We start from the raw sequence: 121,896 nt of genomic DNA, 5'->3' as shown, positions 1-121,896 counted from the left end.
TTTTGGTATGTTTAATTTTTTCCGGACAATTCCAAAGATTAACCCTCCCTCCCTCTGTAACTGATACACATTTCAATCCAGTTGCAGACTGAGCATATGAATAAAATGTAAATGAATTTGGTTTAAATTATGTATTTCTTTTCTCATAACTTTTTTAAAATTTTATTTCAATCTATAGCTAAGGGGATGAAGTTTTGGCCATTGATGCATTACATCCATGCTGTGGCTGTAGCTCAGGTCGCAGAGCAGGTCAGCCACAAATCAGAAGGTCGTGGTTCAATCCCAGGCTGCCTCCTGGCTGCTTATGCCAAATATCCTTGGGCAAGATACTAAAAAGCTTCTTGGATGAGAGGTGAAACGTCTTCAAGCAACTTAAAGAAGTCCAGATGCTTTTCTTTGCAAGCTCCTTTGACTACGATGACCTGGATGACTGAGAACCAGCAGTGGTCAGAGGGCCTGGTGGCGCCAGTGTCCGGCAGCCTGTCAGTGCACTTTGTAGCTGTGGCTACTTTCTCCACTGTCATATAAAGACTACGAATAAAAATAAAGTTTAATTATAGGATTAAACCCCCAGTAAACTAGTCTATATTGATGTACTTAAAAAAAAAAAAAAATAGACCATGCACCGACATTTTTAATCAGTGAATGTGTTGCTCATAGTTGACTGAAAACTGCTAAATATTCTTCATTGCAATGAATACACTTGAGAAAACATTTCATTTTCCTGTTTATTTACACAGGGTGGGTGTTACATTAAAATTCCTCATCACCATTTTTATTATAAATACACCATTTTAAACAAGGCTTGACGACCCTCAGTAAAATACATCCTTCAAACCTTTCAAAATATAACAAAACAAAACGCTTTAATGGATACAGATGGATTTCATTTTTGCACCTTTTAAATGTTAGTTATTCATGCACGTTTAGAGTATGAAAATAAAATGATACAGATCCATTGTGTTTACAAAGGAGATTTAACTGAAAACAGCTATACGTAGTGTAAAATACAAATACTGGGTCTGGTGCAAAGCTTAAAGGTCTTTCTCAAAGAAATGCTAACTCATGGCTTATAGCAACTGCGCTCTGTATAATCGTCAGTATACTGTACAGACATTATTTGCCTTTGAAGGGGGAAAAATACTTGAAGTATTTGTGACATACTGGAACAGACTGTAAAAAGGCTTACCTGATAACACACTATTTATTAAATTATGGATAGCACTGCTTTTTCAGTCAGTTTACAGCATGAAACGTCTCCTAATACTCATCAACCCAGTAAAGTGTTAAACAGTATTTTGCAGGCACTTACAAAGCATGGTTTAGGCCTTTATTTAAATGAGTTCAAGGTTGGATGCAAGTTTCAAAATGGTCCACTGTTAAAACAAACTGATAAAATATTATATGCGCAAATGTGTTTCAGTGCTGTTGCATAAAATTCTTGATTACAGTGAAGGTCAAAGTCCAAATTACACCATGGGTCTCTGGAAGACATCTGAGCAAGGTGAACTGTGAATCAGAAGAATTCAACACAAACATTAGACTTCCCTGAATTACACAATCGCAAAATGTAAGTAATCAAATCATAAATGTCTACCTACCTTTTAAAGTGTCCAGAAAGGCTGGAATTTAATTGTGTTGGTCTTGAAGTTTGATGTGTAAAGTCCAGAAGTGTCTGACGGTGTTAATGGTCATATTAAGCTACATTATCGTTTCATTTGTGGGAGCTTGCTCTTGGAAGTCCAGGTTTTAAGACAGACAAATGGGAATGGAGAAGACTTCAGATACGGGTAGAGTCTGTACGGCAGTGTTGCCCAGGAGACAAAAGATCTTGAAGCTTGGCATATCCTTAAAGCGGTTTTATTAATCCTCAGGAGACTCAATATTCTGCTCTGCAGAGTTGCTTTTTATCTTTCTTTAGATAAAATTTTCAGAAATATACACATGTACAGGAATTTGAGTTTTTACATCCAATTTGGTTCTAACAGTTTAAGCTAAGGGTCATGAACACTTTTGGTTACAGTGTAACACGGTATTTCATTTAAGTGTTTTTGGAACAGTAAATGCTTATGATGTTAAACTTAAAAAATATCATGTATACTTGAAACATCTGTGATAGATACTGAAAATAATGAGCGGTTGCTAGCTGCTTACAGTACATAATCAGAAAGTCTGATGAGAAAGCATGAACACTAAATGTAAATGTGACATATACAATAAACAAAATTATTCAATTTGAAAGTTATGTAACAGCCCCATGCAGAGCAGAATAAAGGTAGTCTTTATTCCACTGAGAGTTAGGCATCTGGTGAGCATTGTGGCTTTATAGCACATCCTTCCCTTACAGATCAGTATCTGCGGCCATAGCTTGGGGAACTGTAGGAAGAAGAAGAGAAGGTTGTTGTGAAGCTTGATCCTGTAGCATCCATGCTGCCTCTTCTGGAGCCTGACCTGGAACCAGTTCTAGAGCCAGACCGTGAACCAGAAGCAGAGCCAGACCCACTGATGCTATAGGGACTGTAAAGGCCTTTGCTTGACTGAGATGAGGCTTCAAGTAGTCGCAGACCAGTTCCCTCCTCTGTCATGCTCCTTTCAATTGCATCCTTGTAGGAGATCTTCAGCTTGGTTTTAGGGCACGTGAGGTATTTTGAATATGCACTAACGTCTCGTAACTTCTGTGCAGTGCGTGCATCTAAGGTGCCCTTCCTCAAGGCCTCATCTATGGAGACTCTGCCTGTAGCATCCGGTTCAATCAATCCACCGGTGAGATACTGGACCTCTAGGAACCGTTGTCCGGCCTCATAGTACAGCCAGCCTTTCTTTAGAGCTTGGGCTGCTGACATTTTGGTTTTAGTCCTTGGATCTTCAAATCCATTGTACGCCTTCTGAGCTAAACTGATACGGTCCACCATAATTTTATCCACAAGCCCTTTATTCATTGCATCTGCAACTGAGAATTTCTCTCCAGTGTTTGGGTCAAGGATGCCTCCTGTGCAGGCCTGAGCTTCCAGCAGCCTTTGACCTGTTATATTATCAACAAGGTTTCTGTGGATGGCCTCTGTGACAGACACCTTCTCTAATGTCTCTGTGTCTAAAATACCAGCTATAGGGCCAGTTTCCTCTGTTGGGTCAGTCCATGTGGTTGCTGGTGTTTTTATGGAAGGTATTGGGCTCATGGGGTAGGAAGAAGAGGAGCCAAAGGAGGATGAGCGTGATCTGCTTCCGCTCATATTTCCAGATAGCATGTCTGCAAATTCTGTGATGGACAGCATTCCTGATCGATACTGATCCAGGGCCGACTTATCAATCAAGCCCCTTGAGATTGCATCATCGATATCATACTGTCGACCAGACCTCCTATCAATGATCATGGATTTCACAACTCCGTCAGATGAAGTGATAGTAATTTCCTCCCATTCACACTCCTGCTCTGCAAGTTCTAGATAGGTCTGGTGGTCAATAAGTCCTTTCTGATACGCTTCATACACAGACATCTCTTTGCCAGACTCTGGATCGACGATGACAACCCTTCGTTTGCGAACAGAAGATTTGGACGATGTCTTTCTCTCACGCTTCTTTTCTTTCAGTAGCAGAAGAGCAAGGCCGGTCTCTGGGTCTATCATACATCTCTCCATCAGCTGCAGGTAGGTGAGGTTTTCCTCAGTGTTGGGGTCAAAGAAGCCCTTGGTGTCATCAGAAGGGTCAGTGAGGATACCATTCATTTCTTCGTCAAAGAGGCCACGTTCATAGGCTGTTTCTACTGGCAATCGGAGACTCTCTTGTGGATCAATTATTCCACCAGTAGCGATCTGAGCCTCCAGCAGACGAATGCCATGGTCTTTCAGAATGAGTCCCTTTTTCATTGCCTGGAAAAGAGAGATAACCTTGCCAGAATAAGGGTCTTTGTAGCCTGTCACAGCTCGCTCAGCTGAGAGGAGTTTGTCTTTAAACTCTGGACCAACAACACCCATTTTAACAGCTTCATTGACATTTAGTTTTAGGTTCTTAATTGGATCAATTACATAACCTGTGGCAGCTTGAGCCTCAAGAAGCTCAAAGGCAGTCCCTGGTCTGATCATGTTTTTCTTCATCGCTTGGTAAATTGATAGACGGTCTTTGCTTGATTCTACAAACACACCAGCAATACAGCTGGTCCCCTCAAGGTACTTCTTCACATCCCTGCTGACCTCCTCCACTGTGATGATCCCCTCAGTGAGATCACTGTATGTCTTTTGGTTGATAATCTGCGAGCGGAGCAGCTCATCCACAGTGATTTGTTTTCTTAGACCCTTAAAGAGAAGCCTTCTGTCTGCCAGTGAAAGCAGCCGCAAACCACTTTCTTTATCCACTCTGCATCTTTTCAGCAGCTGAGCATAGGACTGTTTCTCATCTGTTGTTGGATCAGTATAACCTCGCACATCCGCAGTAGGCTCAGTTATTCTCTCTAGTGTCTCCTTGTTGATGTATCCACGCTGCATGGCAACATCTATGGGGAGATGGAAGTAGTATTCAGGATCCATCAGTCCTCCAGTGGCATTCTGGGCCTCCAAAAGCCTTAAGGCATAATCCTCAGATATGAGGTCTTTTTTCATTGCCTGAAAGAGAGAAATCACTTTTCCAGTGTATGGATCCTTGTAACCTGTAACTGCTCTCTCAGCAGAGAGAAGTTTATCATGGAGTTCAGGACCTACAAGCCCCTTACGTACAGCTTCATCAACTGTTAGAAGTTCGTCTTTAACTGGATCAATCATGAATCCAGTCGCAGCTTGGGCCTCAAGGAGATTCAAAGCAACTTCGGGCTTAATCTTTCCATTCTTCATAGCCTGGTAAATGCTGATCTTGGGAGGACTGTCTGACATAATTCCAGCAATACAACCAGTGCCAAAGAGGTACTGCTTTACTGTTGGCATTTCCATTACTTCCCGAATATTCATCTTTTCTTGTTTCAGAAGGTTGTATGTGTGCAAGTCAATAATTCGGGCATTGTACAGCTCATCAATCGTAACCCTTCTTCTGATTACATCACATGACATACTCTGCTCAGACTTTAGTGTCTCCCTTTGTTCAATTATTTCAATGATGACAATTAGCATTCTTTCTCTTGTGATTTGCCCCAAGCGATACTGCTCCATGAGGCGGCGCCTCTCTTCTGCTGGAAGAAAATTTGAGTTCATGACTTCCCAAATGGTCATACTCTTTCCTGCAAAACTCTTGAGTGGGATGTCAATTTGAGTATTAGCTAGATCTGTTTGGGCTTGCTCCTCTGAGTACTGGTAAGACTTCTCAACAGGAGCAGGAGATTCAACCTCTGACAGGGGGAGGTAGCACAGACCAGTGTTGGGCTCTCTTTTGCATTTCTCCAGCAGCTCCTTGTAGGTCACTCTTCCATTGGTGTTGGGATTAGTGAAGCCCTTAACATCACCTGTGGGTTCACTGAAAGATTTAGCCATTTGTTTGCTGAAGTAGCCACGCTGAATGGCCACATCATTGGGAACACGATGGCTGCTAACTGGATCAATTATCCCTCCAGTGGCAAACTGGGCTTCAAGAAGAGGAATAGCATGCTCCCTCAGTACAAGCTCTTTCTTCATGGCTTGCAACAGAGAAATTTTATTGCCTGTATATGGATCTTTGTATCCTGTCACTGCTTTTTCTGCTGAGAGGAGTTTCTCGTGAAGCTCTGGACCAACGACTCCAGCTTTCACAGCATCATCTACAGAGTATTTCAGGTTTTTGACCGGATCTGTTATGAAACCAGTTCCTGCTTGGGCCTCAAGTAATGTGAGCCCAGTGCTCTGTTGCAAAATACCTTTTTTTATTGCTTGATAGATGCTTAACTTTTCATCTGAATCTCCCATTGCGATACCATCAATGCGGTCTGTGCCCCGCAGGTACTTCCGGACTTTATCAGTTTCACTGACTTCTTTGGGTGTCTTTTTACCATTTTGGAGTTGCTCAAATGTAGCCTTATCAATGATGTTGGAATCAAGTAATGAACTGGCAGTGACTGGAGCCCTTAAGCCTTCAAAGCAGGCCTCTTCTTTTGTTTTGTCTTCTTTTTCATCAACCATTGTTATCACAATCTTTATCAGCTTTTCAATTGTCACATAACCCATTCTGTACTGGCGAATAAGTTCTATCCTTTGTTCCTCAGTGATGTATTCAGAGTGTATGATTTCCCAGATTGTGACTTTCCTCCCTTTGAAAGGTCCATACTCCAGTTCCATGGTGGCTTGGTTCAAAGCTTCCTTTGTTTTAGCTTCTGTAATCTGTTTGTCTTCCTTTGGCTTTGGAGCCTTCTTTGAGAGAGAGAGCAATGGAAGTCCAGTTTCTTTGTCTATGACACATTTATTCAAGAGCTGAGCATAAGTTGCATCCTCTTGTGAGTTGGGATCACAGAAGACCTTTGTCTCGTCTGTGTTTGTGTTCAAGGTCTTGCCGACTTCTTCGTCAAAATACCCACGCTTGCAGGCGATTTCATGTGGGATGCGATAGCTTTTAATGGGGTCAATAATTCCACCTGTTGAAAGTTGTGCTTCTAGCAGACGGATGCCATGTTCTCTCTTGATAAGGCCTTTTTTCATGGCTTCAAATAGAGATACATTTTTTCCTGTGTATGGATCTCTGTAGCCACTGATAGCTCTCTCTGCTGACAGAAGACGCTCATGCAGCTCTGGGCCAACAAGACTCGACTTAACAGCTTCATCAACGGGGACTCTTTCATTTTTTACAGGATCAATTATAAACCCTGTTGCTGCTTGAGCTTCAAGAAGATTCAAGGCCGTTTCTGGAGAAAGTAATTCTTTTTTCATAGCTTGATAGAAAGGCATTTTCTCCTTGGTTGGTTCATAGAACAGTCCAGCAATGCTGGGCGTCCCATTCAGTGCCTTCTTCACAGGATCCATCTCAGAGATCTCTTTAACTGTTATCTTTCCATTACTCAACTTGTTGAACACATCTTTGTTTATAACCTTGGACTCTAGCAGTTCATTGGCAGAGACTGGAGCCCTCAAGCCATTGAACACATTTTCCTTGTTCTTCTCCTTGTCTTCCACAACAGTGATGACAATTTTGATGATCTTTTCCACTGTGATCTTGCCAGTCTTGTACTGACGGATCAGCTCTCTTCTTTGTTCTTCTGTGAAGTATTCTGAATTTATGACTTCCCAAATGGTGACAGTTTTTCCTTTGAACTTTCCAAAAGGAACATCAACGTTTGATTTACTGAATATGTCTTTAGTCTCCACATCTGTGTATGTTCTCTCTGTTTGAGCTGCTTTCTCTGTCACTGTTAATATCAGCAGGCCAGTCTCTGCATCCTTGTTGCATTTTTCCAGTAACTGTTTATAAGTGAGTTGCTCCTGTGTGCTTGGGTCAATGAATAACTTGCAGTCATCGCTGGGATCGCTGAGTTTTTTGTTGATATCTGCATCAAACTGACCCTGCTTGTAGGCTGTTTGAAGGGGAACTCTGTGGCTGTTGATGGGGTCAATAATGCCACCAGTTGCAAGCTGTACATCTAGGAATTTGGTGGCCTGATCCTTCTCAATAAGTCCCTTCTTCATGGCCTCAAAAAGAGAGATTTTGGCTCCAGTAAAAGGATCTTTAAAACCAGTGGCTGCCCGCTCTGCAGACAGCATCTTGTCATGAAGTTCAGGGCCAATTAACTCCTCCTTAACAGCCTCATCTACAGACAGAAGCTTGTTTTTCACTGGATCAACAATGAAGCCTGATGCTGCTTGAGCTTCCAGGAGCATTGTAGCAGTGTTTGGAGTAATCTTCTTCTCTGTCATGGCCTGATAGAGACTCATTTTTTCTTTGGAAGGAGTCAGGACGCCTCCAACACAGCTCTCTCCCTTAAGATATGCTTTTAGCTTCTCTGTTTTTCCGAGTTCTTGTACAGAAACTTTGCCCTTTTTCAATTTATCAAATTCCTTCTTGGTCAAGACACCAACTTCATGAAGCCTTTCAGCAGGAACCTTCTCTCTTATTCCGTCAAATGCCAACATTGATTCTCCATCTTTCTTCAGCCCATCCTCAACAGAGCCATTGAAAACTTTCTTTGTTGTTCCTACCATTGTCATAGCAACTAGCTGTTCCTCCGGGACCTCATCGGTCTGAACTTCGATTTCTTTTGTTGTTGATGAACCCTGCTTTGAAGCAACCTCAAGATTCTGAAGTCTCTCTCTGAGCTTTTTGTTCTCCTCTTCCAAAAGTTTTTCTTGTTCAATCCTTTTCTTTTCTAGCATGTCCAATTCTCTCTCTCTGTTTTTCATCTCTGCTTCAGCCTCCTTTTGTTTCTTTACAGCTTCATCCATAATGGCCTGAAGTTTCTTCCTTTCCTCGTCCATTAGCTTACGCTGACGTTCTTGTTCATCTTTAAGAGCCTTGGCCTTGTTTACTTCATCCTCAAACTGCTTTTCAAGCTTCTTTTTCTCATCTTCAACAGCCTTTTCTCTCTTCAACAGGACATCCTTCTCAGTGATGAAAGACTGCTGAAGTATAGCTTTCTGCTGCTCAATTTGTGCTTGTTGGGCATTTTCCATCTGTTAAGAAAAATATATTTTTTTAAAACGGCAGTAAACTGTTAGTGAAATATCACTCATCAATAAATGCATCTTAGATATTTGAAGAAATAACTCAGTATATCTATATATTTAAAATATCAATAACACTTTCATGTCTCTATGAAGCTACGGTTAGCAGTTAGTTAATTTAGCTAGACTGGGTACTGCTAATCTAGCTTTGCCCAATAAAAACAAAATTCAGCCCCTTAAAAAAAAACACACACACACATATTGTACTGCTACTATATCCTTCTGTAATGTATTTAAGCATGCTAACACAAACACTCTACTGTCACTTACATGTTTAACAGGACAATATTAACTATAAGCGTCTTTAAACTGAATAGCAGTGTTAATACAGGCCACAATACCTCTTTAGATTTCTTCTGAAGCTCCTCTGCATCCTTTTTCAGTTTCTCTTTCTCCTTTTCAAGGTCTGCTAGGGCTTTCTTCAGGTCATCAGCTTCTCTCGTGCTCTGTAGCCTCTGTGTCTCCAACTTCTGCACAACGATTTCTGTCGTTTGTTTTTCAGTCTGTTGGAGACGAGTTTTTGCTTCGTCGGCTTGCTTCTTGAATTTCTTTGCCTCCGTTTCAGCTTTAGCTTGAGCATCGCTGAGCTCTTTCACCTTCACTTTCAGTTTCTCTGCTTCAGCTGCAACTTCAAACTGCCTCTTTCGCTCGGCTTCCAGGGATTTCTGGAAATCCTCTGTCTCCTTATCAAGGCGCTGTTGGATCTGTTGTTTGTCCTCCAAAAGTTTTTTAGCTTTTTCCTGTGCCTGGTCCTTCTGTTTCTGGAGTTCCTCTGCTTCAGCTTTTAGTTTTGTAGCCTCTTGGATGGCCTGCATTTTCTCTTTTAGCATTTTCTCTGCAAGTGCCCTCTGTTCAGCCAAGTCAGATTCAGCAATCTGCCTTTGTCTGGCAGCTTCTTCAGCTTCCACGCTGAGTCTAGCAGCTTCCTCTGCAAGGCTCTTCATTTTCTCTGCTTCCTCTGCAAGTAATTTCTGTGTACTGTCTTTGTCCTTCTTCATCAGGCGCCGGTTTTCTTCCTCAATTTTGAGCTTAAGCTTCAGGAGTTCTTCCATCTGGATCTTGACTTTCGACAACTCATCCTCCACCTGTGCTTTTTGCTTGACAGCGTCATTTACTTCACCTTTAACTCGCTGAAGCTCTTCATCCAACACCTTCTTCTGCTTATCAGTTTCATCCAGCTGAAGTTTAACCAGTGTCAGTTCCTTCTCCACCTGCGACTTCTGTGTAAGTGCTTGTTCTGCCTCTTTTTTGTGCTTGGCCATCTCTGCATCAGCCTGCTGCTTCTGCTTTAGTGCTGCTTGCTCAGCTGCAGCTCGCTTAGAGGCCTCTTCCTCTGCTTCTTTTCTCAGTTTCTCTGCATCCTTCTGAGCTTTGGCCTGTTTAGCGGCTTCTTCTTCTGCAGCTTTCTTCAGCTTTTCAGCTTCTTCTGCTTTTTGGCGGAGCAAGGCAGCCTCTTTCTCAGCTTTCTCTTTGGCTTTCTGAGCAGCTTCTGCAAGTTTCTTAGCATTTTTGAATTCGTCTTTAAGCTTCTCCTGAGCAAGGCTATCTTCTTTATTCTTACTGAGAACATCTTGAGTTTTCTGCTCTGCGGCACTGCATTTTTGTGCTGCCTCTTTGGCTACAATGACCTGCTTTTCTGCCTCTTTCTCAGCTTGCTCTTTCTGCTTATTCGCTTCTTCTGCGTTCTTTTTGAGGCGTTCGACTTCCTCCTGAGCAGCTTTGCATTGACGAGCTGCCTCCTCTTCGGCTGCAGTTATCCTCTTCACCTTCTCCTCAGCCTCTTTCCTCTTCTTCTCTTCCTCTGCAGCAAGCTTTTTTAGTTTGTCTGCCTCTTTTTCAGCCTTAAGTTTGCTCTTCTCAGTCTCATCTGCAAGATACTTCAGTTTCTTTAATTCACCCTCTAGATCTGACTTCTCTTTTGAGGCTTTCTCAAAGTTGATTCTGATGATATGAATCTCCTCTTCGACCACCTTCTTTTGCCTCAAAGTTTCTTCCACAATAGTTTTTTGTCTCACCAGCTCAGAGTCAGATGAGCTCTTAAGGTGTGTGATTTTCTCCTCAATCTCTAGCTTATGCTGAGCAGCTTGGTCCTCCAGCAGCTTTCTTTGATAAGCTTCCTCCTCAGCTTTTCTCTTTAGTCTTTCATTCTCTGCTTCTTTAGCTTTGAGGGCGATTTCCGCTTCAGTCTTTAGCCGAGTTGCCTCATTGATAGCAGACAGTTTTTCCTTAAGGATTTTTTCCGCCTCAGCTCTTTGCTGGGCTGCCTCATCTTCTGCAGTCTGCCTCTGCTTCTTCGCCTCTTCGGCGACTGATCTCAGTCTAGCAGCTTCCTCAGCCAGTTGTTTCATTTTCTGCGCTTCAGACTCAAGAAGCTGTTTGCTCTTTTCTGTGTTTGACAGTGTCACCTTCTCAGCTTCAGTCTTCATCTGTAGCAGAGCGTCCATTTCACTTCTGACTTTAGCCAGTTCGTCTTCGAGCTGTTTTCTCTGTTTTTCTGCAGCATTCACCTCGTTCTTCAAACGCTGGAGCTCACTATCCAACAGACCCCTCTGCTGCTCAGCATGTTCAAAGTCAGCCTTTAAGCGTATGCATTCTTGCTCTGCAGAAAGTTTTTGTTGGGCTATCTGTTCAGCAAATTTCCTCTGTTTTTCCAGCTCCGTTTCTGCATTCTCCTTCTGTTTAAGTGCAGCATCTTCAGCTTTAGCCCTTTTCTTGGCATCTCGCTCTGCTTCAACCTTCTGCCTCTCTGCTTCCTCTTGAGCCTGACTCTTCTTTTGAGCTTCCTCCTCAGCTTGTAGCCTCAAGCGGAGGGCTTCATTGGCTTTCTGTCTCCATGTTTCCAGCTCTTTCTCTGCTTGCTCCCTGGCTTTGTTAGCTTCTTCTTGTTGTTTCCTGAGTTTTTCGGCTTCCTCCTGTAGCTGAAGAACAGTTCCCTGCTCTTTCTTGAGGGATTCTTCCAGTTTTGTTGCCTGTTCATTGAATGACATAGCTTTGGTTTGCAACTGTGTGGCAGCAGACTTCTGTGCCACCTCTTCTACAACTTTAATCTGCCTCAGTTTTTCCTCCTCAGCCTGTTTCATGCGCCTCTCTGCCTCTTCGGCTTGTAGTTTAAATTTCTGCAGGTCATCCAGTGCTTTCTGCTTTTGTTTGGCTGCCTCTTTTTCGGCTTCAGATTTACGCTTTAGCTCATCTTCAGCATTTTTCTTTTTCTGAGTCTCCTCAGTCACCTGTTTGCGAAGCCTTTCCGCCTCGTCTTGAGCAGCCTTCCTGAGCTTCTCAGCTTCAGCAGCTTTGTCTCTGAGCTGCTGTAACTCAGTCTCAGCTGTGCCCTTCTGTTTCATTGTTGCCTCCAACTGAATCCTAATTATGTGGATTTCTTCCTCGATCTTGGTACGACTGATGAGCGCCTCTTCCAGCTGCTGACTCTTGGACTTGATCTCCTGCTCTGACAGACTCTTCAGCTGATGCAGCTCCTGCTGAATGTTTTGCTTCTGTTTTTCAGCATCCACTGCAACGTCTTGTCTCTTATTGGCCTCTTCCTTCATCTTTAACTTCAGCTCCTCGGCCTCTTTCTCTGCTTTGGCCACAGACTTAGCGTGAGCTTCAGCCAACTGTTTCTGCTTATCTAATTCCGCCTGCATCTCTGCCATCCGTTTCCTCTCCGCTTCTTTAACTTTTTCAGAAGCTTTCTGCATTAATAAAAGAGTGAAGGGAGCTGCATGTTAGAGGTTTTAGATTATAAAATACAACTATAGGCATAGTTATGGCTAAATATACACAACACAGATTTTTAACTGGAGAGATAATTCTGCATTGGGAAATGCTTTTCACGTTCATTTAACGTATGGCACACAATGTATGACACTTTACTTCACAACACCGGACAACACTACAAGTTGCTTTCATGCATAATCTGTGTAAAAAGTCTGGTAATATTATACGGTCATTATTATTGTGGAGTTGGTAAAAACAACTGCAAATTCTGTTTACAAGTGAACTCATCACAGTGTTAATATTTTGAAGGTGTGGAGGTTTTGTTGCTGGTGATGTATTTTAGTGAAAAACTTGGATATGTAATCGCTAGAATTTAATTCAGTCACAATTTTATACATTTCTCTCCACCACTCATTGATTTTCTTAACATAAATAGGTTTATTGAAAAGTGTAAAATAATAGGAAAGAAAATAGGCAAATGATAAATAATTAGCAGCATGCAAAAAGTGCCGAGTGCAGATTAAATAATCAAACATATATATTTTTGCAGCAATCGGGATGAAAAGAACATCGAGCGTAGTGATGCAGCAAACACAGCATGACTTCATGTAACATTTAACACAGCAAGCTTGGATTTAAATGCACGTGACATGACACAAATCCAAGATCCCTCAAGTCTGAGATGAGTTCTGTTAGATAAGAAGGTGTTGTTGTGGTGACTGATACCTACAAGGAAGGTTCAACACTTTAGAAACCTGTCACATTGACCTTTAAACTGACGTCTGGTTTGAGAGAGGAGCTGATTTCTTTTGTAATAGAACATAGTTTCCACATTTTATTTGCTAGAGGAAATCATTAGAAGCAATCACTCAACTGTCATTTATCAAGCTCCCTTGTTCATAAGGGGCTGCCACAGCAGCTAGCTCTGCGTGTTTGATTTGGCAGATTTATCGGGCACAACAAGTAGTAAAATAAACAACAACAAAAAAAAAAAAATTGACTGGCTTTGCTGCTTGTCTTTCTCTTTAAAACTAATCTTTGAGTTTTGGACGTGTGAAAACACCGCTCCCATTCAGGGATTTTAAAAATCTAAAGGCTAATCAGAATGTGAAATCTTAATTTGCTGTGGTGCTAAACAGTACCGTCAACAATCAGCTACATTATAATTTGATTTATTAAGGCAAGAGAAACAATTATAATAGCTTGCAAATCTCATTAAATGACAATATCTAGACTTCCAAAACCAACATCTTACAGTAAGCTGATGCTCAGCCAGAGAAATTAAAGTTCCTAAATTATTACTGAACCAAGAACACCGTCAATAATGAAAGATTTCCAAATACGCGTGAACCTTCCCTTCACTACAGACACGAATCTGACGTGAAGACGAATGAAATGGGCTGAGAGGATTGTTTTTAAATACCTGGTGCTTTGGGGTTAATTCATCTCTTAAGCACGTGATTAATACTCATCATGACAAAGCACTGGCGAGCAGGTCAAAGGGATCAAACAAAACAGAAAGTTAGAAAGGAAGAAAAAAGGGCGGGGAGGGGAAGCAAAGGTAAATTTTAAAATAATGCATCTGAGAAGGTAGGAAGCCTGAAGCCTTTAAAATACGAGTGTGGGGGGTTTCAGGAAGAAATGAAGAAGTGATTATCAAATTTAAATTGTTGGAAAAGCAGTCGAGCAGTTTGAAAATGTGACTGAATTCAGGGCCAAATCACAGTCATGTTTACAGATCGTGTGAAATGATTTGGCTAAATACACATAGTGTCGGGGAATGAGAGACATATAGCGTAGTGGGGATGTGATGTGCGGTAACAGTAGGATGAAATTGTTTGCTTCAGCACTGTATGCCTAAAATTATGTCTGCACTCTTGGTAACAGACACACAATTTTGATGCTGTTTGATGGAAAACGATTTGCCATACATTACATTAGTGAGGACTTAACTGCACTGTTGTGTCTACTGAGTGTGCACACTTACCTCTTCTTCCTCCAGGCGGCGCTGTGTGTCTGTGATGAATTTGATGAACTGACTGGTGAGAGTCAACAGCTCACTGTAGCGTGTTCTCAGCGTAACATACTGAAAAAAACAAAGTAAAATTCACTTCACTAAATCGAATGAATGATTATTCTTTTTTTAGTCATATATCCTCATATGCGATGCTCTCCTCTTGACTTTTAATGTGAGGAGAAAGCAGAATGTATTCCCAAAATGCCAAAATGGGCAGAGGTGACAATTTCGGGATAATCATTGAGTTAGTTTCATGTTTAAAGAACAAATATGCCTGATTAACAGTCTTCTTCAACATAATTAAATACAAGCAGCTTATAGATCTTTATTGAAGCTGCATTTAGTTTCCCTTCTGTTAGTTTCCATCATGTTCTGCTGAGATTTGCACAGATTTTTCCTGTTGGCAGCTAAACACAGTGACAGGTTAACCATCATGAAAGCTTCCCCTACTTCCTTCACAGCCAGACTGTTCAAAAACTGTTGGTCCTGCTGTGTCTGACTGTTGAAAGCTAGAGTCAATCAAAACATGTCCCGATATGTTGGACGAGGAATAAGAAATAAACACGCTGTTCAGTCCACATGAAGTGGAACACCTGGTCCACCTACTGCTGGCAGCTCAACAGCTGTGTTTGTAAGGCCTACCTCCTGAATGATGTTATCGGATGCACACTCCATTTTGGGCTTTTTCAGAGGAGATGCTATGGGATCCTGGAGGGCTTTGTAGGTCAAAATCTGGAACTCGTAGTCCTGAAAACAAGAAGGGGGAAAAATTAATGTTAAGTTAAGCAGCAAACTTTTATTTTTTTAAAAGTTGAAAATTTTCAGTATTTACTTTGACAGAGTCGATATAAGCCTTTGCATTTTTCTGGCAATTTTCAACCTCCTCCTTGTTTTTCTCAATTTCTCCCAGGAGTTTCTGTAAATATGATTTAAAACAGAGAATATATCATGATTAGAAACTATTTCAGTGCATACTTCACAAACCAAGCATGATTCACACCAGGGGAGTCAAAAATATAAGTGGAGTGAATTTTTTTATTTTTTTGTGACACCCCAGTGAACACCAGAGGGCATGATGACTCTTCTACGCTTTGCCCCACACAACTTATTCTTTCCCTTTACAATACCTTCTCCTGTGCCAGCTGCTCCCTGAGAGCCTTGCTGTCCCCGATTGGCACAGCCTGAATTTTCTCCTGCCTCTGCTTCGCTTCTTCGAGCCAGCGGATGAGCCACTCGTAACTTTCGCGGTAGGAGTTCATGTTGCGCCCCAGGAGGCCGAGCTCCCGCTGCCTCAGGTCCATCTGTGCAAACACAGCTTGCCACCGCTCCAGGAGGCTTCCGACCAGTTGACGGTAATGCTCCAGATCAGCATCGCGCTCGCTGTGAATCCTCGTCATTTTGTCATTCATAGCCGTCGCCCTCCTAAGCTCGTCCTGCAGGCGGTCGAATATCACCTGGTTGGCCTCTGCTTCGGCACGCATGGACTGCACACAGAAAACAGCAAAATTACCACAAAAATGAAGCAGTCTGACACAGAAACAAACCTGGAAAATGCAGAAACATCTTGATACCTTCAGCTGACTGCGCTGATCCTCCACTTCCTTCTCATCACCAGGAACTTTACTGACGTCGCGCAGACGAGTCTCGTAACTCTTCAGCGTGTCTTCTGCATCTTTAGTGTTTCTGATCACGACATCGATCGTCTTCAGCCTGAAAACAAGATGTTCGCACTTTAGGAACAGCAAAAAAACGCAAACACATAGCTGTGGCTTAAAATCCATCAGCAAGTTCTTGGGAGAATCGCTAAGCCTCACTTGTCCAGGTAGACCGAGGAGAGGCCGTAAACATGATCCATCTTCTTCAGAGTCATGTCCAGTTCAGAGCGCAGCATCGGGGCGGAGCTGGACTGCTGAGGAGAAGCCAGAACCTCCTCGGTCTTTTCAGCAATGGAGCTCAAGTCGTTCTTCAAGCCCTCCAGCTCAGACTGCACTTTCTGTTACAAACAAACAGGAAGATAACTTGCTAGACGACCACTTATTGTTTACTCATATTTATTTCTGCATTCATCTTTGTGTTTTGCACCATTTGCTCTGCCGTCTTCAGGGCGCAGGCTTTCAGTGGTTCCTTGTCGACAGGCTGGCGGAGACGCGTCACCGTTCGATTCTCGCAGCCTTCCAGCCTCAGCCGAAGGTCCTTGATCTTCGTCAGGTAGGTTTTGCACACAGTCTCGTCTTGCTCTCCTAGTTGGAACAACACATATTGGATTTTATATGTATTTAAAAGACGACTAAATCTCTTTATATAAGCCATTTTTAGCAATTTAAGAATTTGAACTAACTGTAAGAGGTGCAGTATTAGTTTCAGGATCCTAAAAGTTAAAGCAGTTATTTCACAGAATTGCCTGTGTTTCTCTGGATGGTTAAATTTTTGTTAACCAATTTAATCTCCTAAGAATAAAAAAAAATTCTGATTTCTCAAAAAAAATCATAAATCTCATTAAGCTAGATTAGAATTTTCCATGATCTGCAAACTGAATGTACTTCTTCATGCATTAATTGTTCCATGTTGGCTATATTTCATATGTGTTAATTTGATCAATTAAGTGCTTTTTCCATTCGTTGATTAATAGTGGGGATCAGCTGCCATTAAAATCCATGCACAGAGACAGGAATGCATTGATAAGTGATGTTAGGAGGGATTCCCAGAATCTATGAGGATGATTAAGTTGATTGAGGTGAAGCATGAAATGAAACATGACAGAACAACAGCTCTCAGCCAGTCAAAAGCTCCTAGCGCACATCGGCCACTTTATTGGAAACACCTTACCTGCTCTGGGTGGCACATAGTCTGAAATGTGAATGCAACAGTCAACTTACACACAAATGACTGAAACACAACTCGTGCAAATGAGAAATGATTTTTTAAAAATATGTAAACAGAACACAGACATGAAAATGTTTCAGGAAATGCTGAGGTGATAAAAGAAACTGATGTTTCAGAAAGAAACTGTGCAAACCTTGCTCTGCAGAGCTGACCATTGTGTTGTAGTGCTGGTTGGCTAGGTTGTAGTTGGACTCCACCTGCATACGATCCTCAGCCCCAAACATCTGGGAGTCCTGGCTGTCTCTCAGGAAGTCCTGATAGTGCTGCTCCAGGTTCCTCAGTGCTAGTCGGTACTCCTCCACCCTCAGCGTCTTAAACTACAGTGGTAACAAGGATGGTGGCTGATATCAAACATTATGAAAACAGCAGTTCAATAGAAAGCTGGGTCTGTATGTACAGTACCGAGGAGAGTGCAATTATCAACTATAAACCAAGTAAAAATAATGTTTCATAATGTTTTTGAAGAAAAATCAATTGATCGTAACAACAAATCTGCACATGCATAATCGTTACCTATCAATATTTTGGGGGGAAGTTTTTATGAACTGTTTTGACAGCAAATTGATATACTAGAGAATAACTAATGTGTACTGTTCTGTTCAGCAGATCTACTGACAGGATCTTGAGTTAATCTTAATCTGTCTTACCCAGATATCCTTCCACGTATCCTCAGATACCATCTAGACATAGTTCGCACTTCCATTTCTGCATAACATGTGCAGCTGAGTAATCTTTGAAGTTTTGCTGTCTATTATTAGCCCCATTAGAGTTTTTCTGCCTCACAGGCATAAATCTAATGTTATTGCAACATGAGGTAAAATGCACCCCAACAGCAGTCATTTCAGCCCTGCTTTCATTGATACCACCAAAAACTATTTTCCGAAAGGTTTCACATTGTGCTGTTACCATGCTGATGTTCCAGCTTTTAATGATGTGGATGTCTCTCATCAGGTACTGCCAGGACAGCAGGCTCTTCATGTCCACAAACAGCGTCTGCCACATGTTCTGCAGCCTCTGGAGGTTTCCGTCCAGCCTGAAGAACGTGAGGTGGAGGTTAGTCTCCAGCGTGTGCACACACAAACGTGCGCATGCGTTACAAATTCAGCCGGGTGTTCTTTGACTCACCCGGCAACACTGTTCACAGCGTCCCTGTTGGTGGGTGGAATCAGGAAGCAGATAGATGGGACAGACGCCTCGTTGCCTTTATCATTCAGCACCTTCCACTTGTAGGGCTGCGAGTTATTCAGCAGAGCGCATTCATCGCCTCTGTGGACTGTGATCTGGAAGAAGATGAAAACAGCAGCTCATAACTGGCTGGTCAACAGTCAGTCTGTTTTTGCATATTCTAGATTTTACTGTATATTTTTTTTAATGTTATGTCCTTTCAGCGTAATAGAAGTGAACCAAAGCAGGACACAAGTTGAAACTCAATTAAGAATTTCACACTCACCATAAACAACTTAGGAAGTCTATGGCTTACCTCCATCTGCTTGAAGTCACAAACAGCCTGGACGGGCAGTTTTCCCTTTATCGGAGTAGCAGGGTTACGTGGTTTCAGCTGGACGATGGTCTTGGCTCTCCGCTTCAGGCCTTCCAGGTGAGTTTTGAACTCATTCAGTTGCTCTTTCTCATCCTGGGAAGAGCACATAAAATTCTCAAACTCTAATTCAATAATTCAAAGACATGCAGCCTAAAACGAAGCTCCCACAAACAGAAGAGTAAATATTTCATGCTGCTTTAACGGTGTGGATTTGTTTGCCAGTTCACAGTTTCTGGATGAGCTTAAAGGAGCAAAACACTGGTGAATAAACCCACAGCTGCATCCTGAAGCAGATCTTCCAGCCGTGTGACCGTGATGGTGCGGTCGCAGGTGTACTTCCTCTTCATAGTGTCTTGGATCTTTTTAATCTTCTCCTCTGCCTCCTTCACGTCAGAGAAGAACTGGATCGAGAGAAAAGTAGACCAATTAAGCTGCAGTGGTTTAAAACACATTAAAAACCTGCAGAAAGGGACAGATTTAGTGACGGCCAGCTAACTCGCCAGACATGCGGAGAGCAGTCTTTAAGTGTGGATACCTTGTCATGCTGATAATCATACCTGATAGTAGGCAGTGTTTTCTTTCAGGTGAGTTTCAATGCAGCAGCACAGCTGGAGGATCCAACTCCACTGAGTCTGCAGGGCTCCAGTGAAGGCCTGAGGAAGAGGAAGGATGGAAGGGGAGAGAAGAAAAAGCACATATGAGAAGAAAATAATAATTTATATTTAAAGTTCAACAACATGTGCTCAGCGTCCCACCTCGATGGTCTTCTTGGCTGGGTGTCCGTCCCTCAGCAGTTTGTCTCCTGTGGTCTGGACACCGTTCACTTTCTTCTCCCGGAGCTCCAACTCTCTCATCAAACCCTGCTCCACAGAAACGACAACCAATCATATCAGTACCATCGTCATAACAAGAAATGAGAAACCCACAAGAACATCTCAGTATTACTGTACCGAGTAGTTTTCTTTCTTGGCTGCCATGTTGGTGTTTCGCTCGCTCCAGTCGTAGTTCACCTCCTCTTCCTCTTTCTCATTCAGCCACATCAGCTCTTTGGTTGCTGCAGTGACAAAGGCATGAAGCTGGTCCATGTAGCGCAGGCGAGCCTTTGAGGAGTTCTACAGTAATGGTGACACGTTAGGAAACATTTTTGCAGGGTTAGGAAGAAAACTGGATGGTATTTAAAACATCAAGGAAAATTTTCAGGGTGTTTCTGAACTTCAATGAAAACAGCTGTCGAGTTTGACCTCTCTACAAGACAACAGTGTTTTTTGATTTTAGCGACTCGTTCGTATTTACCAGGAGCTTGCCGTATTGTAGCTCCAGTTTTCCCAGATAGTCACGGTAAGCAGCTTTGCTGGCAGGTGAAATCTGACTCTGGAACAGATGAGAGACGCCGTAGAAAGAGATCATTAAGAAGAACTACTGATGAGAGTTCAGTCTGTTCAACAATTTCCACAGAAAGTCCACATTTCAGTTCATAACTACCCAACACGTTTTTTGCTTGTCATTGCTGGTGTCTCATTTATGAAACATAAGGCTTCCAGGTTAAATCCACCTCTTTGCAAAATCTCATTCTTTTACACAAATTGCCGGAAAAATCCAGGATGTGTGCAGCGATTCAGAGGTGGACACTAAGCTAACGCTCTACTGCCAAATACCAATTTTCCTCCTGAGATTAAATCTCTCTCTGCCTCATCTACAACACTGTCGCAGATACTTGGTGCCAACATACCTCATCAGCCTTGGCTCTGTCTATCTTGGAGCGGAACTCCTCCACACACTGATGGAGGCCTCGTTGGCTGCCCAGCTGGGACTCCACGCTGGGAAGGTCCGAGCCCCACTGCCCTTCGTCCACCCGTCGCTGGTTTTCCTCCACCCAGCTCAGCAGATCCTGGATGTAGCGCAGCGTGACTTCATCCAGCTCGGGCCGCACCCTCACGGGGGCCTGCTGCAGGACCTGGGCGCTGTGGACCTGGGTCGTGTGGACTTGGGTCATGGGGATCTGCGTCATGGGGATTTGTGTGATGGTCACACCTGACTTGAGGCGCAGATTGTACTCGCTACGGAGATTTACAAGCCGCTCATGGAGGCGATAAACTCTAAAGACAGAAACATGTGATAAAAAAAAACGTTCATCAATTTAAAATGTAAAGTTCTAAGATTCACTAGTTTGACATTTAAAGTAATTAGAAAGGAAAAAATTGACTAATTAAATTGATTAAATCCCATGATGTCTGTAGAGCTTGATTTCTTTTGTACCTGCGATACATTTGTTCAGCTTGAAGGTGGCGTCCATCTTTTAGCAGCTGAACGTCATTGAAGAGGAGGCGGATCATCCCTTCTGCTTTTTCCAGATCTGCCTCCATCTCTGCTGTGTGCTTTGCAGGTTTCCCTGAGCTCATCAGCCTCACATCCTTCAACAGACAAGTTTTCACATCTCTTTATTTTACTGCAAATAATTTGCACAAAGATGCTTTTATTGGCTGTCCTTAAGAGTTTGTGTCTCACCGTCTGCAGCAGAGTCTCCACCTGGTTGAGCTGCTCCTCGCACACCCCTGACTCCATCTGGACCTTGCTGACAACCCTCTGAAGTCGCTCCAGCCTGCAGGGAAGATGAAAGGTCAGAGGTCAGAAAAGAATTCAAACAGTGCAAACTGACAAGCAGGGATTTCCCTACAGGATACTTTCTCTTCTTTCTCAAAAGTAAAAATGTTAATAATAATTTAAAAAAGAAAAACTTTGAAAGGATATATTAAAGCACTCACTCCGTCTTCTGGCGGAATAAATACTTTAACGCATATCCCTGATGCATGAAAGCCATGTTGTTGCTCCTTTTTGAGCTGTGTGTGCCCAGCAATGCAGAGATGATCTGAAACAACTAAACTAGAAGCTGTGCCCTCCCTTCCTTGTGATTAGACAACAACTTTATGAGAGACTATTTAGTCTAAGGCTATTGCCATGGAGACGACACAGCCATCATGTGTTTGCCCTAATATGATCTGTACTTACTAATCCACAAAGCCGACTCAGTTTAATTTTATTGCCAAAGTGGACGTTATCATTAGGAGATGAGTCATGCTCGTGGTCAAACTGGAACAGTTTCCTCATGCTTTGCGGTTTTGCTGCCGTTTTGTGCTTTGGCAACACAGCGCATGTGATGAGGTTTGGATAACAGCCTGGTTACCTCTCAAATTCAGTCCTGAGGAGACGCTCCCTCTCCAGGATGGCGACATGCAGACGACCCCATTCCTTCTCCACATCTAAAGGGTGATAACCTGGCGGCACTTTGACCTGACCAGCCTGAACCGCACCCTGCGAAAGATAACAAACAACATACAAAAAAAACATAAGATAATATCTGTGATCATTTAAGGCCTCAAATTCTGCTCAGTCTCAGATTATTTATCTTAAGCGATAATTCTGTGCTCCAGGGAAAAAATAAACATTTATAAAACTGGGTCTAATTTATTGATGGTGGGAAGATTTTCCTTAAAAGATTTTCAGACTGAAGGGGTACGCTCAGTGGGCCGTGGACATAGCAGTATTTGGAAAGATGTCCTTTAATTTATGTATTTTTTTAGTGACTTTTGTAAGCGTGGAAAAACAGGTGGGATTTTAGTTTATTACTGCAAATAAATGGACACTATTTTCTATTTGTTTTGCACTTTGCTTTTGCAAATCTATCTTCTTTTTATCTGTCGTTTACAAATACAGAAATGTATTTGGAACCAAGACTATTTGTTATGTGCTGCGGTTTGGTGGGATAACTATTTAAAATATTAGCCTTTCATCCCTTCATATTTTTTGTGACTGCTGATTTTTGTTCTGCTGGGAAATCTCACCTCAAAAGACTTGAAGATGTGTTTGGAGCGGTTCTTGTCTGCCTCTTTGGCAGGAAGCTCCGTTTCCTTGAACTTCAGAAACTGACGCCAAAGAACCTGCAGATGATAAACGTAAATAACAAAAGAACAAAAAACACGTTGATCGTCAGCTACTTGATCTGTGTCACACTGATTCTTTCAGATTGTAGGACGCGATCTAGTCACCTCAATCTCTTCGTAGCTGGTGGGGAACTTCCTCTCCTCAAAAACGAGGATGTGGTGTCTGATCCACTGCAGCAGCATGGTGACCAGCTCATAGTACTCCTGCCAACGCAGCTCCAGCTCCTGAAGCACAGATGTTCAAAATAATTACATGCTGATGTTTTCCAGATTGTCCACATGTGATTTCTTTTGTGCTAAATTTCTCAGGCTGCAACTTCAAAATTAACAGGATGATCATTTCTATGTATTTTACATATTATAATAATAATAATAATAATAATAAGTAAATGCAAGCTTATAATGACTATAATGCAAGCTCAGGGCATTTAAATAAGAATAACTCTTAATATTGCATTTATATTTTGCATTTTACTGCTGCAGATAAAAGGCGGCACCCGAGATGTTGCCTCTGCTGCTGAATAATTAATCAGTGATGACAAAAAGGTGGGCTCACATTGGCTTTGACACCATCCTGGACGTCTGGTACCCTGGGCATGGCATCATACAGAGAGGACACATATGTGATGATGGATTTCTCATCTGGATGGGGCACATCAACATCTGTACAGAGCAACAAAGACGGAAAAAAACTGTCATGTTTCAGGGAAATGAAAAAGATGGATGAGTGGTGACTTGAAGTTCCTTAGCTACCAACTTGAATACCAAGTCTATTTGTGGGACCTCTGAAATATTAAAACACAAAAACACTCACTCATGTATTCGTTCCTGTTTTGCAGCATATAAATATCAAACTATTAACAGCTAATACGTAGATTTCCACTCGTACAGCAGTGCAGGCAGGAGAATTAAAGGAAAGGGAAAACGCTTTGCCTACAATTAAAAGTGACTAAACTCATGCTTAAGTGTTCCCTAAACTAAATGTTTGAGGGTGACTGTGCTCACCTTCGGGGTCCAGCAGTCTGGTGACACCCAGCTCTCTCTCTGCCACGCTGAAGGCCTGCTCCAGGTTCTGCTGGTTGGACTGTCGGTACACTTGACTCATATCGATCAGAGAGGGTCTGCAGGCAGTAATCAGCCAGGAAGAACAGTGAGCGGAATCAGAGCAATACACTTTATTACTGCTGATCCAGATTTGATTTAAATGATAGATGACGGCAAGAAAACATGAGGTTAATTAACAAGGTTGGGCTTAATCTGAGTGTTAAATTATAAAAAATGCCCTAAAATGTGCAAAAAATATCGGTTTTCAGTATAAATATCAGCAAAAATGCTTCTGAAAACTATTTAATAATCCCATTTTTTTCATGAAAACACTAATTGATAAATAATCTCTGAAGCTCTATTGACAGGTTAAAATGATACAAGTTACATATTTCATGAGTCAAGTTGCTGGAGGCTAGCTGGTCACGTCTAGTATCTCTATTACAATATGAAGGGCAGGCAAAGACAAGACTTGCTACCACAATGAAGATTAAAATTAAACAACACAGACAGTTTTTTTTCTCTGTGCACTTTGCCAGGAAGTTTACCGCAATGTAATAACATGCGGGAACAAGCTCAGAGCATCTTAAGGGATCAAAATCCAATAAACTTCAGAGAGAAAGGTTGCATAAGGACACAGAATATCCAGTAAATTCTCCATACACTTCCACAACTCTCTGTATGTAGTACTCCTTTTGGGGTTCTCTGTCACCATAGCGCGCCTGTCTGTAGGAGTGTCTTTCTCTGCTCAGGTGCATGACGTGACGCTCTGATCCTAGCTCCTGCTCCTCGCTCTGGGAGCCTCGACTGGGGCGGGCACATAAGCTGTGCGAGCTTTGACCCGAGTCAAATGAGCTCTCGGTGGGAACATCCTCACAGAACATGATCACCCGCTCATCCAGGTCACTGAGGGAGCCCAACGTGCTGCTGGAGGCGCTGTTCAGACGCCTCTTCGAGCGGAACTTTCTCTTCAGGCTGTGCATCGTAGTAAGAGCCAAGTTTCCAAGCTTTGATTTTGCAAAAGCAGAAGCTAATTAAAAAAAAAACCCAAAACGTGACGCAATGGAAACCAGTTAGAAATTCCAGTCTTGCCGCTTCCTGCTGGGATCCAAATAGTTATTGTCCGTTTTCTTATTTTGTTTTTTTAGAGTCCTCACTGCAGTCCTCAGCACATCCTTCTCTTCCTCTACCAAGAAAGAAACTGTGGCAGAGGAGTTCGAGTGCTAGCGTTTTGCTGTAACCTGCCAAGCCTCCACCTCCAGGGCAGCCCTTTTTTCCTCAATTTAATATGATACACCCGTTCTGTCTCTTATTTCACAGAATAATGCCAGCTCAAGTCGACTTTCTAATAGTGTGCTGTTTTGTCTGCCATGTGCTGCAGGAGCTGGAGGTTTGTGCAAACAGAATCAAAGTGGCACTCCACCCAAAGTACATGTTTCGAGCGTATAGTCACCTCCTTCGGGTTTGATGGGTGGCTGTTAAACACCAGTTTCCTTACTGACAAGGACAACGGCAGCTGTAGTACACTTAAAGTCACGACACTTCTTATAGTGACAGTTTTGAACAGCAGCAAATGGTTTATTTTGTTCTATTTTTTACTCATACATACAACAAAATAAAGCATTTCCATCCGAATTACTTTCTATTTAACCTTATTTTGATGAACCAGAGATTGTTTGGGACATGTTGAACAGCAGAAAATCTGATTAAGCTTCTTTGGAAGTTATGTTACATCCAATAAAAACTCCTGCAAGCCACATGGTCAATTATATCCTTTTATATACGTCTTTTCTACTCTTATAGAAACTTAAATAGCTTTGCACAAACTGACCACAGATGGTTTTTAAAGCATCCTTTTATGCCGTACAGTACAGCGTCTGACACATTTTAGCCTAAACTACCTTATTTAAAAGCTGTTTATTGTGCCTGAAAGTAAAATTGAGTGCTTTTAAAAGCATTTACTGTGCAAGTGTTAATTACTGTATTTAATCACCAACTGTTAAGGTATCTGTCAACACAAATTCTTCAGTTGTGACTCAAGCACAAGCAGCATGTGCAAAACGATGCACAAAAAAAGGAAAAAGAAAAGTAAAGATATCATAACAGAATATCTGAAGAGACAGTTTATTACTGCTTCAGTTATTGTACCTCCTTCACAGCAAGGCACGCACAGGTGGACTTAATAAGAGCTCACAAGTTAAATTAAGTGTCCCAGTAAATCATAGCATTAAAGAAGCAAACAAAAATACATAATTTAACTAATGAAATTATACTAATAAAGTTACAGTTTGCTGAAAATCATGCATTTAGATGTAACTCATAAATGTTAAATACTGGAGTTTAAGGAAATGTTTTTAGTTACAAAATATCTGAATTCAGAATGAATGAATGAAGTCTCCCTTGACTTTTCTCTTAATGTTTGATTTATAGTAAGTGTTCCATATTTGTGTCCTGACAAGTCCAACACTGCACGAATGCCAAATTCAAATATGAATTTAGGATTGCTGCCTGGATCTATGCCGATAAATAAAGGAAGAAACAACAACGTGAAATATGCAAAAGGTTAAACGTGTAAAATTCCTGCCTGCGGTGTTACAAGATCCCCAAGTCCAGGCAAGTCTTTCCAACTAGAAAATGTGTCTGTGACGCTTGAAAAACACCTCTGTGCTACAAATGGCCATGATTTCTATTCACGCAAGGCCGAGTTAAAATCAAAACACCTCACTGAGGATGCTGCTCACCTGTGTTTGTGTATGATGGCGTTGAACAGCTTGCCATCCCTCCAGCTGCCGGTGAAGTTGTCGCAGCGCAGGCCCTGGTATCCCTCCACCATCCTCTGAGACCACAGCAGCAGCTTCTCTTTGGCCGTCATGTCGTCCGACTGACCGTTCACCTGAATATCTGAGATCTGTAGGGCAAGACGGGCAAACAGTCAGTCATACGAACTACAGAGATCTCCTTTCATATCCGTTAGACTTGTGTTACTGTGCTCACAGCTCGTCTGTGGCTTTTCTAGACAACTTTCTCCCATTCAGTTCTTGCACAAAGGTGGTATTAGCTAGTACACTACCATTTTGTTCCTGTTCTTGTTTCCTTTAAAGAAATCAGCAAAGATGCAACACTATATAATAGGAATTTTAAAAGGTGATATTTATTAAGAGGTCTTCTTTTCCTGGAAGACCTGGAGGTGGTGGCTGATGACATTTACTCTAATGTCTCTGCTTAGACTTCTTTGCTTACAACCCGAACACGGAGAAAGCGGCAGAAAATGGATGGATGGGATGATTATTATTTTTCAACTTGTCTTGAGTTTCACATTTAAAGATTAACTGAGACTGAAATGCTAATTGGAGGGCAGAGTAAAACTTTCCCTGCTCATTTCTTCCAGATTTGAGATGAGTCACATTTTAAACCTCAAATGTTACACGGCACTTTTGCTCGGAGAGCTCCTGACATCCATTAAGCTCGCTTTTTGGAGGATGCTTTTTAATTACACGAGCAGAAAACAGTAATTTTAGAGCGAAATTGTTTATGAGCAACTGAGTTGATGATCTTCTAAAGTTACAGTGTTGTTGTGCCAAACAAAACTTTACAATAAATGTCTCAGTAGCTGTAAACGAAAGTTGGACCGTGCAGCAGAAACACCACAGGAAACGTCTTTTTTTAAGAGCTGCGAGGCTAAGCTATGAGTCACACGAGCATGCTACCAACGTTTCCCACAGCAAAATGGTTGATCTTCATAAAAGAAGAGAAAGGACAGAATAGACCACTTTTTAGAGTTTCAGCTTTTGAACTCCTGGACATGAATTTTACTGCTCACATTTTAAAGCTGTTTGACGGAGTGTGACCATTAGCATGAATCCATCACCCAGAAGTTTCCCAGTGTGGTACAAATGGTGCTTTTGAATGTTTTTGGTATTTGTTTGCCTGGTTCACGTACCAGATGGGCGGAGGTCTCACCTAAACTACGCACATGCTGTAACAATTAAAGGAAATCTTTTGGAAAACTCTTTTTGCCTCTTTTCTCAATGCAGAAAAAACAACCTGCTGCACGATTTAACAAAACATCAGCAAGTTTTTGTTGTCTCTGTATTAGAACCTTCTGACTTTTAACAACAATAAGACCCAGAAAACATTCAAGAGTATGATGAGTCTACTATATTTTAGTTGCTGGTGATGCATTAAGCTTTAAGTGATCAGGTGGAATCATATGTGCAATTCTGATATTTTCAATAGTAAACATGTACATGCCATGGATTTATCAATCTAATGTTAGTTTTATGGATTCATTTGTCATCATGGAGATGTAGGCTTTTTTAAACGATTTTATTGTAATTGTTGGTAATTATTCTACAACTAGGAATCTTGTTCTGACTATTTTTCAGATGTTTCTGTATTTTTAAATATTTTGACTTATTCTGTACATATTATTTAAAATATTTATGACAATTTGATCAACATCAAATTAAAGTAAAAGTATTACGGAGTCGCCAGTTCATTCATATTCATACATAAAAATGCTTGAAAATCATAATGCCGTTACAACAATTTCAGGATATCATAAAGTAAGCGTTCCTGCAGGACCTCGCTTGGTCGTTTTAGTCGCTAGAATCATTTGGTTGTTTTAGGGTTAAGTGACTTCCATCGCTCTAAAATTTCATGGTGTGTAAGTGGAACGAGCGCAGCTTCGCCACCACAATCCGTTTCCAGTGTTTTGGGGAAGGCTGATGAGTCACAGCAGAAGTAATAATTTTACTTACATTTTTTTGACAGGAAAGGGTGGAGAATGGAAAAAGAAGGCATTTCTTCCTTATGTTATTTTTCCTTGACGAGGGAAGCCCCTGTGCTACAACGTGGGCACAATATGACTCAGACAGCGGGTGGAAACCGGACCTCCACCCTCGCTGCCTCTCGTTTTAAAACGTTCCTCTTTCTCTGTCACGAAGCCGGACCATTATTTTTTTTATTAATAGACAAATCACCTGTGTGCATTAGTCAGCTGTGAGCTGCACCTGGGGAGCTCAGAGGAAATTCACCATTGTTTTTAATAACAGCATGTGCTGAAAAAAATTCTGGATTTGTTTTGATGAAATAATGTCTGCTAGATGACTTTTTTGCTTTACTGCTTTACAGCAAAGAGAATATTCAACCTTTTATGCACTGATTAGCAGTGAGTGACCATTTCTGTTTTCCCCACTGCAAAGCTTCTGAGGAAGGCCTGAGCTTCCACGTCTCCTGCCAGCTTTCCCATGGGAATCACTGAGTCATACTGAGGGACACAGAGACTGATCCCACATGCACATCTCAACATCACAGTCATTACAGCATCAAAGAAAGTACTCCCACTCTTTTCTCCCAGATGAGGAAGACATCTGCCTGCCGACTGATTCTTCCAATGTGGCGTGTGTTGCTATAGGCAGTATAAGCAATTTTATACTGTTTATGTTATGAAATAGGAAGTTAAACCTTTATATTTAGTTTGGTGGAAACCTATATAGCTATAAAAATGCATCTGAAATTCACAGGCATGTGACAATCCATCTTCTGCCAAACGTCTAATAACAGAAAACAGAAGCAAAATAATTACAATGAAGTATAAAACGCATGTTACTCATCCAGTGGAATAATCAGATCTATTAAGTGTGCAGTTTAAAAGTAAAACACATCATAGCTGAGGAGATACGACTCAGCTGTCCCATCAGGCATCAGTCAGTTCATGCTGAATACATGCTGAGAACTCGGAGTTTGAGCAGAGCCAGGGCACTTACAAAATCCTGACTGTAAAGCTACAGAACAGTGAAACACCATCAATACAAACAATCAGCTTCTTTATAACAGCTAAGCCAGGAAACTCGACCCAACTGTATTTATGCACAAATGCAAGAGTACAGATAAGGTTTGTCTGCTGCTTTGCTTTGCTACTCGTGCTAAAAAAATCGAGAAAGTTTTGAACTAAAGTGTTCGAGTGCTGTTACAGAGACAAGCCATATTAAAATAGCCTTAGATAACAGGAAGGCTTCTTTGTGCAGTTCATCACTGAAATAGGAGAAGCTAATAGTAAGTGTGGTCTCTAATCCCATTGTTGGTTATTAGCCAAATTAATTATAGGTAGCTAGCATAGACATGCTAACAGCTAATCAGTTGCTGGTCGCTGTCGACAGTCGTGCTGATAATGATAAATCATTAATACCTTTCCAAAGAACAGTTAAGTGCAATTATTCATGAATTTGAGTGAAAACATCATTGCTAATAATTATCATTAAGTCCTTTAACCACTGCATTTATGGTATCATGGCAACCTCAGCATGAAGTAGCATGTTTGTTCAGACCTGCTGTGGAATGAGTCAGAGCTGTGGTTTGTAAATAAAGTTTTAATAAGGAACAAAAAAAAAAACTTAATTTTGGGATAATAATTACCTTTACCCATTTATCTAATTTATGTTTTTTAATTAGATTTGGCCTGTGATTCTATAGGTGTCTCTTGTGTTCCATATACAGTAAAAACTGCAGTTCTCTCTACATTCATTGAGTAAAGGTTGGTTTGTTAACGTGAGATTGCCCAGAAGCATTATCATAGTGACTGCCAATTGCTTCTAGATTAGCTTTACTGCCATACAGTAATTTACAGCAAAATGACTTATGAGTGTCCTACATTACCTGGAAGTGAAGGATGATGGTCCATATCAAGCCAAGGGTCAGCTTGGGGTTTCCATCTGCAATGTCATCATTCCTGATGTTGACCAGTTTGACCTGAAAGGGTGTGGATACAAATATTTTTACTGTGCTGAATACTAAGTAAAATAAAACATAATATGAAACTGTTATTTTTCTTAACTACCTGTCTGTGTTTGAGAAAGTCCAGGGCGATCTGGACATTCTGCAGCTTGTGGAAGCGCATACGGCCTTTCTCCCGAGGCTGTAAGAGACCAGATGAGACCAAACATGAAGTGAAGGGAGCACTTTAGGTCAGCAAACAGCAAAGCCCCATGACTGAGGAACAGGTGTTTCAGGCTCCAGTAACACAAAGATCCATTCTCTACTGTACATATTTTCACAGTCATGGACTCGAAAACTTAAATTTAAAAGAAAGCAAATTTGAAGTGTGATTCAAATTCTGCGTGTTTGTGATCAAAGCGTTCAGAGCTGACCCTACAAGACCCTGAAGTGCATCAGAGATCCAGCCAAGATGTCTGCAGGTGAAAGCATGATAATGAATGATAAACATTCTCAGTGATTCTCCCAATCATCAGTCACAACTCTTCTTTTTTTTCCAAGACCTTTCAAACACTGCTCCCTGGATAATGGATTATTACACTTTTCCCCGAGTCAACTGATGACTGATAAATGTTGCTTTTCTGTTTTTAGCTGCAGTGCAATCCAATCAAGCAGATTCCATAAGGTTCAAGAACTCTTAAGCCTTAGAAATTATAGGAGTGGCGATCCTGACATGCACTCGTGTTCCAAGTTCTAAGCTGCAGAATTAGGTTGTAGTGACTTTGATTTCACTACAGTGTAAGAAACCACCATTTGAAACTGATAATAAAATAAACAGTTATTAAAAGGACAAGGACAATCAACTACAAATAAGTATTATAACAGAAGATAGAAATTCATACTCTCTATCCTGGAAATCTCCCAAGTCAATCAACCTTTATATAACAGGAATGTCTAGCAATGTTTTCAAAATCAATCCTCATTGCACAAGCACATGCTATGACTGCTGCTGGTATATTCAGCCATTTTCCATTGATATAATTGTCTTTGGATCTGAGACCAGACATGACATGAAAAGTCTAAACATACTGACACACTGAGGTCTTTGGGGAAACTGCTGATGCACAAATACGAGCAGTCATAATGTGGTTTCCATGGTGAAGTGATCTAAAAGTGGCATCCATCCTGGAAGTGATCCAGAGGTGCACCAGGAGAAGATCTTGAAGGTGAGACTTGACAAATTAAATCAGGCATGTTTCTTAATTTTTATGGGTGGAGTCTTTGCACTTTTTATGATACAGCCCTTTAACGAGGTAAGGACATAAAGCTACATTAAGAACAAAAACAGTATATTTTTCTAGTTTATTCTTTTCTATTCTTAAAGAAAGCTAACTTTAATGTTTACTTACGAAAACGCTAAAATAATTACTACAAATATTCTGAATAAAGCCACCAATTTAACCACATGTTTCCTATCATGGCTCCTGAACCTGCCAACTCACTGACAAAATGAAAGAGGACAATGTTGACACAGAAAGGGACAATACACAGGGAGTGTGACCATCATCATGCACGACCCAGCAGCCACCTGGGGTGGTGACACATGCTACGCCCGCGGAGGCGGCCAGCCACAGTCCAGGCGCCACTCACCAACCGCACGTTCCTCACAACGTCACGTTCCCTCGGCTACCACAGCAAGAGCATCGCAAGAGAGGAAGGCAGAGGCAAAGGGGGAAAGGTCAGGGCAAAGGTCAGCAAACAGGAATTAGACAAAGGAAAAACCAGGGATCAAACAAGTCAGTGCAGAGAGGTTAAACGATGGAAGCAAAGAATGAAATTAGTGTTTTAAGGTTACATCACCAGAAGGTGTGTTCCCAAAAAGACTAGTGCTAAGCTAAGTAAAGTAAAAGAGTGTGCACAGCCTCAGCATGTACTGAAATGTCCAAAAATCTCTAAAGAATTAAAGTCAACACATGCAGAAGTGGAAAGAAGAAATCCAGAGTAATATCTGCCTTATAAACATTTAAAGCGGTTGAATTAACAATGAGTAGACTGGACAGTAGAACAAAGATTACAGCAAATACGCTGAGTAGGGCAGTAGAGCTGGGATGATAAGAAATGCCTAGACAAGACAAGGGGGTTACAGAAGAAGCACAAATTCTAATATCGGAAGTGAAATACCACCAAAAGCTTACCAGAGTCTCTCCAGAGAGCACCTCCAACAGGGAGATGAGGTTGTGTCCATCTCTGAGGTCCTCGTACAGGTCAGTGATGTGTCGCTGGGCCTGGAAAGAAAGGAAAGAAACCAGTTTTATCAGTATTGATGCATACAGGGACATTATTTTTTCATTCAGACTCCCATGATGTCAGCACCAGTGCTGAATCACTGCACACGACACAAACAGTTGCTGAGAGTTCCTCACAGTTGACAACGGAAAACAAAATGTAACTTTATAACTCACAAATCTCATCTACAAACAAATTAAGATAAAAAGAAAAACGTGAACACACAACAGTGGGGGGACTGCTTTTACCCTCTGCCTTCTGCAGAAGCAATTTGCTCTGGCTTTTTAAGGATTTCACCCCTTTTATTACCTGCCACAGTAATAAAAGGGGTGCTCCTTACTATTATTTGTAGTTACACTTTTGAGCTGTTGTAGCCAAAGAACATGCAGACACATGCTGCACTGCAGAAAATGCTCCAAAAGTAGACAGAAAAGAGCTGAAGTCAGCGAGGGGAAGGATCAGAGGTTAGCAGTAAAAGAGGGTGGATGAAAGGGAGAGAGGGCAAGGGAGGGTAAAAATATCAACACAAACATGCAGGGAGGAACAAATGTGTGTGTGTGTCCACGCAGCTCTCTGCTCACAGACAGCACCTACCTCTGCCTTCCAGTGCTGGTGGGAAAGAACAGGAGGACAGGGTGAAGGATGGAAAGAAGAAACAGTTTGATGTGAGAAGATGTAAAACATAAAAGGACAGTGGGAACAGCGAGACAGATGGTGTGATTTGATGGATAAACAAGGACAGTCAGCTGCTTTCCGTTTCAAATTCTTTAATTTGATTCCTTCTATCCCTCAAACTAAAGAAACATGTGCATGTCGCTGTATTAATTTTATTATATGTACTTTAGTTCTCTATGATCTGCACTGGTTTCAGTGGGATTGACCCAGCTAAAAAGGATTTATAAAACACAGAACAGCATCTGTTTTTCATTCCTCACAATCTGAAGTGAAGTGTAAAACAAGCTACAGTAGATAGCATTTATCAGACAGCTGACCGTGAGACTTACAGGCCTCATAGTTTAATCTCATGACTCTGTTGTGACCATGAGTCCAAAGTGACTCGAGGGCCAGACTGCCTGAAGTCTTTTGGACCCAAATCAGAAGGATTACCCGAGAAATAAACAGTGACTATGGACAAAGCCTGGGAGTCATCTTGGACGGAGCCCGGTATCACAGGATACACATGGACGTCAGCAGACATTCTTTAACACGTTTCACTTCCCGTGTTAAAACAAGGATTCATCAACATGAAAGTGTTGTAGAGACGCAACAAGGTCCAGCTGACACCGCCCAGATAGGACTGGTTTTTTTTCTTTCCCTAATCGATGGTTCAATTTTAAATTAAATATTAAAAATAACTTGTTTAATATAACCTGATCAAAAGCAACTTTCTTCTGTTAGGCTGCTCTTTGCAAACAGTAGGTGTGATCCTCAGGTGGGCGGGGCCTCAGGCACATAGATGATCATATAAGGATAGGAGCTCTTATTAACATCAAAAGGAGCCAAGAGCAGAAAAATGCTTAAAGCTGAGTGTTTACAGCAGTCTTGGGTCTGAGCTTTTGACTCACGCTGACTTCATTATTTAAATCTTTGGCCACGTTTATACTTCAGCTATTTAAAAAATAATTATGAGACAGAACCAATCTGCTTATAGAAATATAACACCTGCTAATGCTAGAAACCTGAGATTCCAACATACAAAGTTAGCGTTTTATTTCTTTATTAGTTTCCTGTTGTCATAGCAACATGACATATGACAAGTTTTTTGTTTTTTTTAAAGGATTCTTTTAAGAAATCCCTGCCTTCTCCACTTATGAGTAACACAGTGACTCATAAAATGACTCAAATGTAAACATTTCCTGTCTTATGTCATAGATGTGAAAATTCAATTTGGACTTTCCTTAGGTTTTGGACGGTCGCTCGGAATAAACTAACGAACTAAAGGCACCCATGAAATCATTTCATTACAAGTAATCATTACGTTTTAAGGCAGCAAAAATACATTTTAAATTATTCTTATTTCGAATTACTACATAAAAATTACGAACCAGTAGCTCATTAGTTCAAAATGTTCTTACATTTTACTGAGACAGACTCCCTCCACATTTTAAAAAAACTTTCATTTTGGAGTTTGTGGTTAAGGATGGATCAGGTGACCCTGAGCCATCCCTTATTGATGCTGCTCTAGGCTTAGGCTGCAAGTGGACTTCCCATGATGCACTGAGCATTTCTGTCAAGGTTTTTATCTACCACTGCTGCCTCGCATTAGACTGTGTCTTCTCTCACTTTCAGTGTGTGTTTTTTCGTATCTTTCTAAGCTCTCCTTTTTCTTTTCCGTCACAGCAGATGGCTGCTCCTCCCAGAACCTGGCTCTGCACTGTTCTTTCCTTCCCACATTACTTAGTGCTGCTCATAGGGGCCTTCTCTAGGTTTTCTCCATTACTTTCCAGCATAACACGCCTAGAGACGTTGTTGTGATTTGGCTAAATCTAAATTGACGTGAACTGAAACTCAGGGCTCCTATATCTTGCTAATCACTTGATTATCCTCTGAATTACACAGAGAACCACAAGTTCCCAGAACTGAAAATATCTATTAGATATTAAATCACTCATTTTGTCAGACCATCGGTGCAAAACTAAGATATGTTAAATTTATGTTGACTGTAAAATTTATGGGCAGCAAATCAGATTTAAGAAGCTGAAACCAGTTATTATCTTGGTGTTATGCTTAATAAATCAGTTTAATTATTGCTATTATGAAAGCTGTTTTAGTCGGGATAATCTGCTAAGTGATAGCTACCAAAAATATTTCTTACTGTAACAGGACTTTGCTCCTCACCTAGTTAGAAGCATTTCCTTTTAAGGGTAAGGGTCAGAACATTTGTTGAGTGTTGTTTCAGACGTATTTCACACTGATCGCCTCACACTGAATCAAATACTAATTCAACGTGGAGTCCTGGAGTTTCCTGTCCCCCTGCACAGTCCTGATGAGCCGCCCCGACCATCTGGATTCCAGATGCGTAACCTGACCGAGCCCAGGCAACGATACCGCTCTTCCCGAGCGCCAAGCTAAAGTGAGGCCAGGTGCGTGTGACTCACCCCCTCACATGCATACAGTTAACGGAAAGAGCGCGGTTGCTATTGTATCTGTTGTTCACCTTTTCCAAAGCTTTTAAAAGGAGGTGTGGAGAATCTAAATCTGATTTAGTTTCAGATTCTCTTCCAGTTTTATCTTCAGGTAATGTTTCCCAGCAGTGAGATCAGATAGCGCCGCATCTCCTAAGAAAACGTTTTTGTGTAATTTAAGTTATTAAAACCAGATGGGATATGAAAGAAAGTCCAGCTTTTTGGTGTTATTTGAGGACAGCAGGAGACCTTTTTACCTACCATGGAGAATTACAGTTGAGTTATAAACTCCACATGACGTAAACTTAAACATTTTAATAGGTTTTTGGAGATTTTTAATCTATCTGCAGTGAAATGTATGTATTTTCATGGGTGAGGGTTGTTTGAAGCAGAACTTACCTTCACAAGGTGCTTGTTGACCCATTTTGTGAAGGTCTTTTTCTGAACTCTGTCCCGTTCATCTGTGGAAACACAGCAAATATACACTCTGTTTAATTTATGGTGCTAATTTAAGGGATTTTGCATTTTTAACAACTATCACTAATCATGTATTACAAACTCAGTGGTCCAGACTTACGGAAACAAACCATAAGCACAATTATTAAAAACCCCCAAAAAGAAATCTTGTATTTGGCTTTTCCAAAACAAACTACTTTACGACTGTCTAACCTGCCAGCAGACAGGAGGAGTCATTCTTTTTTGCATGCTAGCTTAATGGCAGATAATCACTTTAAATATCATACTCATCAAAGGCTAGTTTCCTTGAATAACTCACAGACACGGGAACTACATCCATATCAAGCTTGAGAAGTCTGAAACAATGATTCCCAAACTTTTAGGGCTGTGACTTTTGCACAGAAGTACATGCATTGCCCACCATCTACATACAGCCATCTAACCCAGCGGTCCCCAACCCCCGGGCCACGGACCGGTACCGGTCAGTGAGTCGTTTGGTACCGGGCCGCGAGTCTTGAGGCTCAGGGGTGAAATTCATGGTTTTCAGAGGTTTTATTGTTAACTCGGTAGTTGTGCGTCTTATTTTGAAAGAAATATTTACGCATTACCATAGTGACCAGAGAGCATGTTACTCTCAATGTTGTTGCCACTTTTCAGGAGGACGTTGCTAATAAAGTTACACAATTACACAGTGAATTCGCGTTTATTATTATGTTTACAAAACACCACAGTTTTTGTCTTGGTCGTATGATTTTATTTTGTTGTATTTATCCGCGACACCTTAAAGGCCGGTCTGTGGCACAAAAAAGGTTGGGGACCGCTGATCTAACCCATAGGCCTGGATACATGATGGCCGAAACTAAATATAATTTGTGTTTATTGAGCCTAAACCGCCTTTATGGCCCTGCTTCAGATTAAAACCTCCAGCAAAACTCTTTCAAATCTTTTTTATCTGTTTTTTCATCCCAGAGTCACAAACAGTGTGAGACATATTTGTTTTGCCCAGGGACAGAACAAAAAGTCACATGTGACTTTGACTCAGACACGGACATCTGATGCCCAATAGGGACAGCACATTACAGAAGACTTACTGCAGCAAAACAAAGAATTCCCTGCTTATCAGGGGAACACTGAATAGATTATCTCTGTCATCATCTGGAGCAGCACCTCAGCTGGAACATGTTTCAGCCTGCAATGCTGTAGTCGTTTCATAATCAGATTATTCCCAACAAGCCTATCATATACTAGTAGGTATCAAACATATAATATGCAATGCTTTTCCTAAATTTTGCCATCTAAGCAGCCACTTGAAGAGATAACCATCAAACGTACACTTCACCTCTTCGGTGCAGTGCTTCAGTTGGCGATGAGGGTGCTTGTCAAATACAGAGCAGTTCACCAAAACAAATGTTTAATGTTCAAATGTTTTTTTCCTCATCAGTGACATGCTGTAAAGAAGTTGATAGTATTATCTGCTCTGTGATCAAAGCTAACAGAAGTGATCAGATGAAGAGGGAACCAAAGAAGAGGACATCCCGTGGCACCAACGCCCAAATCACGGTGGCTTTATGTCCATGACTCACAGGCACACTCACGCACGAGGCGGTCTCAACAGAGAAGTGAAATAAACCTCAAAAGCAGACAGATGAGTTCTGCTTTTTCACTGGTTTTGATTTCGGGCTTTTCATATATGGCTTTGCAAACACGTTGGACACGTGTTACGAAACATAAAAGATGCGTTTCTGCACAAATGAAATGTAGCAGCTCGGGATACTTCTGTTTCTCAGGTCGGCTGAAAGGAGCACTAAAAATTCCTAAAATAACCAGGCTGAATACATCACACTGAAACACAAGATCTACTGATCTCTCTGACTAATAATGCGTTTTCTTGGCTGAGTTTTGTAGCCTGAGGCTGCAGATTTAGCCCAGATTTATATGTTCACCTTGTGACAAAAAAAGGTGCAAGATATTAGATCACCTGAAAAACAGTGTGCATGGATGAGTCACATTGCCAAATCCTGCAACTGGGATGTTGAATGTTATTACACGGACTTGTTGCAATGCTCAAAATAGGGTGCTCTCTTTCTTCTAAAGAATTTCAGTGGCTCTGTCACTTCAAACGTCTTTTTAACAGGCTACATTTTATCTGTGCTGCAAAACCTCAAATTAGGATTTCACATTAAAGCAAAACAGATTTCTTCTGTCTGACAGGAACGTTCACCAGTAAAAATAAAAAAGGAAAAGATGTGACACAAAAAGGGGTGTGGCCCATCTGTTAAAAGAGAGGCTCCGGACTTGACTCTTTGCAAATTCAGACATCCAGACACAACTTTTGGACTTTTACGTAATACACGAAACAACAAAGCCAAGCCAAGAGCTAATATACAGACTGAACCATTTTCAAACCAAAGAATGCAACTGCAGAAAAACACAAAGCTCAAAAATGCAGCACTGCTGGAATAAACTCTACCTTTTCTGTGGTCCATGGCCCTGAGCACCCCCTGGTAGTAGGACTCCTCTACGAACACCCCATCACTACCCATACTATCAGAGGAGTAGGCTCTGAATCTCTGCTCCATCGCAATGCTGCCAGCTATCAAAACCACACGGAAGCCTCTGCAGGTTCAGAGGCGATGATGTTGTGTACTTCTACTTTTTCTTATTGCCTGAAACACTGCTTCTCACTGAGGGCTCCTGGAGTTAAGTGGGAGTGTTCAAGCCACCGATTCAGTTCCTGAACTTGCTCCCTTTCTTCTCCCTATCTCCATTTGCTGTCTCTGACATTCAACGCCACATTTTTTTTCACCACCTCTTGCAAAATGCCTGCCTGCAGGCAGCAATGTCAGAGACATTCACCACAGAGAGGTCTGCAGGGAAGATTCTCCTCCTGGTTCAGCCCTGTTATCTACACCCAGACCCCACCCATGAAAAAACCCTCACACAGCACCCACCCAAACCAGAGCTCAGACCTCAATTTACATTATTCTTTGCACTTTTAATTTTATTTTCTGTTTAATTTGAGGATTAAAAAAAAAAACAGTTTAGAATCCCACTCATCTTGTAGCTACAGCTAACTATTGCACTAAGATTCATTTTCAAAGATTCATTTTCACAAAGACCCCACAGATCACTAATCCAGAACAGGAGACATTCCCTCATTTAGACTAAGCTGTACAGAAACGGACCACTGAAGCTTGTTAACCCCAACTGAACTCCACTGCTCAAGCTAGCGGTGCCTCTGACCAACCAGCGTGTGGTCAGAGGCAGAGTGGCGGGACATACCACAACGCCACAAAGCATCAATGGAAAAACTTGTCCCGAGCACACAGCCGAAGCCAGGAGGCATCAGAAAGAACGTCCTCAGCTATTTCCCCAAACAGTACAATCACAAGAAAACCTCGAGCATGAAAGCTCTTCCACCATCAGGAGATAATTAAGGAATAAAAGGCACCGAGGGAGCCGTCTTCGGGATACAATTCAGCACCAGAAAGAATAATGAGAACAAACTGCAGGACTTCAGTTTTATTTGAAGCATTTGATTTAGACTATTTTCCCTTGGATGGACCTCCAATACCCTGTCGTGCCAGTTCAATACCACAAACCAAAAAAAAAAAAAAAAAGAGGGTGTGGGATGGAGGGGGTGGACAAGCATCAGACAGTAGAAAATTATCCGAGACACAAAGCAGCTATTGTGGCTCCGCATGGATAGACTGAACAGTGTGTGCACATGACAACAATCATTTGCATCTTCTTCATGCAAATAACTTCTGTCAAACATCCCTGAAAAACTGGGTGCAGAATTTGTTTTTCCATTTGGTTCCAGGTGATCACAAATAGCACCTCCACACTAAAATACCTTCAACACCTTTCACCCTGCAAAACACCAATTTTACGTGCAGTTACCGACATAACACTGTAAAGAAAAGGAATTTTTTTGGATGCCTATAAAGGGAGGTGACTTGTTGGGACCTGAGGCATGAAAGCTTCCTTGACTGCACCTTCAGACTTTAAACAGACCCTGAACGCCAACGGGCTACAAACAAAAGCAAAGACTCTAGGCAGAAACGCTAAAATTAGCTAAACATAATTTGTGCAAAATGGCTTTTGATCGACACACTAAAATCTAAAATCTGTGGATTATAGTTTTCAATTTCAAATGCAAAGAGTATTTGTCTGCAGGCTTAAGAACTGAAAACCGCAAGTAATCACTTCCAGTTTCCAAACTTGCTAAACTGTATTTGTTTTAAGACATGAAAGCACTGGAAGCTAAATTTGTGCTTCTTTGAACAAATCCTGGTGTAATCAAACTCGGCATTGAATTAACTAGATTTATTCATTTAAAGCTCAGTTTGCTAAAATGCTTTAAAGGTGGCAAAGAGATATAAGCGCTTTTTTGCACCTCAATTCTAAGACTGCAAAACAGTTGTCTTATCCAGTATCTAAATGACGCTCTGGTGCACACAGTGCAGCATTGTGTGGATATTCCTCCTTTCCCTGTCCTTGATAACACACAGCGATAATCCTGAGCAGTGAGAGCTGATAGGAGTTTTAAGGTGACAGCTCAGCGTGTTAAGTCTGTAAATTCCTGCTGAGGGCGAGCCGACCCTCCTCACAGACAGGGGGAGCCGCCTCTCTCCTAAAAGAATTTTAAAAATAAAATAAAAAACACACCCCTATTTGTGTTTTTTGCAAGAGACAGCACGCGATGTCAGTCCCACTGAGGACAGGAATGTTAATCAACACCTTGTATCATCTGGTTCGCAGGTCCTGTTAGGGTTCATGATGGTACGAATGCTGGATGACTTGCGAAGAAACTCTGCCAAAGCCCCAGGGCATGGTGGGGCAGATCCAACCCAGAGCTGACAATGACAAGTGCACGAAAACATGCACATGTCAGAGAAGACGACCGGGTAGTGTCTGCTATTATACCTGAACGGTATAATGAATTCCTTTTAAAAAGCAAACACAGCTGGAAAAATAACTTAATAACCCCAAAGGCGACACAGGAATATGTCCTGACCACCACTGCAATTTAGAGCTGCATTTAAACTTGCTCGTATTATGTTTCAGCATCACTTTTGCAATATCAGCATCACTTGCAAGCACTTTGTGCACAAAAACATGCGTAATCAGCCACACATGGTGTTTACAATCTTGTGGTTATGAACAGATGAGAACTGGATAATTGTTGGATTTATGATCTTCATATGTGAAAACTGCTGCTCAGCACAGTTTGTCTCCCCCTTCTGGTCGAAAGGCTACAGCACAAAACATGGGAAGCTGAATATTTAAAGCCATAATCCATTTTAATGTCACAACAACTAGTAGCTCCAATCATCCCTGTGTGCTCCTAAAGAGACCTGAGACTACTGGTAAGAAAGCTCAAGGTCACTTGGGGCCCTGCAGTGTTTACATATGTCAGTGGGCAAATGATTTTTGTGTGTGGGAAAAGTGTGTTGTGTACATGGTTGCCGTGACAACATAGTAAAAACACACAGAAGCTGAGAGTCCATCAGAACACCATTTTGGCCCAGAACATCTGGGGAAACACCCGAGTGCAGGGGGAAAGTGGATTTCTGCTTAGAACTGAAAATGCCAAAGTCCACAAAACACATGACACATTCACAGGGCGTCATCAGAGGGTAAACACAAACACCAAGTACAGTTTCCATTCCTGTAGAATATTCAGGGTGAGCCGGAGAGTGACAAATTAACTGTGTACTGAGTCACTCAGTCGCTTTTATATTCAAACGTCAAGACAAATGATCGAGTCAAGAAGCTGCATACAAGGACATGAAGTAACCTCGTTATCGTAAAATCAACTTTTCTCAGATAACAGACCTCTGCCCAGTGCAGACATTTGAAAAGAGCCAAACGTGAGACATTTAAAGGGCTTAAAAATTAAAGATTTAAGAAGCTGGAAGCTGACAGGGTTTTTAGTTATTTTTACCTAAAAATGCTTAAATAAACGATTTAGTATCCAAAATTAACTTTCTGTTGACGAACTGATTTACAGTTTATCATCTGCTCAGTGGGAAAGTAATTAATTATCAGACTTTCATCACTGATGTTACTAATAAACAACATTCTCCAAGTTTTGAATCCTATATATGTCTAAAATACCATTGATATATTTACTGAATTTGAATAGGGACGCAGATATGAGCAGTGTTGCCTGTACACAGCAGCAAACAGGATGGTATTGACCATGGCACACGCCAGTGTTTATCTGTTGTGTCACATCGATTTTGTGGTGCCTGAATGAAGACTTTAAAGCTGATTATCTCAGGGTGAGGTTTGTTTTCTAAATGCGGGAAATAAATCACAATAAAAACGAAATAATTAAAAAATAGTTTTAAGCATCTCTAATTTCAATCATCTAGTTCTGGACGTCCACTGTTTTGGCCCTCAGGGCTTGCTGTATCATGGGTGGAGGAACGGAAAAGGTTAACATTACCACCATCAGCACCCCAGCAGCCCCTCCCAAGCAGAGCCTCCTCCTATTACAGTCACTGAGCGATGGATAGAGCGGCGCAGTGATCGGACCTACCTGCGCAACACATTCGGCTGTACAGATGAGACCCCACTTCGCTGCAGTTCATTTCATGGATGTAATTAGTCCGTCGATAAAGAAATCCCCGCTCCAGCCCGCCGTACCAGGACGGCCGGGCAGCCTGCGCCGTATCGTCCACTTCGGCCATCCCGGTTTGTTTGTGCCGCGCGTAAACGCGGAGCGCGCTGGACTTTCTCGAAAACGCCCCCCTCACTCGTGGGTTTCTCGCGTGTGTAGTACCAGCCCTCCAAACTTCGCTCTGTACTCTATGAGAGCCACATGGAGGAGAAAAAACAGGGTCGAGTCAGATTGCAGACTCTTTGTCACAAGCCCAACCCACTCGTTTTGTTTAGCGAGAAGAAGTGGCGAGCTGCCGGCTGCTCCATCCTCCTCCGATCCGTCAGACGACTTGTGCCATTGAGACGCGCCGCGGAGAGACACTGCACACCGCGTCCTTATTTTAACACGCGTGATAACTGTACCTTTCACAAGATTGCATAACATACACCCCCGACAGCCCCATAAATGCAAAGCAGAAACAGGAATGACTTCTGGGAAGGCGCGAAACTTGCAGGCGGTGACAGACGGTTCTGTGCATTGTCTCGCAGTGACTGTTCACAGGAGGGCAGAGCGCACATTACCCCCGGTAATAAATCATCACATTCCCTTCACATCCATAACAGCTGTGCCTCGTAAATATCCCCGACACAGGAGGCTCATTTTCTCTCCGTTTTTGCGCAACTTTAAGAAATACTTCACATAACTGAAAAGGTGCTGGCTCCTCGTTAATCCGCATGTGACAGAATCCAACTGCCATGACCATGAATTAATTTATGAAGAAGTTATATTTCTTTTAATTGGGGGCGGGTTAAGGTACAATCTGGTAACAAAACTTCTGATTAAGCAATAAAATAATACCAGTAGTAACTCACGGGATTAACTAGTGATGTGTCTAAAACAAAGTTTTAAACTGTTTCTTTAGGCACTTTGTTACTAGCAGCCTGAGTGAGTTCCCATTTCTTTACATTAATCTATGGAAAATACCAAAGACAACACGTTGACAGGTGTGAAATAGATGCATCTGGACTTCAATTGATGCAACTGTTGTTCAGTGAAGCTCATCAGAAATGTTCTCAGTGAATGGTGGCTGTCAGGAAGCCATTCTTAAGGAAGGTGGGGAAAGGCTGAGATATGACAAATTATTATTTCTAAATTATTTTTATTATGATTAAATTACTCAAGAACCAGACTGAAAATCAGTGGCAACAGGTCTTGAAGACGTCAGGAGAGCAGTGCAACAGTGTCTGTTGTAAAACTGTAAAACATGGCGGAGGCTCTGACATGGTTAGGTGGTGTTGTGTGGTGTTGTGGATCTTTTCGAAAGTGACAGAATTATGAATGCAGAAAAAGAATGAATGCAGTACAATCCGGAAAGCATCTGATTGGCTGTGGCTTTGTTTTTCATTAATAACGATGATGCCAATACGGCAACAGCCTAGATAGAAAAAACAGTCGAGGACAGAGATGAGGATAAGAACCAAGGCCCTCCCTCAGCGCAGACACACGCTGTACTGTATGCTGTGTATGACAGTCAATGAACCCAGCTACTATTGAGGTTTACCACTAATGTGTTTTATGTTAGGCTGGGTATTGTGAAGGGCATGTAGGGACACGCTGGGTGTGCATTGTTTATTGTTTTTGTGTCCTTTAGTAACAGAATGTTTTCTCGTTTTTCAGTTATTGCCCAGCGGGGCGTCCTCCCTCCTCAGTCTGTTATTACCACCACAGTGAAAGGAGACAGGAAAGTGAGTCACGGCTGAACACCACGAGACCAAATCTGAAACCGATCCTACGCTGTGCTGTCTGTGGCGCGCGGTTTAGCAGACACGGCTGCCAGTCTGAGTCTGCCATTAATACTGTTGCAGATTTGGGTGTGGTTTCCTAAACGGATTAGACAATATTGTTAAGGACTTTTATTGTGATGGGAATGCAGTATCCTAATCTTGAGAGTCTTAAAAAGACCTTTGCACAAAACAATTAGAGGAAATCTCAAAGTTAAAAAAAAAAAAAAAACGCAGTCAAAAATAACAGGGAAGGGCATTAAATGATCATAAAGAACAGATCAAAATGAGCAGGAGCCTCTAATGAAGCAGGACTTAGATTCTTCTAACGTCCCGAGGATCTAAATGATCGTTTGTTATGACTGTATCCAGGATACGCAGGCCACCGTCCTCAGTGTCGAGTTTACTACCATTAGTCAGTCACCATCTGTGGCACGGAGCTTTTTTTAAACCTGGCTCTGGGTAAAGTCCCTTTTACCTACTTCCACCTTCCCCCTGTGTCAAAGGCACCTTGGTGTTCCAGCAAACTACAGTTCAACTTACACAAGTGGACTCGGGTTGTGTCCTTAAATCGAAATGTTTGACTTGAATGACTGAATCTGTAATGTAAACAATGAACAGACAGCCTGATATTGATCTTGCCGCCGCCAGAAATATGCTATAAAGAGGGAATACGATCACACCTGATGTGCAGCTCTTACGGTCTGCACTGCGGCAAGAACAGAGCTGAAAGCAGATTTCCCCAAATGCAAAGCACCTTGATATCGACAGGAGCTAGTGATGATACATGGCCTAGTTTTGCAATGCAGTGTTGGCACACGATTTACCAGTCAAACGGCACTTCCTGGCAACCTTTGATCGCGGCTTCAGTTGCGTGCAATTTACAGACCACACGCATTCGAGTCACGCAGACAGAGGGAGAGGAGGATACATGTGTTGTTAATTTCTCCTGTTTTGCTTATGTTCTGATCATATTTTGGATATTAAGTCTCTGGACAGGGACTTTTCCTTTTTGGGGAAAGACTTTTCAGAATTCTTTGAAAATCATTCATCTGCTCACAACAATGTGAGGAATGTTGTGAAAACTGCTCTTATCTACTCAAGGCGTGTCTTGCTCCACCCAACTACAACCTGATTGTGTAGTTTACAGCTGAGAGCACTGGTCAGATAATAGTACAGTAGTGCTCTAATTTAGCTTTAACAGCCAACTATTTCAAAATGTTAGTTTTGTTTTTTAAAACGTATTTAGGTGAGAGAGATTTCATGTAAAGGCTATTTTATGTGCAAATAGATTATCCAGTAAATGTGCACGGTTGTTTTAAAGTGCCAAACAGGTTTCCCATTTGAAAGACAAAACAAAATAAAAAAACAAAACAACAATTGTTCTCTCTTTTACCTGCAGACTGTCAGTCAAAAATTCTTTAAAGCACCTCAGGGTGTGTCACCTGCAGGGGTGTGTCTGACAACCACCACAGTGTTAAGCTGTGTCAACAATAACGTGGGCCTTCCTGAGGAGTGTGTCATGACATTAAAGAGTATGCAACCAACCTTCAGGCTGCATAGTTTAGTTGAACATCGTGTAACTCTTCTATGCTTGCAGCAAGATTGGTTAACAAAAGGATATGGTTAACCTAACAACGCCAGTGTGCCAAGATGAAACAGGTTGAACCAGCATTTTAACAATACAGCAGCCTCCACAACTGGGGTAGGTCTGTAAAGTGGAGAGATTAAAGTTATATCCAGTCACTTTAAGAGAGCTGCACACATAGATCTTTAGCCAGATCTTAACAAAGATGGAAAAAAAAATGATGGAATAGTTTTCAGAAGGGAAAAACTGCAACTTAGGAGCAAAGCTGAAGCTGAGGAGTGCCCGTCAGAGCTCTGACTAAGCCGAAACCCCATTCTCCACAAGAATACTCCAGCTCTTCGGACGTCATCACCTTCCAGCCAGCATTTACAGGGTTAATCGCAACATCTCCATAGCACAGGAAACCGAGATGTGTGAGGGGAAAAAAAGGAGGGGGGGCAGTGAGGAAGAGAGAGAGAGGAGCGTGTGCTGCAAAAACACAGAGGACGAAAGAGAGTAGAGACGACAGAACAGGACTGCCGGCAACAAACTGTTTGCAAAGGAAAATCTTTGATCTGCCGATCTCGCCGTCAGCTCTCCCTGCGCAAGCCTTGAAGCGATGAGTTTTTCAAGCTTTTCTTACCTTGCTTCTTGCGTACTCTCCACTGCCAGAAAACGATCAAGGTAACGATGTGGCCCACAGCCACAAGGGCTGGGAACACATTTCCAGGGGGGCTTGCCGGCATCGGGCCTGGTACAAAGTGGAGAGTCCCAGGCTCTGAAAGGTGGGAGGGTTGGGGAGGGTAGCGGCGGGGGGGGAGTTGGAAGGTAAGGTGGAGGGGGGGAGTAAAGGGGAGGAGTAGGGGAGCGTCTAGGGGTGTGGTGTCACCCCGGACTTTAAAACGAGCGCTGCAGCTAAGTTGTCCGCGACTTTTACAAGACACGAGTGAAAGAGCACACCTCGCTCTGCTCTGTGACTCAGTCCTCTGGCAGAAGTGGCTGATCTCTCTCACTCCGGCACTCTTTCCCTCCCCCTTTTTCCTCTGCACTTTTACAATTCCTCTCTCTGTTTCTCATATATTCACGTTTAAGTTGCACTTCTTTTAAAAGTAAAAGCTGTAACTCTGGCAGCACGAGGAGCTCTGACGCTGTTAAAAATAAGTTTTGTCCTCTTTGTCCACAGATCAAGTAACTCCACTGGTTTTGCCCTACAGAAACTTGCTCTCTGCTTTCCTTGCCAGCTGCAGACTATCTGCAGGAGTTAATAATATATGAGGCTGTTTTGTGTGACGAGCACACACACAGAGCACGCTCAGTCGGGTCAGCCTTGATAAGAGGCAAACTAAGGGACATCCACTGTGAGCTGGAGTCAAAGTTTCCAACTGATTCACTCCATAAGTTTTCTTTTACCGACTGAAGCCCATTTTCCATCGCGGTTTACGAGTCACAGACAGTCGCAGGCCAACCCCTTCCGCCTTTTCCAAATATTTATACTGAAGCCATGCCTCCCAATTTTATTTTCCCTCATCACATAATCATCCGCTCCCTATCAATTCATTCTCCTTATGTAACTTCACAATTTTCCTGTAATTCTAATAGTTTCCTTATGCTTGGACAGCCCAACCAGTGTGTATAAGCTTCCCAGAGCCTGATTAAACTGGATCCTGTTTTACAACCAACCGTTTCAGCATCTCTGAACTGCCAGCTGCATTGTTAGCTCTAAATCCTAAAGTGTTTTTCATTTTTCTCCATCTTACCCTGGCTCTGTTGTTAAAACAGAGAAAAGCCTCGAGGGAAGATGTCCTCTGGAACCAGACTGCATGCCTTTTAAGGACGCCGCTTTAAGCGCAATCATTTTCAAACCTGTCAATCACCTTTATTAAAACAGTTCTATGTCACTAAATGATCACAATGAAATTCCTCTGTGGGAGCTTCTCCTCACCAGCCTAACTCGAAACACAGAGTTGTGAAACACTAACTGCACCTGCAGAAATATGCACACATCACCTGTTTGCATCACTGTTTAAAAAAATAAAATATTGCTTGAGGCAAAACAGCATCGCTGCCAAGGTCTCTGTTGTCAGAACAAATGAAAAGAACATCAGCTGTGGTGCAGAAACCCAACACCAAGACGAGTGTCACCCTCACACATTTACAGCGACGCCACACACCAACAGCCACCATAGAGAAAGCAAAAATAGTCGAGACGGCCTCGACCTCGTGCTGTCTTTAGCGTGAGCACTGTGTCATGCTATATAAAGAAGGGAATACAGAATAGTCTTACACAATATAGTTTGCACTAAATTTAAAACAAAAAAAAAAGAAGCTATGTTTAGGCACAAAGACCAGAAGCAAAAGTGTAGAAGAAAAAGTGGGCGTTGTTAGTCTAAAGTGCTGGCAGTTGATTTGGGGAGAGACCTTATATGATCCTTGTTTGAAAATGTCAACCAAATCCCCAAAGCCTTAGAAACTGGCACTGCAATTTGGCAATTAGTTACAGTGAGGATTGAGCAAAGGGAATAAATCCAGGGGAGCAGTAGAGACGTCTGGAATAAATTCATTTCACCACTCCCTCATGGGAGGAGCCAGCCCACTCCCCCTCTTCTCACATGGTATGCACTCGCTCAATGATTCCCATATTGTGATACACATTCTACATACTCCCGCGAAAGCAACATAGCCAAAATCCACAAAGTTACACATTTAATTAATTCAGAAGTTCTTAGAATTTCACTTAAAAAGCCTCCGATATTAATGCCCAACTTTCACATAACAGCGTAGGTAAGACTAGCGAAGCAATGTGAGGAATGTGAGAGATGTTTTTAATCTAAAGTACTGATACTGGGAGTGGCAGTGTCCTCAGATGGCAAGCATAATTCAAGAAATTAACCTCAGCATAGTTTATTCTTGATCTGGTATCTTTAAGTTCACTGATAAAGAGTCTAAAAAAAGATTCCGGTAAAAATAAAACCTACCGTTGGGAGGTCCTGGGCAGAAGCAACAGCACAACTCCATCTTCTCTCAGCGTCTTCACAACTTTTAGAGAAAATGCAGAACTGCCAAGGAGTCAGAGCTGACCTCATGACATTATGTTCTGATAAAAACGAGGGGGGGCGTGCAGAAAAAACACCCAAAAAAAAGGAAAGAGTGAGAGCGAGAGAGAAAAGCGGAGGCACAGCTGGGAAGTACAAACTACACAGCGTTGCGAGTTTGATTTAATTTGTGAGGCTTTCCTCAGTGGAAACAGCATCTCATGCGTGGTGGTTTCTGCGAGCGCCGCTGGATGGAATCCATGTGCAAGGCTTCAGAGAGACTCCCAGGGACACATTCACATTTTTTCTTACAGGATTTAGACAAAGAACGGAAAACGTGACTTTTGCCAGCTATAACAAAGGCGGCTCTGTGAAAGCCGTTAAAAAAAAGATTTATTGGAAACAGTGCAATTATGCAGCCGTATCCACAGGATGTGCATCACTCTACGCTACTATAGCTCGGCTTTGTTTTAAAGTCACAGATGGAACATTTTAATCTGATCACACAAAAACTACACAGGTCGGACATATTAGCTCAGTTCTTGGACAATATTTTCACACTTATCATGTAGTTGTGTAGAATTGCGATATAAGATGTTGTTCGTATACTATTTAAAGTTCTGCCCAACTGACAAAGTCAATGAAATAAATGTTCATGATACATCAGATATAAATAACACAAAAAGTTTGAAGTGTCACAACAAAAATGTCAAAAAAAAATCCCCAGCTCTCATTTTTGCTCTTTTTGTGGCTTAAATATAATTAAAAGTTGACTATCTTTAATTCTAAGCTGCTTTTAAAACAACATTTTCACCTTTTCTGAACTTTTTTTGGTTGATTAATGTGGCCTAAAACTAATCAATAAAGATATGGATCATTAGTTACAGCCCAACAGACAAAGAATGCAAAAGTGCATCTTAAGATATGTTATCTATTCAGTTGCCCATTACTCCCGAGCCCTGCCTGGTCTGCCTCTTTTTCACTGTGACCATTTTGTGCAGAGGAGAGAGGTGAAGCAGCCAGTCAGGGGCCATCCTGCAGCCCACACCCCTCTGGATTTTACACCAGGAAACTTGATCCCGGACGCAGCCAGCAGGCAGCGTGGGAGGTGTCTAACTCAAGGTCTTCAATGTTAAAGTTATGAACTATAATAAATTTTACTCCTAATCTTTAAAAAAAACACATTAGTTCTTTTAGGATCAAAATAAACTAGACGGTAGACATGCAATTGTTTTTTTAAGAAAACAATATTAAAAACGTCTTAAACACTGTGTTTAAGATTGTGTACTTAATCCCAGACACAATGGCCAGTATTCAGCTGTTATCTGATCTGCGGCAGCGAGACACACCCTAACCTGCTTCATCCTCTTTGGTCCGCTAGATAACCTGAGACTGGCCATAAAGTATTTCTGTGCTGACACCTTTTGGTAAGAAGACAGAACTGTTCCAACAAGAAAGACTTCCTACCTTGGCCGTGTTGAATCAGAGCCTCCATAAAGTCTCTAGAAAAATTCTTTTCCATCGTAGCCAAAACAGGTTTCTTGATGATTTTTCTTTCTTACTGTATTATATGAAAAATGCAGCACACACTAGATTAGGAGTCAGCAGGTTACACACTCTGTGTTCTGCTGCAGCTAACCCACTCAAATACAGTATGGTCTTTTTAAATGTTGGAGTTCATGTTCATTGCAGGCTGGGCTAAGTGGAGGTTAGATGAAAGGTGGCAAATGCCACACACTCTGTGTTTTGGACTGCTTTGCTGCTTCGCCCTTTTTTGTGGAGGCACAGACAGGAAAAGCTGAGTGTGGTTTAATGGCACTCACATTTTTCCAGTCTCTGCTGAGTCATATATCAGCCCGACAATGGAAGGTTCTCAGGCAGATGTCATATTGAAAAGGTAGAGCCAGGGAATTCAGCACGTGGATTTGCAGAAGCATTTATCTTTTATAAGTCTTTATGCGCTGTATTAATATCTAGTTTGGGGGCCGTGTGAAATGCAGCATGTTCTGTGAGATGAAGAGAGATGGACACGCGAGTGCATGCAGCTGCAGAACAGCAGATGCCAGAATTAATGAATCAGCCACATTGATGTAGCGCACGCAGCAGCACAAATGTTTGCATGGATTTAATACTGAATACTGTGTTTAGACACCTGTAGATACCCTACAACGCCACAACATGTTTGCCAGAGTTTAAGTTAAAAAAGAAGATTTGACCATATAACACCCACACAGAGGTAACTACAGTATCTGCCTCCACTTAGACTTAGTTTATCTGAATATTTTAATGTCTGTTGACACGATGCAGACATCTCTCTGGTCTGGAAGCTCAATATCTCTCAGACGTGTCAGTAAACTATGAACCAGCTTCAACAGGCTGACAGGTTCTTCCACCAATACCAGAGAAGCCTCTTTGATCTTTAAGGCTTCAAAAATACAAAAATAAATAAGTAAAAGAAATTAAAAGATTCTTGTTTGGTTGTGTTTGTCAGTCATGTAGTTGCTGGTCTTAATTATAATTTTAACTGAGTTCTGGTTGTTTTACTTAATTTAATTTGTTGGTTTTCTCAAGTTTACTATTTACTTTATTTTTACATGTTTTTTTAAAAACATTTTTAATTTAATAATTATCTTTTTAAATTTCTATTTCTTTAATGAATTAAAATGATCAACTTTACCCCTTTTCATTAATTCAGGAGCTTTTGTGAGTCTTTCAGTTTAGTTTTGATCTCTCTATTGTTGTGCTGCAGTTTGTACCTGCTGTGCTACATAAATATAATTTTGCTACCTTAAAAATAACAAGACGTTAATTAAATATTCATTGAATTAATGGGTAGTTGATGCTGTTCTCCTTGGGGAACTGAACACACTGTTTTTCGTTTGAGTATAGATCACAACCACTGCAGAACAAAACTGCCTGTTCTGCTGAATATACGACAGTAATAATCTGCTTGACAGATGCAGTTTGAACATGTAGAAGCTTCATATGTTATCTTTGCTTTTTGCTTGTTTTTAACCCTCGAAACATCTCAAAGAAAGAGTTATATGTGTTTCCAGTTAAGAAGACTAGCAGAGGTAAAGCATCACAGGCCACATAAAACGAATGATCTACAAGGTGTCTCAATAATCAGTGTTGGATAAAAGTCACATTATTTTCTTATTTGTTATAAATTCTTAATGTTTCTACAGTTCGAGTTTTAGTTACTGTGAGTCCCGTAAGCAGATGTGTGACAGTAAACAAAATGAGGACTAATGCATTTTAAAAATGCATTAGTCCTCATAACTGTACCCTCACTAACATACAGTATGCAAACATGTGCATGATTCACATTTAGACAAAGCTTGTCTGTGTAAGTGGGCCACTGGTTGCCACAATCCGCATCTGTAAAATGACACCTAATTGACAGTCTGTTGTTATTTAGCTATATGAAAAATGACAGGACCATTATTTGTATCAAAAAGAGACGAGATTAAATTATCTCTGCTTCATCCACATAAACAGAGCCAGCAGCCATAGCAACACCAAGATAGCCTTTACTGCAAATGAAAGAGGAAGAAACGGGAGGAGGAGTTAGAAGAAGCTCAAACCTTCAGGGAAGTCAGGCCCGGTCTTCTGAGCATCTTTACCTTTTTCAGGTTCTTCTGTAAGAGTGGTGCAGTCTACCTGAAGCAGAGGGATCTTCAGAGCTGGGTAAACTGGTGGGACTATAGGGACGGGACGGTCTGCTTTAGTGGCTGCAGTGGAGGAGGCTCCAGATGCATCATGAGAAATCATGACTTCTGCAGAAACTATTGTCTCACTGTCTTTTTCATTCTCTGTATCTGTAATGTCAGATTCCATTGTTTTTTCCTCGGGAATATTTTGCACAGATTTGTAAGTGTCACACTTGGATGTTTCACTTTTATCTGCAGGGCTGTAAACTTCAACCATCACATGTTTCATCTCCTCAACATCACCTGGCAACTTCTTGTGGTATTCTTCTGTCACAACGTCAGCAGAAGATCCAAACGGAGCTGAGTTGACAACCTCATGGAGAAGGTCTTCATCTTTCTCTTCATCATCAATAAGCTCTTCCATCAAAGGGACTGCCTGGGGGTCTGCTACCATTTGTATACCGCATTCACTCGCAGGTACCTCTTCTTCAAGAACCCCCAAGAACAGATATTTGGTCTCTCTTCTCATCTCATTTAAGATCAGTTCTTTTACAGGTTCCTCAGTTGTAGTCTTCTGCACCTTCATGGTGGCCATAGCAACACGTCCAGACTCCTTATAACCTGTTTGTGGTTCAGCACATGTGTTCTTAAATGATTCCTGCAGGACCTCTGTTACTGGAACACCAGGAACCTTCTGAACTGTCTGGATTTCTTTTGGAAACTTTATCACAACTGAAGGAGAATGAAAACCTTGCTTGGCCTCCTCGACTGAGTAATGACCTCTGGTGGCTTTGTCTTCATGGTGGAGAACAGAAGCATTGAAAACTTTACTGTGACTTTCCTCTTCTATGCAGAGGTCTTTGTCCACCTTGAACAAGGTAGTGTTTTGATCTCTAGGCTGACCAATGGACATCTGGTAGGAGCCTCTGAAGGTTTTTGGAAGTCTGTCAGGTTGTTCTTCTTCAACTCTCTTGTGACGGTAAACGTGCCTGTCCGTAACACCCTCTTGGGTTCTTCCTTGGGCCTTCAGTTCTGAAATGGAAGATCTCGGGCCTTTCACGCTTTGAACTCGAGCAGAAAATCCAGGGCGAAAAATGCGATGAAGGGTTCTAGGCATGATTTCTGGAGGCAGGTGCAGGTAATCTCGCAGGTACCCGATACCTTCATTGGTGAGATAATAATAGGCATGTTTCCAGGCAAAAGTCTCCCTGACGTAGCCTTTAGTTTTGAGAGAGCCCACGGCACGGATCACCTTTAGGTTATTCACCCCATTGAGATCAGGATGCATGGACTGTGGCCGCCTGTCCTTCTTAACCACAATGACGCCATCTTTGAAGAGAAGCTCGTAGATTGCTTTCAGATTGGCTAATGGCATTACCATTCCAGCCACCATTATGTCTTCCCTTGTGTTCTTTGAGATCCTCAAGGAATTCCTTCTTCAGATACTATAAGCACTTCAATGCGCAGTATTTGCATAGAGAAATATATCACAAAGAAGACCTGTTAAAAATTCTTAATTCTACATAATTTTGGATTCACTTTGATGAAGCATTTATCTACCCAGTTGTCATCATGAGTCAGCATGGAGAAACAGCGATGCTCAGAACCCCTCCTACCTTCTCAGTCCCCAGTCGAAACAGAAACAGTGTGGATGAGAGGCGAGAGGGAAGAGAGGAGGAGAATCTAAAGGGGTGTGCGCACACAGGATGCAAACAGAAACCAAAAGGATCCAAACAGAGACGAGAAAAGGAGGTTTGGACCTTGTGTGGGTAATGGGCAGTGCCGCTGCTACAAAACCCCTGCTACCTTAGCCAGCTTTCAACACAAAGTGCTAAAACAGTGTGGGTTTTATATATATAAAAACGCAAACAATGAATTCTTTCTTTGCTAAATAATCCGTCAAAATCTATGCACAAATCAGACAGTGTATGACAATATATAATCATGAAATAAATATTTAAAATGCAAGATATTATTCATGTCTAGTTACTTAACGTGAACCAGTTTTAGTACTATTAGTTATTTCATATATGAGCTGATGGTGTAGAAAACTGTGCATCACACACAAATTCACCATCACTAGGTTGTCATCTTAATCCTTCCTCACCAGCCTCAGATGAGAACAACAACAAGAGTTTACCAACAGCACTGGAGACAAAAACAATAAAAATAGTTTTTGTAAAGTCACTGCAGGACTTACTGAAGGTCTTAATAACGCAGGATTGGAGTAACTGTAATGAGCTAGTGGTATGTTGACTACAGTCCAAACGGAGCCTGGCAATAACTAAAGAATTAAAACCAAAAAAGCCAGACATTACATTCTGCCTTTTAGCATACCTCAGAGTCATTTGGACAAATAACTGCACAGAAGATTTTCAGTAAAAGGATGGTGATTTAAAATGTGCAGCACTCTAACACAGCATCAGACATTAGAAGTAATACACCTGTAATAACACAGGGATACAACAATTAGCGGTGATGGGTGGTAATCCAATCATCTGTAAGACAGACACACTGCAGAATAGTACATATACCGTGTTACATGCATGAATGAAATGAGACTTTAACATTCAAACAGATGTGTAGGTAACAGATAACAGGGAAAAAACAAGCTGAAAGCTAAAACATCTGATATGGGGCAGGGATGACACAACCAACACCGAACAGGCCTGAGGGGATAACAACCATGCATACAATGCTGTGCAAAACAGGGACAGCTGTGGCGAATCATCGGCATGTGTTTTTAAAGGCAAGAGGTTTTGAAAATGTCACTTTGACGAAATACAAGGTTCCAGAATGAAAGGCTCTCTTTGTATTCTAAACTACTGAATTTGCCCAATATAATATACAGTCATGGTCACTAATGTTTTCCAAAGGTTCTTCAGTGCTATTCAAAGACACCAAACCTAAATGTCAAACATTAAGTACAAACAGTGTATAATCTTTGGTCTCCATGCTTTCCTTTCCTCACTCATAGCCCACATCTCCGGCCAGCCAATTCTGCAAACCTAAATGGAAAAGCCATCAAGTCGTGGATTTCCCCATAAGAAAAGACAATTGTGCCTGTGTTTAGGTCCATGTTACTCAACCTCCTCTGAGACCAAATGAGACTGAACAGCAGTTATAAGAGTCCAGGGTAACAACAGCTGCCAGTGGAGCTAAAAATACAAACAGGAGGTTTGGAAAAAGTCTGCAGGAGATTGTGATTTTCCCTAATTCTTCCTAATTTTCCCTCTTCTCTCTGACAGCTGCAACATTTAACAGTCATTTAATAATAATAATGAATATAGGAGCACATCTCTGCTGATCACATTAAAATCTCTGAACAGAAAACCTATTAGGGTGAAGTGTTGAAATAAATACAGAGGTTCAAGCTTTTTAATTATTTTTCCAAACAATCAATTTTATAATCTGCTTAATGAAAATCAGCTTTTGCCTGTTTGTGTCAAACCCATTTGTCAAGAAACTTGATTGCTCTACTGGGAGCAATGTTTTATAAGAAATCGCTTTGAGTAAGAGCATGCAGGAGAGGGAAGATGACTCCCTCTAGCAGGTCTGGGGCAAACAGTATTAAGCTATTTCAACATTATGCAGTCACATAAACACTGCCACTGATAAATCAGAATTCTGGAGATGGATATAACCCCGCCCTTTTGGGGCATGGCAACAATCAGCGCAAATAACTTTTGCGCCAGATGAGGCTCCACTGCAGATCATACCCGGCAAATGATCTCCTGCCAGTTCCATCGTATTTCGATAGGCTGTCATAGAACTCGAAATGATATACTGAAGCGTTAAGTGAAGATGTCTGGAAGAATGAATCACAATCTTTTTGCTAGCACAGATAAATTCTTGCTGCATGGCACAGCTGGTAAGAACTCTTCTGGTAAAAGAAAACAGGCCTCTCACAGCGCAAGAATTTAGTGGTCTTGGGATTCATCAAAAAAACTTGAGGACTGTGTTGGCTCACTGGATGCAGAGACTTAATCGCCATGTGTTCTCCATTACCTGTCCGTGGCTCTATATCAAACACACTGGCGGCAACAATAGAGTTTTTGTTTGGTTTTCAAACACAGAATCATAGATGGAGTGAAGTGAAGCTGTCTGCACCTGCGTCACACCTCTAACAGCTTCAGTTATAGCCTTTCTTAAATGCAATCTAGAGATTGACGATCTCCAGTCAATCTTATTAAAAACAGCCTGATGGGAAAAATAAAAAATAATACGCATCCTCAACCTTTGTCTGGATATAAATAATGTAGATGTTTATTGTTGCTCTCTCCAAGTCATGATGAAAGCTCATTGCCATGGTGGCGATGGTCGAGGTCGAGGGAATGAAGACAACTCAAAGTGACACTGGGTGCTTTAAAATAAACCTATTCAACTCTACTGGCAGATAAATGCTCTCCACATTCCAGTGCGTACTTTATAGCGAGTCGTTTAAGCTGTATGGTTGTCTTCCAAGTCGTTAAATTCAAGTCTGCATTTTGACATTTGGAAATGGAGCAGTGGGAAAATGCTGGGAGGACTATTGCTGAAACAGTTCACACACACGTGTGGTGATAAATTCTGCAACTATTGCACTTAAAACATGTTCCTGACACGATGTTCAGTTAAGTCCTGAGGACATTCTGCAAACTGAACTGTCTGCAGTGCAATGGAGGCCAAATTCCTCTGGATAATGTATGCATTAAAGGCGTCATCCGTCTTATTCTCTGATCCATCTGTGCTTCTGGAGTTAGTACTTACATCTGTCCACCTCATGTAAAACGAGTGCAAAAATCTTTTAGTGATTTAAAAGGCACATTTTTTCCCAAGGCAGATGGATACGGTGTCAACTTTTAGCAGAATGGCTCATGGATTTAAAATTTGCTGGAAACTCCATATAATGGAACCTTTATATGGACATCTCTACCCTTACACATCAGCCCACTCACAAATATGAGTGAAAAACAGAGAACACACACAAGAAAGTAAGTGTACCTAACATTAAACTAAACAGAGTGATAAGATTCACCAACAAAGCTTGTAGCAGTTTCATACTAATTTTAGAGATGGAATCTCTACAATGCAGTTTAGTTTAGTATGGTTTAGTTTAAATGTATTTGAAAAAGGAAACTTAAATCTCATCAGAAAAAGATGAATCGCACCTGATTAAACTGCAAATGTTGAAATATTATACAAATACAAATCCAGTTGGCTGTTTAATATATTGCTTTTTGATTATGCATTTAATTAAAACATCCCATATAAACCAAAAATACAGCTAGAGGTTTTTTGGGAACTGATGGATGGTTAATGTTGACAAATCTGATTTTAACATCATGGACGTATATGCTTGTTACCCAGATAGCATCATTAAAAAATGCACATAGGAGAAAGCAGAATTTCTCATAAGCATTTTTATCAGTGCTCAGCGAGGAGTTAATCAATTTCATATGGAGCCATGTCTCTGCTGCAGTAACGAGTCCTTGTTAAGCTGAATAAACACTGTGTGATTTGGGCCTGTCCCAGAAGAAAAACAACCAAAGTGAAAGAATGAAGCTATAAATGGAGCTCCAAACACTGGCCAGGTCAAAGCTGCCCACTGCAATGAAATTGTTTTAATCAAAGGAGAAAGAGAGAGCTGCTTGTGGCAGCAGGAGTTTGTTTGTATGAAGTGTCTTTATGCTGTTATCATGACAGCACCAAGAAGGATGTAGCCTGTAAACAAACAGCAGAGGAAACGCAGCCTTGTGTCACAGCCTGTGAGTCATTGCACCATCTAAATATACTGAACTTCTCAATGTTTATTAGATACGTGTATTAGATACATGTTGCAGAGCGTGGGTTTGAAGTAAATTTAGACATGATCGGGCTGTTGCTCACCACTGTCCACTTTTCTGTTCTCTTAGCTAATAACAGAAAGAAAGCTACTTTTTCACAGCTTTTAGACACCCTTAAATGTGTATGACTACTTGATTTACGCCTACCTGGGACTGACACTAATTATATATCTCTGTATATGAGCAGACAGCTAAGTTGAGGGCAGCCAACAAGGCTATTCAAGCTTTCCTGACTTCACACCTCGATGTCAAACTGTCCTTGAGTGAGATGCTGCAGCATCCTACTGCAGAAGAGGGACAAACAAGAGGAAGATCGCTGACACTCAAACAGGTCTGCAGGCTGATGAGTGGTATCAGGGTATTTCAAGCATTTAATGGTTACTGGAAACTACTGACTGTGCAGAGCTGTGGCAGACTTGTGACATGTTAGCTTTACTTGGCAAGGCCTTATTTTTTTCCTGAGCTATTTTTGATGGCTGTAGCTTTATGTTTCTCATGTTTGATCAGTAGCATCTAATCTCTAATCTGAACACAATCTCTAATGTGACCAAAGCCTGAGAGCAGAACATTATTGTGTTGTTGCTGGTGTTTGTTTTAGCAAAAATCTTGTCAGTGCTGATAGTAGCATGCTTTATCCTACCATGCACAGGTAAATGTGGACAAATATGTAATTAAGACAAGAAATGGTTACATAAACCATGTGAGTTTTAGAAAAATGTAGCAACTATTCAAATATTTGAAAAGCATATTTATCACTGATTAACACAAAATGGATAACAGCATCAGTGCATTGTTTTTCATTTGGCTTTAAAGGATCACAATGTCAAGCCGAACTTATTAGACTACAGGTTTTTGTTGGTAATGCACAAACCACTATAAATACTGTTCACAGCATAAAAGCTTTGGATCACAAACCATCTGAAAAAAAAAATGGCTGATGCTGTTAGAAACTAATGGACCTCTGAGCCAGTCTGAGGCAACACGGGAAGGAATGAAGCAGCTCAGTGCAAAGGTGGTTTGAAAAATCCTGAACCTAAAATGGACGACTTGGAAAGTAGAAAATGGATGAACGCCAGACTTCGCCAAATCAGATAGGAGCATCATATGATTAAGAGGAACCACAGCGTAGCAACGGAAATGTGAAAGTGTGTGTGTGAGTGACCACTGCAATGAGTCATCAAAACCCATGGCAGGGCGTGGCTGGCCAGGAATGCCTGCAGCCACAGTAACATGACGCACCAAAGAAATATGAGTGCATAGAGTACAAGGCCAGAACAGTGGTCAGAGGCAATAGCATCGCTACTGGCAACAATAAGAAACAGACACACTCGTCCAGATGTTGAGAGCTTCTCCTGCTCACCACACAACCTGATCCAAAAGTTTCAGGTGATAAAAACATCAAAAGAAACTCTGGTTTTGACATTATTTTGGAGTTGCTCCGTTACCATTCACGCACACACCAACCAAGAAACTCAACTCGAGCATTTCAAAGGAATACTCCCCTAAAATATAACCTGTTGCTGAGCCCACAGTCTCCGTTTGCCTTCAACATGGATCGACGGACCTCCTCATAACCCTGGATCACCACTAAATATCATTTTAATTGATTTACTGTCGAGGAAGGAACTGTTCAAAACATACTGAACATACCGATCGAGATTACTGTGTAAAAGCTGTGAGACAAGTTTAATTCTCTGGTATTCTTTTCTTTTGCCTTGATACTGGCTCACCACTGGAATGCACTTAAACTGCTGAGAATCCCAGCTGATTATACACAGATCACCCACAAGTTCTTAGGAAAGGGGAGTAAACAAACACTCCTCACCAGTTATAATTAGGGGACAGTGTATTGCTCGAACCCTTCAGGCACATCTCAAACAATTAATTATGTTAGTTTTTTAAGTAATGTATTAGCTGTATATTTTCACCTGCATAGATTTATCTGATCTGCATTGGGACTACAGGTCTAAATTATCACTTTCAATTAAATGTGGTATGTTTGCATTTTATATTTATGTCTATAACTTTGACCGTCCTTGTTAAAGAAACAATAAATACTGTGCAGGACCCCCTTGTGCAATCAAAGAGCTGGACACAGATCTGATGTGGTGCAGAGTGGGGTCTCTGAGTATCTAGTTTACTCTCGGATGAAAATCTTGGAGGGTGTGGAGGCAGCATCAACACTGTGCTCTTTGTTGTGTTCCTCAAGCTCTCCCTGAGCTGTTTTTCGGGCGTGGTCGGGAGCATCGTTCTGTCGGGGAGCCGTTTTTAGGAGTCTGCACCAGTTTTCAGCAGGATGACCTGCAAGGTGCTTTATCGTGACAAAAATTATAATTAGAAAAAAAGAGGTAAAATGTGTCTTTTAATTACATAAATTTTCATGAACATGAACTAAATAAGCGTGAACTCAGTGCGACACCCTGATGGGAAGTGAATTTGAACTTTTAGAGAATAATAGGCCAAGCACGAAAAGATAACTTATTTTAATAATATCTTATTTTAACAGTCCGTGAAAGCTAAAATTATAACTGAACCTAAAATTTAATTAACACCATCCCTGGTATTATATGTCATAATTCAAGGGATAACACTGCATTTCTTTGGCTCTTTTGAATCTGTCAGTGTTGTGGTTGACTGATGTAGATGCTTTTCTTTGCAATGAAAGGGCTTTGTAATTTTAAAAGAGCTAAATTATGCCAACAAAACCACAAATATTAAATTAATCAAGTGGCAAACAGTTAAAATGTGGCTGACCTGCATTTATTCTCTTTTTATGATAAAAATCATTCCAGATTATTTTAATCCTTAATTTACACAGCCTTCCATAAAAACATGGAGATTAAACGTGTGGTGAGAGGAACGTTTAATCTCATTTAAAGTGTGTTTTAAAAGTTAAATTAAATACGGAGAATATAATAAGACCATCGAGTATATTTATGTCTTCATCAAGAAGAGTGGAGACATTGGACATTATGTTGAAGGAGACAACACAACGAGACGAGGAGCTGAAACACTAAAATTCCTTGAATTGTGCTCACATAACTGGATGTGGAAAAACCCTTTCCTCAAGTCCCAGGTCTCCGAAGCAAAATCAGTGTTAGACTCTGAGGTTTCTTCAGCCATGTTTGTAAGTACTGTTGTTGCTTCTGGTTTTCGCGGAAGGGTACTGAGCAATAATGGGACGGCTGATAATAAAATGCAAACAGTTTTTGAAAATCATCAAGTTGAGGGCTGAGTTAAGGGTTTGAGGGATTAAATCAGCGAGAAAACCAAAGTATATTTCACATGTGCTTGATATTGTGTGTGAAAAGCACAGTTTGTGACAGTGTGTCATATTAAAAGCTATGTTAATTATGTATATTTTGCTCACTAAGCAAAGACGTAGATGATTTTCTTTGGTGCGTTGAGTAAATTCACCAAAACATTTTTCAGTGTGCATATCAACACCAAAGGAAGTCATTGGACCATGTCCAGTATAAAGCCAGGTGTGCCGATTTCCACTGGCCTCTATGTTGACAGCAGCACACAGTCACGCTTCACTGACTTTCTCTCCATGGAGGCTGCAGGGCTTCAATCAGACAGCTCCTGTGTTTCTTATTGTTAGATATTCAGTCATGGCTTATTAAAAGACCCTTATTCTCAAACTTCTCAGGCAGGTCCAACTAACTACCAGCTGAAGAAGTCCAAAAATGTAGTCACTGTGGGGATGTTACCCACCAAGGTGATTTAAGGTAATGGGTGATAGATCCACCATGGTCCCACAATGGGGTTTTGTTTACTACCAAGCGAGCAAGAACAAAACTTAAAAGCACTTTGACAAGACATCGCTCTCAGGAAACCCCCGAAGCAACATGTCAGCATGATGTGTGTTCAGTGCCATTAGAGGAGTCCTATAAATCAGCTCGGCCTCCTCGTAAACTCAGCCCTGACACAATGTGACTGGGGCTTCACCTCCACTCTGTCCAGATCCCGTCCACATTCCCACCTCCTCAGGCCTTTTCTAGATCACTCCCAGACTGTCACTCCCACGAGAGAAAAAAATAAGCATGATAGTAACTGTTATCTGCTTCATAGAAAGTGGCAGTGAAGGGGTCTCACAGGGCTTTTCATACAGCAGGGCGCCTTGCTGGCTGTTGCTGGCTGTTTTGCCTGCGGTGAGGGTTGGCGGACAAACAGCCTCAGTAGCTTTTATACCGTCGTCTCATGCCAGGCAACTTCTGGAAACGGCACCAAGCTCGAGGGCTTTAAAACTTACAATTACTGACAAAGTTAAATGTCAGTGGGAGGGATATGATTTCACCCTGATCCTTGAATACAGCCCACTCTTACACTTGCAAAATATAGTGTGTGCATGTATATAAAGAAAGAAATTCAAGGAGTAGTAATTTATGCTCTTGTAACTTGAATATATTTACATTTGGGAATTGCTTGTTGACCAAAACCAAGAAAATGACCCAAAAAATATCGGAATATTGAAATAATTGCGAGATGCAAATTGAGATTGAGACACGATACAAGACAGAGATATAAAAGTGCAAAAGGAAAGCGAGACATGGCCTCAAGCTGCAGATCCAGTTTACTCACTTGGCTTGGCATCAGAAGAAAGAGTACAGAAGACATGATGGCAAACAGCCTGCAGCTCTTTGTGCCACAAACAACGACAGCACTGTTGTACCAGTGACTATTATACCAAATAAAAAGCAGCATTCACTTGAAGACTGTCACACACAAAGGAATGAGGAATGAACAATTGCATACTGTAACGAAATACAAAACTCGCTTGTCTAATTATGCCCCTGCATTAACAGAAATGAAAAGATACTTTAGAGTAAGAAGCAAGGACAGAAAGATCTGATGCACAAGCAGGAGGCGCTCACCCGTCCTGTGACACCGGACAGCCTCCTATTGTCACCTGGAACCCCACAAAGTTACAAAAGGCAGGAGCAGCAACTTACCTAGAAAGAGAGAAAAAAAAGGCAAAAAAGAGAAATTCAACTTTCCTCCAAAGCAGACTCTCTCCCATTTCTAAAACCCAATCCTTTATATTTTTTATTACAATTGAAATCTTAAGAATCAACAAACAAACAGCAATAACTATGTTAACAACAGACGTCTCAATAGCCTCATTAAGGCCGCAGCAGCTGCACTAACAGTGCCCCCTCCTGGCCACTTTAGGGAAAGAAACTTAGCCGTGTGAACCCTCCGTCTTACAAGCGGCACAGGAGTCACCTTGTTTCAGTTTCCCTGCTGAATCCCCTTTCCCTAACAAAACAAAGCATAAAGAATGTAATTACGCTCCACTGAGAGTGGGATTAGAGGAAGGATTGGATGATTAGACAGGATGTGTCAAATTATGGAGGCAGTTGCTCTTCTGAATTACAGGAAACCCAAGGTTAATGGGATTAAGCAATCTCATCGGCCAACTCAGGGGGGCACTCGCGGGGACCGTTTCCAGAGTTATCAAACAGCATGACTGACAGCCTCGCTGACAGCTCCAGCACTCTTCAGTACACAGGACCCCATTAGGGGGCTACACTGCCTCTGTTTAATTGTACTAATATAGGTCAGCTAATGTTTCTAACTGGAACTACTTGTTATTTAAGAAAAGCTGAAATTTGGGTGATTACATTTTATAATAGCTGAACAATTTTGAGATTTGTGTTCATTTTGCGATTGAACTTTTTTTATTAGACAGTTCTGTCATGTGTGTTGATGTCTAAAGATCATTCAGATAAAACGTGAATTGGAAATAATAGTTTTTGTTTGTGTTCCAGTCATTAATCCAGTCATCAGCTCTGTTTGTTTTTGACCTCTATAGAAAAGCCAGAAACCTGTAAATCAAAACCAAAGCACAAAAAACAGAGGTATACCTGGATCGTGGTTCCCCAGACCTGTGATACAAAATCACCTGTAACTAAGTATTGTTGTGTTCGTTAGTTTAGCACAAGGCCTCTCTACAAACATGACATGTTTGTAGAGAGGCCCCACTTGGACCCACAACATAAGGCTGGATGAACCCAACAGTGGACTTAAAAAGGGATAAGCTGATGCCACAGAGTTCCAAGAACAAACTTGTTAGCAAACAGTTGATGACCTGTTGAATGTAATGCCGATATTTACTTTCTTTTAGCTCAGTATTAGCCGTCAACCCCTTTAGTGCTACGATCTGAAACTGGGAAAGAATTGTATGATGCATTTATCAGAGCTTTTTCACTAAAAAAAAAAGAGGTGCAACTTCTGCTGAAATCTCTGTCAATGAACCAAAACAGTAAACTTGCAGGTTGCCAATCCAAAACAATGAGCTGAAGGACACCGTTCTGCCATTCTGGGAACAGCTAGTGTAGTTAGTATCCAGTGTATTTGATATACAAGACAAGACATCCTTTCTTTACAGTCCAAATACATCTAAAAAAGAAAGCAGAAAACCTTAAGTACAAATTCTGAATACTGACATATGTTTAGCTAATCTCAAAGATTTCATGTTTTATATATGTCTGTGCACAGAGTGTAGGGGGAATGCTTTGTGCAACAAGCCTAGTCTTCACATCTGCAGTGAATCTTAACTCTGGCTGCAGAGAGAGAAACCTTGAATATAGTTATCGACTAATTCCTGCAGCTCAGATATCAGCTGAAGCATTTTGGAGCTACTGAGACTAAGACAGCTATATATGAGCCCTCTATCCATAAAATATAGACAGGATGTGTGCAGAAACACAAATACACTGTGAATAAATGAAGCTGTATAGAAACCTGGATGTAAACTTATGAGTAACTAATATTTCAAACAGCGTTCCTTCTCTTCTCTGTCCCAACGATGACAGCCCCTCATTTATACCCTTCACAGAAAGTGCAGTAGCAAGAGGAAATTTGTGATCTTTTGCAGATATGAAACAGAGCATGACCGGAGATACACAAGCACGGGAAACTAGGAAAATGAGTAAGCAAATCAAAGGGGAATACTTCTTCATCCCTAAATTACAGATTCCTATCTATATCATATAGGTCTTTAATAACAACTCAATGATGACGTTATTTTACTTGTCAAATTTGACCAAAGAAAGCCCACGTACTGTTTAATTACTGAACTGGATATGGTAGTCAGGTCTGACAATCAAGACGAGGGTGTTTTAACCTCACGAAATCAGATCTGTTCACCGAAGCACAGTCCACTTTTTAATCTAATCAAACTATCCAACACAAATCTATTTATTCCAGCTGTTAAATGTGTCCCTATTGTATGTTCTACTGTCTTACTGAAGCTACGGTCGCTTAAATTGTCAAAACAATGTCACCAAGCATCTTATCTGACCATACATAGCACCTCCTGTATGTCTCTGTTCTCGTTAGTCACAAAGATCTACACTCAGGCCTTTAATCTGCTGATTAGATCAGCCGCAGGTCTAACTGGCAAACAGGCTTTCAGCTGCTGGTCTTTCAGCCCTTTGTACACAAAGTAAATAACTCTTTATAGAGTAAAAACAATGGCTGACGCTGACTGCCTGCTACTGTTATTGTAAATGGAAAAAAGGGGATTTAACTACAAGAATCCAGCAAAGACCATGTGCATCATGTGGCCCACAACACTGGTGCCAGCCTGATGTAACAACTAGTCAGTGGCACCATTTCCTGATTCATGGTGCAACAATTTCAGTGCATTTACGCGCTGGACAATTAGTCTTTACAGAGAAAGCTGTGGGAAATTATCATGTTTGTTTCTGTGTTAAAAACCAGACAAATAGTCAATGAAATGGAGAAGTAGGCAGCAGATTAATCATAAATGCTGCAGCTGTGCATGAAATGAACATGCACTTGAACAGCCCTGCATTTGAGGATTATTTCTGCCATAATCAGGAATTAAGGGTTCACCATGTTTAGATATTTCTTTACAGTAATATTAAGAACATTAATATTTCCCAAATATGGTCAGATTTACTTATGAACAAACACATGTGGGCATTTGGGGCACTTTTTTGACACTTATGCATTATGTTCACATATCATCATCGGCAGTGTGAGATCTCTGAAGGATTGCTGTGCTGTCGGCACTGGTGGGTGTTGTGTTATGTGTTTCGCATGGCTACAGCAATAACTTTGCGGTGGACGGAACAGGAATAAATCTAACAGGGTCAAGAAAAGAAGCGGTTGCCTTCCTGCTTTTAGCTTACAAATAGTGCTACCCTGGTCTCATTGCAATGAAGGGACATTTCTGCAGCCTGGCCTGTAGCTGCTGGGATATAGTCACACTACATGGATATATGCTGGCGTTATTATGGGGCATCAACAAACTGTCCATGCTCTGTTAGTATGTCAAATTGTTTTTTTCAAATACTTATTTTAAAGGAGTTAATGAATATCACCTGTTGGTCATCATGGTGCATTGATATGTGTGTGAACATCAGTTTCTTTCTGTTGCTACGGACCATTAGAAGTAAAATTCATTCATTGTGAGCGCTGACACTGCATTAGACAGCTTTAAAGTTTTTAAGGAGTCAGTGCACATCACAGTGCAGCTCAGCACACCTGCTTTTTTGCCAAGTACACTGCAAATTATATATTTATTAGACGACCACTCGATGTAGTTGTAGTTTATACTGTTATTTCATCGGCACCTGTAACCCCGAAGCCATGTTTTATGTTTCTGTTACGGTAAATCCACCACTATGCGCAAGACATTTAATTAAAATGATGTTTTTAATGCTAAAATATAATTATTGTTGTCATCCAGGAATTTTCAAGTTGACTGTTTTACCAAAAAACAAGAAAAAAAAACTGTAAAGCAGATTTTTTTTTTTTTGAATTATCATGCCAAATCTCATGTTTTTTGTTTTTATGACAGTTTGTCTTATACACCGTTTAAGCACTGGATCTCCAAATTTTTTCTTGTATTCTTGTGTGGTGTTTGCAGCTCTTTTCCTTGGTGGGTTAATAACGATCACCTGATTCATTACAAACAGGAAAGCACATGTTCTGTTTAAATTCATTTAGAAAGGAAACATCTCCATAGACATCATAAGATCTTGATGCTATCTTCAACATCAAGAGGAACAAAAAGCAACGTTTCTGGTGAATGTTTTCGCCAACCTCCAGTGTGCTTGTATGCACGGTGGTCAAACCACATATTCAACTGTTGTTTTTCTTGATTATTTCATTTCTGATAAGTATTTCTGATGGCATTATTTAAAAAAACATCCTCACTTTGTCATGATTTCCCCAATACCCCAAAATGCATTTTAACACTAATCTATATAAAACACATTTATTTATTTTATGTAAAAATATAACAGTCCATTTCATTAAATAAACCTCTAATAAAAGGTAGGGACTTGTCAAATGACCTGCTTCACCTTTTTTTTTTGTCTGCAACACAATACCACAAGAGGTCAAGTACTTTGACTCCTGCACCGAACTCCTTTTAACTGGATATCCTGTGGACCTGTGCTGCTGAAAAGCACAGCCATCTTTCTTTCACCAGCACGTATCCTTCAGAAAGCATCATTCATAACAGAAAACCTGCTGACAAGAGTTTGAGAAACCCTGGGGTAGAAAAAGTGCTGAAAGTAAAGGAGAATGTCTTCACTCTGGTTATTTTCTATTTTGAATAAAACAAAAAGTAACACTTTATTTAGTGTGGTAAGCCAGGAAACTGTTTTATAAGAGAGCAAAACGATACAAAAAAGAATACTTAAGAAAAAAAAAAACAGGTAGTGAAAAAGCAGAGATTTCAGTGAGTCAGTGAATGCACCACAATGTAACTTTTTTTTAGAACTTTTCTTCAACTGAGAGCAACATAAGCCTGAAATGAGGCTAAAATAATTGGGTCAAGACTGAGAATCGGCTTGTAGAAAGCAGTAAAGCAGACAGGAAAAAAATATGCTAATTTCTATAATAGCTGCTATGCACCTCTAAAGACATACAGCAGATCACCAGCAGGCTCCTGACTCTGTACCAAGTGTCTGAGAATAGGTGACACAAAGAGACAATGGGAGTGATGGTCCTGCAGTGACGACATGCTTACAAATGAACTCAGTCTGACTGAGTAAGCAGCGGTGTTCGACATATTAAGTAACTCCATTGGGAGCGCTCAGTGAACCGAAGAGCCTTTGTCTCCACAGCCCTGGGGAACACATTCTCAGCCTATCCAAATGGGCAGGACTCCTTCAGATCCCTCTCCAGGATCATTTAAATGCCTCCGCTGCCTGGAAAACTTTTCCAAAGCGTTACCACATTTTGCCAGAATACTGCAGACAAACCACAGCTCCACACAGACACCAGCATTAGAAAAAGCTGCAACAGTCTGGTTGTTCTCTCCTCAAATTAGGGGCTTTCTGTCTCTCTAAATATAAATATATTTGTCTCTTACATGAAGTAGGCAACAATATCCATGACCTGAACAAATGTACATTCATTTAAATGCATAAATTATGAAACCGCAGCTAGAATTCCTAAACTTAACAAGGTCTTTCTTTTTCTAATTTTCTAAACTATTGATTTGAACGAGACCTACATTTAAATATCAGTGCTAAAGCTACAACTCTTTCCTTTTCCCTTGTAACACAGGATCAGCAGGTAGCATCATATGTTTCATTTTATAGATGAAATCTGAGAGAAATATTCACTTGTTATTATTTTTTCAAGTGTTAAAGCCATTTGAGTTCTGTAACATTTTCACAAGAAATCTGCCAGCCTTCTAAAATGAGTATATTTATTAGATAAATCAGGAACTACTCATCAAAAAAATATAACTAGGAACCTTTTAAAGGTTGATTTTGATACCCTTCATTTATAGGATAAGACATATTTCATTTTAATCTCAAAAGCTGTAAAATTCCCATGTTACAGAAGCCAAAACTAATAATCATAATCTGTAACAGAACTGCTTAAAAAGTAGGAATATCTAGATGCATTATATTCTATATGACAAAATATTAAACATAAGGTTAAAACTGAACAAAAGAAAAGTAATAGAGCTGATGAAAATGTGAATTTGCTTTTATATTTATTTAAAAAATCAAAATCTTCAAAATGGGGATAATAAGTGTTAAAATGACACTTTGCAGTACTGTATTTATGACGTCTGTGACACTGAAGTACAGCTGAGTGAGACACTTGAAAAGAGAAGGTGGGTGGAGCAAACTCTGATGATGTAAGCACTAATTATAAGCAAACACCGAAGCTCGCTGCAGCCAAACAAGCAGCAGACAGAACACAGACTACGGCTGTAGAGCTGTGTGTGATCAGCTCCGTCTCTGCACCATCGCCGGTCCCATCTCAGGACTCACGCTTAACCATAATTCCTGCTGTTACCACGGCGATGCAGCAGCCGCTCTGCACCAGGCGTTGAGTTCTGCATCTCCCGGCGCAGACGCATTCAATGTGCCGCATGCAGCAGCACCAGCCTCCCTCAGCATCTCACACACACACACCCACCCACCCAGCCAGGCTCATAAAAGACACCGCCTCACAGTGACCCCTGCTCCAACCCCTGTGGTCACGCCTGGACATCAAAGGGGAAGAAAAGCTTTTCACCTCTGTTATCCGCAGAAACGAGGCGGGAGAACAGGGGACTATAATTCCCCCATTTAACTCCCAGAAACGCTCACGACTGAACTTTTTCTTTAGCCTGCATCTATACAAATGAGGAGGTCCTGACCAGAGAAGGATTGTGGGAAAACAAGGCGGTCCTGAAAGCATATGATGGTGATGACAAGTCAGGAAGTTAAAAAAAAAGAAATTATGGAATAAAGTCAGGTGTGGTACCTTTGAGAGAGCTGATCTCATGCTGGATAGACCTTCCAGGATCCATTCTCACGGCTGCTGAGTCTCCAAACAGCAGTTTGAGCCCTGCAATGTCAGCTCAGCCCTGAAGCACCACGCTGGAGGATGTAAACGTCCCTCAGCTAACGGCAGTCTGTTTCTACCACTCTCTGCCTCCCTCCCTCTCCCTCTCTGCTCCCACAGGACTTGGCAGCTCAGTGTTTTTGTTCTCTCTCTCTCTCTCTCTCTGCCCACTTGCACACAAACCCTGTCAGCAAAGAAATTGTGAAAGAGGGAAGCACACCTCCCTCTTTTCCAGCTCCTACCCCTCCCTCTTGCTGTTCCTTCTCATCCTTGTGGTGTTTCACAGGGAGGTGCCTCAACCAGTCATCCTCCACCATCACATCACTAGCACGCAAGCAGCTGGTGTCGAGCAGGCAGTGCAGAGCGTTTTTGACTCGAGTCGTGAGTGATAGGAGGGAAGAAAAAACCTTTAAATGAAGGTCAAATCCCCTGCAAACATATCTAGACTCTAAAATTAAGATAAACTTGACAAAGAGTCACTGTGTTGTTCATTTTTGCACTGAAACATTAACTATGATTCAGCATCTCCCAATAAAGTATTCCACTACTCGACTGGAAGAGTCCCTCTATTTTTCATTAAATGTACTGCAGAGGGGACCTCAGGGTGCTTTGGATGACAGAGCAGTTTTAGGAAACTGAATTTTGGAGCCTTAATAAAATGCACTCGTGCATCTTTTTAAGCACTACCATGATTCAACTCTGCAGAGGTCACAGTAATGAAGTCATTAATCAAAGCCACAAAACAAACTAAGATCACATCATTTCATCTCATGGATTAACAGCCATTCTCAGCATTCAATCTTATCATCAGATAAAGCATAAGAAAGTTCCTGTCAATGAACCAACAATCAAAGGGCTTACATTATCAGAGCCTTGACAGAAATATTTTAGAAGATGACAGCAAGGTTATGCTGACTTTGACTCAGCAGTCTCCTCAAGCCTCCAGTGACCGGCTGACATCGCTGCATTGTGCCTGAAGTCAGCAACAGCAAAAATGCTTTTTGCTTAAGCACGAATAAACCGACAGAGGATTGACGAGTGATCAGCATAACACACGGCTGTATGAAGAATCTGTGAACTTTTATAAAAGCACAGGAAACTTTCTTGCTTCAAATTCCAGTAGATGCATGCAACTAAATAAAGAACAATTCTAGTTGTTCAAAGAGATTTTATTTGTACTCAAAAACACATAGCAGGTGATAGGACATGCATCACACCAGAGTAACTGCACTATAATCAAGTGAGACTATTCAAGCAAAGCACAAAAAGTTTATTTTTTGATTTGTAATTGCCAGACATCGATAACAGATCTACTAAATGCAACTCTGGGAGCCTAAACATGACTGCGTGGCTTTTTCTTTGAGCCTGCCCCATCTAGTGGCTGGAGTGGACGGGGGTAAGTGGAGGTGATGATACCTGCAGGGTTTGTTTGAACTTCTGGAAACTGTATATCAAAAATATTTGAAATAAATTGTGCTCAGATGTGAGGAGTCAGACATTTGCTGAGCTGCAATAAACAGTTCTCAGAAAAACATGAAAAAGGGAACATTATGGCAAGACATTAAAAAAAAAAAGATGATGAGAAAAATCTCATTTTCTGGTTCATGAGTGGAAACAGTGCTGCTCTCTACTGCTGACGTGTCAAAGCATTATGACAGTTGACAGGTAACGATTACGAGGAGAGCCGGCTTAGCTACACGTGAAACTCATGAGTCACTGAAACACAATGTGTACAAGAACCTCGTCTAAACCTGAGAGTCTCCCTTAAAGGAGAAATCTGCTTTACAATGCAATGAGTCAGCACAGACAACGTTGTGGTAATAGGCTTATAAGACCTAAGTTAGACTAATCCTTTGTAACCAGTCAGATTATGTTTACTCATAATCAAATAAGGAAGAGTAGGTTACGTCTATCAAACTCACGGGAAAGGTTCAGTCTCAGAGTCGGCTGTGTTTCCCTGCTAAGAGTTTTTTTCCCTTCCTAATTAATCGTTCAGTGGCCAGACTACTTAAAAGCACCTGTTACAAGCCAAAGGACGAGCTTTTAAGGTTCTCAGTGTTGCAGGTCTAAAAAGTTCCCCTGATCCATGACGCACAGATCTGACAGCTGCTTTCAATTAAAAAACATAAACAGCAGAAATGTTCCAAACAGCCTGCAAACCGAGCACTGACAATAAATCATCTTTAAAGAATTTTGACATCTAACAAAACAAGGTTGTTTTATGAGGTATATGAAAAACACGAGACGTGCATCAATCACTGGGGACAAATGTCTTCAAACCCTGCAGAAACAAACATCTCTGAGCTCACATGTAGACAGACGGGAATAAAAATAGCTGAATATTCCCTGGAAAAAAGAAGCTGCTGCTGCCGTGGATGTTTTCTCACTGAGACACTTTACAAAAGGTGTATTTTCTCTCCTAACAGAGAGCTGCTGAATTCAACAGCTGGTGTCTGACCTTAAACTGTTTCACACTGATGCTTCAGTTGTTCTAGTGTGAGAAAAAAAAATGCCAAAGACACTACACCACTGTAGAGCACCTACATGACAAATAGTATCGTGATGTTGGCACATTTTAGCAAAGCACAGGCCACAATCATGGAGGAGGTTATGTAGGCAGGATGTAATGACCACTTCTACAATCAATACAAAAATCAATGGCTCATCACAGATCCAGTTACAACAGCAGCAAAGAGATAAGCAGGGACCCAAGAAGCAAGGGCTAATTGGGAGAACCTGGAAGAGATTAAGTCTTTAAATGATGACAGCAGATCCTACAATAATGCAGTTTGTGATAGATTAACAAACAAGACCAAACGCTCATTTTTAGATTTGTGTAATCCACAAATCAGCCCTGTTTATTACTCCCTCTAGAGTACAAGAAAACTATCACAAAAAACAAAATTCTCAACCAAATTACATTTATTTATAGTTCCATATTTTATTTTATTTTTTTTACAATAAAAAGTCCCCAAAACAACACAAAAGTCACATGTAGCAACTCGGCTCAAAGCGCTTTACTGGTAGTGTCTTAATGTCCTTGGGGACCCAACCCCAACCAGTCGCAGCAGATGGCCCCGCCCCTCCCTGAGCCTGGTTCAGCTGGAGGTTTCTTCCTGTTAAAAGGGAGTTTTTCCTTCCCACTGTCTCCAAAGTGTTTGCTCATAGGGGGTCATATGACTGCTGGGTTTTTCTCTGTATGTATTATTCAAGTGTCTCCCTTACAAGATAAAGTACCTTGAGATGACTGTTGCTGTGATTTGGCGCAGTATAAAGACAGTGCACATCACACTAAAAAATACCATTTCAGTGAGGCAGGACAAACGACTGGAGCTGGTCTTGTGTTAGAAACTGCAGTTCTTCTAGTGGCCACTTGAGGCTGGCCCAGAGAGCGAGTCAAACTCGATCACTTCCCATGCTGAAATCTTTAACTTTACATCAGTAGTATTTGACTGAAGAAAAAATAAATAAAAGAAAGACTCCTTGAATTCTACAAAGATTCCAACGTGCTGAGATGCATTTAAGTTTTTCTTAAAATCAAGACATCAAGTTTGACAGATGGATAAACAGAGGAATGAAAAAACAACCAAGTAATTTGACTAATAAACAGGCCAACTCACTCACACTGATGTTGGTCCAAACCACTCATTATTTTAATCCAGTGATGCAAACCCTGACTGCTCTTTGCTCCTCAAACAGACACGTATATGAACTTTCAGAAGTTAGACTATTAAATCACATGATGCATGCATGTGACTCTAGAACAAGCAAACCTGTTTAATCTAATGACTCAGTCACTAAAACTGCGGCATTCCCCCTCGTCTTAGTGCTTTGTGAAAGTATGTTAAGAAACACGGCTTAACAACCGCGAGCTGCCTCAGATCTGCAGAACAGAGTAGAGCAAAGGACTTCACTAAGCTGGGAGGAAATTAAACCAGTGGTTACGACAAACAGCAAACACCACATGTGTGTCAAAATAAACACCCATCCCCAATTTTGGGCCTCTTTAAATGCTCATGCAACATATATACCACTTAAAGTTAAAAATAAGGCCCACCCAGTCGTAGCGTTGGTCTGTAAAGTGTTGTGAGCGCCAAACTAAACAGATGCACCTCCACACGCATATTTCCGTACAGGAATAAAAAAAAAAAAAAGCAAATCTGTTGCTAAAGGCTAGGGCTGTTCGATATAACAATATATATCGGATGACGATATAAAAACGTCTATCGTTTCATTTTACGCTATCGTTTGTTTCGTGGTGTCGCAAAATAAACTGTTTACGGCAATATTTTTTCATCGTTTTGATGGTCACTGTAGTGGTTATATTCATTTCTTAAAGTTCTCTCTTTCTCTTATATTTTATATAACCACACTACGGACGGACAAGCGCCTGTTTTTATGTGTTGTCGGTAAAACCATTGCGTGTCCGCTTGTTTATGTTCCACATAAACCTTTCACAATAAAGCTCAAGATCCTGTTGAGACTTAAACTGGATTACGTGAAAGAGCAGATTATTTACGGATGAAAAGTAAAAAAGAGCCGCCAGGTGCTAAAAAATAAACCTTAGACTCAAACGTTAGAACAAGCTTTTCCCCACAGCACGCCGTGTGATAAATACAACTTATGTCTAAAAATGTATAGTTTCATGCATCGGTTAAAACATTCGACTCCAGCTACATGACGCCCAGCTGGAAACACTTCACGCAAGTCGAGCTGCCCGAGATTCACAGAATTTACAGAAAATGTTACATTTTTGTGATTTATATCATTATCGGACGATAGATGTCTTATATCGGGATATGAGATTTTGGTCATATCGCACAGCCCTACTAAAGGCTGATTTGAACAGATGTGAGACTGAGTAACATACATCATTGCAAAGACTCAAAAAGCAAGGTTTTGTTCATGTCAGCAAAAATGGCCTCTGTGTTATCCATTTTTTTTACTTTAATGCATCATACCTACATTTTGGGGGATTTGCAGTAAGTTCCACTACCACATCAGACACTTCCACACAATCCAACAGACGCTCCTGCTATCCCTGTTTCTTATCCACTGAACTTTTGAAGTGGGCAAAGCTTTTCCCTGAAGGAATGTTTGGTTTCCAGGTGCCTCTTAAGCTCACTTGGCATCATGCTGGCATTAGTTAACTGTCCCCAGCAAATGCAGTCGGGCTGAAGGATGATGACTTCCCGCAGCGATTTCTAAAGATTGCTTTTTCGGTGGTTTTGTGGAAGTTCAAAGATATTTTCTTGTTGTTTATTTTTTTAATGCAAGCTTCTACTTTCAGCTAGGTGAGAGCTGTAGACAGATGTGCAAGAACAAAAATGTAAGACTTTGCATTTACATCTGGATACGTCTGGTTTTACGAAACAGTCCATAGTACCAGTATCGGTCATAATCAGGCCTGTGTTATGGTGTGTTGTTAGTTGGCTGCAGGGTAACCATCTTGTTGAACCGTAAAGAGAACATTATAAACGTTAATAAAGTTTAGCGGTTGACTGGTTAAGGGCTTTATGGGCCTGGCTTTGACATGATTCTCATTTCTCACTACAGCCCGTCGAGGAATTCAGTTTACCGTACTCTGCATTACACATGAAACCTGAAAAACCAGCTTCATAAAAACTCTAACAAAAGAAGTAAAATGAAAGGAACAGGTTTATTTCTCTACATGATATGTATGTACCTTCCACAGGGTGCATTAATAAAAACATCTGGTATTAAAGTGGACAATCTAGTCTCAGAAATAATTCATTTTAATTTGATTTAGTAAAGAGCTTTGGCCATGTTAAGGTTAGATATTCCCTCTTACGTAAATATTAATGTGCATGAACCTTTAATCACATAGGAACCTCACCTTGATGAGGAGCACTGGCAATAATAAGCATTTTCTGAACACCTACACACTAATGTTTTGAGATGGAAAAGGGTTAGTGTTCAAAACCAAAACTTGCACACCACCTTAGGAATTTCCTAGCTTGTGCTGGAGCCAATAACAAAGAAACATAACTCAGTGATTTGTTTTTTGATTAACTGTCAACTTTCTCCTTTTCAACTGTGACTATTTTGGGGGATTTCATTCCTGGAGTTTACTCTTAAAAACAGCACAGTCCTACACAGTAAAAACTATTGTTTCTGTGCATATTTGAGGAGTCAGAGAAAATTCAATTTCCCAGCTAAACATCATTGTGAGGTATATTAAGCCCCCTGGCTCCACACCAGTTTGAATGATATTTCTGTTTCCAAGCAGCGGTGCCAAAGCCTCCAGTGCCTTTTAATCCCAGGTGGAAGACCCGATACACCCGCTCCACCCCTCTGTGGGATGTGGCTCCTCCCACTATGGAAGTTCAGCCATTAGAAGCTGGAGTGTCACCAACATACTCTGGGCTTCAGGGTGGGGCGTGTGGAGGAGTAGGTGGTGATACCCCCACATCAGTTCCTGTCTAGGTCCATCGGTGATATTAAACTCCCTGTGCAGTTGTTGGAGTTCATCTGAACTCAAACAAACAAGGCGAGAATTCAGCAGCTAAAAATAATCTCTTCACTACTGCCACTCCCTGATTATCTCACACATAAAAAGAGCCCATTTTAACATCAACAGCTGGTGGATGTCATCCTGTTTATATCATGGCCACTTGGTGACAAATTTCCCGATATTAACGGAATTAAAAAAAAAAACATCAACATCGACTGGTTTGTGGACTCCTGTTGAGTTTGCTGTCAACATGAACTCAGCGATGGGTGAAAATGACTGAAAGTCGAGGACACGGCAAAAGCATGTAGTGAAACCCGACTGAAAGTAAAGTCATCAAAAAAATGTTTACGATTATTTTCTTTGACTTGATCAGAGGAGTCGCCCCCTACTGGTCATAAGAAAGAATGCAAGTTTAGGATTTAAAAAGTAAATACAGAAATCCTTTAAAGTTACATTAATCTTTTACAGAGCATGTGTGTGTATTTACATAAAATCTATGCAAAACTTCACTATGTTAACATTTAAATTCTAAAGCGAGACTCATGTTGCCGGTTTTATGCCACAACCATATACCAAACCTTCAAATATTGGGCAAGTACTATTTTCAATGCATTTAACTGCATGTTACGCTTCCAGTCATTTATGCAACTATTTCGTTTTGAAACTTTTTGGTCTTCGCAGCAATAGAATTATTACATTATATCGAATTTTGGTTACACAATTTATGCGTAACAGAAGCTCCCAGGAAAGGAAAGGAAAAGAAAGCAACCACAGAGGAATCTGTGTGTGTGTGTGTGTGTTCTATGAGGCTTTGTCTAAAGTCCTTTCAGAGAGGAGAAAAGGAGCACTTTTCAGGAGGACCACAACACCAGAGGAATTCACAGAATGTGTCATGATGACATATGTTTTAAGGCTTGTTGTCTTTCAGATCTGCACTCTGAAAAAGACACATTGAGGATGTCTGTTTTCCTTTTGGGTGTCTCTGATTCACCAGAGTCAGGACACCCAGAAGTAGTTTATTTACGCTGAACAACGTATCCATTGTGTGTGAATAAGATCAAGATCACTAACACGTTTTCAAACACTCATCGAGCTTTTAACTTCTGCAGTATCTTTCTCCGGGAAATTAATATGCTACTTTTTGCAGGCACTCTGTTTTAAATTCTTTCAATGTTGCAAAGCACTAGAAAATAAATAACTTGAGTAGTAACTTCTGAGATGAGCTCATTCTGTTTCACCTCTAAAAATGAGACGAGGTGAGACAGAAATCAATATAAACGTTATTGTTGAATCACCGCTCCAGACAAACTGCTCATAGCCTCGTTAGTATTAAAAAATAAAAGAAGATAGAAGTTGCAGACTTCAAGGGTCGTGGTGTGTGAAAAAAGCAGCAGCAGGGATTTTCAAACCCTGCAGAAAAACAGTGAGAATGCCAGTCAGCTCCCTACTGGCATTCCTGGCATTAGTCGGGATTACTGCAGCATGCCATAAACGGGATGTTAGCACCATTGTTCAGCGACCCAGGACAAACATCAGGCTGGGATCTCTGTGCTTCCTGATTCAAAGGTTAGACTAAGAGATGAGCAGAAGTATTCAGGTAAGGTGGGATGTGCTGCACAAATACAATGTCTTTATCAGGGAGATGAAAGAAGTAATTGTAATATTATGAATGAAGACGTACTCATACTGAGCAAGCTAGTTATATTAAAAACCTAAGAGTACATCCTGTCTCACGATCCTGGCTTTCAGTGCTGACGAGTTTTTGTTGTTCCTTCTTGTGTTTCTATTTTATCCATCTCTGCCTCTCCCTGTCTCGCCTATGCAGTAGTGCCTTTTGTCTTCCTTAGTTCTAGTTCTGGTTTTGGAAGTACATCTTATTTTATCTTCATGCTGAGAGCTTCTACATGGCGTTTTATATTAAACAGCTTGACATGAGAACTGTATCCTGTTTTTCATCTAACTATAAGCAGCAGAAAAACCAAAGTGATCTTTATTCCAAAATACAGACCTTTTCCTTTAATCAGTCAATGAAATGGATTTGTGGATACAGAACTTTGTGCTGTAGTATGCTGCAACTACAAATCATATCACGTGGTGTGGAACTATATTTTAATCTATTTTTGTAAGCACTTACAATCTTTTATAGCTCGACTGTGCAGAGCGCTCAAGACGGATAAAATAACAGTTTGTATATGACCGTATCCTGGAGACTGAAATCTCCCTGCGACCAGAATGATTTTTCCTCCAGTGACATCATCCTCTCAGACAGGTTAGAAAGACATCTTTCTGTGTGTCACTGCTATCACTCAATAACCCACCGGACACACTGTACAAAACCTGTGCTTTAGAGCACTGTGGGGAAGTAAAGAGTGACATCATCCTATTCAGTGACCTGAGGTTGATGATTATTGATCGATTCTTTTCCTCTCTCTCGCTCTCTCTGGCCTTAAAACGGACAGTAAACAGTTAAAGCAGCTGTGCGGTTAGAGTGGCAAGCGAAGGGAATAACAGCTGTCCAACCTTCAGCTGTGTTGTTTGTGTTTTATCAACTAATATGTTAATTTGATCAAACATTCAGTCAGCTGCAGTTTAGACAATTTAGAGGTGCCAAAAACTGCAGTTCCTCTATTGACCACTTGGTACTCCAAAAGCAAGTCAGTCCCCATGTTTAAAGACTAATAAACAAAACATATAAATTAAAAATAAAATTGAAAACAAAAATAAAACAAAACTAACTGCTTGGTCTCTTCATAACAACTCCACAGAAAGCTGGAAAACCAGTTGATTTTAGCAGAAAGCTAAACCAGTACCACAAAAACATTTTGTGATGTTTATTGTTTGGAGCATTTTTAACACAATTCTCTAACAAATCTGGTTTGGTGTGTAAAAAAATGGAAAAAACAAAACAAAACTGTTCAAGATCCCCGTACTAATTTTGGTGTGTCAGACTCAAGTATGTTAACAGGTACCTGTATTTGTGCCATGCATCCATAAAACCTATACACACACCTGGTAACCACGCTTGCTACTCATCACTCCGCCCACTGGTCCAAATATATTCAGTTATTTTTAAACTTTTTTAAAAAAAAATATAAGTCTATGCATAAAGATTTATTCTTTTTTGTGCACAAAATAAATAAATACAAAAATCAAGACAATTACATGTGGCTGAGAGCTCAACAGACATCTGGTGTAATCTAACTGAATACACAGTATTACAAATATACTGGTGACTGCCAGTGCTACCCCTCAGCCTCCTAGCAGATGAACGTATGGTATAAATTTAAATCCCGGTGACTTCCTTTTTGCATTATTGCATCCACAGATGTTTAATAGATGCATCAACAAATTCAATTTAAAAATCCTACTTCACATCGTTCTCGAGGTATTGCATTCACAAACTGGGGTGTCCATGCTGCTTGTCTGTCCACCTGGTAGGGTGACAACAATAATCCAAACTGCAATGCTTTAAAACTAATTTCCTAACCTCCTGACCCTCTGTACTGTGCAAAAGTCTTGCTTAAGTAATAGTTCTTCAGGCTTTCTGAAGGTCTTTCAAAGATTTTCAGTCCGAGTCTTATAGCTGACTATTTTCAGAGCAACGTTTTTTTCTTTGTTTATTTGTTGCCCACTTAACACTGCGACTGTGACAATAAAAATATAATATTTCTGATCTAGTTAAAGACTAAAAGAAAGTTCATACATTGAACATTTTGCAGTGTGGTTACATAACAAACGTCAGCTGTTATTGACTCCATGGATTTGGGAGGGCACTAATCCTCTGCTCCAATACAAATCCCATCTCAATTACAGCGGCTCTCACCAGCAAACTTTGCCAGGCTGAGTTCACTTCACGGCGGTTCACAGTCAGGATTTCCATTCCTCCGCAGACTTAAAGCAGTTCCACAAAAGAAACCAGAGACACAAACCAATTACATCTATATGCCATTTATCATCAGAAAGGATTTGGACTACGTGAAAGAATGTGAGGGCATCTATTAGATAAAGAGGCATGACCAGCACAGAATCAGCCAGATGACTAGTCTTACTGCAGGAACTGAAAGGTTTCTGAAAATCACAGCAGACTGGCTGATATCCTCTAAGATTTCAAAGCGCTGTACCTAATCCAGGAATAAGACGTTTCTGAGGTTGTTGTTGGCTTTAGAATATGTTTAACAAGTTGAACGGCCTTATGAACATCAGAAAGAAGAACTTGGTGTAGCTAAGGTCAGATTTCAGATAATTTTACATATAATAACTCAGATAATTACACAGCTTGTGCCTGGTCTACCACTTTTTTTTTTTTTTTTTTTTAATGCAGCAACATAAAAAGTTAAAAGCCTAAATCTACACTAGTTGAAGATCGACCACACACAAAATACATGCTGTAACTGAAATGATTCACTGAATATAATTCTTAAAATTAGTATTTTGACAACTTAGGTTTGGGTCCTTTTACATAAAGATACTTATAATCGCAAAGAATTGTAACTCATGAGTGAGGAATTCCTCCGGATTCTTGATTGGTCTGAGAGTCAACCCCTGGTGGGTTTTTGTCATTGGGCTTGAGGCAGTACTGAGCAGTTTTTGCAGAGTGGTGATGTGCGTCGGTCTTGGGCTGCAGCCATTTTTAAATAGATAATACATATCAAACCCACATTCATATCACTTCCATGAGAAGATTGCATTGTAACGAGATGATATTCACCTTGCTCGTGTGGGATTTTGTTGTTGCTGCTGATTTACATGCTTAACGTGCAGCAGTCTGCACGGAATATGTTTAAAGGTGAATAGAGGTGATAGAGGTTAAAGGTGAGCTTTGAGTCCTCTGCAAGGGTATAAAAGTGCTATATAAGAATGAGTCCATTTACCATGTTTAAGCAGAACATACAGACTAAAAGGTCACCTTATAAACTCAAGAGAATTAGCAGACAGACAGGTGAGAATGGCCTACTGCAGCTTCTGAGTCCTCACTCATCTACCAGATACTGAGCCATGCTGTTGGCACAGTGGGATGGAGTGTAGGTGTGAACATATGTGGGAATAATGTAGGAGTATGTCCTCTGTCAGAGGACAGCAGCTCTCAGGCAATACATGTGCCCCTTTATTTCTCCTGTAACTTTTCATGTCTGCAAAAAAGATTTATAAATTTGTGTGTTTTTAAGAGGAGTGTTATCTGATGACTTGACAGTTTTCTCCGTGATTATTTTCAGGCTTTCAGCTGACGGTGTCGATAGTCTTGACAGGCAGAAACTCAAAGAAGAAGGCTTCTGATTATGCATTCAGACCAAATTCAATTCCATGACTTCAACTTGTGCTATGCTGCAGAGCAGAGTAACTATCAGTGCATGAAAATGCTAGGGGGCACAACTAAACTTCCATCAAGCGATCTAAAAACAGCACTTGAAACTATCCAAACATGCACAAGGAGACGGTCTTGAGCATGAGACCCGCCACATTTAAATAGGACATTGGTTTTGAACTTTTTGAAAAGACGTCATTCATCCAACAGCATTTGTCTGTTTGGCCTTGAACTGTGGATTATTAATCAGGAATGTGTTGTTGCTTGCCGTGTAATTACCAGTTAGAGACCAGTCAGAATATCTGCAGATGTTCAAAAGTGCTCAACAGATCAGGATGAGGAGTTTTTACACTTTGGAGGCTCAGATCAATAAATTAGCTGGACATGCATGGACATGAAAATCAAAACAAATGTATGTCTGTGAAGGTTCTCAGTCATCCAGGTCATCGTAGTCCAAGGAGCTTGGAAAGAAAAAGCGTCTGGACTTCTTTGAGTTGCTTGAAGACGTTTCACCTCTCATCCAAGAATTGGATTGGGAAACTCCCACTGGGTTTAAATCTGGGACTCTCTACCATTTGACCCTTAGAACTGAAGAAGCTTCTCGGATGAGAGGTGAAACGTCTTCAAGCAACTCAAAGAAGTCCAGACGCTTTTTCTTTCCAAGCTCCTTAGACAAAACAAATGTAAAAAAATGTAATGTAAATGTAATGATAATGTGAAATATATATATAAAAAAAATATACAAATAAAGTGTGTTTTTTTTGTAGAACTTCATAGATGTTAATGGATTATTCAGGGGAAAAAAAGAAAGAGGCGTTGTCCACTTGGCACATATTAAATGACAGAAGAGGAATATTTTTCCTATTTTACAACCTGGACACATCTGTGTGTATGTGTGATCACGCGTCCATAACTTAAGCACTATTACTATTTTTGAAAGTGAGGTCAAGTTGCATGAAACCTTATCTGAGGCAAGTACTGGAACTGAGCGGAGGCTTCCTCTGCGGGTGCTCAAGCTCGACAGTGATTCACAAGACAAATTTATCGCAGCCCTTTTATAAGTAAACTCTGTTAGTATTTACACACAGAAGCTCGCAATGTTGACTCTTTTAAGTGTGTTTAAGAATGGGGAGTGGGACAAAATCCACCTCGCAGGCAGGATTACATCCCAGACCAACTCTTTACAGAACAAACACAAAGATCACATCAGCACAAACAGCTACTGCCATGTGACGCCTGTCACAGTTCACCTGTAAGCTAAAAGGAGCAAAACAAAGTATTATTCCAGTTCTCTTGTTAACATATATTCAGTGTTTCCCACACATAATACCACCTACCAATTATATTTGATGACTACATTTCATCTGAAAGAATTCCACCACTATTAGTTTACTAGTGGAAAACACTCTTGAAAATTCTGAAAATGTAGCTGTTGCTAACTCGCTTTCCTGTCTCATGTTTTTCCTACAGCTGGCTATTATAGTACTTACTGACATTATTTAGCTACTTCCCCCAGAAAGGATTGTGTCCCGTGGTCAGACTTATTATAACTCCATCACCTTGGACTATAGCTAATATAGATCTCACTCCTCCTAACCAGAACCTGCAGAAGGTAGATGAACTGATCCTGTGGCAAGGCAGCAGAGCATAACTTAGACTACTAATACTGGCTACAGTCAATTATGGTGAAGTTGGAGTTCATCCTTAGGATGAGAAGTAGCTGTAGAAGATTATATTGCTCAGTTCTTTAATGGTCCCTTGGAAGCTTAAACTCTTTAAGCTTTACTAGAATGGTGTTTTAGAAACATTGTTCCTTCTGCAACTTGGTTGAAAAGATGAATATTTAGCAAAAGTTAGAGCGAATCCTTTCTCTGACATTTGGCTACAAAACTATCAGCCAACCTCTTAAGAATGAGTATTTGAGGTGAAGATAACCCAACAAGGTCAGGGTCACTGGAGTCATTAGTAAGTGCAGGTAATTGTGCTGTATCTGGGGGACTCATTAGGCTTCTCCAACCTTCGATGTTACAGCGTCAGCATTTTAGATTATCCAAGAAATTCCAACACTGCAGCCAACCATTGATAATGGAATAATCTCAGGAGTTTTGTCCAACACACGTAAAATGTGACTGGAATAAGTTACCGCGACCTTAATAACAAACTCCTCATTGAGTTAAATGCCAGAAGTTATTTAGCTTGTCTTTCAACCAGAATAATGCCAAGACTGACAGAGTAAACTCCAGGGATACATTTGCAGCGCGTATTTAAAGCAGGGCTGCATGTTTTACACTAATAGATGTGATCTGTTGCTATTCTGACACACAGCTTCACCCAGCCTTCATCACTCCCATAGGAAGCTGCATTTCACCTGTTGCAATAACTTATACAAATGTATAAGCCAGCTCACGCAGGAGTAATAACTTTTAGAATATGAAATTAATCCCTAACCATGTGATACTGTGTGCACGAATACTGCCAAGAGTAACAGTCCATCCTCCCCCTGCTACATGCAATCTGTGCATGATGGACACTTTATCAGGATCAGATCTCTCTCACCTGTGTTGTGAATTTTGAACCGGTGTCAACACAGACTAAAAATAGAGTGGTGTACCAATCCCAGTCAAGTATAAATTCATGGTTGTTTCAATAATTTCACCTGATTATAGGACTAATTGAGTAGCTTCATCTTAAGGTGATTAATGACCAGCTTAAATTCTCTAATCCAGCTCCATATCAAAGTTTTTCTTCCAACACTCAACTTTTCTTCTGCTTCTTTTAAAATGACAGGAACACTGCTTTATCTAGGCCATATTTGAATTATTCAGCTCACACACAGAGCTGCACACACATGCAACAGCTCAACACACAGCTTTACAGAAGGGGCTGACATCTCACGACAAACCCCGGCACCCTACTTTTCGCTCAAAGCTCAGATCATCTGAAACCACAGGTAAGGGCTGATAAAAACAGCATTTATATTTGTTATCGCCCATCTCCTCGTCTTTAAGGAGATGTGTTCTATTTATTCTAAGTGTACAATTATCTAAAACAAACAGCATCCGGTTAAAAACCAACAATAAGAAAGAGTAACAGGAAGTCTGATCTTGGCAGAGAGACTGGAGGTTATGAAAGGGGCGTGGAGCACCAGACTGGTGCCAGAGAGGCACAGCAGGAACACTGCCCACAGTGACATGCACAGTAGGCAACCACATGGGAAGAAAATTACTAGACTGATGTGACTGGATGGAACTGCTCGGTTCCCAGCATACCAAGGCCCAGAGAAGACTTGCACTGACAGTTTCCTGTAACTGGAATTTCAGGCCCACACTTATGGGTTCTGTTTTTACCTCCAACACATGTTAATCATTCATTCTGCTAATTATTCATCGTGCCTCTCAACAATTATGCTTTTATAACAGTGGAGTTGTGCACAGTGTGGGACTCATACAAACTAATTTGAGGCTCTAGAAAAAGAGATGTTTCCTCACTGATGTGTGACATGTTTGACAAGTGTAACATGACGGCACAGCTGCTCCTGCCAGCCTGTGTCCTGAGCTAGATTACCTGCAGATGTCAATGTAATTCACCTGCCTTACAAAGACATAATAATGTCTTTGTGATGATCTACATAGATCTGAATCAATCCATAAATCGCATCCATACAATAAGAAAACAAGACAAGATAATCTGGATTAATTAATCCATCTTAATCTATCAAACTTGGAGCAAAAATCAATGCATTTGCAAACCATCAGCTTGACACACATTAAAAACAACACGTAGACCCAATCTCAGATTCATGCACAAGCACAGGAATAAATATATATAAATATGAGATGTCCCATTTATATAATGATCTGATTCAACGTCTGCTCCATGATAACTGATGCAGATATGTTCAAAATGTTGTCATTAGAAAGATGGCTTGTATCGGTCACACTGTCTCCATCACTTATTGGCTAATAAGATGAAGTTTTCCAGTGGCACCAGCCAATATTTCTCTACAGTTTCACATCACATATTTTGTGCTGTTAAAACTTTCCAAGGCAGTGAGCTTCCACAATCAGTGCATCCTTTAATGTCATTATAGGCCTCAAGGATACACTTAATGCTGTTAGACGAAACTGCGCTAAATTTAAACAACTTTGTTTTGACATAATTTTGAAGGTTAACCAATCAAGAGCACCAGTGTCAAATTTCACAACTATCATATGTATGCAAACTGGGAGAACATGGCATGGAAGCTGGTTTCAAGTGCATTGAGGTGATTGTCTTCCAGGTCAAATTCAGAATCATGAACCGAGTAAACAAATGAGGTGCAGGTGCATCTTCAAGTCGTCTGGACTTCCTGTTTCTATCAACCCTGCAATTCTTTCTGAAACAAAATAAAAACACTCACAAGTAGGCTTTTACCCACATGCTGCATAACTGGAAACATGTTGTTCTCATACGCTACCATGTTGGCTGGAAGCTCTTATCATTCTCGTTGCATTGTTGGACCTGTGCCATTCAACCAAAGGCCAAATGTCTCACCTCTCTGTGCCCACGCTGCCCACAGATTCCCCTGTATGCAAAGACAGCAGCCTAGCCTGAGAAGGACACAAAGCATGCAGAACAGGAGTCCTCTTTGTTTTATCGATGCAGCTGTTCTGTTACTGCACCTGTAGAAGTGCACCACTTAACCATGTTCTCCGTGTTGATCTGTCTGCAATACAGGGGGTTAACTACAACAACAAAGACATCACTGGCAGAGCTGACAAAAGTACCAATCCACATGCCCATGCCATTGCTATTTTAGAAACACAGCTTACAGAAAGACTCCATGAAACATCAATGAAAATCAAAATGGAATCAATTAAAAGTAATACGCTGGCCAAGGCTTAACAAGTATACTCACTGAGGCATGCACTCACTCTACACACCCACCTCCCATTCAAACATGCTTTCAACATGTTATCATTTGAGTTGAAACTCCAAAAAGAAAACAGGAGGTGTTGTTACCTTTATATTTCTCCCTGACGTTTTCATAGGCTTGAACATAGTCTTGCTCCTCTGGCAGTCGCTGACCTGGGTCAAACATGGGCATGGACATGGCTTGGCTGATACTGAGTCAGGGTTAGGGCACCTTTCTCTCTTCAAACTTTCCTTTTAACTTTCCCCTGGCAGTGTAAACCCCTCTTTGAATCTGTGTGTCCTCAGTGCTGATAAAAGCCCTCCTGGCTATCTGTCCACACCTTCTTCCTCACCCACACTCAGCCACAGTATTCCCACTCTGAACTGTACATATCATTCCAGACCACCACCACTCCCCTCCTCAGCTTGAGAAATACCCACACACACTTATATCAGACCCTCCTCTTAAAGGCACAGAGACAAACACAAGCCACAAAGATAGGTACCAGCTGAGACACAGCTACACACACACAGGCACACCGTGCATGCCAACTCCACCCCTTGTAGACACGGCTACCTCGATGAAAAAACAAATGACGGAGCTGCGTGGGGTTATTTGAGTTCCTGCTGTTGGAGAAACTGGGGCAAGGCGCAGCAAGTGGGTTCTGTAATATTTACAGCTTTAAAAAGAACTCCCATCACACTTACACGGTTCTTCACAAAGTCACGTCATATTCCCAAAACTGAATGACGGCATAAGTGTTAGGGGACCACACCTCTTCAGCACAGAACACTGGATCAGAGCAAACAACAGCTATAACTTTAAACAAAGACTTTCTAATAATCTTCAGGTACAGTATACACAACTCCTACTGAAGAACAAGAAAAGTGAAATGATACAAAATGCTGGCACAACCATCACTCTATCAAACATCACTGTATTTGATTTTATTTCAGAAACACACATGATTAACAACGCACGTCCACATTATTTGATAAACATGTAAAACTTTATTCCACTAACCCTAAATCACTTTTTTCCTATATTAACATACAGTATTTTTCGGACCATAAGGCACACCGGGTTATAAGGCGCATTAAGAGAAACAAAACAGTCTGTTGAATTCTCTCGCAGCTGCTCTATTCGCGTGTTGTTGCAGTATATTAATGACTAACCTCATATTGTGGATGTATTATCTCAGTTGTTCTCTTGACTGAAGTTTGGTCCGTTTACAGCCTCCTGCTATGCGATTGCATTTGTCCCCAACCATCGCGAAACCTCACGTTAACTTTTATCAAGTGGAAAAAAGTTAGCGTTCATCCTCGAGCTTCACCGTTTATATTATGGTAACATAGCTGTGTCGCTTACTTAAGTTAAGACGTGGTATTATTTTTCATCAATCTTAAATTCCCTTCATTCATTCAGTTATGAAGAAGTAAAAGTAAAACTGATATATTCAAATGAGGGCAAAACACAGCACTAGCAAGTATCCCTCTTCTTAGGCCGTAAAGTTTATTGCAGCATGAAGACAATAGTAAAGAGACCTACTGTTTTATTCAAATTAGTTACAGACTCTCATGGATGAAGCAGTGACAATAGTAAGAAATGATGCCAAGAAAAACCCTGACTGCAGTTGGACCTTCCTACAAGGAAGTGGTGCTTGGAAGAAGCACTGAGACTTTGTCTCTGAAACAAAAACTGGAAAAGTTTAGAGGAAATTTACTTTGGATCCGTCAGAGTGTTTCTTTCTAAAAAGCTGCATTTCCCCAGTGAAAACAACCCAGTGTTGAAAAGGGAAGAGTTTCAGTGGTGTTTCTTTTTTTTGAGATGTTTAAAGTTATCAAATTATCCTCAGTAACATGCAGCAAGTTGGTCACACATATGTCTGCTGATAGTTAAAAACACACTGATATTTATGTTTCCTTTGTCACTGCCATATTTAAATTAAATATACCCATAATTAAAAACAGGGCAGATCGAATTAAATATATGCACAATATAATATCCTGGCTGCAAATAACTTGAGGTCTATTGTGAAATATACACACTAGCCACTTTGTTAGGTACACCTGTTGAACTAGTTGTTCATGTAAATATCTAATCAGCCAATTTTATGGTAGCAACTCACTGCATTTACTCATGTAGACGTGGTTTAAGCCAACCAAGAGTCATTAAAGGGAAATAAAGGTGCATAAAGTGATTTTTTAAAATAAATTAAATGTGAACAGCATGAAAGAATGGATCCATCCTGCCATTAAACCAGTAGTTTATATATATATTAGTAGTAGTGCCGTAATGGAGTGGGGGATATTTTCTTTTCACACTATGGGCCTGTTAGAGTGTTTTCAAGATCCACACCTGAGTGCAATTACTGTGTTCACACATGCACAAATGAATCGCCTCGATTTGGAAAACAAACCCGAATTCGATTTAAACAGACTAAACACTGCACGTTGATACTAACACACTTAGTCTCAACTAAGTATCATTGAAAAGCCACAGTCTGTCTGACTGCATGGGTACACTGACATCCAACAGGATAACGCGCTGTCACAGAAGTCAAATCATCTTAAACTGGCTTCTTGAATATGACAATGAGGTCATTGTAATAGCTCCACTGCACTTAAATTGCCTCAAAGTCACCAGATTGCAATCCAATAGAGCATCTTTGTGATGTGAGGGAACGTGAAACTTGGACAGGCAGCCAACAAATCTGCAGCAATGGTATCGTTCCAATATGTACCACAATCTGAGTATTACTTCCAGCATTTTGTTGAATCTATGCCACACAAATGTCCATCAGTACATCTAGGAAAAAGTTGCCATAATATTAGGATAAAGTTCTGTAAATAACTGCTGTGAAGTTACAGCCCTCTGTGCTAAATATTTGTAATTTCACAGTAAAATGTAAGCACAATTGGAAATTTACCATGTCGAAAACGAAAGAAAAGAAAGAAAATACTATATAAACACAGTAAAAGAGGTGGTGCCACTGTCACTATTTAGATGTAAGGTAATAAGGCAGATATCCTGGCAGCCTGAGCACATACAGCTGGGAGTTTGTGTTTACTCAGCTATCGGGAAAATTTGCAGAGTTTCATCAACAAGAGACTGCAAATTGCAAAATCCGTCTTGATAAATCCTTCATATTAGGAATGTGGAAAAATATTTCAGCACTCTGACTCACTGGAATCATCAGTTACCGCGTGGCACCAACCACCAGCGGTGCGTCTCGACCTGTGAGTTATGAACTGAAAGTGAGTAACAAGAACGCTAATGAGTTCCAGCAGCAACATCATTATGAACTGAGGTTTTCTTTTAAAAAAAAATATATCAACAGAGCAGCGACTGTTTGCAGTCCAACATCTGTGTTTAGTCAGACAGTTAACACTTCAGATCCAACAGAGCAGGCGATGTGATCTGAAAGCTATATTATAGTGCTGACATGACATTTAAAGACTTGTTTAAAAATAATTAAATAACTATGGTTCAGATCTAGTAAAGGTAAAGGTGGAGTAACTCAAAACACATCAGTAGAAAGTCAAAGAAGTCACTGTCACTGAAGAGCAAAGACTATCTGACAGTCTCTGAGTTCAACTCCAACGACAGCATCCATCACAGCATAGCCTGAAGATATCTCTAACAACAAACTGAGGACGTACAGTTTGCTTGCCTCCTTTATTTCCTCCATTCAGCAGAACGATGTGGTGTTTTAATACTGACGGCTTGTGGGATTTTTCAATTGTGCACTCAATCCCCATGTGTATAAAAAACCATCCCACTGTTTTCTCATCACTGGCCACCGGATGGTGTCTCTCAGAGATAATTTTTTTTTTCACTTTTGTCTCTCTGTCTGCTTCTCTGGCTCGAGTGTCAGGACTGTAGTGCAAGCCAGCCCTCCCACACATCGCCAAACTGTGGTGGCACTAATTTATGTTCTCTGCAAAAATAAAAGAAAACACATCTAAGGAGGGATACAACGCCACCGCTCACTATTCATTGACTGTTTTTGTGTGTATTTACTGATTTGTGTTTGTGAGACTTTGCCTGGTTACTTACTTACCAGTTGGTAGCATGAATGTTAATTAGAGGTTGAAAATGTAGTGGCCCCTGGGATAATGAGCTCCCTGGTAACACATTACTATTAAAATGTCGCTGTGACAAACAGCGAGCCTCTTTAGCATCTCTTTGGGCTCCACAGCCGCAAAATCCATGACAAAATTACCTTTCAGCTTATGCTGCCCTTATGACAAGACAGATTTTAGTAAGCACCCGAACAGTAAATAATGTGAGCTGGGATCAGCTCCAGCCCTCAAGTGACCCTCTAAAAGCATTAGCAGGGTTACTGCTAATGGAGAGATAGATGGAAAAGAAGCAGTGGGGGAAAAGAATTGACAGTGAAGGTAGAGCACAATAAGAGTCCCAAACTCTGAAAGTGAAGAAAGTAAAGCAAAGTAAGGCTTGCATCAATCAAATAAAGTGAAAAAAAGATCACTAGTCAAAAAAACTCAAAGTCGGTCTCTTTAGTTATGAATAAATTTAATAAATATTAACACAAACAGCATTACTTTACTTGTTTAGTCATTTATCCCTTGTTATTTCCTTGTTTGCCAAGGCTTAGTAGGCTTGGTATTGGCTTTATCTGTCAGTTTAATAAATTACTGCTGAGCACACACACTGAAAAGATTGACCAGGAAGTATTCAAATGTCAGATTTGAGAGCAGCAATACAATCTAAGGAGGATGAGAAAGATGCAGGCATGATGCACTGCATTTTATCTTTGGATACTGTCCTCTAGTGACCACCATAGTACACTGCACACACCACCATTCTGGTTTATTATGATGAGTCTGATATCTGACATCAGCATTGTATACCTGTAGCTGGATACACTGGAAACACTCTTTCTTATTTTGAAAAGACAGATGCATGAAAGATGAAACCTTGGTCAGGGTCCCAGAAAAATCTTTAGAAACAGTAACGCTGCTGAAAGTGAAGACAGAAAAGGATCTGCAGTTCAATATCCTGACAGACACTGGAAAAAAATAACTCACTGAAAGAACTGCTAAATAATTTATCTCCTGCATAGCAGACTCTAAACTCAAAGTTTCATAAAAATCAAGAAGAAACTATTGTGTGACATTTCAAGACTTATGTGATACACTTCTCGGGGCTAACTGAATATCAGATGTCTGTGCAACAGATAACATCCTTTTCTTTACTTGCACCTTAACGTCAATATTAAGTTAACAGGATTTTAAGTTTGTCACAGACAGACCAAGAACAAAGCTACCCATGTTTTTGTCGGTTCTCACAGCTGTGGCCAAAGTAACACTCCAACAAATGCACATTAAAGAGTCTAAGTTTTTTTTTTAAGGTAACTAAAAATTATTAATATACCATCTTTTAAGATAAAAAAAACAAAGTGCCTCACACCCAACGTGATAGACAAACATTTACCCTAAGGCAAGTTTAAAGGGAAGGCTTTTAGGCGTTGATACACGTGGCTTACATCAGTGGGACCCTAAGGTCCCACTGATGTAAGCCACGTCGTATCCATGCAGTCCTCTAAACGTTACAACCAGACTCTTAAAGTGGACCCTCGAGTTAAAGTGGAGTCAGTGCAACAGAATTACATTTTCAACCATGAAAAAATTCAAGAACCATTCGTCTTGTGTTAGTACTTACTGGTACCAATCATGTGTTAGTATAATTAATAGAGAAAATGTCTAAATAATGTTTAAATATACATTTAAAAGATACTTATTTAAGATCCTAAACATCACAGTTCAAAAAGGAATTCAGGAAAAAATTCACAAAATGGGCACAAAAACATTATTTCCCACATTGGAACCAACATGGGAAAAAACTGCAAATGAGAATCCCAGAATTCCAAAACTTTCAAGTTATAAAAAGGATTTTAAATCAACTAGAGCTTCTACAGCTACTAATTACATCTACTTTTGTGTGTTTGTTTCATCATTCATCACCATAGCAGCCACTAGTCCCAAAGCCAAAACTTACATAATTTAAATGTCTTTTTTTAGACAAAAGTCAAAAAAACCAAAGATTTGAGGTTACTAATCATTAACCATAAATGCTCACAAAAATAAAAAGTTCAACAACTTATTGACTGTTTTTTCCAGTGTAAATGCCAACTTTTACCACTGATATTACTCGATGGTTAATGAGTAGCTAGCAGTCGTTATCGCTTAATGTTTGGAGGATGGTACTGAGACCTGCTATGAAGTATGGTTTAAAGGCAGTGGCACAACCAACAAGACAGAAGGCAGAGCTGAAGATGCTAAGATTCATTGGGAGTGATCAGGACTGACACGATTACAAATGAGTACATCAGAGGTGCAGAAGAAGCAGCAGCTATGATTTAACACTTGGTGACCCTTCTGTGTTTTGTGGGCCTGGCTGCATTGATATTCTAGTAATCTGTGATAACGAATTTTGAAGCCATTGATAATAATAACTGAAATATCACTGTCTGTTGTGAGCCATTATATGATAACATACAACATCCTGAACCAGAGTCATAAAAGAAAGTCTGGTGAACTTAGTTTGCTTTATTTTCAACAGAGCTTAATTATGTTGTCTCATCACCATCACTCTAAGTGATGTCATTAAACTAAAGTGTTATCCGATTAGGTATATCAGTAAGCTACAAAATGTTGATACAGTCTTACTGACACCATATTCAGCATTATCCGACACAGTCTGCCCCTCAGACTGTCTGCAGCTTGATAGCAAATGGTCACGCCTCCATTCACTGTGAGATAAAGCAATCATCTCACAAGGCTAATGACTCGGACTGAGTCAGGGCCATTATGGCAGCGATCCAGTGGGACAATACTCATACAGTCACACTTATCTAATGCACTTCATCTGATTCTGGTATCTGCCTCACAATGACAAACATTTTAGTCAATTTTCTGTTTAGAAATAAATTTACTTGATTGTCCTTAAACTGCAGCACACCAACAAGCTCTGCAGAAGTGCGTGGACATACAAATGTACTGCTGTTGTTATGTGTGCAGAGACAATAACACCCAGTCACACTGCAGTACCCCACCCCATCAAATCAATATTAGAGACAACTAGGGAGGGGGGAAGATGAGGTTGGGTTTCTGTCCGTGGTCCAAAGAGACTATCTGAACTAAACACCGACCACTGAACATGCTGAGGCAGCAAGTTGCTTCATCAGATCCCTGCCTCAGTGCACAGGTGAGAGTTAACAGAGGTGGAGAACCTGGAGAATCTCTAGAGGATAAAGAATCCCCGGGATATATGAATGAGCATAGTGAGAGATGCTGCTACTTTCCTTTTATTGTACAGTGAACCTCTGTCAAATGTAAAACCTCTGACAGAGTGTACAGTATGTATGAATGTTGGGAGAGTCCATAAGGATTTTTGTTTCTACTTTGTTTCTTTAAGTACTTAAAAAAGAAAAAAGATGCAGCAAGATTTGCAAGACAATCCACCTTTCTAAAGCTACGTGTTTGTAGCTACACCAGTCGGTACAGCTCAACAAAGGGGCCAAAAAAGATGGCAGCTACTGGCATTTTACAGGTGCGATGGTAGATCATCCAATCAACTGCCAAGTAAGAGCAAGTTCAGTACGAATAATCACTGCCTGCTTGCTTTTTTAAGCTCCTCAGACTGATTCATGTTTTTGACAAAAACAAGTTCAGTGACTGGTGGACACAGGTTCAGTGATCTGATTGGTTGAACCCCAACCCCAAACAGTCTTGAACTGCAATTTGTAACAGTGGTCCTTTTTGCAGAACGCCACATGTATGAACCCATTCCCTAGGTACTTCAGGTTCTGGTTAGAGTGGCTCTCAAGGTTTCACAGCTACTGCTATGAGGGGACAAGACACTTTTATGGAATAACACCTACCTGGAAAGTAAACCATCTGAACAGGACGGGCCAGGATTGGCTGATTAGAAGCAAGTGGACTTTTACAATAAAATTGAGGAGGCATTCACTGACGGTGAATGCTATAACTTTCTAGCGGTTATGGCACAATATGTGCAGCAGATGATAATTACTGAGTGAATCTAAGTAGTGAGCTTTACTGTAATCCAAGGACTATGAAAACTAAACAAAGTACATGGAGAACATATTATTTTTGTGGGACAGAAGCCATAAATCACAGGCTTTCAGTTAGCAGTTCTTACAAGGAAAATCATTCAAATTGACTGTGCACAAGTCCTAACTAACCCAGACACACATCCAGGTAATACCTGAAAAACATATAAATCATACTTTTAACCATGGTCTAATCAACAGCATTAAAAATGTTTAGGCATAAACCAACAAAAGAAACTTGAACTTCTGGGATGTAGATTTCCTTATGCAATGCTATACCCTGGCGTTAGAAACTCTACAGCAGCAGTTAGAAAAATAGTGTAGAGAACTTTACCAGCTCGTCTACAGATATAAACCACTGAGGGTCTTCTACCTGCCCATGAACATCTTACCTGCAATGCGGATGACGGCCCTCTCTGCTGGGTCCAGAACATCTCCAGAGGCTGACTTGGAGCGCTTGATCCGCTGGTGTTTGGGCAGGTTCCAGGGCAGGGTGTCTCCGGGAGACGGCGAACAGCTGACTAAACTCAGATCGCTGGAGCTCTCCTCCGATGCAGCCCTGACCAGAGGCCTCCTCTTGGGCTTCTCCTCCATAGTCTGAAAGGACACGGTGACCAGAAAAATATAAAAACGGAAACTCAAAACAAAAACTAAGACAGTTCTGTTTCTTATTATATATACTTTTTTGTTTGTTCTCGTATTTTAGTAGTCACAGATGACAGGCTACCTTCACTGAAAGTCTGAATTACTCCTAGCTAAAGCCCAACCGTGCTAATTAATACTGTCAGGCTGCTTTTGTGGGCCTGCCATCTACTAGCATGATTTTCTGTGACACCATATCTCCTGGTGGCCGGATAAATAACACCTTAAAGTCCAGTCGTGGTAAATATCTTTTGGTGAATTTCTTCCAAGCGAGAAAGACTGAACACCTGGCCAGTTATTTCTTGAAACGCTAATATTTCACTGGGCCCCAAGTAGCTAAAATCTGCCTTAAAGGGACAGGCTCGTTTCAACATGGTTAAAATCCAAAACCTATAAATGTCTGTTTTCCCCCCCAATTATCTATATATCAAAATCTCATATTTACGCATAGACTTAATTCCCAAGGTGGCGGCAATCAACTTTCAATAAAAAAACAAATGAATAAATAAATACATGAAATCACAGTACAATTGTGGTATTGAATTAATGCCCTACTTTGGAGAGTCTATTTTTAGACCATGCGTGTAGTAGACAGGGCAAACCCTCAGTGCTGCAGCCCAGTGCACAGACTGCTGTGTGAAAGAGGAGGAGGAGTTTTTACAGGGCAGGTGCTGCTGATGCACTATGCAACGTTACCGTGCTACCAGCTTCATTTCAGCTGAGTCACCATCCAGGATGCAGGAGGCTCTCCACAGGGGCGCTGGCTACACCACCACCGCTCTCTGATTGGATGAGAGCAGACAGGACCAAACCCCCAGGAGTAACATCTCCAGGGCTTCAGACACAGCTCATATTCAGGGTATAATTTACCTAAAGGCTATTTCTGGCTACTTACTGTTTCCTGATATAATTGCAGTTCTGTAACACTATAGCACTGATTATTTTATTTTTTGTGCAATTAAACCGTTACATAATTAAAGCGGTTTGTTTCAGAGCATATTTACAGCACACTGCCAGGTTTCTCAAAACACAGCCTACAGACCAACAGCAGCTCTATGCTTATTTTTTCTGTGTCCTGCAGACACAACGGGAAAAGACAGCATTCCTGAAGATTTATTTCAACCACTTCATGTTATATTATGATATAACAACTCAAAATGAGACAAAGGGGGAATTTCTCTTTAATTCAACTCTTCTGTTCCACACATTAGAAAAATAAACATGCAAATCAACGCCAAAAAAGGGGTGGCAGTGCTAGGTGGGAAACCTGCAGAACACAAAAGAAAAAAATGAATTACTCACACACTGTGGGGCAGTTTGTCTGCTTTTTGCACCACAAATAATGTGGTTAAAACTTGTTATTTTTCAGGAAATAGTGCAAGCATAACCTGTTCTAGACAACTTACCACACTAAACATTGTTATCATGTTAAGAAGGTTTAAAAATCTATTAAACTACTATAAATAATATAATTACCAAGATAAACACTACTCATAAATCACACACGACAAACACTGAAAATATTAATGAGCGCATTTTTCATGTGCAATCCTCAATCATGTCTTGGCTCCTTAAACTGACACATTTTAAGATAAACAAAAACCTACTTCAGGATCAAATGAAGTGAAACTGAACATCTGCACGTGGCAGCTGTTACTATATGGAGGCACATCAGTACTCAACCACTTGTGTGGTTTCTTATTTAGGAAAACTTTTAACAGATTAAGATTATTTTATCATGCCATACCTCAATGTGCCTCTGAAAGTAGAGCAGTAACGCATTATGCTTTCCTGTGGCGTTTCATTGACTGGTCTAAATGGAACATTGGAACATTGATCGCTCTAAATGGAAATTTTGCCAATATTTGACCAGTACCAGTCAACTAATAATGGTCTTTGGGTTCAGCTTGGGATCTAGGAACTAGGGTCTTTCATGGACAACAAAGGGCATTATATAACTACATCAAGAAGACTGCAGACTGGGCTGTTTCAAAGGTTACAGGAAGTCATGTTAAAAATTCATAGCTTCTAAAACAGTGCCCACGCATAGCAAAGAGGGAGACCTCAGCACTGGCAAGAGGCATCAAAAGATAGCTTTCTGAAGAGTCCTTTCGTCAGCCAGGCACCAAAGTTTAAGCCTCTTTATGTCATCTGTGATCATCTCTCTGAATTAATTATTACTCTACTACAAATGATCTATGAGTGCAGATCAGATGTAGAGCATATAACCATCATCTACAGCTCTTATCACTTCTGTACTTATGTCTCCAACCTATTCCTATTCACAGTGCATATGCTTTCTTGTATGGCCTTGCTCCAAGCAGCTGAAAGCATCATGGTGATCCGTAGTTACCAGGCAACTCTGCAGAGCATTAGAGAGCATGCTCCATCCAGGTCTTGGAAATCAAAGAAAATGAAGTAGTGTGTACACAGGAATGCCCAGACTCTGACAGTAGCTCAGTCGAGCTGACAAACTCCCCTCTTCGCTCTTTCCCAAACTGTAAACAACCGATGGACTTCAGCGGGACTGGATCTGTTGATAATCACTTTTCAGACAAAGCTGTCAAGTCTGGATCCTTCCCAGAAAACTTGAACACAACAAGGATCGTAGATGTTCAAGCTCGTTCTGCTCTGCACCGCCACACCTGTAATGAGGCTGAGCCGCAGAGAGGACACGGAGGGGTGGGTGCACCTGCCGTTTAACAGGTTAGAGTGAAGGTTATGACGTGAACAGCCTCGCTTATACTACCATGATAGGTCGGGTTTTATTTTATGACCTCTAGGCTTTGAAATGCACTAAATCGTGTGATCATCGGTGTCGACGATGCGGCAAAACATGAAAAATGAATAATCTGTATTCCTCGTTTACTCACGCACAAAATATCCAGGATGGCTGTTGGTTTGGTCCCAGGTACACAACCGCAAAACACGGCTCTGCAGTCGTTACGTCGGCGGATACGTTCAGATTTAACCTGCTCAAACTTCGAAAGCCATCATCATCCTCATCCGCAGCGAGAGTCGCGCCTGCGTCCTGCAGTTTCCTGGTTGTGGGATGCTCAGACGCTCAGACCTGCACAGCAAAATCTCCAGTGTTAATTTAACACTGGAGAGTGTCTATATGGGTCCACACCTCTGAGTGTTAAATACAACACTGTTGAGTGTTAAATTAACACTTTTGACAGTGTTATATGTTTAAAAGTAACCTAGTCAGTTTTGAAGATTAACAATGGCTAACACTGAGCAGTGCTGATTTTCTAACACTGGAAAATAACTCAAAATGTTAGAAATATTCCAGTGTTAGAAAATCAGCACTGCTCAGTGTTAGCCATTGTTAATCTTCAAAACTGACTAGGTTACTTTTAAACATATAACACTGTCAAAAGTGTTAATTTAACACTCAACAGTGTTGTATTTAACACTCAGAGGTGTGGACCCATATAGACACTCTCCAGTGTTAAATTAACACTGGAGATTTTGCTGTGTGGACTGATCAGGGCTGCAGGACGAGCCGAGAGGAGGAACCAGCTCCCTCAGCCTGCAGGCAGCATGCCTCGAGCTCTGCTCGCGCGACGACACCGGCGAAGTTGTCACTGAACAACAGGCACGTTTGAGATAAGGAGGCAGATCTGATTGCGCATGTGAAAACTGAGCTCAGGTTTATAGCGGGGAGGCTGTCGGTTCGCTACGCGTTACACCCTCCACGCTGACTTTTAGTTGTGGTAATGCGGGCAAGCTCATGTGGAGCCTATGAAGGAAATATGTGACTCAAACTGTGGTTCTGAGCGGGTTCGGGTTGGGTGAAACAATATGAGTAAAAAAAATGATGTGTGTCTCCGTTTCAGTCTGAGAGTTCTGCACTTTCCCCCAAACTTCACAGGAAATCCTTTATAATGGTGTTATTACTCAGGACGCAACGCCAGTGCTGAGCTCAGCACTTGTATGTCACGTGGAAACAGCTGTAGTGTGCTTTCATTTTAAACACCAGAGTGTGTAGCTTACAAAACTACTGTTAAGACAAAGTTTTAAAAACTGAAAGAGATTTTAATAATATTTTACAGTTAAATCAGGTTAAATGTCCGCTTGCTCCTTCGTGCACTTGCAGGTTTTCTCCAGGTATTCCTGATGCCCCACCTGGCGCCCTATCATAGCTGGGATAGGCTCCAGCCTCCCCGCTACACTGTTGGATAAGATGTTAAGAAAGTGGATGAATTAGTAAGGGTATTCCAGCTGGCATCTGACAAGAGCCCTCGTCAGTGAGGCAACAAAATGTCTCCATGACACCGGAGGACTCCCGAAACAGGCCATGAAATGTAGAAGTTCCTGGAAAGACGGTGTAATTGGACCCAGTGTTTAGTCTACATGTCTAAAAACTAAAAGGCCAAACAAGAACACTCTCACAATGAATGATTTTTAATTGTTGGTAATTGATTTAGCACTTAGTAACAGTCCAAGATATTTAAAATTGTTTTATTTAATGACCTCTGCCTGCACTTTGCACTTTGATTAAAATCCCATTAATGTGTAAAATTGCTTAATTTCATTTCCCTTTGCTTTGTTTACTCTGTCATGTTTTTCAGGTTTCTTTTTTGCTCCAAATGAGACCAACTTGTACTGACTCACATTAAAAACTTCCCTGCTGAGCTATTACATAATCACAACAGTGACTGATGAATGGCAGATTGCTTGTTTGTGTGGCACTACTACATTATTAGTCTCCCACTAGTAGAATGAATTACCGAGGACTCAGACCGGAGGGGTGGGAGTGACGTGCTGGCTCCGTCCCACACAGAGCCCCTTCTTGTATTCACAAATCATGCATGTCACCAGTCCGGAATACCAGCGTCTGAGCCAACTTTGTACCCATTGTGCTGAAGATTTAATCTGATCAACTGAGTGCTTCACAGAGCCGGAGAGCTCTGAGTGAGAGATGCTCCAGGTCATGTTGGAATTACTTTGGTGAATCATTTTTTGCACGTACAGCATGTCAGAACCCAATCAGTGGGGAAATAAGTCATAGAACTCCTGCAGTTATTGCAGGTTTTGGAAAACCAGGTAAACACAGAAGTAATCTAAAAGAGAGCAAACCTCGAATTTTAAGCCCTTAAAACATAAAATAAATTTTATAACACTTGATAAAAAGTAAAAGTCTTGCATTCAGGACCATTTTGTGCAAAACTAGTACCATCGAAACATCCTTTAGTACCTAAAGTAAAAGTACTTATTATGTATGATTTTATAGGAATAGATTTGATTTGATTTAATTTTACAACTTTTTAACTACTTTGGGCATCTTAATCCTCAAGAATCATAATTTATTAGTATATTAACAAAAAAAATTATGGATACAGTTTGTATCTAAAGCTTTAAAAAGTAATGGACACTATGTCTCCAGTCAGCCACATGTCCCATAAGCACCAAGATGAGTTCACAGCAAATCCAGATGAAAATTTTTCAGAGATAAATTAGCCTTAGCTAAGACAGAAAAGTGGAGCATTTTCATTCTTTTTAGGATCCTGAAGTGTGCCATTAAACCAAAGAAAGTAGAGAAAGTGGTTCTGAAAAGGCAGGAAACCCGTCCTATGACTCCTCACCTTCTGCGTTGCCACCGTAGTCACAGTTTCCACCCCAGATTTAGGAGGTCGCTTCTTCCTCTTCCTCACTGCAGGGCATGGTGGCTCCTGTCCAATGGCTACAGACTCCTTTGCCACAACATCCTCTGGCTGGACAGAAGCAGATTTCTCTGCCTTTTCTTTTGCCTTTTTCTTCTTCTAAAATGAGACATGTAAAATAAGATCATGTTTAATTGTTTATCATTGTTTAGCTGAGATAAAAAAGTATTTAATCAAGTATTAACACAACATCTAACATATTCAAGATAGAGTTTGTGTGCTGCTTCAGATATATCCACCATCCAACATGGAACAAAGTTCAGGTTTTACTTTCAATCAAAGGACTCATTTTTAAAGTTCACTCTCCAATTACAGATGGAAAACAGATGGTCTCGATATCTGGCACGCACTGATGACTGGGCCAGACAAAGACTTTATTTTAGACACTCATTAAGATTAGCGCTGTCAGGTAAACAAACAAGGTTTTCTTTTTCCTGCTGCTGGAATTCCCTGGCGTGAAATAAAGCCACAACATCATAATTTGTTTAACCTGAATGGAAGAACATCCATTAGTGAATAGACATACTTTTGGAGTTGACAGGATTAATCCTGAATATCCTTCATCACGTCGCTGTATCGTCTTCTTTAGAGATGAATCTTATCTCATCTTACAGCACTCAAAGGTTTTGCAATATTTTAGGAAGGGAAATTGTGCAGATTTAACCGCAGAAATTATGTTTAACATTTGCATCGTCTAAAACAAACAAGACTTTGTTCACTATTAGAAGATCATCTGTAACCATAATGAAACTATTTAAATGTTGGAAATTGAAATGTAAAGCCACTCAGCTCTGCTGTAACCTCTGCACCACCAGCAGATGCAGGTCATGAGTGGGAGTTTTAATGGCCCTCATTCTCATGGCCTCCTAATGTGTTTTGAAGAATGCAACTGTATTGCATAAATCTTGGTTGGATCCCTCTCCACACGTGTCCACTAGTGTATCTGGTTATTATGCTTTCGCAAACAGAGACCAGCAGATAACTGACAGTAACTCCACCACAGTGCCGGGATATGTGCAGCTCTGCTTTACATAGAGAGACCTCACATGTCTCTTTGTCCATCCACTTGCTACTGCAGAAGAATATGGACCGTTGGTGGCTTGTCAGTGCCATTCAGACAAAGGACTTCACTCATGGAGCCATTTCAGAGAGGCCCTCCAGATTATCACTCACAATGACTACACAGTGCTTCTCTACTGTGTGACAACACTCATTCTGTCTGTGCCAAAACACACTGACGGAGGCCAGCAGATCTCTCAGCAGATCACAAGGCCACTTGCAGTCTACTTAGTAATGGCATCGCAGTGTGACAAGCTTCAGCTGCCAAGAGGTTAGAGTACAAAACATAGAGAGGAAGGACTGCAGAATACATTTATTGGATTTATAACATGTGAACAGCACCAATGTTGCATATTAGTTGCAGCTTCAGTGGCGTATGCAACGCTTTTAAGTAATCACTGAGTTAGGACAGTGACTTTTTTGTGCTTTAGAAAGTGCCAGCTCTGCTTGTAATTAAAGACATTCTCTTACTCACACTGCAAACATTAAGTGTATCAATTTCCCTTATTACTCAGACAGAACACCAAATGCTAAAAACGTATTCACTGTTGGATGAATCACTGATGAATCATATGTTTTTGACATTAAGCTACAAAAGCTTTTTAACCCTAAATGCAGTGAGGCTCTGAGTTGGTCCACCACATTGGTTGAGGCTGAAATCACACAGCTATGACATGCAGCAGAACTGAGGTCCAGGTCATGTTTCCCAGAGGATGCACGTGTGGTTTTGAGTAGAACAATTCAACAACTGATCATTAATTTTTTTCTACTCAAGCTGAAGTTCGAGACCATTCAGCTTCAAATGTAACCTGCATTTAGAGTTAATTAGTACAAGTAACATTCTAAATGAAGTTAGTAAACATGCAAAAGCTTGATGCACTGCTGTGATTACAGCATACACAATCTCACAATGGCTACATGTCTTTACGAGTATTTCATCAGATTTAAAGGACACATATTAGAACCATAATCTTCAGGGAGTTGACTCACTTTAAGTGCTACTTTTAACATCAGCAGATTTGCCAGTGTATTTCAGAACAAACAGAGGTGTAATTAAAAAGCATTAAAATGCATCCTTTTTATTTAAGTGAGTGTTTTGCACACTTGTTCTCTGGAGCAGAAATATAGTTAATTTGACCAATTACACTTGTTTATCCTGCTACTATGTGTCAAAAGGGCTGCTGTGAAAGAAAAATAAGTATCAAAGCTTTTTAATTATTCATTCTGTAAATAAGACTACTAAAAATGAGTGATGGAGCTGAGTTATATTGACATTAACCATCCCAGAAGTCAGACACATCGGGCCCCAATCTGAGCTATTTTTGGCATTTACAGCTTAGTCACTGCCCATGGAAATGTTATGTGGGACAGACATGATCCAAATGCACCTAACATTTGGCCCATATAAGGTGGACGTGTGGCAGAGTTACAGCAGTCAGACCCAACCTGAATTAATGCTGCGAGTCAAGGCCAAATGCGATCCATGGAAACTGTAGATGTGGGCCTCGTTTGGGTCTTATTGGGGGTTGTTATCTTTAGGTTTAATCGACCGTGTGAAATATTTTGATGACATCTTTATGTTAAAAAAAAATACATGAGAAAATCTTATGGCAGATTTATGGCACATTAGACATAAAACACTAAAGCTGGAAGTTTTCCCAGACAATTTCCATAATGCTGCAAATTATATTTGACGTATACCTGTCATGGATCAGTACACTGATGAACTTGTCAAGCTTGCTGGTTTTGTCAGTTTTTCTCATCAGCAAGGGAGTTTTGATAAAGTACAAGTGAACGAGGACCCCTGAAGTCTAAGGGAGGCATTACAGGTGGACACATTTGTGAATAGATAATGAAAGCAGGGTGTTCTGAGAAAACCGCTGTGATTGAAGAGCCCTGGAGCTACTGAGAAAAATAAAGAACAACGCACAGTCACTCTTACGAGAGCTTTTCTCACCTGAGTCGGAGCTTTAGATTTGGAGGGCTTTGCCATCGCTGTTTGGAGAAAGAATACACATCTGTCACATGCACAGCTGATAAGCAAAGTTTACTATGATGTTTCAGTTCAGATGGAGCTAGTTTAAAGAATCTGAATATGAGACGATAAAAATAACCTGTGACTTCTCATGGTGGTCACAAGGTGCTTGCAGTGACATGCATGTTACCATGACTCCGCAAATCACCTCAGCTGCGTGTTGACCCTTGTCATCACATATTGTCAAATTTATAACATATCATTAAGCTCACATTACAGACTGTACAACATTAAAATGTAGTTTTACGTGCTCGGTAAAATGGAAAATTACATCTGTGGTGGATAAATTCCTCTCTTTTTAAAAAAAAAATTGTACTTTTGACTATGAAAGACCCATTGTATCCCCTCACATGGGTAACAGCACATAAAAGTGGTAATAAGAACTGCTCCAACCACAAAAAAAGAGCCAGAGCCAACACGAGCTGGCAGTTTCTGGAAAATGTGGATCCTCCCGTCTTGGAAAGGAAACACTGACAATTTACAATTACCGGACTTTGAGGGGGAAAAATGCGTTTCCACTGAGAGAGTAGTAAAAGCGAGCCTGACTTGAACTTGAAGAGTCACAGTAAGCAGCCATGTCAGTTGTAAACCTATCACAGGCCTCCACACACCCACAGAGGGTGAAGGGGTGGGGATCAAGGGCCCACCTACCTGCCAGGTACCTCTCCAGAGAGGGCGATGAGCTATGGTTCCAGCTGTAGCAGCAGAAGGACAAGAACCAGACGAGGAGGGTAGCCAGTACCAGACCTAGGACCCAGAGGAGCCGGGCCACAGCTGGGTTACTGGCAGCCCAGGTTGTCGAGATATCCATGCTGAAGGCTGCTGATCACACTGATTGCCACCAGAAGAGCCTAACTATCTATGCAGTCTAAATCCAGCAATGTGACAGCAGCAGAGCTCATGGGTGTGCTGCAATTGGCCAGTTTGTGTCCTCTCGGGGCAGCCACAGTGCCTACAGCAGCAGCAGCAAACGCAGATGGATACCAGCTGTTCCACAAGGAGCCGGCTCAGACCTCAGCCCACGTCAGCTCTGTGTGTGTCTGTGTGTGTGTTAGCTTGTGTCTGTTGTGTTTTACTGAGTCCTGGAAAAGTGTGAGAGTGTGTGTGGGTAAGAAAAACAGTTTGGAGGAGTGGCTAAGAGCTGCAGCAGCAGCTAGCTTCACTGTGAGCCACTCCCTTAGAAGGGATCCTCACACAAAGTGACTGAGACACCGAGGGTCAACTGAGAAATGCACTCGAGGTGGTTTCACATTTTTCCTTGAATACCTGCCAGCTGAAACTTGTGTAATTACAGGGTAGAGTCACATTCTGACACTAGACGGTGTTATAAAGGTGATCTTGTGCTGCAGCCGCACTTCCATTTCTTCACACAACATCTAACCTGCACAGTAAGATCCACATTATCTCTCACCGATAGTAACAAAGCAAAAAGACACAACACACGTTAATTAAATAGAACCAGTCACCCAACCAGTTTTAAAGGAACCCACGTCCTTAAATAGAAGTTTCTAAAGTAAAGTACTGAAGACTGGTTTTACAGGGCATTTACACACCGCAAATATTTACTGAGGATGTGCTATCTTGAAGTAGTCATTACTGTGTCATTCAATCTTTAGAAAAAGGTGCGGTTCAACAATAACTGCACGAGCAGAAACAAAAACGCCGCATGTTAGGATTAATAGAAACACACGAACTGAAAATGATCCAAGGCTGCACCTGACGCTTAACCTTATGAGAGATTTTCCTCTAACAGTGAGTGTTTGCAAAAGTTACAAGTTTCATTCATTTGTCAGCAAATCATAGAAACTCAAAATTAAAGTCATTGCAGTCTTACAGATGTGCAACTTTTGAAATGTTACCACTGTCTGCAGATCTGCAAGCATCAAACGAAAAGTAAACCAACTGTGCCATCTAGTGGCTGAAAGACGACATAGGACATCAATAAAGGGGGGCAGAAATCTTTAATGTAAACTGTCATGTAGGTTTTTAGATGATTACTTTCAGAGTGCAAGGAAATAAGCTTCATCTTAAAAAACAAATAAAAATAAATCTACTCATAGCAGATTATAAATAGGTTATCATGTAACATCTTGAGTGTCAATAAGCTGCCTCGCTTCATTGCTTTTATTGTTCAATGACAGGCAGTTAAATAAAAACGGTGGATAAACCGACAAATCTGTCAATAAAAAGCTTCAATAACATCCCGAGAGGCTTCCGAATCTTCCTGATGCTCGTTTCAGCTCATGCTCAGTAGAAGCCGGAGTCCTGAGCAGCCCAGTTCGGTGTCTGAGGAAATGACACAAAAAAAACACATCAAAAAGAGAACAAACACAAAGGTAACAAGAAATTTGTTCCAAATTAGGAACCATCATAATAAAAAATACCTGCCAGCTATTCTGTCAAACTGACTGACAGCTGGGAAAAAACAGTTCACATTAAAATAATAAAATCTTACAAAAACTACTGAAGTACTGCAAAATTAAAAAAGGAAAAGAAAACCAGGAGCCATAATTATAACGAACTGAGACAAATACAACGAAATATATGCTCCTGTTTTTCCACATTTATCCACCAGAGGGCAGTAGCACGAAGGAAAAGCGTCTGACACATGATTAGGCAGGTGAGACACATTTGTATCTTTAAATACAAACACAAACGTTTGCATTTTAAATTGTGTTTTAATTCACTTGTCCCACAGACGAGTGATCATGCTTACTGTTATCCTGCACAGATAAAAATCCTGCAGTATTCACTCAGGCTTGAATAAAATACTGAATAGAAATGATGGTTTGCTGCCAGCGTTACAATCAAATGCTGTCATGATGTTTGCAAGAAAATTTAGTTTTCTTAACTTTGTTGTTGGACCAAACAGAAATGCTTCACTGTGCTGTTCATTTTGTCTTCCAGCAACAACAAACACGACCAATGGGTGACATCTTTTAATCCCTGTGCAAAGTCCTCAGATTACCTCGTTCCTGCTGCTGTGTGCCAGCTTTTTCTCAATGTTCATCGCCAACATCTGACTGCGGAAGGACAAGCTCTTGGTCTTCTCGATCACCTGTTGGTACGGCGACACTGCGTTGTTGCCCATCACGACGTGACCCTGAGAAACACTCGCAGGAATTAATATTTCCCCCCTCAAGGACTGATTTTAAAGTACTTCAAAAATAGCGCTCTGACAAGCAAATAAATACACAGTGTTACTACTCAAATCAGCAGTCATGGCTGTTTACGCTCAGTGATTTGAAGCTCATCTGGATCAGCGAATGCAGAGCCTCACCAGTTTTGAGTCGATCTTGGCATCAAGTCTGGCGTTACGGATGAGGTTGACGATCCACCTCTCCGCCTCCTCAGGCGTCATGTTGAGTTTGTCTGCCAGCATGCTGGGAGGAGAGAGTGAAAGAGGACGAGGCGTTTCATTTCAGTAAATATCCTCTGGTTAAATGCAAAAGTCTGCTTTTGAATATACTTTAAAAAGAACAAGGACACGAGGTTAAAAAAAAACAAAGTAAATAAATATGGGAGCACAGAGGTCAAACAAGTTCAGAATATGAATCAACTGGGCACAAAAAGTTTACAGATCTTGTAGGTTTAAAAAAATAAAACTTTTCCTCTAAAAGCAATTATAACTTCAGAAATAAAGACACTGCATAAAAAACCCTGACATACTTGATGCTGATGCACTGATGAATGCGGCAAAAGGTTTCAAAGATGAAGAGTCGGGCATTCTCGATGAAGTCCTCCAGACAAGCGACCAGAAAGAAGTCGTTCACAAGAACCTGACAGGGACAAAAACACCAGAGTGGTGAGCATCCATCAGGGTTTATACATACCAGGAACAAACAGAAGACCGAATGTTCTACAAATGAGCAATTTTTAGTTCCCCTCTGCCAAATACAGGGTTTGCTTTTCAGCAAGGAAATAACTACATTTCTGCCCCGAAAGATTACAACCCTCACCCTGCAGTGCTGAAAAGGTGCGTATATTCAGAGCATAATAATACCACCACATGGCAGCCACACATGATGTGCAGGCAAATATTTTCTGTGATTTAGATCTTCAGCTACTGGTTATTCAAACCTGCATATTAAAATATCTCAGTGAAAACCATCCAAGTAACGATGCAGCACACATTTCTACAGAGGCTTTTTTTGTATAATCACACAGGGCTGTCAGAACTCGCAGCTGAAGTAAGTAATGCTTTTATATTTACAGCAGACAGCAGTGGATGGCACAGCCCTTGGTTTTCCTCACGTTTGTGGGAGTGAGCCTCAAACCAAAATCAGGACCTTGCTAGTGGGCGATACCCACCATCTGTTAAAAATAAATCAAAATACTGGTGCTAGAAGAAAATACGCACCATAGAAAAAAATCCTTCCAGCAAAATGCCTTTATGAAACAGTGTCTTACATGTATGTAAATTATGCATTAATGTGCTTAATCAGTTCGTGTGTGTGTTGCTTCTGAAGTGGTTTTTCTTACATATTATATATAAAGTGCTACAAGATGTTAATGCGTGTTTATCATCAGCCTCAGTACCAATAATATACTACTTTCCATGTTTTGGTAAATTTAGTTTTAAAAGGCTACTTCTAACACATCTCAGCTTCATCACTAAGCAGGTATGTGCAGGGCTGTGGTAATCTCTCTACAGTTAAAAACATCCATGCTTTTTAAAGCCCACAGTGTTTTGACAGATCAGTGGAAAACAGCTTTTTTTTAAATGACCCCACACACACGCACCTTTGACATCAAATATTTTGCCAAAGGACAAAAAAGACAATGAGAGGCATCACACCGGTGTTTGTTGTTGAGACTATTTTTATATTGTATATGTTATTATATTAGGTGCATTTGTCACATGTTGAGTTTGAATAGTTTTAGTTGTAAAAGAGATCTTTCTATTAAAAACGAAATAAAAGGGAAATAAAAACACAAAAGGAGCATTACAAAAGTAATTAGCTCAGGTTGTACGTAGCGCACTGAATCAACTCCACACTTTCACAGTAAACTCTGCAGACGCCACATTTACACATTTAAGTCCTGCTTTCTTTCATTTAGTGCCTCAGAGCTGTTTGATCTGCTGGTCTGTCTGCTATCGACTGACGAAGCTGTGGATGGTGCTTGTCCAAGCAATATTTAAGACCGTTTAAAGAACCGCTTAATACAGAAGTTGTGTCCTGTGTTGATCACTACAGACTTATTTGGGAAATTCTGTCAAGCATTTCTTTGACTTGAGGTTATGACAGCAATGCATCAGAGCTGGTAAAGCAGAGTCTTTACTAAAAACTAACCACTCACAACAACACTGGTTAAGATTTATAGAATCTCATTCTTGCAGCTACGTACGGTACACAGTATTTAACTCCATCGTCATGACTAAATTTAACCCACATGGACATTCGGCCCTTTTAACCATCACTGGAGAGCACAAAACAGTTTTTTTAAAACCTACCAACATCATTCAAATCCCTAATGATTAGAAATCTGTCACTAAACAGAGTACTACTATGCTGCGACTGCATTTCTACAAAAATAAAAGCGGCAGCGCAGAGGAAGGATGTTTGAGCGATCTCAAACTTCCAAGAGTTTAGATTTATGAACACACCGATGACAGACAGATGATATTGTGGTTTCATTTCGCAAACAGCTGTTGTGTAATAAATTAAGTCACTCACCACTTCAGCCACACTGAAGCAGCTTGCTAGCTCACTGATTGTTTTCATATTTCATAGAGGACACGAAGCAGGGCCGTGCAGACATCAACTACTTCCTGTCAATCAAGTTCTCAACAAGACTTTAATCCTCAAACTGCACACCGCAAAACAAAAGCAATCATGTTTATACAGTAATTAAGACAAGTTTTTGATCTCCAGAGAAAGAAAAATTAAAAATGTAAATTTATATCCTCTTGAGTGTTACAAACCAACAGAATCCATGACAACAGACTTTCTTAATGAACTATCTTCATTCTTCCATCATTGCGCTCACTCTGCGTATCTGACAGGATAGTTGAAGGCTTTGCCAGCGCTGCATAATTTATACAAGAGGGGTTAAAAGCGAATTGATGAGAGTGCTTCGAGAATGTGCAAAGTGGTCCCCGAGCACAACTGCAAAATAGAAGTCAAGGGTTTTTAAAGAGAAGGCAACCGAGTCCGAAATCTGACAGCTGTTCCGCTTTGAAAATCAAACTGAATAAAAGTAAGAGCCAGCAAATCAGGCCAGACATGGATTTGCTTGGGTTGAATAGCTGCAAAGTTAAATGCCTGGGACTCAGGAGATCACAGCACCAAGGCTGAGGGGGGCTTCATATCACCCCTCAGTCCCAGCTGACAGCCAACTTTTGTGGGGCGATTTAGGCCTGTGCACGATGACAAAAGCACACCGTCAAAGACGAAAAACTGAACGAGGACGCTCAGGATGCTTTTCTTACCGACTCGCACTCCCTCAGCTTCTTCTGTGCGCTGTCGAAGTCAAAGTTCACGTAGAGACACTCCACAAACTCCGTGATTGGGTCCTTGTATGTGTAGGACTCCTTCAGGCGTGAGAGAGAAGCCATCATGTTGATTAAGTCCTCAAGGCACATTTGAAATAATTACTATAATCAACAGTTTCTCGGTCTTACCTGTTGAATGACTTTCACCAAGTCCTTGAGAACTTGCCTGCGCTTTCGTACATCTTTATTGGTGATGACTGCGGTTGTGAGATATCGCAGGATATGCGGGCACATTGTCTGGATGGCATTCAGGTATCTGAAAAGCACAAAGGCAGCACGGAGCCAGACAAAAGTTATTCTTCACAATTAAATTGGTAGTATCAGCAGTCATTATATTTCAAAAAAGAACCAAGAAAATGCATTCACATAAAGAGAAACTGATAATACAAAAGTAAGGTGGCAGTCAAACTAGTAATATCTTCAATAATGTTCAAAGGTTTAAAAAATGATGTCCAAATGTCCTTGAGAATGGAACATCCAACATAAGCAGATGACCGCATCAGTGGCCTGAGCACAAGCCTGGCATTATATTAGAAAGATGACTGTTCTGTGATATAACTGATTATACAGTGACTCACTGAGGCTGGTAGAGGAAGAGCTCGATTATGTTGTCCCTGCCTTTGGGATGGTTGAAGAACACAAAGAGGGACCAGTGAATGAGCCAGGTCCTCTGCTGGAGTGACTGGAGTGGAGAGCTCACAGACTGAAAGGAAACACAACAAAAAACATGAGAAAATGTGACATCAGGCCGGGGTTTCCCGCAGCATACGGCAAACACAACCACACGCCAGGCATCAGCACAGCTTGGTCTGTATACCAGGGATTATTTTTGCCACTATAAACCTAAAACCAACAACTACACAGGAGTTTAAAAAGAAGAACATGAAAGAACATCCTAGAAGATGCACATATGGTATACATGTGAAAATCCCTGGGGACTTCCTTCTGGAGTTATCACTTTCACAAGATTTTCAGAAAGGTTGACCTTCGACCCCAAACTTGAGATCGGGTCACTGAAATTCGACTCTTCCAAGATTAGTAGATGCACCTACGGTATCAATTTTAAAATCCCACACGGCCTTATTGTCAAGTTATTGCATTCACAAACTTCTCCCATCTGCGTTTTACGGCTGAGAGAGAAAAAGCTGAAAACAGGCAAATGCTCTGACTTCACACGGTTTTATCTGTCCGCCAATACCCATCAAGTAGTGTGCGCTAATGAATGTGGGGAAAAAGCATTCATTGCTGCCTGCAAGCAGCATTAAATGTGACTCAGTAAGTTAGTTTCTATTCATGATGAAAGTGAGAAATCAGGTGTACCGTCCTCCCTTCTAAAGCTGGGCTACAGTAGCTGAAGGCCTGGATTTTACTCTGTTGTGGACACGAAAAGCTGGAGACCTGACGTCTGAGTAGTCATTCCTCTTATACTTCTTTAAAGTTTACTGTCTGTTCCCATGCATGGTTGGTGTACTGTAATATGAACAAGTCACAAAAAACAGGCAGACACGCAGACGTCTGTGTGGACCCTCACGCTCACTGTCAGATGCTGAAATTTATGTCACAGGGACCCAAGCAAACCCAAGGGTAAAACACACTTTAATCATGCTTAACCAGGATTTGGTGCTTTCTTATTTTATATTCACATAAACGTGGAAAACAAACCACCAGGAAACTCTTTCTATGGCCTCTCATGAACAGCATGGTTGGCCAGAGCTTTTAAGCTTTGCTGCCAGTGTGACTCAAGATTCACAAAACTGAGGCCTCGGTCACACTACAGCCCCTTTTCCATTAGTACCTACTTGGATCGACGCACCGCGGTTCATCATAGTTTTCAGGGTTTTAGGTCACAGTACCTGCTACCAAAACCTGCTCAGCTGGGGCTCCAAGTGATCCGAGCAGATACTAAAAATGTAACATTGATGTGCCACTGATTGGCTGGTCAGTTAGTCAATGAATCGTGGGAGCATTGCATTCACAAAAATCGAAACCGCCATTTTTGAAACCCAGCAACGAGTGAAATGCTACAAAAAACAATGGCGTGGTCCCAAGTCTTACGAAAAGCCACAGACCGAGCAGCAGGTATATCGTCGCCTTGACATCCACCTTTGTTGTAGCGTTTTCTATATCGACCACAGGTTGGCAACCTGTCTGTGTGACTGGGGGCTTTAATTCATCACCAGCGTTTGACACAAATGTTTGCCGATCAGAAAAGCATCTTAATGCACTTTAAAAAACAAAACAAAAAAACAAACAAAGTTATGCAACTTTTTTGAGCACACCAGAGAAGTGGATGTGCACCTCAAACAATCTCTTTAATTATTTTCTTACATTGTTGTCGATAGTTTCCCTTAGACGAGTGAGATCCTCCATGGCTGCTTCCCAGTTCTGCATCAGGATCTCAGAAGCCAATTTTCCCCACAGGGAGCTCAGTGCGTTCCTGTCTGTTGAGGGGACCTGAGCAGATAGCAACAAGTTATCAAACCACACCAAGTGCTGTTTAAGAAAAATTGAAGGCATCCAACTTCATATTTACTACACAGTGTATAAGTTCACATCTTACCAAGACGCGGAAGAAGTAGAGGTATTCTGCAGCCCCAGAGTAGTTACCGCATTCATACTGGAACTTGGCGTACTTGTAAAGAGTATCCAGATATTCTTGACGAAACTAGGAAGTAAAATATAGGCGATTAAAATGGAAGCTACATTTCACTGAGTTCTTCCATCAGTACCTGTACGATAATAAAACTGTCTTGAAGCATAATCAGTGAACTTGGTAATAAAATCCCCCAAAGTTGATTCTGTTAACCTGCGTTTTCACTCAATTCAAACTAACGTCTTCAGTCTCAGATGGTTTCCCACAGCCTTATAAACAATGCTGCTGAATAACGACAGAAACCAGCACCACTGCTCGTTAGCTGAGACCAAAGAAGCCTCTTGGATGAGCGATGAAATCTAAATGAACAAAATCAACTTTTGGGATAAAACTGTCATTTTTAAAAAGGTATAACATCAAGTGAGGATGTGTGTAAAAAGTCAATTAAATGCTTAAATGCTGAGTAATGGTTGAAATTGCCTTTACATACAGGCACAATATTCATAATGTTTAACATTGTCTCATTTATTCTGTTTTCAGACTACTAGAGTTATCATCTGATCTTGTTTTTCTCCTGTTTAACTAGTCGATTATACATCCTCTTGATTCAGGCTAAAATGAAAATTATATTAAGTCTACAGCTGTGCAGTACAGTGAAATCAATGCTGCATGTTTAAAAAAGTGCTACCATCAATTTCCTCTCTAAGAAATCTGACAGGGAGAGGCTGGAAAGCTGACAGCAAGTGGCTGATTAGTGAATGTGGCAGCATCTTTCATCTTTTTTAGAAAAACAAAGCCCTCCCCTCCCTGACAACAAGCCCCCTTTTCTAATGCACACGATGTGGACAATGCTGGCATGCACTGAGTAGTCGGTAATAAGAACTGTAATTTATCTGTACATTAGATTAAAAGACTAAAATTAAGGAAAGAAATTAATTAGAAATCAACAAGTATTTACTCTGATTTTTGAATTAGTAATGAGCACACTGGTGCATCATGTTTGATGTTTAAGGATTCACAGATTTGGATAACAGTCCTGCTGGCTCACCGTGACAGCTGGTTGTTATGGAAACTAAAGCACACATCTAGCTCCCAACTTCCAAGATTAAAATGCAGTGCACCTTTTACCAAATATGAAACACATTGTGCATACACAGCTAACATTTAAATACTCACATTGTGCTTTTCTGACAGATAGTCAAACAGCATCCTCCCATCCCTGGTGAAGATTAAAACAAACAGATGAGATGATGTCAAACAACTAGACGACTTTCACAGATCACATAAATAAAAATCACAAGAGTAATCTGATCAGAGCTGCAGTGAAGAATGAACAAGGCTTCTGAGAGAGATGAATTTTTCTGACCTCGTGGACTGCATCTGTCGAGTGGTCTCCGGGTCTTCAAACATCTTGACGATTGGCTCCGTCTCTGACTGGAGCTGCTTCAGCTGGGCCACTACAGTACTTCTCTTCTCCCTTAAAGCTGAAGCAGAACAATAAAACACATCAAAAACAAATCAGCAGCAGGTAGACAGATTTACTTTGGCTGAAAACAAATAAATGAATGCAGGACACTACAAAACCAAAGCAAAACGTTCCCTTTAAATGTAACTTAAAAATAACTTTAACCACCTAAGTTCATATTATGTTACTAATATTTCATGATCTCTTAACTCTAAACTGTCCAAGTGTGATTCATCAGTAGTTGGACAGTAATTAAAGTTACACTACAAAGGTCTGGCTTCTATGCTAAACTTTGCTTAAACTTAAAGATTAAGGAAACAATACATAAGATAAGATGGTTTTCTCCTAGATCAAAAGGGGCCTTTGGGGTTGACCAAACACATAACAATGGTTGGTTCCCGTATAGTTAAAGTAAAGAGTTTGTGTTACCATAAAGCACATTACTGTAACCCATTTAAATAACTAAAATGCATTTAAGCTTTACTAAATTAAACCTGGCTCAATTATTTAAGTGGAAAATCAAGATCGCTTTGTTTTATTCACAAGAAAACTCTGTATAACTACGGAAAAACCATTGCTAGCTTAAAGAGTCTGTAACCCATCTGTGGTGAGAGGCATTGTGAACAAATCAAATGCGTCTGTGGTACAACATTTCTTACTGTGTTGTAACAAAGCAAAGTGTTGAGTTGTTTTCTTACAGTGTGGGATTTCCTTGTCCGGATACAGATTTTTGTACACATCCATGGCGAAATCCACCATGTTTGTGTCGCTGAGTAGGTCCAGCTTTCCCTGGAGGAGTTCCTTCTCATTGTAGATCTGTTACAACAACACACATATTCACAGGATTGGTTCCCTTTGAAACGCGAATTCAAATAATGAAACACCGGCATAAACGCTCTTTAATAGCGCCAGGATTATCACAGCAGACACGTGAATGGGGTTCCTCCCATTCAATCAGCTGTTATGCTATGTCGCTAAGCTATAAGCTAACACGCGGGGTAACAATCATAAGCCAGTTACCTACTGCATGCCTGTTTTATACATTTTCTAACCACTTATGGTGTCGCCAACTAGCATTAAAACAATAATCTGGTTATAAAGGACTAAAGTGTATACCCAGTTGCAAACTAGCTGTTAGCTGCTAGATGACCGGCTATCTAACGTGACTGTTAGCCAGTTAGCTCGCTAGGTCGCATCGCTGCCGGCCACAATCATATTTCACCCTATAAACCCCGCCAATAAACAACTGCATTTTACTTTTACACATATCACGCAAAAACCTCCATACCTCTTTCACAGACAAGAACTCCAGCAAAGGGAAAACCAAATGCCGGTCCAGAAAATGTGCAATCTTGGTGGTGAGATCGTACTCTGCCATCTTGACTGGCTTCAAAAGCAAACTTTATTAACAAAAGAGCGACAACAAGGCTCTGCTAGAGAAACTCAGAGCCCCGCCCCGACCTTGAGACCGCTAAAGCGACGTCATCACATTTCCGGTGAGCGCTTCATTCATTTTGGCTCCTTAGTCCAGCTATCTATCTATTCATCTATCCTTGCCTGTCTTCATTTGGTTAACCATTAATTAAATAGCCATTAATTAAATTATATAAAAATAATTTAATGTTGACTTTTAAGCCCGCTCTGTGCTCGCAACAAAATATAGTTGAGATTTTCTGCCACTGTGCGCCCCCGGTTGTGACCTGAGGTCCTCGACCAAGGCTCTGGTGGCCATCCCACAGTCTGGGCTGAGAACCAAGCAGGCTTTTCCTGTCAGGACACCCACTCTCTGCAACAACATCCCTGAGGAGATCAACAAGCTCACTATCAACTTTTAAATCCATCTTAAAGACATATTTTTATAACCAGACTTACTATTCTGCTAGTGAGTTTTTAAAATGTCTTAATTTTTATTTGTTTTAAATTTTTGTCTTTGATTTCCACTTTTCTTTCCCTCTGTTTCAGCATTCCCAGCCCTAATGTTGTTTCACTTTTATCTCTTCTTAAATATTTTATGTGTTGTTTGTTGAAGCACTTTGTAACTTTGTTTAGATATTTTTATTTTAATTGGTAAGAAAAAGTCATGAAAGACATTAGCAAAGTTGTAAGTGCACATACTGTAAAAATTAGGTAAATGAGAGAAAAAAGGTTAAAAATTAAAAGAAGAAAAAAAACCTCTTTATCCACAGACAAATGGCAACAGGTAAAAAACAAACAACAACAATGAATGGGCTCATTAAAAACAAACAAACAAATGACTAAAATTGGTCTGCTCTTCTTTTTCATTATCTAACTAAGATCAAATTATTCTCATATTTGCCTAATGAATACTCCAAATCAGCCTAAGCAAACCATTGGCAGGTCAAAAGATAATTCCTGTCAGTGATAATTAGATGTTCTGCTTAAGATCATTGGGCACTTGCATTCTTAAATCTGAAACATATTACCTACCTAAATATTGCTGTACACCAAATGCTCCCTAGTGAGATGTAATATGCAGTCAAATATTTAATCAGTAGTCTTCCCAGCGGGTCACAGTTTATTACAAGATAGATATCTGGAGTCCCTGCTGATCCTATCTACTCAGTTCAGTTTTTAGTTTGTATTCTGAGGTTGCATAATGTTTTCTGGAGCAAGAAATATCAAAGAATCCACCTCATATAGCTCTGATAATGTCACCGTGTCTCTGTAAGTAATCCAACCACATGAATGCACGATTGGTTTCCGAGCTCAAGCTGTGTGCTGGTCTGTGTTATTACAGATTCAGATGGTTATCCCCTGTAGCTGTTAGGCAAACTCCAGACAACCTGAAACATGATGCACTAAATGTTTCTGACTTGGCACGAGGTAAAGACACCTTTCAAATAAGTAAAACTACAAGAAAAAAACCATCTTTTTTATTGTTGAATTGTGAGTGACTGTGTTTTTCACATTTTTAGAGAAGCACTGGGCTTAATCTGAAAGGGTGTTCATTTAATGTATTCTGAAACATTTTGGAGTCTTTGTGCTCCGTGTACATGCAGGCAACCAGAATGAGTCTCTGCTGTTTTACTGACCCCCCCGAGGTCAGAAAAGGGGCCGGTTAGGCAGGTAGCAGCTGTCACCACAGCCGGGACTGTGATATCAGAAATGTGGGTCATTGAGTTCATCAGCATCAGTTAATGAGCAGGAAAAAAAAGCACTCCTCAGCCCACCGGGGTTGTTACCAGCTCGAACCAGCTCTCATCAAGTCAATACTCATGGAGGAAGATCCGTTCTCTTCAGGGAGGAAGTATTGGTTGTATCCTGAGTCAGATGTTTTGTAGGAGCAGAGGAGGGTTGATTGCACACCTCTGAGCCTCTGAGGTTGCCAGAAAACCAATGATGAGGGAAAGATGGCTCAGCCCGAAGCCAACGTGAGTTCATTTATCTCAATACAAGAGATCAAGGAGCATAAAAAAGGTCTTAGTAATCAAAAATGTTCAAATCTCACTATTACTACGTCATGATCCCTGGCAACCTATAGAGGATGCATATAAATGGTCGAAAAACTATAGCTGATGACCCAAAATGCACAAATTGAACAAAATAAAACTCAAATCAAATCAGAAATAATGTGAAATTTGGAGGAAAGAGTGTGCTTTTCGGTCTGTCTTTGTTAGCATGTGATGGACTGGCGGCCGGTTGCTGCTTATAAGATAACACGTCTGACACACCGACCAAACAAGAGCAAATTTACTTTAAGTCTTGTTGCCCTCCAGAGCACCGTTTCAAGGAAATGTGTCCTTCGACCCATAAAATAGAGACAAAATGTTGTGCATTATCAGGTTTTCAGGTTTAAACTTCCTCCCACCTGGGCTTGACTACTCACACACTCACAATAACAGTAAAAGCATCTTCACGTTTATGTGCTTAATCATCGCTGTTTAATATTTGGTAGTAAATCAAACAGTAGGCTGGACATGTTTTACTTTCTGGTGCAATAGAAGAAAAATCAGATAATCATAATCAAGTCTTATGTCATCCACCGTAAAGCAGGGACGTCCTTAACAATTTTTATGAAAATTCATAGAGCATTTATTCCAGTATGGCGTCTAAGCCTCAGTGGAGGAGGGTTCTGGGCTTAAACCCAGGCAGGGCTCGCCTGTGTGTCCATGTTTGCTACTGAAACGTATGCTTTACTAATGTTGCCTTGGTCCAGGATTCCTGTGAAAAACAGAGATTAAAATCTTAATTTTAAGAGATTCGCTTCCTGGTAACAAATTTATTGAGGCATTTTATCCTCGACTGAAGTAATGGCAATGGCCTGTATTTGTATAGCGCTTTACTAGTCCATAAGGACCCCAAAGCGCTTTACACAACCAGTCATCCACCCATTCACACACACAGTCACACACTGGTGATGGCAAGCTACATTGTAGCCACAGCCACCCTGGGGCGCACTGAAGTGGTGAAATGATCAACAGACTAAAACCAGCAAACATATTTTTTTTATGGTGGAGGCAAACATTCGCAATTTGGCTTTTGGAGCTTCTTGGAGAGACTCACTTTTTTCTGTTATATGCTATCTAAAGCTCATTTTGCTATTCGAGGTAGTGAAACTCTTTCCTTGGTGTGTCTGCACAGATACAGTTAAGAGTTAAATGGAGACAGAAAAAGCTGCATATGTAAAACTTTCAAAAAGTGCTCTCTCATCACTTTGCAGCTCTCTCTATTTTCTCAGAGGCCACAGGTCAGCAAAGACATTTTCATTGGCTTTTCACTACCAAGGCAATGAATTCCCACATGAGATCTGCATGGAAGAGGCTGTGCATGCCTTACTGTCGTACATAAAAAGCCGAGACTGAAGGAAACCACTTTCTTGATGGCAAGCATCCCCCCCCTTTCTCTCTGTCCATCTTAGAGGCCAAGACATATCCCAGATTTGATCTCAGTGGCTGGCAGCCTTCCATTTCCACTTCTTTTTATGAGAACAAGAGCCAGCTGGCTGTGGTGCACTTCGCAGAAGAAGCCAAGGATTTAATAAAGACATAAGAGACACAAATTAAACTGATTAATGAGAGACAAAAGTAGCTTTCTATAAAAGATGTAATATTGCATGTCATATCCGCCCTTGGATGGCAATTCAAATTCAGTGATGCCCTCCTATGAGATTTACTATGTCCTCTACCAGGTGGCATACTGCACCACTGCTCTAAGGAGCCCATCAGGACCACAAGCATTAGAGTCAAAGAATTTCCATGGTCTGATATTAAAGTAGTGGAAATAAAATAGCAAGATGAACAGTCTGTCACGGGGATGCTCGCCTCCCCCTGAACATCAACTTCCAATTCAGTTTCCACACAGTTTCACTGCTAACACAGTCTGCTGGGTGATGTTTACTCGTGCATTGGTAAGAAACAAGCCCAGTGATGGCTTGTGGCTTGTTAGGTGCACTTGCTGTGCTGCAGTCACCAGGCAACAGTGGTGAGACACTTCCTCACACTGCCCAGCCCTGTAAATACAAGATTTAAGTGACACTAAAGACAAAATAGAAAGAGCTGCTTGATTATTATTATTTACAATCACACTACTCCCTCATTTTAAGCAATTCTACCAAGAAAAACAAGCTAATATGTGGTTAGGGTCCCTCAGTTTTTCCCCCTGTGCGTTTGTGGCTGGAAGTCGACTATAATAGAAGAAAATGAGCAGTTACCTCTGAAAAGTGGCCTGAATAAACTCCCCCCCAACAACCCGATGCACCACAATCTGTGCAATAAATATGAATATGCCATTCTAAACGAGCAAAAATTCAAGGGGCACATAAGAGCCATCTTAGAACCTCGTGAAGCATCTATCGGCTGATGAATCTTATAATTTCGAGTGAGGCAATCTATAGCTACAGCTTTAAATGACGCATTGATTAGCAAAACAGACAGGGTTGGTAACTCTCTACTTACAAAAAAAAAGCAATTTAAATGTAAAAGCTCACTTTAATGCTGGTACAATGTTCCAGACCACCAGCTGGAACATGTGCCTCTCTGGTTACAGGAGTGCACACGCAGGAAAAAGTCCTGCAGACTTCTAACACACTAAAAATAATTTACTATTAGCTTCTCCCCTCTGGAAGGAGTCATAGAGCCCAGCTCAGTGTGCCAAAATGTTCCATATACCGGCAAACTTATGAAGATTTTAATCACCCAAGAGACGGTGGGAAGCAATTTTAGTAAAATAACACTGCAACAATTATTGATGTCTGGTGTACTGGAGGTGGATAAAAGTCACTTTTATTGTTCCTTATAAAATAATAACAATGATTACGATACATTTTGAAACGCTTGTATGTTGTGTTACATTTTGAAACGATTAGGCTCGGCTTGGTACGCTTGGCTTCTTATAATCTCTTGGCACAGCAAAACACGTCTCCATTCTTCATACAGAGTGCAGCTGGTAGTTGTTGATATCACACTACATCTGTTGGTCGGAAAATGTTAAGCTGATTTCAAATTCGGAGGTTTGGACAAATATCAATCCACCCCAATTCAAAATACTAAAGTTAAGAAGAAAAATCAGGTCGAATGTGACTC

The 121,896-nt window shown here is 40.8% G+C and overlaps 3 protein-coding genes across 20 annotated transcripts; all 3 read right to left on the bottom strand.

Moving 5' to 3' along the window:
* Positions 1-710: 710 nt before the first annotated feature.
* Positions 711-105,745, bottom strand: pleca (plectin a). 18 transcript variants are annotated; one of them, XM_026156754.1, is made up of 39 exons: positions 105,452-105,745; positions 104,723-104,760; positions 101,629-101,805; positions 95,788-95,992; positions 36,258-36,319; positions 33,328-33,342; positions 32,643-32,732; positions 32,098-32,133; positions 30,572-30,649; positions 30,391-30,483; positions 26,475-26,641; positions 23,695-23,810; positions 23,246-23,352; positions 22,795-22,914; positions 22,591-22,686; positions 21,933-22,060; positions 21,257-21,350; positions 21,008-21,162; positions 20,481-20,847; positions 20,045-20,122; positions 19,702-19,863; positions 19,507-19,611; positions 19,309-19,404; positions 19,027-19,152; positions 18,692-18,844; positions 18,337-18,491; positions 18,118-18,244; positions 17,345-17,528; positions 17,155-17,175; positions 16,411-16,568; positions 16,143-16,321; positions 15,900-16,038; positions 15,456-15,812; positions 15,161-15,244; positions 14,971-15,075; positions 14,299-14,397; positions 8,939-12,286; positions 1,602-8,546; positions 711-1,509 (listed from the first exon to the last, which is right to left on the bottom strand). In XM_026156754.1, the coding sequence occupies exons 1-38, from the start codon at positions 105,609-105,611 to the stop codon at positions 2,349-2,351; spliced, it is 14,178 nt and encodes a 4,725-aa protein (XP_026012539.1). In that variant the 5' UTR covers positions 105,612-105,745; the 3' UTR covers positions 711-1,509; positions 1,602-2,348. The 18 variants fall into 18 exon arrangements, with proteins under 18 accessions (XP_026012539.1, XP_026012541.1, XP_026012542.1 ...); XM_026156756.1 differs by lacking the exon at positions 17,155-17,175; XM_026156757.1 differs by lacking the exon at positions 32,098-32,133.
* Positions 51,947-58,105, bottom strand: LOC113014943 (uncharacterized). Its single transcript, XM_026156817.1, has one exon. It carries the CDS (start codon positions 54,351-54,353, stop codon positions 52,878-52,880), a length of 1,476 nt encoding a protein of 491 aa, XP_026012602.1. The 5' UTR covers positions 54,354-58,105; the 3' UTR covers positions 51,947-52,877.
* A 997-nt stretch (positions 105,746-106,742) lies between the features above and the next one.
* Positions 106,743-116,796, bottom strand: eif3eb (eukaryotic translation initiation factor 3, subunit E, b). The gene is made up of 13 exons (XM_026156922.1): positions 116,643-116,796; positions 116,053-116,170; positions 115,256-115,373; positions 115,066-115,108; positions 113,857-113,961; positions 113,625-113,750; positions 111,875-111,999; positions 111,426-111,552; positions 111,234-111,335; positions 108,470-108,579; positions 108,081-108,183; positions 107,769-107,903; positions 106,743-107,086 (listed from the first exon to the last, which is right to left on the bottom strand). Exons 1-13 carry the CDS (start codon positions 116,730-116,732, stop codon positions 107,048-107,050), a joined length of 1,341 nt encoding a protein of 446 aa, XP_026012707.1. The 5' UTR covers positions 116,733-116,796; the 3' UTR covers positions 106,743-107,047.
* Between the last annotated feature and the right edge of the window lie 5,100 nt (positions 116,797-121,896).

Source organism: Astatotilapia calliptera, chromosome 22 (assembly GCF_900246225.1).
Source record: "Astatotilapia calliptera chromosome 22, fAstCal1.2, whole genome shotgun sequence".
NCBI classification, from domain to species: domain Eukaryota; kingdom Metazoa; phylum Chordata; class Actinopteri; order Cichliformes; family Cichlidae; genus Astatotilapia; species Astatotilapia calliptera.
The sequence above is the reverse complement of the archived record's forward strand: the minus strand, read 5'-3'. Positions and strand labels throughout refer to the sequence as shown.

Coding starts and splice junctions, on each gene's coding strand:
- LOC113014943 (XM_026156817.1), bottom strand. CDS start 54,353: ATGGTGGCTGGAATGGTAATGCCATTAGCCAATCTGAAAGCAATCTAC.
- pleca (XM_026156754.1), bottom strand. CDS start 105,611: ATGGATATCTCGACAACCTGGGCTGCCAGTAACCCAGCTGTGGCCCGG. Junction 15,245..15,455: donor AGCAGCTGGCACAGGAGAAG/GTATTGTAAAGG, acceptor TCATATTTACAG/AAACTCCTGGGAGAAATTGA. Junction 12,287..14,298: donor GCCGCCTGGAGGAAGAAGAG/GTAAGTGTGCAC, acceptor TTATTAATGCAG/AAAGCTTCTGAAAAAGTTAA.
- eif3eb (XM_026156922.1), bottom strand. CDS start 116,732: ATGGCAGAGTACGATCTCACCACCAAGATTGCACATTTTCTGGACCGG. Junction 115,374..116,052: donor GGACAAGGAAATCCCACACT/GTAAGAAAACAA, acceptor GTTCTGCTTCAG/CTTTAAGGGAGAAGAGAAGT. Junction 115,109..115,255: donor CGACAGATGCAGTCCACGAG/GTCAGAAAAATT, acceptor AATCTTCACCAG/GGATGGGAGGATGCTGTTTG.